This window comes from Dermochelys coriacea, chromosome 13 (genome assembly GCF_009764565.3).
Source record: "Dermochelys coriacea isolate rDerCor1 chromosome 13, rDerCor1.pri.v4, whole genome shotgun sequence".
NCBI classification, from domain to species: domain Eukaryota; kingdom Metazoa; phylum Chordata; order Testudines; family Dermochelyidae; genus Dermochelys; species Dermochelys coriacea.
The window spans coordinates 2,531,954-2,670,018 of record NC_050080.1 but is presented as its reverse complement, the minus strand read 5'-3'; the positions used below and the strand labels follow the sequence as shown (position 1 = coordinate 2,670,018).

Genomic DNA, 138,065 nt, shown 5'->3' with positions numbered 1-138,065 from the left:
TGCAGCAGTCCTGGATTCCAGGGTTACCTCTGTTCCTCAAGCCCCGAGCCTTTCCCCTCTCTCCACCTCTGGGATCAAAGCCGCTCTGTCCTGGGGGGTTGGGGGGGGAGATGCTACCACATGTTGCTTCTCTGTGTGTAAAATCCCACCACCTTCCCCTGGCTGGGGGGGTGTCTGGGGTGTGAAGACAGACACCTGCACAGCTGTGCCTGAAGGCTCCTTTACTTGCCCACTGCCCTGCTCTTGCTGCTGCCTGTTTCCCTTGCACGGGGGGCTGCAGACAGGCCTCCTGCATGGTGCGTTGGCTCGACAGTTCTGGCCTGGGCACCAGTTTCAGTCATGGTGGAGCCTCATGTGGCGGGGGGGAGCTAGAGGAAGAGGTGATTTCTCAGTTTGCCAGGCCAGGCTGGCAGAGGGGTTCCAAGAGGGGCCGGATGGCTTGAGTTGGAATCTGTTCAGCTGGGAGCCAGCACAGAAAGTTGAGCACTGAGCGGCTGTGCACGGCCAAGCTGTTCCAGGCTGCGGGCCTCTGCCAGCCTGGGATGCAGGGGAAGAGCAAGGCACTGTAATCAAGTGGCTCCAGCATAGGGCGTGGGAGTCAGTGGAGACTCTTTCTAGTGTGAACAAATGTGGACACGGTGTCTATCACCAGACCCCTCATTACACCAGGTAACATGGGCAGGTTTGTGCTGATCCCATGCTCTGGCCTGTTGGAGGCTGGGAGCACTGAGGTAGAGCCTTTCCTTGTTCTTGGGAATGCTGTCGCGCTGTTACCTCCCTTGTCCTCTTTTTCCTGTCCCTTTCCTGGACGCTGTCTGCACACAGAGACGGAACAAAGCCAGCCTTATGTTCCCTGTTCAGCAGATACCCACGCTAGCTCCTTGGAGCGAGGTCTTCATTCTAGCCAACCTCCCACCCTCCAGGCGGCTGGCCTCACGCGTTCGGGGTGTCTTGGCCCTGGAATTAGGAACGGAAGGATTGGCCGGGGGGACTTGCCTTCGCCCTTGGAGCAGAGCGAGGCCCTGGCCTGGAACAGATAAGAGATGGGGATGCAGACCGGGGGAGGGGCAGGGCATTTAAGAAGGAAGCAGAAAGGTCGCGGGAAGATCCCCGTGCTCTTGCTGCGTGTGCCAGCATGAGCTGCAGCCCCAGGCGCTGTGTGCGCACTTCTCTCTGCCTGCCCCTGGTGTGCTTACCAGCAAAACAGCTCTGCACCTGGGCTTGTTAGTTGTTACAATAACACAGCTTCCCAGGCTGGGTCGCTCTTCCCCCCAAGCCGGCTCCACTCTGTCTGGGCAGCTGCTGAGACCACCTTCCTTCTCTCCGTGGGGTCCCTCCAGATGGGAAAGCCGTCTTCCAGCGGAGGAAATGTGCGCCACTCCTGCAGGAAATCTCCGTTTGTCTTTCAGAATCTGCAGGAATGTTTCCAGGCCGTGTTTGGAGCAGGGCGTGGTGGACAGGAATACATGGCCCCTTAGTCCATCTGCACCGGGGCTGCCCCCATCCCACCCCCAGCTCCCTCCACCCCCATGCTCTGCAAGGAGCCTGTCCTTTCAAGGCAGGGTCAGTAACTCTCTGCAATTCCTCTGGGTTGGATTGGAACCGTGAGTTGGTCCATGGTAGGGGACACTGGCCCAGGGGACCGTACCACAATGTAATTATACTGGTGCCAGCCCCAGTCCCTCTAATGAAGACTCCCTGCACCACTGCAAAGTGGGCCTTGCACTGGTGTGAATTATACCCCCCCACACATACCTTACATCGACTGTGGACATCTGTGCGGCTGTAGCTACAGTGGTGCAAAAATCCCAGTGTACCTGGGACCTAATGAGGCTTTTTCAGCTCAGCTCCTCTGGCCTCCCTGTGGCCTGGACTCCCCAAAGCCAGACTCCCACAGAACTCTCCCCCAGGGTGGGCTTGGGATTGGAACGTGAGTTTCACAGCAGGTCCCATCTCTCCATTGGACTAAACCAACGTCATGACTCCAAGCATCCCTGGGGACTGGGGGGGGGGGAAGGACCCTGAGCTCAAAGCTGCCGCGTCGCCCACTGTCTGCAGCTGGGATGTTTTGCCTGGGTGGTTGTGCTGCAGCCCTGCTCAGGGTCACGTCGGGAACTCACGTACTCCCGTCTGCCTATGCTCCTTGGAGTTAAAACTTTGGACTTAAATTAAATGGTTGAGCTGAAAGCAGCCAGTGCCCTTAGGCCCTGTGAGAAGCAGGGCCATGCATTATAGCTGCTAGCTCCTGCCCCCACTTTGCATGACTGTAGTGCCTACCATCCAAATCTCTCCAAGTGCTTTACGCATATTAATGGAAGGTTCCCCCAGTCCTGCCTGTCAGCTGAGTTTTAGCACCTGCCTGGTTCCCATGAGCACCACAGAGCATAGGCAGCTGAAGGGAGCTGGCCAGGGTTTCACAGGGAGCCAGTTACTGGAGCGGGAACAGAACCCAGGGATCCTGATTCCCGACCCTGCTGTAGCCATTAGACAACACATCCTCTGGTTTCCTCTCCAGGGTAGCTGCATCTCTAGAGGAACCACCTTCCGCATCCTGTCAGTGGATCAATAGGAGCTGTTGCCTCAGGCCCATCAAGTTATAAGATTGTGACAAAGCAGATTGGGGTGCGGGGGGGGGGGGTGACCTAGTGCTTGGAGCCTGCAGGGTTGTGAGAATTGGTCTTTGTGAAGGGCTGTTTCACAACCCCCCCAGCACCAGCTGGCCTGAGTACCTTAGAGAGGAACTTTGGAGGGTATTCTGCTGTCACCTAGCATTGGCCCAGTGCAGGCCTGTACCACGCTGGGCATAAACTGCCAGCTGCCCCCGGCCCGTGTCTGCACTAGCATCCCTGCTGCTGGTACCCCAAGTGGGAATGCAATGGGAGGAGAACTTCCATGGGAAGGCGAGAACAGACCTGGCGTGTATGTCTCCTGGGGAGGGCGGCTGGGCTAGCTCAGGAGCAGACGTGCAGTGGCAGTGATCTTGGGGAAAAGTGAGTGACCTCCATTTCTGCTTGCGGGGGTGGGAGGGGATTCCAGGGCTGTTCATTACAAAACAGTTTCCCTCCATTAGTTGTCTGGTGGCAGTGTCAAGGAGCCCCTGCCATGGCCCAGGACCCCCTGTGCTAGATGCTGTACAAACACAGAACAGCCAGTCCTGCCCCACAGAGCTTCAGCCTGGGATTGCTCCGGTCTGACACATCCCCACCAGCATGACCCCGAAGCCCCAGTTGGCCCTGACGATCTCTGTGACCAGAAGAGCCTCCCTCTAGTAAACAGCTGCTGCGGGGGTTGCCGCGGTCCAAGCCCAGAGTTAATAACACCAGGGCCCGTCTCTCTTCTCCAGCTGTCCCTCATCCCGTTGGCTCCGGAGCTTCCCCTGGGGTTGCTGATTCCCAGCCAAGCTGGGGTGCTTGACTGCAGCAGGGGACTGGTCCCAGGGCCAGCCCTGCTCGCACCGCTTTGGGGAGTGATGGATAGCAGCTACCCGCGCCCTGGTGCAGCTCCCGATTTCAGCGGAGAAAGGAAACAGGCGCGAACAGCCACAGCCTGACGACTGCCTGCACGAGGAGGGGCAGGAAGCTGGGATAAATCCCAGGAAGGGGCGCTTGGCTCCAGCTGGTCTGGGCTGAAGCGGATGGAGCCAGGGGAGGGGAAGGGACCAGGAGGGGGAGGGAATAGAGAGTTTCTCAGGCAGCTCCCAGGCCTTGTCCTTGCTACAGCTGTGCAGTTAGTGAGCTAATGGGCAAAGGGAGCCAGCGCTGGGTCACATCTGCCTTGGCGCCTCTTGTTTCACCCTATGTGACGGGGCTACTTTTTCTCCCACCTGGCAGCAGAGGTGGTCTTTGGACCTTAGAGGCCCCTGGGAAGCCCCCTTCTCCGGGGAGCACCTGACAGGCTGGCTAGCAGGCTGTGCAATGCACCCACCACCCGTCTCCCACCTCCAGCTGCTCTTGGCAGGTGTGTGAGCAAAGGCTGCAGGGAAACCGGCCTGCCAGGAGCATGGAGCGGAGCCAAGAGTCCTGGTGCAAGAGTTCGGGGAGGGGGAGGTCAGTACTGAAGGGTGTGCATGAGTCAGGGTGTAACGGAGCAATTCCGTCTGATCGTACAATACTGACCCCGTCTTTCATGATTACGGGCTCAATCCTGCTCCCCTTGAAGACTCCTGGACAGCAGGATCACACCCTAGCTGTTTTGTTCAGATGCTGCCCCAGGCTGTGTCTGTCCACACAGATTGTCACTGTCCTCTAGCACAGCCACCTGCCAGTTGCACACCCCAGGCAGTTGAAGCCATTGCACTGGAGGGCAGATTTAGGATGCTGAACCAATGCTCCAGTTTGGTTCATTACTGACATTATGTCCCAAAGCAGTTGGTTGCCTCCTAACTTCAATGCAGAGGAGCCAGCGCAGGGACATGGACCCTGATAAATAGCCTAAATCCCAGCCCATTGGCTCCTGTCCAAGACACACACTGATGCTAAAGTTTGGTGCCTTTTAATGCTTTGGGTAGATTTGTTCCATTGTATTCAGATGATGCTCATGAAGCCTCTAGCCCTAATTGTTCTTTGCTGTCCCAGCTAGCCAGCTATTTTGTTAGTCCTTCATGTAATATTGTGATAGTCAGGGCTAGAGTTTTGTGCATTTTTGGGTGTGTCTCAGAGAAGGTGAGAGCTGAGGGACTGGGCTTGAATTGGGCAGATATTTTCAGGTGATGGATAAAACCTTTGTCTGTTGGTGCTGCTTTTAATTGTCTGTGATGGCGTTATCTGTATTGGTGGAACACTAGCTGCAAGGGGGAGGTCTCAGCTTGGAAATACCTTGAGTTCCTGAGACCACAGTTTGAATCCATGGCCGGGCAGATAACGCAAGTCCTGTGTGATTTACACAGTGGGCATCTTTGAGACAACACTTACAAAAAAGGTCCTGCCCGCTCGTTTGGGTGTTAAATCTCCAATGACCTGTCCCAGAAGACCAGGGTTTTGTCTTTGTCTCTTGCTGCCCCACCCCCCTCTCTTCTGTGCACTGTGCTGTGGTACCCCAGTCAGCTGCATCCTCCACCCCAGAGGTGTGTGCATGGCAGCAGGGCTGTGTATACAGAACAGGGGAAGAACGTGCTGGTGAAAACTGTATAGAGATGTAAACCATCATTAACGTTGCTTTGTAGACGGGGCCAGGGCCTGGGACTTCTCTGCAGGGGGTTTTAGGAGTATAAAGTTTTGTTCTTTTTGTGTAGGTGTCTGCCGTGAATATCACTGTGTCACTGCATCTGTATGTCTGTACGTGTGTGTGGGTGTGTGTCACCGTGTCTGGCAACAAGTCAGTATTCACAGGGGTGTGTGTGGGTGTGTCTCACCGCACGTCAATGCACACAACAGCATGTCTTGCCATAAATTGGCGTGTGTACGTGCGTGTGTGGAGGAATATGTCATGCCTGGGATTTTTTGATGGTTAGGGTAACTCTCCCCCAAACCAATGCCATGCGGCCTTCCGACTTTGTCTGCCCCCAGCTCGGTGATTCATGGCTCCTCCAGATGAACCGCACAGAGTGTCAGATGGAAGCAGCACGAAGCCCTGGACACAGACACGCTCTGTGTATTCACTCAGCACAGATGCCCTCAGCCAAACAGGGTTTTGGCTGAGCCTGAGCCCATCTGTCCACACGCTCACCAAACCTGTCCATGCTGGCTCTGCTCTCCTCTGTGCCAGGGTAAATCAGGAGTAGCTCTCATGCAGGGGAAAGAGGAGCAAGGAAGAGTATTTCCCTCTGCTGGGCTCCCCTCCCCCGTATCCCAGCCCTAATCTCCTCAAGAGAAAGGAGCGGTGGAGACTCTGGCCTCTCCTGGAGCTCACAAAGGCAGGGCTGCTTCCCCAGCCCTTTCGCAGCTTTGTCATGCTAAAAGAGCCAGTGGAGAGAGACAAACGTGGCCATCTGCATGTGAAGGAGCTGCACATCTGAGCAAAATAAAGTGCCATCTGGAGCAAAGCTGGTTACTGGGCGCCTCCCCCACCCCGCTCCCACCTTCTCCCAGCCCTGGCTGAGCAAGGGGCATGAAGGAGTGGGGGGGAGGGTGTTTTCAGGGCAGGCGAGGAAAAGAGCAACAACAAGGACTGGTGGAAATTGGACTCTGCCCGTTGTAGACCAAACGCGGGAGGAGTTACACCAGGGTGACTCTGACCCTAGGCCCCAGCTAAATGCCCACCAGAGCCTATGCCCTACGCGAGGTGCTGGAAGGGCCCTGTTAGCTGTGAATGATCCCTGAGCTGCCCGGCCAGGATGGGCCTGTGCAGAGTGCCAGGAGAAGGGAGATCCTGTCACCACACTTCCTAGCCCCCAGGTCACTGCCCCCCTTCACTGTTGGCAGCGATGGCGCTGACAGCTCCGTGACCGCGTGCCCTGACCACAGGCCACCCTCTTCGCATGCCCCCCATTTGACTCCCCTGGGCTGGGCAGCAGGAATCGCCCAGGAAGGCAGTGAGTCTCCAGTGCCCAGGGATGCACTCTGATTGCTCTGATCTTGCAGTAACGCCGTCCCAGCTCTGAGTCCACCGATCCAGCACCCGGAATCCAGGCCATTGCTCTGATGGGCGTGAGGCCACTGGCAGCAGCAATTTCACCGTTGTGTCTCAGATGCCCTCGACTGCCTGGCTACTGTTTGCACAGTACAGTCAGCAGAAATTGACTGGATGTGGAGGCAAGTGTGCCCCGTCTGCAGGATTGCCATGCCTGGGCAGTTAATCTGCACGGACTGCAGGGAGCCAGCTCGGAGTGCAGTGATGGAGTTGTACTGGCCGAGCTCCCAGTGTAGACAGTGGGAGAGCTGCTCCTGTTGACACCGCTACGGCTTCTGGGGGAGGTAGATTAACCACGCTGGCGGGAGAAGCTGTCCTGTTGCACTGGCACAGCACTGTTAGTGTAGACAAGCCCCAGCCATGGGCTGAGCGCTGGTGGGCTCCGGGATTTTCCAGTGCCTGCAGAGAATGGGGGCTGAGTAATTGCACTGCAGGTGCAGTGAATCGGGAGCAGATTCCACTCTGTGTGCAATAAATGCAAGTGGATCAGAGTAAATCCGTTGTGGCAGCGGAACTGTGTGTGTGGCCCTGGGGTTCTGTGTTGGCTGCAGTCATGGCACCAGGCTTGCAGGTCAGAGTCCAGTAGGAACAAATGTTTGCATGGACTGTTCCCACCTGGCGCCCCAGCGAAGGCTGCCATGCTCCCCCCCACCCCCGTGATATAAAGGGACTAAAACACCTGCACACAGAAACAGTAACATAAGAGAGGGGCCACAAGCTGCCAGAATGGGGCTCTGGATTTCCACCGTGGCAAAGCCAAGGGGATTCTCAGCCAGGGATTTGCTTTGGCCCATTGTAGAGACCAGGGCCTAGCAGCAGAGTTTGGATCCAGATCCTGGAGCAGATTCTGAGCCCCCAGAATGAAGGGGTTAGGATGTGCTGGGTTTTAACCTGAGCGAGTCTCTCATTTCAAAGGCAGCCATGTGCAAGTACGTTAACGCTTTAACTGCAGTGCCACATTTGTGACAGCCTGGGTCATCTCCCCTGTGCTGATGTGGAGAGGAGGAGCTGGCTGGGGATGGACCGAACTCCAGGAACAGCCCTGCCTTGTGTGGTCTCATCAGAAACCTTGTTTTGAAGAGCGCAAGTGAATAGCCTATAGTCTGCAGCGCCTTTGATATCCGCGGCTGCTGGGCAACCTTTGCTCTGCTCAAAGAAGCTGTGATCTGCCAGCAATCCTCAGCTTAGCTCTGAGCGAGTGCCATATGGACAGGGATGGTGTTACTGGCCTCCTCTCCTGTTTCCCAGAATTCACATGGTAATGAAGCTATTCGTCTTGCACTCTGACTCAGTGCGAGGCTGTCCAAGATGCTGTGCAGGGACCCTGTCGTCCCGGAGCCTTTCACACTGCAGCCAGAGCACATTGTCAATGGCCTTCAAACCACCTGTTTGATTTTCCCACCGCAAGGCATAATGGAGAGAAAAGCAGTTCATGAAACCTCCTCTTCCTCTGCACCACCTTGGATTCTTTCACGCCCTGGCCTCCGGGCTCCTCGGCAGTCTATTGCAAATGCCCTTTGGCTCATCCATTCAGCGGCTCTCTGGAGGTCCCCTTTCCTCCCTCTCTGATTCCTCCCCTCCCCTGGTGCCCAGAGGTGATGGGCTCTGGGAAGGAGGTTTGTATGCACTTGGGACTGGGGCTGTCCCTGGAAGTAGCTTCACAACACTCACCTCTCCAGCCTCCCACACACTCACGCTCTGAGTCCGCTGGACCCCCACCCCCACTGCTGCACTCACCTCCTGGGGGGAGGGGCTGGGCTACGTCACTCTCACCGGGGAGTTCAGTGGTGCCCAAACCAATTCCCCACCACGGAGGCAGATGGCAGCTTGGGGCCTTTGGTGCGTGTTTGTTTAATGAGCTGCTTCCAGTCTCTGGGGAGAACCAGGAGGCAGGAACTGCCCTGTCTGCCTGGGGGAGCGCATGGGGTGCGGCCCGGCTGGAGAAGACGCACGGGAAACTCTGGGTGCTTCCAGGGCCCTGTCCTCCAGCCCAGCAGCCAACCAAGGAGTGGGGGGCTGGTGACAGAGCAGAGCCCTGGGAATGTGACTCTGGTGAGAGGCTGCAGCCCCTGGCCCGGGCGCTGGGACCCTCCAACCATAGAGCAGCTGCAGCCAGGGAAGCCACGTTTCCAGTGGCCTGTCAACAGGACTCTGCCCTGTGGCCCCCCTTGAGCCCTTAGCCTCTCTCCTGGGCTGCCAGCAAAGGGAACCATCCAGGGGGGCTTGTGCCAAAGCCCCTAGGACCCAGAACTGAGCCCAGCCAGCTCATGTAACAGAGCCCACTGAGCCAGCAGGTTTTTATCCCATGTGAAAAACGAAGCAGGGTCACTCACTGCACAGACCCCCCCCCCAAAGGCACGTTACAGCAGCACTGGGTAACCCCCAGCCAACATGGGGGAAGTCAAGCTCCTGATTAATTCCTTTGTGTGTCGAGTGGGTGGCCTGGAAAAGGTTGAGGTTGTCAGGGCAGCACCGTATCTGGGACACAGGGCCAGGCCCCTGGGTGACACAGCAAAGGCCGCTCTTTCATTTTTTTCCATTAGATGTTCACCCTTTCCAGGTTTAGAATGATAATGACCTCTAGGCTGGCCACTTCCTTGCAGTTTATGGTCGTTCGGGTCACAGGCTGCCCCGCTTTCCCACAGGCCCTTGGCTCATTCAGAGTTTGGATGGAGAGCTGCACAATGCAGAAGGCCCAGGCAGTTGCAAGTTTCATGCACGATCACGGGGACTGCATGCACCGGTTACGTGCCCAGGTAGGCTGGAAATTTGGCCCTAGGATTGGAAGTGCCCTCCCACCCAGCCAGCACTGCAGTCCAAGTCTTCTGCTCTTCCCTTCCCTCCCGCAGCTCTGTGCCTAGAGACAGTGGCTCCTGTGTCAAATCAAGGTATGGGCGGGGGGGGGGGGTAGTTCGTGTTTTTCCCTGGGGTATCCATGCATGGGTTCCTCGTGGCATCTAGGCAGCCCCCCGCCCCACCATTCACTCTGTGGTAGAATCCGCTGCTTGGCATCTTCTCTCAAACTCAGATCCCCACCCCACCCCGCGCCATGCCTATGCCAGGAGAAATGCAGCTGGATTCCCACCGGCAATCCCCTTCCACTAACCACGATGAGCTAGCACTGTGGGGGCCAGATGGATCATCACATCATGCCACTGACTTCAGTGGACTCCCACCAGTGACGAGGTTGGCCCTCCACTGTTCAAGCATTCGTGAATGGAACCCCATGGTGACCCCAGGAGGTAAGCCAGTTTTATTATCCCTTTGCAATGGATAGGGAAACTGAGGCACAGTGTGGTGCAGTGATTTGCCACAAGGCCATCAAGCGAATGTGCATCAGAGCTGCGTTGTTCCTGGTTCCCCGTCTGGGGCTCGCTTCACCTGCTTATGTCTCTCAGGTCTATGGAGCAGTGTGTGGAGGGGTATGAGCTGGCCAGGGGGATTTCAGCCCCTCGTGTGCTGTGACCAAACTATAGGCCCTTGGGGAGCTCGTGAGCATCAGCCAAGTGGGCTTCTGGGGGCAGCACAGGGAGGTGAGCTGGGTTCGGGCCAGGCCAATTATTCCTAGTAGGGAACTGGCTACGACTTGACCCTTTGGCCCTAGAGTCCTGAGCTTTGACATGAGGCTAATATGTGCCATGAGCCTGGCTACAGACCTAAGCAGGGCTGGAGGAACGGTGAGCAGAGTCAGGCCCTTTGGCATTGTTCCTCCGGCCTGCCTGCACCGCCCGCCCTGCTTCCCGAACCCGGCTCAGGCAGTGAAAGGCATTCCTGCACACAATGCCCCGCTCCTCAATAGCCCCTCACATGCCACTGGCGGTGGGCTGCTGCTGGCAGATGGGGGCTAATTAGCTGCTTTGAGAGCCTGTGTGGGAACAGGGCACCCACAAGGCGCGCATCTGGGCCGTGTGAATGGAGGGGCCGCCCTGCCGGCAGTACCCACCCTGGGAATCCAGGGGTGTGAGCGAGGGAGAGAAGACAGACAGCTGAAAGGAGCCACAGCCGGGCTCAGCTCGGGGCCGCAGCAGATGGGTTTGGTGTGCTGTGCCGTGCCGGGCAGGCCTGGCCGGAGCTGCTAGGGTTCAGCAAGAGGCTTAGCAGCAGGACAATAGCCAGAGTCCCTGCATCCTCCCCAGCCAGCCCAGCCCAGCCCAGGAGCCGCGCACACCCAGCCGGGAGCAGGGAGATATCCCCAGCCCTGCTTGCAAACAACCCGTGCAGCACTGCCTAGGGCAGGGGTGGGCAAACTTTTTGGCCCAAGGGCCACATCGGGGTTGCGAAACTGTATGGAGGGCCGGGTAGAGAAGGCTGTGCCTCCCCAAACAGCCAGGCCCCCTCCCCCTATCCGCCCCATCCAACTTCCCGCCCCCTGACTGCCCCCCCAGAACCCCCAACCCATCCAACCCCCCTGCTCCTTGTCCCCTAACTGCCCCCCCGGGACCCCACCCTCTGTCCAACCCCCCCATTCCTTGTCCCCTGGCTGCCCCCCCACGACCTCTATCCACACCCCCACCCCCTGACAGGCACCCCAGGACCCCACCCCCATCCAACCCCCCTGCTCCCTGTCCCCTGACTGCCCCCCGGGATCTCCTACCCCTTATCCAACCCCCCACTCCCCACCCCCTTATCATGCTCACAGCCCCGCTGCCCAGCCAGAGCCAGCCACGCTGCCTGCACTGCCCAGCAGGAGTGGCGGGCCAGAGCGCTGGGGTGTGGTATCTGAGGCTGTGGACAAGGAGGAACAGCATGGGGGGGCCGGGGGCTAGTCTCCCCGGCTGGGAGCTCAGGGGCCGGCTAGGACGGTCCCGCAGGCTGGATGTGGCCCGTGGGCTGTAATTTGCCCACCTCTGGACTAGGGGGCATTTTCTGTTCCTTTGCGGCTTGTGCACAGTAACAGAGACTGAGGCGGGAGGGTGGGGTGGGATGTAAGGACTTAAGTAGTTTGGCCAGCTGGCCAGTCCAGATACACTGACAAGCTGGCAAGACACTCCATGGAGCTGGACTGGGCGGCCCAGGCTGGAATGAGGACTTGCTCAGCTCAGTGGCAGGAACCTAGGCACCAAATACTTCATTGCATTTGGAAGGGACCCAAAGGGGCCGTTCCCAGCAGCACAGCTGGGCACTGTGGGACAGGTGCAGTGGGAGATGCAGAATGCACTGCTGCAGCCAAGCCGAGAGACGGCTGGGCACTGCTGCTCCGGGATGGTGCCGTTGTGTGGGTGGGTGGAATTGTGCCCGTTCCCTGCCACTGATGGCCCTGAGTGTGTCCTCCGCCCCAGCCCCAAGTCAGGGCTGGCCTGAGACAACAGGGCCCAACTGCAAGACTGTGAAAACTACATCCACTTTAGTCTCCACTTCCAACCAGGGGCCTCCACACACCCTGGGAGCCAGGGGGTGGGATAAAGCTAAATGGGAGCCTGCCAACCATCCTCCCGCATGGACCCTGCCCCCTCACCACACTCTGCCCTGCCCAGATGTATTTCTGCCCTTCTCCCCATCTAAGTCATTGACCTGCCCCCCAAGTGAGGCAGCCTACCCTGCTGGGCACCTGGCAGGCAACAATCGGCCAGGCAGTGCCCTGCTGCTGTGACCCACAGCTCCTGCCCCCTGCCCTGCCCCAACTCTGCAGCAGGTGCCTGGGACTGGCCTTGCCGCGAATCCAGGCTGGAGGCAGCCCTTCTGCAGGGCTGGGCTAAACCCGGCTGCAAAGGAAACGCCTGCACACTTTCTCTCCCCCACCCCTGGCTCTCAGACACGCTGCTGATTTTCCCACAGGCCCTGCGGAGTGGGGAGGGCACAACCCACCCCCCAAGGCCTGCTCTGCTGCCCTTCACTCGCACACCTGCTCCGGGCCAGCCGATCCCTATCAGCCAGTGGGCCGGAGATGAGAAGAGGCTGTGGCACGCACAGCTGTCACGGGCAGTATTAGCGTGGCTGCGCTAGGAAGCCTTCGGGGAGGCAACCTGGGGGAGAGGAGCCAGCGCACCTTGCAGTTGCAAGAGCAGCCAGATTAATCCCAAACCTCCTGTGTCCAGATGTCCCTGCACAGGGCGGCCGGGAGAAGAAAGGGGAGATGGATTTAGTGTGCTCAGTAATTAGCCCTTAAGTACCTTTTTGTCCCTTCCCAAACTGAGCTCTGCAGAGTTGAGTCATTTTAAACCAGATCATTTTCTGGCTCAGTGAGCAGAGCCTTTCTGGAGGGAGGCGGTGGGCTGGGCCAGGCTGCTCACATCCCGACAGCGCCTCTCACCAGCAAACCCTGTGTGTATGGACCAGGGGGCTCGGCATTCACAGGGGTGCGTGCAGGAAATGCACCGGGCAGGATGAGAGAGCCATGCCAAGAAATGGCTGTCTCTGGTGTGAGGCATAGGGACATGTGCAAAGCCGTGCAAGTGAAACATGAGGGGTGCAAAGGTGGGTGTGTGGTTCTGAGGCACAGTGATGTGTACGTGGGAGGCGGTGCAGAGGTACGCACATCCTGAGCTGTGTCCGGGGGGGCCAGGTACATGGCAGGCTAGGGGCTGGGGAGGTGGGCACCCCCTGATTACAGCCCATATGGACACCAGAGCCCCAGCGAGTGCCCAGCTGTGCTCTGGGGCACCCACTCACAGAGGACTGGGGGAAGCACTGCTGGCTGCTGGGGTCATTGCTCAGACCGTTATTGTGTTCGATGGGACCTGCCATCGGAGTTGCTACAAGGAGAGGGTGGCCGCTCCCTCAGGGGAGGCTCCCACCAGCCCTGGGGGTGTATCATGGTGGAGGTGGGGGTGCACTCCAGCTGAGCAGTCACTCATCTCACAAGACAACTGAATTTGGTGCCCCAACAGCCGTGGAAGCAACCACACCCCCGTCAACATGCGGCACTTGCTGGCCGGATCGACCCGGGGGCTGCATTGTGGGAGGGTTGGTGGCTGGAGTTGCTGTCAGGCCCGGGGCAAGGAAGGCAGATTCCTGCTGGATGACTTGTGGGAGGGAGCGTCCCACACACGCCAGAGTGTTTTCAAATCCCCAGCCACCCGACCCGAGGATGGGGGTTAGTGAAGGAATGACAGGGCTGGGGGCCACCCCGGGGTGACTGCCACTGACCCACTCAGGCAGTGCGATCACACCCCCTGCCGCAGCTGGAAGGAGCCCCGTGCTGCCCACTCCCAAGGCAAGGAGCCATTTCCTAGCCCCGGAGTTTGGGTGTGAAGGCTCCTGGGCTCTACCTTCCCGCGATAACACCTTTAACTTTCACATCCTGTTGTCTTGGCAGCCTGTCCAGTCCAGGTCACCACTTAGCCAGCGGAGGGCAGCGGGAGAACAATGGGAGATCAGTGCGGGATTGTGGGAGAGAGCTGGGCTGGAGCCGCTCTGTCTGGGGCTCCCTATTCTAACCTCTTCAGGCTTTGTTCAGCTGCAGAGGCTATCAATACTTCCTGCTGGAGCCAACAATACCGCTGCACAGCTGGGCTCTGGTTCATCTGGTTTACAGGCCACACATTCAAGGGGGAATTGGAGCAGGAGGGGGAAAGGCTGAAATATTATATTCACACTCGTGTGTGTGTGTGTGCGCGCGCGCGCGCGCGCACAATGGGGGACGGAGGCTGCAGATTGGAGTGGCTTTTTCTTTACTGCCCCACCCCCCACCCCCAGTTTTCATTGAGTCTCTTTTTGGCAGGATGGGGCACAGATCCTTATCTAAGCTGCTTTTGAAAAGAGTGAAAGAGGGAGACATGCGAAAGAGCCTGGAGCTTTTTGCAGGAGCCCTGGATGGATTATATGAGCTCAGTGGGTTCAAGCTGCCTGGGAAATGGAAAACCTTGCTCGGGGCTGGGGAGTTGAGAATATTGATCCTACTCTGCTTTTCTGGAGCCCCTTCCCAGGGGGCAGGGAGATGCTGACTGTCCTGCACAGACATTATTGATCAGTGCACCTCGCGGTGGGTAAATATATCAATAGCCCCATTTTGCAACTGGGGAAAGTGAGGCACAACACAGTTAAATGACTTGCCCAAGGTCACACAGCAAGTCTGTAGCAAACCTAAGAGTTCTGATGCCCACTCCTGGACCGTACCTACTCCACCACCCCTCCTGGGGCTTGTCCACATGCATTGTTGCTCCAGTTTAGCTAAAGGTGAGATATGGCACCAGTGCAGTTAGCATAGGCCAGGCCTGACAGCTTCCTGGAGGAGTAGCTCATGTGCCTGGCCACGCTTTCTCTTCAAGGCAACCACCATCTCCACTGATGTGTCAGAGGCTTTGTAACCCTTGCAGCATCCAGGAGTGTTGGCCTGGCTGGCAGGAAGCCCTTGCCACACCCATGAGGTGATCCCCAGCATTCATTGACCATCCCCTTGTGTCATAAGAACGGCCACACTGGGTCAGACCAAAGGCCCATATAGCCCTGTCTGCCGACAGTGGCCAGTGCTGGTTGCCCCAGAGGGAATGAACAGAACAAGTGACCCATCCCCTGCTGCCCATTCCTGCAGAGGGCTCCTGTACTTTCACTCCTGCAGGAGCAGGATCACGTATGGGGGCTCTGCTTGGCTCTTGTGTAGGTTTAGCTACGTCTGCGTAGTCTGTGTTCTGCGCCATGGATGGGAGCCTTCCCGTTCCCGTTGTCACTGCTTACGTGGGTCCATACAGTGTGTGTGCAGGACAGGCGTGTAGGCAGGCAGGAGGCTGTCATGGCGGGGATCCTGTGATAGTAATGAATGCTTTGAGTGGAAGCTCTTGGGGCAAGGCCTGTCTTTTGGTCTGTGTTTGTCCAGTGCCGTGCACACCTGGCTGCTGCAATATAAACAGTGATTCAGGTTTTTTCTTGCCTATAGCACCTTCCGCGCAGTGCACCCAAAGCACTTGACAAGCACTGCCCCTCCCCCCCTCGCTCTGCAGGAGAGATCATCCTCCCCTTTAGACAGAGGGGGAAAGGGAGATGCAGAGAGATTAACTGACTTGCCTATGGTCATGCAGCCAATCAGTGGCAGCAGCAGAATGAGACGCAGCCATCCTGACTCCCAGCCAGCTGCTCTGACCGCCAGGCCATGCTGCCTGCTCCACTCTGCCGCAGCCTTCCATTGGCCTCTTTCCAGCCTGGTCTTTCATGGGTCAAGTGAACTCGCAAGAGGCTCCTATGGTCCACGTAGCCCAGAACAGGAATCATGAGAACCCTCAACTGCTACCCTCAGCTTCTGTGCCCTGGATGCCCTGTTCTGTTCTTGCTGCTCAAACTAGCTGTGTGTCTAGGGGCCGCATGATTGCCGTTCTCGTGGGATGATGGATGTCCTCATAAACCAGCCTGATGTTTGCAGGGTTGTGCGACAAAAGGCATCTGGCTTCTGGAGCTGCAGAATGAGACCCCTCATCTGTTGCCACACTGGCTCCCTGCTCCGCCAGCAGCGATCTGACTGCCGCAGGATAAGGTTAGAGGCAGGATGCAGACGTCCTCTCCCCTCTAGTGATGGTTGTATTGTTGTATTGGTGGCAGATGGGGGGCAGATGTGCCAGCATGTCAGAGTCCACACATGTGGGCAACATCTGCCCCCCACCAATGTCACATGTCAGTGTCCTGTCGGGAGATGCTGAGACAGATGCTGAATAAATTTATGATACGTAGACTGGGGGGTAGACACGTCCCCGTTGGGTGCTGATCAGGCTCCTTGCTTGCTGCTGCTTCACCTGAGCCTGTACTTCGCATGTCTGCTTTGGCTCTTCTCAGAGCGATGCTGCACTGGCCCTTACAGGGCACTTGGGTCTAGTGGGGCTCTTTGCGGGGAAGTGGGATGTAAGTGTTTCAGTGGGGCTGGACACACAGTGCAAGATGGAACCGTCGTCTTTGCTGTTGTGCCTGCATAGTGCAGCACCCGCTGAGTTCAAAGAGTAAGGAATTGCTTGGGGAAGCAACGACGGGGTGAAATGCAGGCCTTGGGGGCGACGGGGTGAAATGCAGGCCTTGTCTATACACAGCAGTTGCCCTGGTTTACCCAGGTTGGTTTCTAATCTGATTTCCATAGGCACGACTTGTCTGTAGGCAAGGCCAAGCCAGATAGAACTGAGGGTTTATGTCAGGAACAGCCTCCTAGCACTGAGCTCTATCCACTGTGGTGCCCCCTCACCCTGTACTGATTGGCAGCCCCTCACTCACAGCTCTACGTATGGGACCTGCTTCCCACTGCCCTGAGGTGTGTGGAGTCGTTACGGTGAAACACTGCCTGTTCCACACAGTTCTTGACCCCTAGACCTGGTGCCAGGTGGGGAGAATCGGGCCCACAGTCGTGAAGAGTCCCACCCTGGCAGAGTGGGCTGGACCATGCCCTCTCCACTGTCTGCCATTCCGGGACTCTGCAGAGTGGGCACGAATCGCTGCTGGATGGCTAAGAAGAGCTTCTCCGGGACAGACAGACAGGAACCGACGGCGCGGCTGATACAAAGCTGAAGGAGTAGCTACGGCTCTGCATGCGTTTCAGTTCCAGCCTCACCGGTCTTTAGGTGGGGCAGTTTCCTTTCTTGTGAATTCTATTCTTGTGACGGTCTCCATGTGCACCCCCCGTGGAAAAGAAGCAGATTTTCCAGCAGACTCTCCCAGCTCCTCTGTCGGGGTCTCCGCAGGGTGAGGGGCTTTGAACACTGACATGGACAGAAAGGATCAGAGCTTTCCTAGCATTGCTGTACTGGGTCTAGGGTTGCCAATTTTGGTTGGACATATTCCTGGAGACTTCATCACATGACATAATCTTAATTCCTGGAGACTCCAGGCCAATCCTGGAGAGTTAGCACCCTAATTGGGTCCAAGGCTCCTTCCACTGACGCCAAGTCTCAATCCAGGCAAAGTCCAGCCAAGTTACAAACCTCCAAAAACAAGAAGCAATCATGGAAATGTTGGCAGATCCTTAACCAGAGCAGGTGCTGCAGTAATCCTGATAGCGACCCCCTCCAGCACCCCAAACTACTGCAGTAGGGGGTGAGCCATGAGCCTTCTCTGGCTCTGCTGTCCAAGGAAGAGATCAAGCCAGCTGGGAAGCAGTCCACTCTTTTCCAGTCTAACTGACAGCAAGTGGCCAGGGGTTCCACACAGCCAGGGCCCCATGAAGTGGTTTGCACTGCCTATGCCTAAAGTTAGCTCTGCCTCCAATCACAGGCTCTTGTCTCCTTATCCTGATGCATCTTGCAGAGAAGTTAACCCAGAGGTCATTGGGGGAGTTGAGGGAGATGAAAACACTGAGTCATCTACAACTTCAAAATAAATAAATAACATGAAAATCCCCCTCCTACAAAAAATAAACAGGAGCAATGTCTCCTGAGTCATGTTCCATGTCAGGCCATAAAAATGTGAAAGATAAAATTTGTAGCATCAAAATTTGACCCACGAAAGAGCCTTGTGTAGGAGGAACAGCCTTGGCAATGCTGTGTGTGTCTGGTAAAGACAACCCCAGGAAGGCATGTGCAGTGAGAAACAGCTTCTATCAGTCTAAACAACTGGGAATGCAAATTGCCTCTTTTTTGCAGGGTGAACCCTAAGCACCCAATCGTGCCACACAGCCCCCTGGCCACTCTTGTCAGATTTTACAAGCTGATGGGACAGGCACCCGCTGTCTGACCAGCTGTTGTAGGGACATACATGCAATTTATGCACAGTGAGAATTTTGTGCAAGCCCAAATGTATGTGTGAAAAAGTGGGAGGTAGGGGGGTGTAATGGTAGAGACAGGGCTAGGGGCCCTTCAAAATCTGACGTCAATGGCTTTTATTTGGCATATTTGCTCTCCCAATGTGTAGCCAGATACCATAGGAATAGAACCCCATGGGGACCCATGTCTCAGCCCTTATGTCAAGGGCACTCAATGACCTGGGGCCAGTGTCACTAAAAGAGCCTAAAGCATCAAGATGTAGACAGTGCGGGCCAGATTTTCTCCTCTGGTGCAGTGGGACTCATTACACTAAGAGTAAAACTCTTCTGTGCAGGAGACAGAGATTCCTTGGGGGCTGGCCCAATGCAGTGGAATGAACTCCCCAGGAACTAAGGACCTTTCCCACGTGTCTCGCTGGTAGGTCTCAACCGCATGCTCAGGGTCTAGTTGATCATCGTATTTGGGTTGGGAAGGGAGTAAATGGGGGATTCTCTGTAACTTGGAAGTCTTTAAATCAAGATTTGATGCCTTCAGAAACTCAGCCAGAGGTTCTGGGCCTGTTGCCAGAGTACTTGGGTGAGGTGCTGCGATGTGCAGGAGGTCAGACTAGATGATCATGATGGTTCCTTCTGACCTTAAAGTCGATGAGCCCATCCCAAATCTCACCCCCTTCTACCTCAAGTACAAGGCACATGGTTTTGACCTGCCTTCTCTCACATAAACAGACATACATAGGTGCACCTACCCTGGGCCCAGGTCAGATATATGTGTAGACATTAAAAAAAAGAAGAAATAAATCCAAAACACGATGCCCCACGTCACACACTTCTGACCCGGGCACAGGACAGAACAAGCACAACAACACAGATTAATGTGCTCTTGCCAGGTGCTCAGATGCTATGGTGATGAACGTCATATAAAAACCTATAGAAGCTAGACTATTGCTTAGCTGAAAATAAAATACAGCTCTAACAAATAACAGGATAAAAAGGATGGTGGTCTTTGAATAATGCACTAGCCTGGGAGGCAGGAGATGTGAGTTGTGTTCCTGGCCCTGCCAATTCTGAACAAGTCCCTTAATGGCTCTGTGCCTCAGTTTCCCCATCGGTCAAGCTGGACTAATACTTCCCATCGTGTCATCAGACTGAACAGATGGGTGGCTGGAAAGGGCTGTGAACACCAGTGACAGAAGTGCAAGGAACCAACCGTGGGCAATGCCGTGCCTGACACCAGGCGGGCGCCTGACCACTTCCTACATTTTGCATGTAAAGAAATATTGATTTACTTGTATTAGAAAACAAGCCCCCCCCCCTCCAAGCCGGAGGAGGGGCTGCCGGGGCCAGCGCCATGAGCTAGTTGAAGGCCTGGGGAGGGCGAGGGCAGGAGGCCCCCCCCGCCGGTGTATGGGGGATGCACGGGGCCCTGCGAGCGGCTCGGCGGTGGGGCAGGCGGTGCAGGTGCGAGGGGGAGGGGGCGGTAATCTCCTCTCCCGGCCTGCAAGGTGATAAATGACCGACGGGCCGGGGCCGCTTCTCAGGCTCAGCCCCGGCTGCAGGTGACGGGGGGGGCGGCGGCTCGCGGCTTGTGGTCTCCATGGGCACCGCCCGGGAGGCGCCAGGCTGACAGCGCTCAGGGTTTTATGAATGGGTGACGTCACAGCCCTGGCGTCTAACGGTCTGAGCCGCTTGTTGAGACACAGAACCAGCCTGCGGAGCGGGGCGGGGGCTGCCGAGCCCGGGCTGGCGGCGGCTGGGGCTGTGGGAACGGTGGAGACGCCGAGAAAATCGGCGATGAGCGGGCCACCAAGCGCCACCGCCAGAGGAGACGCAAAGCGGGCGGGGGGGGGGTGCTTGCAAAAAGGCCCCGCGCTGCACGCGCCCCCGTGCGCGGGGGAGCAAGGAACCCGCGAGCGGCCGAGCTCCCCTGAGCCTGCTGCTGCTGCCGGCGCTTCGTCTGGCCCTCCCAGCGGCTTTCAAACAAGCCCCGCGTTTGCTTTCGTGCCCCGGCCGCGCCGGGGGTGCGGGCCCCGCGTTTGGCCGCAAGCAGCAAAGGCGCCGGGCGATGGCCCGGAACATCTCAGCGTTGGGGGGGAGACGGGCTCGCAAGGCCGGGGCCGGGTCTCCGTGTGGGCTCGCGGCACCCCCGAGAGGACGCAGCAAAGCCCTGGGAATGTCCCTAGTTTCTAAGCGCCGCGCCCCCAATCGCTCATTAACGACCGCTCGCGCCACAGCGGACCATGCGCCCAGCTCGCCTGGCCTGAGGGTCACCAGCTGGGCATTTGCTCTCACTCAGTCGGGCCTTTCTTATGTTGCAGAATATGCCCCCCCCGCCGCCGTGTTGTTTGCCTGTTGCATGCGGGGTGGTGCGGGGGGGTTCTGCTCACTTGCCCCCCGGGTGGATCCTGTTGGGCAGCTGGATGTATCTACGGGGAGGAGGGGGCTTTGCCCACAAGTTGGGGGGCGGTGTCGGAAGAGTCATTAAAAAGCTATTCCAAGTGCCTGTCACATTCCTTTAATCCTCTCCCTTCCTCGGCCAAATGCCCTGGAGCGGCCTCCACCTGCACGCCGCCCCCCCTCCCCACGCACGTGAAACGCTCCCGCCCCAACCCCATTTGTCTCGCTGCGTCACTGTCCCTTTAAAGCGGCCTCCGAGCGCGCGGCGTGGAGACTGGCAGCGGTGGGGGGGCGGGGCTGGAAACCACGTCCCTTCAAGGAGGGCCTCTCGGATTGGCTGCTTGGGACGGGAGCTGGCTCCGCCCCCCAGGGCCCAGCACTCTATAAGTCGCCGGCGCGGCCGGCGGCGGGCCAGTGCTCCTCGCAGGGTCCTGACGCCGCCGGATTCCCCTCCCGCTCCCAGCCCAGCATGAAGGTCGCCAGCGCTGCTGCTGCCGCCGCCGCTTCCCCCGGGCCCAGCTGCGCCCTGAAGCGGGTGCGGCTGGGCGGGGGCGCGGGCGAGGCCGTGCGCTGCCTGTCGGAGCAGAGCGTGTCGCTGTCGCGGGCCGCCGGCGGCTCCCCGCGGGGGCTGCCGCTGCTGGAGCAGGCGGAGCAGGCGGCGGCCGCGGCCTCGCTGCTCTACGACATGAAGGGCTGCTACTCGCGGCTGCAGGCGCTGGTGCCCACCCTGCCCCGCCACCGCCGCGTCTCCAAGGTGGAGATCCTGCAGCACGTCATCGACTACATCTGGGACCTGCAGCTGGAGCTGCAGCACCCGCCGGCCCGCGGCCAGCCCCTGGGGGGCGGCCCCGACGGCGAGCCCGGCGGCGCCGCCGAGGTGAGACGGCTGGACTCCCCTGCTGCTCCGGGGCCCCTCCCCGCCTTGCTGCGCCCTTCTGCCTGCGTCCCGGACTGCTCCCGTCTCCCCTCTGCTGCCGTCTGGCCGGGGCTTTCCCGTGCCCCTGGGTCCCCCCGCGCGCGTGGTGGGCTCCAGGGCCTCCTACTTGCCTCTTCTCTTCCCCCCCCCCCCCAGGTGCCCTGCTCCTCTGTGTCTGGCAGCGCCGTTCTTCCCCGTTTGAGTGGCCTGACCAGCCTGCTGTGGGCTTCCCCATAGCAGTGCTTGGGCACGGAGCTGCCCTGCTGTGATGGTATGGGTTCTCTAGATCTGGCTCCCGGGGCGGGGGGGCTCCCTGTGTAGCCAGCCCCTGGAGCCTCCTGACCCAGAGAAGGGTAATAGGAGTGAGGAGAAGGCTTGAGAAGCATCTCTGCCTATATATCTATATGGCTGTGACTGTAAAATGCCTGGCCTGGCCTGGTTGCAGGAGGATCGGAGTGACCCGCCCCAGCTGCTATCCCTGTGGGTCGGGCTAGGTCCCTATGCAGCATTAAGGTGATGGTCAGTGTGGCCTTCTTTCTGAAGGCATGAGATGGGGAGGAGGGAAGCCTGCCATGAGGGACAGGTGCTGCTCTGTGACCTGGAGACTGAGCAGCACCATGGCCCCAACTTGTGATTTACCCTTTGCCTCCTCTCTGTTCCAGCAGGCTGCCTGTGTGAGTGCCAGCGACAGGATCCTCTGCCACTGAGAGCCTGCCTGGGAGCATGGCGCACTCCTAGGGCTGAAGAGCAGCAGCTCTCTCCTGTCCCCCATAAGGGGGAGGTCTGGCCGATGTCCCCCCCCCCCTCCCTAGCTCCACAGGAGTAGTCTGAAGGGAGAGCTGTGGCGAGCCTCTTGAAGGAGATGAGGATGCGGAGTCTGTGCTGAGCCTTCCTGTTCACCTGTGTGTGGGGCCTTCTGGGATCCTGGAAGGAGGAACAGGAACCAGGACCGGGGCTATTTGCAACAGCCCTGGCTCTTCAGCTGCTGCTTCAACATCAGACTCTTGAGACTTTTCTGTATGGGAGACTCTTAACTTTATAAAAAACAACCTAAACCTGTATCCTTCTCAGATTGCTGAGAATATTCCCTGTATTGTATATTACAATGATGCTACCAAGAATATTGTTCTACAATAGTTGAAGTTTTTGTTATTAAACAAATGCTGATTGTTTATGGAGAACTGTCTCCTTTTGTCGTTCCTGTGCCCTGGCTCCCCTCTGCCCCTGCCAGTCAATGGGGCTCTTCTAAACATGGCTTTAAAGGGTGCTTTGCTGGACTTGGCTCTGTGACCAGAACTAGTAAATTGTAGGGCACGGGGTGCAAACTGGTTAGTTACTGAATTACTTCATAAAGGCCATGCCTGCATTCGTGTTAGCCTTGGCTTACAGTCAAATCCGAAAGCTTGAGCAACTACAGCCTGGGTTAGTCTAGTCATGAAAGTCCAACTGTGGTGGAGTGAAATTCTGGACACTCAGCTAAGGTAAAAGCAGCTGCACCTGCCCTTGACAAATGCAGGGGCAGTTAATCATGCTGCTGAGGGTTGACTAGAGTGCCATGAACAAATGTGTTGCTCCCTAGGTCAAGTGCTGATGTCTGTCCTGTAATGACCTCTTGGGCCAGTAACAACCTTATGGGTCATTGCCTGTGGGAGTGTGGCCTGGCTCCCTGGCAAAAGCGGTGGCTCAGACAGTTTGGGTGACTGTTCCAGCTGGGTTGGACAGAACTCATTTGATACTTAGACATGTTTATACCTCTATTTTAACCTGATATCACCTTACATTTTCCCAATTTTGGGAAACAGGAGGGGGGACACCAGAGGTGTTAACTAGAATCTCAGCTGTTGAGATTCAAAAAGCTAACAGGTCATAACTTTAAAACCACATCACCCTCTCTGAAGTAAACAGCCTTAAATCAACCATGAGTTCACACATTTGCCATTTATAAATTCTGATTATTAATGGAAATATCCTGTCTGTGCACAGTGACATTTACCAATGAAATCGAAGCCTAGTTACAGCCTATCAAGTGGGGGGAGGGAGGGGAAGAGACACCTTAGTCCATCTATTCACTGTCCTTCCTCTTGGGCAGTTTAGCTGAAGCTTTGTAATCTCCTGTATCCAAGCTTGTGTCCATCTTAACTGATAACCTGCCCCCTTCCAGTATCAACTAGGTTTAAAATGGGAGTCTGGGGTGCAACAGGGCTAATGCACACAAATTAAATCCCCTAACAGCCACACATCCACTCTATTCTGCAGAGGCTAATCCTCCCCTCCTCTCCCTCAAACTGTCATAAACATCTACCACCCTGCTTCTATTGGGTTTTAGGGTTTTTAACCATTAAACAATACCTTCTCTTTCCCCCCCCACCCATTAAAAGGAAAGCAGAGGTGCCAACCCCTCTGCCCAGTGCAGATGCTGGGAGCCCTGGAGAGGGGAGCTAGCCCCTGTACTTGGGGTGCTGGCTTGGCTACGGGTGGGGGGTAAAACAGTTTTGCTTTGAGGTTTCTGCTGTTTAACGGGACACCGGCCCCCTCTCCCCCACACACACTCACTCACTCGTGGAGGAGCCCGGTGTTCTCAGTGCTGATCCCTCTTCTGAGTTGCTCTGTTCTTCTTTCCCTTTTGGCTCGCTCCCAGCCCATCTGGAGCCTGGCTCAGCCTGCCTGTTTGTTAATGTTTCAATCAGCTGTGTGCTAAGGAATGTGCAGTTATTTAACCTGAACTTCCCCAGGTGTACACAGGCGCCTCTCTGTCTGAGGCTGCAGGCCCTTCCCAGGCAGGCGGCCTGCCTTTGGCACAGATCTATTAGACAAACACTCAGCCCCCCTCCCTAGCACACACGGCTGCCTTGTGGAGCTAACGTCCCACCCCCACAGCTGCATCTCAGCCCTGGGAACAGAGCAACATTGCACAAGAGACCCAGGGAGGGAGACACAGAGAGACGTTACACACAAAACTCCCTCTTTTCAACTGCTGCTTGGAAAGTAAATAGCTTAACCACTTACCAGCCACACCGAGCTGAGAACATACAGAGCAGCTCCCCTTAGCCTGGGCTGGTTCTTACCTGCTTTAGCATGTGAGTTAGAAATGCTTCCAAGACCCATTGAATTTCCCAGCAGGAAAGAATCTGATCTCATATTTTTTTTCTACAGTGATTTGTCTTCCTGGGTGCAGGATATGGCTGGTAGGCCCATGAGAATTGTGATACTGGCATGTATGGGACTACAAAAGGAGGGCCCTCAGGCATAGGGTAGAGTAACTAGCTAAGGGCCAGGAGAACCAAGGAGGTTACAGCTAAGTGTGAAGCAGGTAGATCAAGAGGTGAGGGCATAGGGCTGTGAGGCAGGACACTTGGGTTCTGTTGCGAGTTCTGCCACTGATTTCTGGTGTGACTGGGGAAGTAACATCACCTCCTCAGTTTCTCTAACTAGAAAGTGGGAACAATGATCTGACCAGCTAACCACTGGTGGTACAAGACAAAATGTCTTGCTCTTTGTGAGGTGCTTTGAGATCCTTGGAGGGGAGGCACTAGACAAGTGTGGGTGTATGATTAGAAGGTTGCAGGCTACTTGTTTGGTGGCACTGGCCTGGGGAGGTCTGGGTCTTGTGCAGACTCCCTGTGTGATTTTGGGCAAGTCACTTAATCCCTCTGTGCCAAAGTTTCCCCGTTGCTGATTGTGTATTGTCCTTTCTCCCATCTTCTGGCTGCCTGTTTCCACAGTCTGCTCTTTGGGGCAGGGACTGTCACCTAGCACAAGGAGGCCCTGATCTCAGCTTGTAGCTCGAGTGTAAAACAAGTCGTTTCCTCTGCAGACTGGAGCCCTCTCGGCTGCTTTGAAGTGCTCTAAGAATAGCCTGCTTCCTGGGAGGAAGGTGGGTGGCTGAAGGTGGGTGGCTGAATGGGACCGTGCAGCCAAGGGCCCGGGTCAGAAGCACAATAGCCCCCACCCCTGGCTCTCAGGGGCCCAGAAAAGGGCAATGAGTTTTCTTTTCATCCAAATTGCCCCAGCTCAGAAGCCGCATCTGGTCTGCAGTGAGCTCGAGGCCTTACCCATTTTTCCAGCTGGGTTGACTGAAGCACAAGGCGGTTAAAAGTGACTTGTTCGAGGTCATCCCTTGAGTCAGCGGTTCAGCCCTCTTTGGAAGGCAGGCTCCTCGCCTTTGCTGTGACCACAAAGCTGAAGGGGGAGTTGCTTGGCCTCTTGGCTGAAGCAGGAGGAGCTTGTGAAGGGCCAATCCAGCAGTGACCTCACAGGGGCGAGGGAATGAGGGGTGCAGGGTGCTGCTCTCTCTTTGGAAACGCCAGGCCTGCTTGCATTTCCAGTGCTCATTGTTGCAAAACCTCATAAGCAGAGTTGTAAATAGACGTGCTCAGAAGGAGGAAATTGCATCAGAGGGGTTTTTGCAATTCCAGCCCCAGCTGCAGGGATGCCTAAAAGGGCACTAGACAGGCAAAGGGCACCACAGCCCTGACTGGTGCTGGCCTCTTGTGTCCGGCAGGGCTGACTCACCCCACCCAAGCCTTCCGGGGCTCCAGAGGCCCCAGCAGGGTTGATTTACTCACTGAGTGTTAGCATGGAATGGACTTTCTTCGGGATCCATGTGACATTCTGAACTGAGGAGGCGTAACTAAGGAGGCCCCATGGGCAGCTGGGTCTAGGGAGAACCCGACCCCCATGGCTTCAGTGCAGGAGAGAGCCATGGCCCATCACCTCCATGTGCAAGGATACTGTACTCATGCACAGGGGTATAGAAGAGAGCCTTTGACTCCATTGGATAGGGGAGACCCTATTCCCTGGGCGCAAGTGTATGGACCGATCCCTGTGCCCAGGTGTCAGTGTGCAGGCGAGTTACTGTTCCCAGGTCCGGGGTGGCTCCTGTGACTGTGTCCTAGGACTGCAAGTCCTTTGACCTTTTCCCTGGTATGTGTGAAGGAGGGCATGCTCCCCCCACCCGTCCCATTCATTCCTGTGGGGAGTTTGCCCTGGAAGCTCCTTCTCCACTCTGGGGTTGGCTTAATTCAAGAGCCCTGGAGAACTGGGTGGACTTCCTCGCCCCCCTTCTCAGCCAAACAGAAGGGAGAACATCCCAGCAGCGTGGCTGTGTCTTTTGAGCTTCCAGGAATGGCCTGATTTGCAGGCAGCCTCCTGAGCACTGTGCCATGGTGTGAGCTGGGGGTTGTGCTGGATTTGCAGGGCCATGCCCAGTGTGGCTGGTCAGGAGGGAAAACGCAATCCAAGGGGCCCCTGAAGCTCTGCCAAGCTCCTGCACAAGTCAGGGAAGAATAGGAGGGTTAGTGCCATTCCCCTTAGCTACACCCCTGTGGCGTATGGGGCCTCACCTGGCATTCCAGCGGGTGCTGCTCTGGGGGGGGGGTTGGCGCACTGCGCAGACAGGTGCCCCGGAGCGTGGATCCTGCCGCTGGAAGTGGGGCCTGGGCTGACTCTGAGCACCGGCTGCTAACCTAGCCCATCAGAGCCACACACCCCAGAAGACCTCCCCATTCAGCCACTCACAGACCATCCAGCTGGCCATGAGGTGGGACATAGTGTCCCTATCCCCAAGTTAGCTGCATGGAATGTGAATCATCAGCACTTCCCCGGTGGAGTCTGCCCTGGTTAACCCCTCATGCGCTGGCAGGCTCAGGATCTTGGCCGTAGGGAGCTGGGACAGTCATTTGACTGGAATCCTGTGCAGGTTGCCACCTCGTTGGCCAGCTACAGCCTCTTGTAGGCACTGATGGATTGAACAGCCCTAGCTCCTTTGGGGGGGGGTGAGAGAAACGATGGGGTAGCTCTTAAGGATCTAGAGATCCTTCTGGCCCCCCTTTCTCTGCACGGTTCTTAGCTCCTGTCCTTGCTGCTCATGGCCCAGCTGGCATACCAGGAATTCAGGGGGAGAATTTGCCATTGGGATGGTGTTAGTCTCTCCTGATTAAGAAGGCTGCAGGGGGGATAAGTGGTAAATTACATGGAAAAAAAAAAGGCAAACACACCCATGTCTCAACGCTGCTAAGGCCCTGTCTATGCTGGAGATACATTGTGCACCAACGGAACGACCCCAGCGCAACTGCCAAGTGTAGGTGTGCTGCAGGCATGTAAGAGGGGGAAGTTACCAGGGTAAGTGACACCAGGCCCAGCCCAGTTTTGTACTGATGCAGTGTGTCTGCATTAGGGGTTGGCCCCACTGTCACTCCATCAGTGCTGACCCCATGCTAATTTCCCTGCTCCAGACAAGCCCACGGACTCAGAGGCAGGGCAAATGTCAGGGGATGCCTTAGTAGTTGGGGAGAGTAGGTGTGGGAGGATGGCTGGGTGTGTGTGTGTGTGTGTCAGTTTTAAGCCCTTAGCTGTTCTATGCATGCAGCTCTGGATTTCATGCTATCTGGATCTATGTAGGGGCAGGCGTTACAAAACCTGGAGACTGAATAAATGAGGGACAAGCCAAGGCAGAGCGAGGCTCTGGCTGATGGGCCTGCAGGTGCCAAGCAGGCAATGAAAAGAAATGTGAGATAATTAGTCAGGGAGCAAGGGACTATGTGCTAAATGGGACAGGCCGCTGGAAATGACTTATTGTTGGAAGTAATAATAACCCTAATTAACACTTCAATTTATACCCCACTTTTTGTCCCAGGGGATCCCCAAAGTTCTTGGAAAACTTTGTATAGGATTAATTTAATTTGCCACTGAAATGCAGGGATAGGGAGTGCGACAGGTGATGCCGCTATAGTGCGGGAACACAGTTCGCGTCTCTCTGGAATGCAGTGTACGATCTACCAGTCACCCTCCCGTAGGAGGGGTACAAGGTGAGTACAGGGCAGCAAAGGAAAAGCCAGGCCTGCCGACTCTAGAGCCTCTGGGATTCTCCAGGCACTTGAGAAAGCAGCCCCAGCAAATCCATCACCCACACTAGAGCGGAGGGAATCTGAGCTGGGCTCTTCCTTGCACGGAGTAACAAACACACGGGACCAGAAACCAGTGGAAACAATGGAAGCAATGAGGATAAATGAGCTCGAGAGACAACTAGAGTCATCCTGCCACAGGTAGCAATTGCAGGGTCTGCAGACCCAGAGGAAGGTGAGGCAAAGAGAAACGAATGGTAAGCATGTTGGACCAGATCCCTGTGCTTGTAGATGGAAAAAGAAAAGGAGTACTTGTGGCACCTTAGAGACTAACAAATTTATTTGAGCATAAGCTTTTGTGAGCTACAGCTCACTTCATCAGATGCATCACGAAAGCTTATGCTCAAATAAATGTTAGTCTCTAAGGTGGCACAAGTCCTCCTTTTCTTTTTGCGAATACAGACTAACATGGCTGCTACTCTGAAACTTGTAGATGGAGCAGTTTTGTACCCCACCCCACCCAGTGCCTCCTGAGGCTACAGGCCAGCCCCCGCCTTGCTGTGAGCATCTCCAGAGCCTGCACTCAGAGGAGCATGGCAGAGACTCCTGCTAGGGGATGTTGGGAGCGCCCCCAGGGCAATGTTTGCAAACCCTTGCCTAGAGTGGGGCCTAAGGGGAGAGAGTGGGTCTGGAGTCACTCACAAGCAGCCAAGCAATAGGGAAGGGCGCTCGCCCAGAGTGAAAAGTGGCAGAAAGGTCCCAGGTTTGTCACAAATGTTAAAAATGCCCTGTAAAGTCAAAGTCCCTGATTCCCTGGGGTTCTGGCTTCTGTGTGAGTGTCCGTCCCTGCGTGGATGAGCGCAAGGGAGCGGTAAGAAACCAAGGCCCTGCCTGAGCCCCATTGCGACCAGGTCTTTGGTCAGGCTGGGGACACGGGAGCAGAGCAGCAGAGGTTCCAGCCCCTGGGTCAAAAAAGAAAAGGAGGACTTGTGGCACCTTGAATGCATCCGATGAAGTGAGCTGTAGCTCACGAAAGCTTATGCTCAGATAAATTTGTTAGTCTCTAAGGTGCCACAAGTCCTCCTTTTCTTTTTTGGGAATACAGACTAACAGGGCTGCTACTCTGAGCCCCTGGTCAGGTCGGCTTCTGGGATGCCGAATCCTGTGCAATGGTGCCCTCTGGTGGACCCTCTATTTATGACATGCCGAAGACCATAAATGACCTGTAGGGTGCTCAGCCCGGATGTAGTCCCACACCCATGCAGTGGATACTCTGGCTTTTCTCCTCCTCCAGGGAGCACAGTGGATTTCTAAGGAAAAAGCGTCTCCTTCAGGAGTGCTGGGGTCCAGAGGATTGAACATGGAGAGGGACATCAGGAGAGCCGGCTTCCGTGCCTGTCTTGGCCACTGGCCTGGTGTCTGGACCTGGGCAAGTCACTGCCACTCCCTGGGCTTGTGCTACGGTGACCAGATGTCCCGATTTTATAGGACAGTCCCGATTATGGGGTCTTTTTCTTATATAGGCTCCTATTAACCCCCACCCCCTTTCCTGATTTTTCACACTTGCTGTCTGGTCACCCTAGGGTGTGCACGTGTGGGTCCCAGCTGCACCATGCCCCCCTCATTGAAGTTACTGCCCTGGGAACTGCAGGGCACCAGTGGAAGTGGGGCCAGTCGCAGACAGGGGTGTGGGGCAGGGCTAGCTGGAGGCAGGGGGTGGAGGGGTGGCTGAAGACAGGAGCTGGCTGCAGGCAGGGGGTGTGGCTGGGGCTGGCTGCAGGAAGGGGGTGCAGGGGTGGCTGGAGGCGGTGCAGGGGGTGGCTGGCTGCAGGCAGGGGGTGGAGGGGTGGCTGGAGGCAGGGCAGGGGGTGCAGGGGTGGCTGGAGGCAGGGGCCGGCTGCGGGCAGGGGGTGCGGGGCTGGCTGCGGGCAGGGCAGGGATGCGGGGGTAGCTGGAGGCAGGGGCTGGCTGCGGGCAGGGGGTGTGGGGGTGGCTGGAGGCAGGGGGTGGTTGGAGACGGGGGCTGGCTGCAGGCAGAGGGTGCGGGGGTGGCTGGAGGCAGGGGCTGGCTGCGGGCAGGAGGTGCAGGGGTGGCTGCGGGCAGGGGCTGGCTGCAGGCAGGGCAGGGGGTGGAGGGGTGGCTGGAGGCAGGGGCTGGCTGCTGGTGGCTGGAGGCAGGGCAGGGGGTGGCTGGAGGCGGGGGCTGGCTGCGGGTGGCTGGAGGCAGGGGGTGGTTGGAGACGGGGGCTGGCTGCGGGCAGGAGGTGCAGGGGTGGCTACGGGCAGGGGCTGGCTGCAGGCAGGGCAGGGGGTGCAGGGGTGGCTGGAGGCAGGGGCTGGCTGCGGGTGGCTAGAGGCAGGGCAGGGGGTGCGGGGGTGGCTGGAGGCAGGGCAGGGGGTTCAGGGGGTGGCTGGCTGCGGGCACGGCAGCGGGTGGCTGGAGGCAGGGCAGGGGGTGGCTGGAGGCGGGGGCTGGCTGCGGGCAGGGGGTGCGGGGGTGGCTGGAGGCAGGGCAGGGGGTGCCTGGAGGCAGGGCAGGGGGTGGCTGGAGGCAGGGTCGGCTGCGGGCAGGGGGTGCGGGGATGGCAGGAGATGGGGGGGGCTGGAGGCAGGGGCTGGCTGTGGGCAGGGGGTGCAGGGGTGGCTGGCTGCGGGCAGGGCAGCGGGTGGCTGGAGGCGGGGGCTGGCTGCGGGCAGGGTGCTGGGTGCTCACGGGGAGAGCGGCTCGGAGCAGCCGAGGACCCACCAGGCAGCAGCGGGAGCCCCGGGGAGCCGCAGCAGCACCAGGGCTCGCGCCCAGGGCCCGGCGGCAGCCCACGTGGCAGCGCCCCCGGCGGCCGGAGGAGGAATTTCACCACTTCCCGGCCGGCGCCCAGCAAAGCCCCAGCGCCCCCTGCAGGGACGCGGGTGAACCGCCGGCTCTAAAACGGCTTCCAAATGTAACCAGCGGCTCCAGCTCCCCACTGGCCATGGGGTGCGGGGGATTGGGAGACGACACAATTCCAGCCCTTTCCTTCAGTTCCCTTTATTTTACTCATCTGGCCTCTGAACAGCCTGGCCCTTGCTTTGCTGCCTGCCCCGTGCTACATGGGGGTGGGGGGGAATATTCACCTCCAGCATTGGCCGTGCTGAAGAGAGCAAAAGACATAGCAAATGCCGCAGGGGCAAGTCCGGTTCCCTTGGCCCAGTCCCCAGAGATGCTGTCATTCTCCTGAGATGTTCCAGGGTGTCCCAGTTTGCACCCTGTGGGTCATAGAAAAGATGGAGGGTAAAACTCACACTGGGCGTCAAAACTGCCCATCAGACCCACCCCACCTGCTTATTCTGAACCCCAGGCTGCCAGGATGTGAGACCAGAAATACCATGATGGGTGGGGATGGCCAGAGATCCCAGGGTGGGACTGAGTGTGCGGAGAAAGTACAGGGGGCGTGTTTTTCTCCTCTGGCACAAGGCGAGGGGGGTGAGGCATTTGGGGCCGGCCAATTTTTGCGATGGGGCAAGAGGGGTGTTGGGGGTTGAAATAGCAGAGCCAGCTCCCCTGTACCCCAACAAGGGCTGAGCAGAGAGAGGGCTAAGGATGAGAAAGGGGGTCTGCTCAGAGACCGTTTTCCTCAGGGCTCCTGGGATGATATGGAAGCTGGGCCTGAAGGTTTTGGTTTCTTTCCCGCAGGCTGATGAAAGGGAAAGGGTTAGTGCGACCATCCCCTTTGAAACCCAACACAATCGCTGCGGCTTTGTGGCTCCTTAAGCCCTTTTGTTGCTCTGCCAGGTGCAAAGAGCTCGTCTTTCCCTGCCTCTGATGTCAGCGTCCCTGATGAGGTGGATAAAAGGCCCCTGGCTAGCTCAACATCACTCCTGCCTCTGCAAAATCCCTGCAGAGGGATGGCAGGTGGGAGGCAGGTGAACAGGGAGGGAAGGGGGCAGCAGAGTTGATGATAGGTGCTGCCCAGGGCCTGACCTTGCCTTGATCTCGCTGTTTGGCATTAGAGTAAGAGATGTGATCAGTGCTCAGCATTCAAGAGACATTCCTGGACCCGCGGGCCACTTTAATCATAGAATATCAGGGTTGGAAGGGACCTCAGGAGATCATCTAGTCCAACCCCCTGCTCAAAGCAGGACCAATCCCCAATTTTTGCCCCAAATGGCCCCCTCAAGGATTGAACTCACAACCCTGGGTTTAGCGAGCCAATGCTCAAACCACTGAGCTATCCCTCCCCCTTTGCCTCATTGCTGGGACACTTGCAGCCTGTTCACCCCAGCTGGGGCACAAGGCACAGTCAACAAAAAGACACCAGATACGCCTAGCCCTTGCCAGGGTGGGTTACAGCCCAGCCTCCCCACCTGCTGCAGACAGACGGGGAAAGGTGATTTATGGGGCTCATTCCCTTCTCTGGGGCTCTGTAATAAAAAGTGGGTGTGTCCTCCCTAAAAAGAGGTGTGGCCAAGTCAAACCCTCCCTACAGGAGGCCACTCCCCTTGCTTAGATTTTCCCAAGCGTTCAGCTGAATGACTTGTATCTTAGATTAACCAAAGCAAAGGAGAAAGCACAAAAGTGCATGAGAGCACACAAAGCATGGGGGCAGGGATGTGCACCTGTGTGTGTGTGTGTGCGCGTGCACATGCGCGTGTGCCTGCCTGCCTGCATATGTGTGTTTGTGGCTCCACTGTGGCAGTCTGAGCTGAACTCAACTCTCCCCCACCAGCTGCATAGACAAGGAACAAGCTAAACCTGCCTGGGGCAATTTGGCCATGCACCCTTTCAGCAGGGGACACTGGCATTCTTCTGCAGTGGTCACTGGGGGATGCTGGGTACCCCTGGCAGAAGGACAGTGGATTTCATATTGCTGCCCTACTGACACTAGTGGAACCTGTGTGCTTTGGGATTTGCTTGACTCTTTTCCGGTCTCATCCCTGCTCCTTAAGGGCTGTTGGTGATTGAATGGACCCATGCTCTGCATTTCCAGTCACTTGGGCATGTGCAGCTCTCTGTGACATGCTACAGAGCAGAGGCATTTGCATCCCTCACTGTGCCAAGTCAGGTGAACGTCTCCTCAGCTCTCCCAATTCACCCCACTTGACATGAGCAGTGGTCTCCCCGGGGGCTCTGGCTGCATCCGGACGCTGCACGCAGCTTCCACACTGGGACAGTCCGGCCTCCTGCTTCTGCTGTGCTACTGCACTGCTCCCTGTCACCTGCGACACAGCGTTCACTGCTCTAATGTGGGCAAGCTGCTGGCAGGGGGCTCCAGGAGCTGTGAATCAGGGGCATTTGGATGCATTTAGGTAAAAACGGATTTTTCATCTGGCCTCTCTAAAGCCTCCCCCTCCCCCACTAGTGCCCTGCTGGAAGACAGGAGTGTGCACAGTCCCCTGTCCTGGCACAGGCTCTCTCTTAATTTGCTTCAAATGGGGCAGTCGGGCCTCAGGATTCAAGTCTCCCCTGCTCAGCTTGTGAGTGAGGTGCAACCTTTGATGGAGGCAGTGTTTGAAGGGACCCAAACAAGCTGAGCCGTGGTCCCAGGGAATGTGCAGTTGGGGAGTCTATAAACGGCACCGCTGCATTTCCGTGGCATCTTGGCTAAGGTCACACTGCACCAGGAAAGGGGTCACCGTTGCCGACTCAGTCACCCTCCAACTCCTCTTGATGCCTTGATGGCCCTCCCCTTGGATGAACCCCTCCTTTGGCCTCTGGTGCTCCTTTGGGCTGTACATAGGTGGCCTTGTTGTATTTGAAATAAAGAAAAACCTGCTGGAATTTTGCGCACGAGGTATCAGGCTCTGCAGCTCCTCTGTTTCTGCTGGTGAAGTTCCATGGGCTCGTGCCCACAGCTGAGCCCAGCAGTCACTTGGCATGGGGAGGGATGTGAGTCTAATAAAACACACAGGGTTGGGGGTTTCACAGCAACTAGTCTGGCCCAGTGCGGCTGAGTGAGGCCTGATACCATCCAGTCGGGTAGAAGGACCTAGCTGTATTTAATCCATGTCTCAGAGCTAAAGGTTCAGGTGTGTCGGTACTGGGCTCATTCCAGGCTCCATCGCAAGGCAGACCCCTGTTTGGGGATAGCCGCATTGTGTCCTGGTCCACACCCCTTTGCTCAGTATCCCCCCCGCCCCAGCCGCATGCTGCCGAAGCAGCTCTGCGTCTCTTCTGATGTTTCTAATCTACCCAGTACGCCAGGGCTCCAGCAGAATCAGTCAGACAATCCCCGAGTTCCTATGGGAAGGAAAAGCAAGAGCACATGGTGAGGGTGGCAACGTGCACACAAAGGAGCCGTGGAGGGAACAGAGACAGTTCTCCTTGGCTGTCGTGCACCTGAGAAGAGCCCTAAGGGAAGCGATGTCTCTGGGAACGGCGCTCTGGATGGGGAGCTGCAAGGATGCCATGCAAAGGTGCTTGCATTCTCCCCACTCCTGGAGCACACTCAGGCCAGCGCTCTGTCAAGCCAGCGGAGTTCACTGGAGAGCAGATTCTAACAGGATGATCCATCCTGGGATTTCCCTATTGCAGGGACTGGCCACTTCTTTGTGTGTTGGAGATGCGTGGCCCACTAGGTGTGAACCATCCGTGAGCCAGGCCATGCCCGCAATGCCAGGGGAGCAGCGGCAGCTCTTCCTAAAGCTCAGCTCACTCCTTATCCGGTTTGGCTGGCGGTGACTCAGCTGGAGGCTTGGGGACTGCGAGTGTTGTTGAGATTAAGAGCAAGGAAACCTGGCGCCTTTCTGGTTCAACCAGACTGTCAAGAACTTGGGAAATCTTGAATGTCAACACAGGCTATAAGAACAGGAGCTGTCCTGGTGCTGGGACTTAGACCCACTGGAATCAACCAGTTTGGACACCTCAAGGACTTCAGAGCCAAGAAGCAAACAGGTATCAAGATCATCCCTTCTGCAGTGAGGTGTCAGTGAAGGTTTACACCAGGATTTTGGGAGCCCAGCTGACTTGTGCTTTTAGGGTTCATATCACTGGGTCAGAGACAATTCACTCATCTATCTGTGCAGTGCAGTCAGGACCTGAAGGATAGACTAGGGGCTTGTCTTATTGGTTATTGTCTGTCCATAGTTGTGCGGAATGATTGGGTCAAGACATGCTGCATGGGCGACCCAGAGCGGGGGGGGGGAATCTCGGTATAGGGAGGAAGAGTGAGTAAGCAGCCATGTGACTCCCAGGGGTTGCAATAACTGCCCAGGCTGCAGCAGGGACCACTGCTATAATAATAGTTTGCACATTTCAACAGGCTTGCGTTAGCCAGCAAGAGGCCAGTAGATGCATAGGTGATGTTGACCCCATTTTACAGCTCGGGTAATGAGGCCCAGCGAGGCCAAGTGACTTGCTTAAGTCACCAGTGTGTCAGCCAGAGCCAAGGGTAGAAGCAGAAAGAATGTCTTTTCTTCTGCGGACAACAGCCCATGTCTGGTGACTGGCAGCCCTCTCTGGGCTTGGAGACCAGACTGAAAGTCAGGAGGGTCCGGGGAGGGTGAGTTCTGGAGATAGCCTCTGACTTTGTCAGGGTGGGATCCGGAGACACATACCAGGGGGATGTTCTGGGGCAATATGGCTGGATAGTCCCAGAGACCCTGTGCTCCCCTCCTTCCTTTCTACAAGGAAACATGGGGAGTCAGGCAGCTCTAACCTGATTTGCTCCCTGCCTGCAAACAAGGTGTGGAAAAGTCCTGTGTGTTTGTCAAGCAGGTAGGGCGTGGTATGAGGCAAAGCCCTCTAACATTGCTGGAAGGCAGGTGGGCTTTCTGCTCCTTGTGGGAAAGACACTCTCTCTGGAAGCACAACGAAGCTTTGTGAGTACGAGCTACAATTATTATTAAGACTGGACAGTTGCTTCAGAGGGTTCCTTATGGGACAGTAATTCTAGAGGGGATGTGATTTTCCAGTTTAGATTTTTTCCAGTCTTGGCTAGAGTCATTGGAGAAGGAATCCAGCCATTGACTCCACTCTAGTTGGTCTCTTCCTAGCGAGGCAGGACCGGGCGCATGCTGGTGTCCATATTATCAGACGTGTGCAGTAGCTAAGCCAAGTCTTGTGTGGGGCAGGAGGTGAGATTTGCCAAGTGACAGATTCAAAAAGGCTGCGGGCTTCAGGAATCTTGGCACAACCGGTGCTGCTTTCTGCCAACAGGGAAGTGGGCACTCACAATCTAGCGGTCAAATCTTGGGGAACAGCTCCCACTGACGTCAAACCAAGAGATGAGTCAATGGCAAAACTTGCACTGACATCAGTGGGACCTGGACGTCAGCCTCTGGGGTTCGCATGTGAGTAGTTATTATTCCTTCAAATATTTAAAATCCCACTCGAGGTGCCTTCCCAAGCAGGATGTCCCCCGCCAGAGCCGAGGACCACACCAGTAGGTACCTACTCCTGGTATCTCCTGCTGTAGTGCTCTCTAGCTGAAGTATTTCAGTATTTAAATATTTCTGGGGCTTCTCTTCCCAGATACATAGGCACCATGGCCCAGGTCCTCAGAGATCCTCAGCACCTAACTCACACTGAATTCCATGGAAATCAGCAGCTTAAATACCTTAGAGGATCTGAGTTCTGGAGATAGCCTGAGCAAGGGCTGCACACAATGGATTCTTTGAGGATCTGACCAAAGCCCATTGCGTCTCAGTGATTCCAGTGGGCCACCTGCATGGTCACTAGCTGGCATTAAGTTGCTCCCAGAGGTGACGGCTCCTGATCCCCCTATGTCTAGTGGCTCTCCCTTCCCCTCTCATTCACTTGGCAGGTATCTAATTTGCTCTATGCAAGCCAGGAAGGGGAGTTGCTCTGTGTGTGACACAGTTAGCAAAAGGGAAGGCTGCCCCCAGGATTTTCCCCAGTCTCCTCTCTTTCCTTTGGCTTGCACATCTTTTGGCCCCAGGGTTCATGGTGCTGAAATTGTTCAGTGTGAATTAACTGACTTTGAGTTTAGCCCTTTGCTCTGTCTACGAGTTGCTTGTCCCCAGCTCCGGATTTGTGTCAATACATTTATTGGGCATATGTATTGGCTGAGCAGCTGATGTGACTCCATTGACCCTATGGTTGGTCCCAAGCTGGTCACCTAGGCCACATCTATATTGGAACAAAAAGACACACAGTTTGGCCCTCCCTGGCCCAGGTCAGCTGATTTGAGCTCGTGGGACTTAGGCAGCAGGACTAAAAACTGAGCTCTGGGACCCTCTCATGTCATGGGGTCCCAAAGCCCTGGCTCCAGCCCAAGCCTGAACGTCTACATGGCAGTTTTACAGCCCTGGAACCCGAGCCTGAGTTAGCTGACCTGGACCAGCTATGATGGTTTACCTGCTGTGTAGATGTACCCTTATGGCCACGTCAGTGGCTATTAGCCAGGCTGGGTAGGGATGGTGTCCCTAGCCTCTGTTTGCCAGAAGCTGGGAATGAGCAATAGGGGATGGATCACTTGATGATTCCCTGTTCTGTTCATTCCCTCTGGGGCACCTGGCATTGGCCACTGTCGGCAGACAGGAGACTGGGCTAGATTGGCCTTTGGTCTGACCCAGTCTGGCCATTCTTAGGTTCTTATGATGCTTTCAAGTGCTGGAAGAGGGACCTGGGGGACATTGTGGGCAGAGTGATGGAGACTCTGCTCAAAGCACAAGTGCATTTGCAAACACGGCCGAGGTGTTAGGGTTCCTAGGGAACAGGGCAGGGAATAACATTGAGGATATTCTAACGTCTTTCCCACACAATGGCACCCCAAGGCACACAGGCGAGTGCAGAACTGGAGGGGTCCAGAGAAGGGTCTGGAGATTCTCCTCTGAAGAGAGATGGAACCAATTGGGATCGCTGCCTTAGAGAGCAGATGAGTAAAAGGGGAAGGGTTGTAGAATGATAGAAATGTAGGGCTGGAGGAATCTCCAGATCTCGGCTCTGCCTCATGCTGAGCTTGGGCAGGATTAGATGCACCTAGACCACCTCTGAGAGATGTTTGTCTAACCTGTTCCAAAAACTTCCTGGTGCTTCCATGACCTCCTGGATAACCTTGTCCAGCGTGTCCCTCTCCTTAGCGTTAGAAGTTTTTCCTACCATTGAACCTAACCTGCAACCTAAACTAATTTCTTCTTCTCCTGCCCTCGGTGAACTTGCTGAAGAATTGATCACTGTCCCCTTTAAACTTCTATAAAATAATAAATGGCCTAGAGAAGGGAGATCAAAGGCATCTGTTCTCCCTCTCCTGTAACACTTGAACAAGGGGACAGCCTATGACATTAAAAGGTAGGAAATTCAGAACCAATAGAAGGAAACACCTTTTCACACAATGTGAGAGGAGACTGTGGAACTCACTGTCACAGAGAGCCATTGAGGCCAAGAATTTAGCAAGAATCACAACAGAATTTGAATTTCATGGATAACAAGAATATCCAGGATTAGCACAGAATGGCGGAAGGGCTATTAAGCCTCCTGCTATTAGAGACTAGGATGAGACCCACCAAAATTGTAGATTCTTTGGAGCAGGGACTGTCGTTTTGTTCTATGTTTGTCAGGGGTGTCCCAGAAACGTTTCAAATGGCATGCAAAACTGAATCCCCCAGCGTCGCTCCCCACCCCAGGGATCCCCACCTGCCCTCTCCCAGCCCGCTCCCTCACATGGGCACTCAATGCAGCTCCTCATACTTGAAGCAGGTCTTGATGCGGTGGCTAACTGAGACCTGCAGGTGGAGCAGAGGGGATGGGGCTGCAGTAGTTGGAGTAAGGCCGGGCAGGCCCCTGGCAGGGAGCTCCTGTGCAGGAGACAGCCCCCCAGTAGGGATGAGGAGACGCAGCCTTGGTGGACCCACTGCCAGCTCCGTCACAACAAGGGGACAGAAGGACTGAAACTGAGTGAGTGGCATTACAATCTGGTGCATGGAGAGCTCAGCACTGCTCGGGTTTGGGCCATGGCCCCCGTCCTGGAGGGGCTGCAGGGACAAATGTGAGTGGGCAGTGGGGCAGCAAAGGCTGCTTCTCCTCGCCGCTGCTATGGGGCCAGGTTCTGTACCAGGCTTCCCCCACCAGGGGTCTGCCCAGCCACCCCCGTAACATGCATGTGGACGTCCCTGGTTTGTACAGCACCTGGCACAAGGGGGTCCTGGTCCAGGCTTGGGCTCCTAGGCACTATGGTAATACAGATAATAATACGTTCTAATAGGTAGGGGCAGAGTATCCCCCATCCGCCACCTTCCTCTGCAGCATCAAGTGCTGCCCCGTTACAGTCACTGTGCTAGATGGACCTGGGTCTGACCCAGCCCGGCCATTCCCAGCGATTGTGTCATGGGATTGTTCGCTCCTGGAGTGTGAGCACTCATCCTGGTCACATGATGTCAGCTCTGCCACCTGCCTGAGTGACTGGTTGTTTTTAGGTGGGAGAGTGATTAATAACTAGCAAACAGTGAGTAATGAACCCCCAACACCTGCATGACTCCCCGCCCAGCCTGTGTGGATTCTGTGTTCATGCAAAGAGCAGCTGCTTCCCCAACAGCTTGTGTGAGAAAAAAAACCTTTGCAAACAGGGGCGCGGATGGAAATAGGCAAATCAATCAGCCAGGCCTTTCTCTTGGTTTCCCCTTTGAGTCACCGTGTGGGGAAAGGACTGGGTTTCGCTGGCAGGCCACAGGAACAGCGTCTTAGCGTCACAGGCAGTGTGAAACCCGGCTCTGTTGCAAGTATCAGTAACAGTGGGAAGCACAAGAGACAAAGTTTTCCTGCCGAGTCATCAGAGGGGCAAGCCCAGCTGGCCCCGTTACATCACAACATATCCTCTTCAGCCAGCGACCCTATAAAATGTGGGGTCGTGTTTTGGGTTTATCCCCAGGTGCGCACTTGGAGTGCGCATCAGGAGCTGAGGTACTGGCTAGGGCTGTATTCATGGGTCCCCAGGCTGCCTTCACCATTCCCGGCTTGCCAAGCAGCTCCATGGGAGAGAGAAAAGTGGTTTCCCTTTGACATGGCTCTTGCGGCAAAGGACCGGCCCAAAGTCATGCTTTAGAGTTGAGCTGGGAACCCAGCCCTGTGCTGCCAGCGCCAGGCCTGTAGCTTGCCCATGGGAAGCTGTGTGATGGGTCCTGGGAGCACTGCCCCATCACATGCTGCTAGCCCTGTGCCTTTGTCTCCCTGCTCCAGGTGGTGAAGAGGATCCCAGCTCCGGGCCTAGAGGATGGTTTGGGCATTTGTCTTTGTTCTGCTGGGCGCTTGCTCTCGGGCGGAGGGAACCAATGCCGGCCTGAAAGGCAGAGTAACGCAGAAGGGCCTGGAGTACGGTATGTGGCTTTGCATAATTATTACCCTGTTTGTATTTCCCCGCAACTGTGGCCTGTGCTCCCAGCCTGGGGCTTCCTTGTGCGGAGACATCCCCAGGGCCCCTGCTCTCCCTGTGCCAGAAACGGGGCCTGGCATCTGTCCCTTGGGAGCCACGCTCTGGGTGCAGCCTCACCACTCCCTGCAGCATGTGCTGTATTACCCGAGGGGGATGACCTAATACCACCAGCCTGGGGAATGTTCCCAGAGCGCTCCTTCCCCTGCATGCTGTGGGGCAGCGTGGAGGGAGGATGTGTGACTGTCACCACCTTCCTGTTCCCACGGCCCTCTGCAGTGCCCTGCCATGGCCCCTGACGGCTCCCCGTGGGCCCTGCCATGACCCCAGCCTGCTCCCCGTGGGCCCTGCCGTGACCCCAGCCTGCCCCCCGTGGGCCCTGCCGTGACCCCAGCCTGCTCTCCGTGGGCCCTGCCGTGACCCCAACCTGCTCTCCATGGGCCCTGCCGTGACCCCAGCCTGCCCCCCGTGGGCCCTGCCGTGACCCCAGCCTGCTCCCCGTGGGCCCTGCCGTGACCCCAGCCTGCTCTCCATGGGCCCTGCCGTGACCCCAGCCTGCTCCCCGTGGGCCCTGCCGTGACCCCAGCCTGCCCCCCGTGGGCCCTGCCGTGACCCCAACCTGCTCTCCATGGGCCCTGCCGTGACCCCAGCCTGCTCCCCGTGGGCCCTGCCGTGACCCCAGCCTGCTCCCCGTGGGCCCTGCCGTGACCCCAGCCTGCTCTCCATGGGCCCTGCCGTGACCCCAGCCTGCCCCCCGTGGGCCCTGCCGTGACCCCAGCCTGCCCCCCGTGGGCCCTGCCGTGACCCCAGCCTGCTCTCCGTGGGCCCTGCCGTGACCCCAGCCTGCCCCCCGTGGGCCCTGCCGTGACCCCAGCCTGCTCTCCGTGGGCCCTGCCGTGACCCCAGCCTGCTCCCCGTGGGCCCTGCCGTGACCCCAGCCTGCTCTCCGTGGGTCCTGCCGTGACCCCAGCCTGCTCTCCGTGGGCCCTGCCGTGACCGCAGCCTGCTCTCTGATTCAAGGTCAGCAGTTCGGCCTGGAGCTGGTGAAGTCACTGCTGAAGAAGGAGCACGTCCCGGATCTGAATGGTTCATACAACATCCCTCTCATCGGGGACGTGGGCTATTCCGTGTCCAGGTAAGAGCACGGCTCCTTCTCCCTGGTGCTGGGGCCAGGAATGCATTCATTGCCTCCCCCACACAGAGTCAGTGGGGCTCCCAGGCCCTCTGCACCGGACACCTTGGGCTCGTCCCTGGGACTCCTGGGCCCTTTGATGAGAGTTGATCTGGGCTGGGCATGGGCTGGTTTAGTGCTGCAGGTGCTGCCACTCCACACATCTGCCATCCCTCCATCCGTATGGAATGAGAGAATGCTCTTCCACCATGGCCTGCCACTCCCCTGGGGTCCCGACCCCCCAGGAGACAGGGGTGCAGCCATGAGGAAGGATGGGGATCTCAGCGGAGGGGTGTTCCCTCTCTTCCGTGCCACGGATCCCATCGGACCGGCTTCCTCAGCTGCAGGGTCAGAGCCGGCTTGAGTTGAGCCAGCACCACGGTATTGAGGTAGGGTGGCCTAGCAGTGCAGGCACCAGCCAGGGACCCAGGTTCAATTCCCTGCTCCACCCCAGACTCCCTTGGGCCACGTGCATTATGTAAGGGATAGCTTAGTGGTTTGAGTATTGGCCTGCTAAACTCAGGATTGTGAGTTCAATCCTTGAGGGGGCCGTTTAGGGATCTGGGGCAAAAATTGGGGATTGGTCCTGCTTTGAGCAGGGGGTTGGACTAGATGATCTCCTGAGGTCCCTTCCAACCCTGATATTCTATGATTCTAAGGGGACTGTTGGGCCCTCACTGAAACTCAGTGCCGGTTTTTTGGTTGGTCCTCTCCCAGGACCAAAAGAAACATTAGGGCCAATGGGAAATCAGGACTCTGAGACTGACAGTCCCCAGGGCCAATGGGGAGAGGCCAACGCTCTGGGTCAGGCTGATTGACAGGGCAGGCAGGCGAATGAAGGAGTCAGGAGGCCAGGGTCCCGTGTGAGGTGGAGCGGCCGGGGCCGGAGGGGCAGAGTTAAGGGGAGAGCAGGAGCCTGGCTGGGCTGGGAGCAGGGCCAGAGCCAGGGCCGGACCAGAGGAGCAGCCCCAGGAGCTGAGCTGGAGGCAGTGTGTGAATGGGGCTGGGGCCGGAGCAGGGGCTGGGCACGTGAGCGACTGGGGAGTCCCGGGACCCCGGGCCCCAGGCCCAGTGCAGGGGGGCCTGAGGCCTTGCAGGCCAGACTGGGAGGGGCTCGTGACCCCAATGCCCCTGCGCTCCTGAGACGGTCGGGGGTGGTGCCCCGGGTCCACTGGGTGGGGTGAAATGTTTCCTTTTCACCTTCCCATTTTCCCACGTTCTCATTAGTTGCTGGTTAATAAATCGTATTTGCTCTGAACTCTGCGGTGAGCAGTGGGGCAGAGAAGCATCCGGTGCAGAGACAGTGCCCCGGAGTGGGGACATCCTAGCCCCTGCCCTACGTGACCACGACAAGACTGTGGGCCCAGCCCCCCAGGAATCCTGGGCCCAGCCGTGTCGGGGTTACGAGGACTCTGCCACATGGGAGAGTGGAAGGGGAGCCCTTGAGGTCAGGCAGGCTCCTGGGTAAAGGGAGCGGAGCGAGGACTCAGATCTCTCACTAGCCCATTTCACCGGGGTCATATATAAACCAGGAAAGTTCCCCACAATAGCGGGACCATTCCCCCACTTACAATTAGGTGGTGAGGTGCCCAGATGCTATGGTGATGGGTATTTTAGCTGGCAAGACTCTCCCTGCCGGCCATCTCTATCACAGTCCAGCTCAGTGTCTCTGGCCCCAGGACAGGTGCTGGGGCTCTGAGCCATGAGCTGCTTGGTAGGACCTGTAACCTTGGCCTCCAAGAACAGTCAGATGTTCTGCCCTCTGGATAGTGCCCACTGTGACTCAACTGCTGTGACTCCAAACTGCACCCAAGTGGCCAGGGCAGGAGCTCGATGCACCGAGCTGTTTTAGGCACATTAGAAATTAGGCGTCTGAGTGTTTTTCTTGAACTTCCTCCACTAACAAATCCTCTCAAAGCCCCATGCCCTCGCACCTCGCCCACCGATCCCCATCCCCCTGTTCCCTCTGAGTGCCTCTCACCTCCTCTTAGCCATATGCTCATCTCCACTGCATCCAGCTGACCTGCTTCCTTGTCTGACACCCCACCCAGAGAGCTCTGCCCTGACTTGCTCTAACACACACACAGAGATCTGACCTGCTTTCTCTCTCTCGCCTACACTCCCAGGATGTAGCAACTGCGATAAATAAATAAATAAATGTCCCTTTCCCCATGTTGCTAAAACCAGTGAGCTCCCTGAGTGTTCGCAATGGTGAAGAACGGGGGAACATTTAGTCAAGCTCAGGGCCTGATTTTCCAGGATTCAGCACCCAACATGTTAAGTTGTCCTGAAAATTGTGGCCAAACACACCCACACCCACCCGCATGCACACACACACATCCATAGGCAGACGTGCGCGTGCACACACACATGCTGACACACACACAGCCGCCCTCCTCCCCCCAGACGCACACTCACAGTTCTTGTCAGTTTCTCTAGAACCCAGCAGCCAGAGAGGCTGTGAAGAGAGCAGCCCCAGGAATCCATCTCCCAGCCACACACACCGTGGAGCGTGGCACCGAGGATCCTGGCAGTTCCTGAGGTCCCCATGACAAGCTTTTAGTGGGGCGTTTGGGGGAGCGTATGGCCTTAGGGCAGCCAGGCTGATGGGTGTCTTTCTGCTGCTTCGCAGGATGCAGATTCAAGAGCTGCAGCTGAATGAGTCGGTCGTAAGCTTCTCCGAGGGGACAGGCGTGAGGCTCGTGGTCAGCAATGCTCACATCCAGCTGAGCGGTGTCTGGCGAGTGAAAGTTCTGTTCATGTAAGGGTTAATCTGCCGCTGGTGCCGTGATGTGCAGCCATTGGGAGCCCTCCATAGCCCCAAGGACAAAGGGGACCCCACCCCCACATTCCCCTCAGCTCCCCAAACTCCCATCCAGGGCCAGAGCCAGTTCAGATGCCATGTGCTATTCTCCACCATAATCAGAGCTGGGTCACCTCCACTGGGCGGGGCTCTGGGGCGCGCAGTGCAGATGTGACTTCCCCAGCCTGACTCTGGCCTTGTGGGAAGGACAGCGGGGCTGGTGCTGGCATTAAAGATGCTGACACAGGGTCTGGACAGGGGCCAGTTTTGCTCCGGGGAGCAGTCAGACAGGGCCCTGCTTTGCTGCCGCTGTCTCCAGTGCCGTCCTGTGGTGCAACCCCAGGAGGGTGACGCTGAGCCCCCTTCTGGCCTGTGCTGAGAGCACTGATCCCCCGCCTGTAGGGCACAGCTCCTGCAATGGTTACCAGCTCCTTAGCCCTCCCACAGTGCCCGGCATTGCTTGCGGGCCCCAAGCCCTGCAGGGCCCTCAGTTCCTAGCTCGATCAATGCGTCTAAAAGGGTGCGTGAGTCCCTTTGCTAAAGGGATCAAGGGAAGGGAGCACCAGATGCCATCTCCTTTGCGGACATATTGCTCCCCAGGGGCTATCGGTGACAGCCTGGGGGGTGTTCCTGCTACCTGAGCCTTGGTGAAGGAGCATAGCTGGAAGGGAGGGAAAGGAGCAAGAGGGAACCTCCCCTCATTCATCTCCTCCCGCCATGCCCAAGCTGCCCTCCGTGGCTGCACAGATACCGGGGAGGAGGGTAGTTTGGGAGGCACTATTCTGGGGTGATGGAGCAGAAGGCAGGGAAAGAAGGTGACAACTCCGTGCGGGGGTAGTGGCACATTCTGGGCAAGGGGTGCTGAGTGCGGTTGGTAGGGGGGCAGGTGCCTCATAGGAACCACCAGCACTGCTAGCAGCCTTGCAGGCAGCTGAGCAGAGGCCAAGGACTGGATGGGTCATGGGGATACTGCTCCCCCAGCCCCTGGAGGAAGTCCCTGCAGTGCAGGGCAGTGTGGGAAGCTGGCACTGTCCTGGCCCTGCTCTGTCCCTCTGCAGATACAGCTCTGACTCTGCTCTCCAGTGCCGTCTCCCTGGGGCTGTCACCCCTGCCTCTGGGCTCGTAGCTAGGGCAGAATGAGCTCTGGTAGCCGGCAGGTGTTGAACTGCCCTGTGCTTTCCTCCCTTCCCAGACCCGACAGCGGCTCCTTTGACCTGAGCGTGAGGGACCTGTCCCTCTCCATCGAGCTCGGGGTGAGCAGGGATGACAGTGGCCATCCCCAGGTGTGGAGCACCAACTGCCACTCCAGCATCGGGAGGCTGGATGTGAAGTTCCATGATGGAGCCAGGTGAGTTCTGGCTTTCTGAGGCCCTGCTACATCCCTTATCCCCTGAGCTGGGTTCAGCTAGGCTGCTTATGCTGTCAGCCCCCTTACAGGGGGGCACTCTTGGTGGCAGGGGGGCCTGCGCTCTGCACATCACACCCTCTCTATCCCACAGAGCCCAGGCCTTCTCACTGTCCGCACCTGGTGTAGAAAGCACCATGCTGAGGCTTGGACCGCAGGGCTGGCTGGGAGATGGGGGCAGGTTTGGAGCAGTCTTTTCAGAGGGGGAGTTAGGACCAGGTCATGTCTGTGGTTTTATTCCTCTAGGTCAGGGTGTCAGAGTCACTCTGCAGTGGGGGTTCAAACTACCTTTTTACTTACCGTCTGTGGCCAGGCCGATGACATATGGAGCACGTCCGTCCATCCCCACAGATCTCCCATTGGCCAATAGCAGAGTCGCACAAAGAGGGAGGTTACAATATGGCCCTTGTTTACTAACTGAACTTTGACTTGGCCAAGTCACTCTTGTCTTCAGCCTCAGGCCTTGGGAAAAGCGATGCAGGTCTTTGCAGGGCCGGTGTGCAGCCTGCCTGTTTGCTTGGCCACTGCCACATGCAGTTACACAGTCGGAAATTGTGCAAATCAGGCAGACAGAGACACACCTAGGTCACTGAAAATCGGGGTCTTGGTGAGCCAGCGCCATAGGTGTAAATGTCAGCATCCCCGGAGATGAATGGGGGCAGGTCATGTCCCCTAGAGCTGTGGTTTCAGACTGTCTGCAGACTCAGGAAGATGGCACTGCAAGTGCTTGCAGTCAATAGTGAATGGAGGGCGGTGGAGTTTTGTCCCAGGCTTTGAAGAAGTTGTCTGTTCAGGGTGGGATTTTCCAAGGCTTTGAGTGCTGCCTTAGCCAGCCCTGGGAGTGTTATGGAGTTGGGCCAGCGCTGAGTGCTTCGGGAGCTCCCACCCATAGCTATGCGCTAAACACTGACTCTTCTCCATCTCTCTCCCCACAGCTGGCTTTACAATCTGTTCACCGGGGCTCTCCAGGGACCCCTGCGATATGAAGTAAATAGGCAGGTGAGTGTTTACCCTGCTGATAGCAGCTCCCTGGCCCTGTCTGCCAGGACTCGGGAGTTAGGAGGAGGGTGAGATTGGCTAATGCTGAACAAGTGTCTTCCTTCCCGGCCTCTCCCGCCAAGCACTAAACTCATTCACTCATTGCCACTAGGTGAGCTGCTGAGTACAAGGTCCTTGTGGAGTGAGCCCTCCAAACACGGGTTATCAGCAGGGCTTGCTCCTACACCTTCAATACACCTGCACAGACCTTTCTCGCTTGAGCTAAAGGAGTAACTCCACTCACTGGCAGCAGTGGTAGGCTGTTATCCACTAGTGGATCAGGCCACTAGATGGAGATGTTGGCCAGTGTGTTACACTTAGCCTTATTGTACCAGTGCTGGTCACTTCAGGCCTCCTGCTTAATGTACCTGGTACATGGGGTGAAATATGATCCCACGACCATCCCTGCCCTTGTGTGTCATGCTGGACACCTCTTCGTCATGGGGCAGTGGAGAGCAGCTCCTGGGTGGGGATTGTATCAGTGTTTGTATTTGAAACCCAGCTGAGAACCCCAAGGCCATTCTGTTCAGGGGAAAGTTCTAAGCCTGAGGAAGTGACAAGGAAAGGAAGGAAGGAAATTAAACAGGAGGTGACTAAAATATCCACCAACCCTCCCCATTCACCTTATGGCTGATCCTGAACAGCTCCTCCATGCCCCCACAAGAACTCGCGGCCTGTTCTTTCCTCTCCGAAAGGGTTTCTGAACCTGTAACATTCTCTTCTTCCATCCAGCTCTGCCCTGAGCTCAGGAAAGGGATCAGTGATCTGGAGCGAGTCCTGAAGACCATGCAAGGTTGGAACTGGGAGCTATGGAGACCTGTAGCAACATGAGGGGCAGATGGGATGAGTCATCTGAAAGCATGAGAATTGGGGCAAATATCAGGGAATTCTTAGGTGTGGAATCAGAGTGTGAGGCAGCAGGAAGGCTGAATCTGGGCCAAAACCTAGACTTTATCCAGGATACGAATTCAACTCAGCTGGTGATTAAGAAGAAATGAAAAAAAACAGGCTGGTCCCCCAGCTTTTTCCGGGGGGCATTGGGGTTGACTCAGACAAGCTGTCTGGGCGTTATTGATTTGGGAGGGGATGTGAGGACTCACTGGTTTGGATCGTGCTGCAGTGTTCCTCTGTCTGTGGCTTCTCTGCAGTCTCAGCCCAGATCGACCCCTTTGCTGCAATTGACTACTCCTTGATCAACAAGCCAGTGATTGCCAGGGATCATGGAGACATAGACCTGAAGGTAAAGCAGCCAGGCTGGGCACCAGACACCCTTCGGGAAGGAGGTAGACTTCCCAGAACATTGTGGGTGTCTTCTGGCCCAGATCTGCTGGGAGCAGGACACCTGCCAAGCAGGAAAACGACTGCCTGGGCTGAGAGCAGCCGCGACGTTTGTAAAGGGAAAATCTGCTCTTCAAGGGCAAAGTGGGAAAATCGAAATCTATGATGCTTCTGCTGGCATGTGCTGTCTCCGCAGAGTGCAGTCCCACTGGTTGGGCACTGCACCTCTCTCTAGGCATGGGGGGAGCAGAGCTGCCAGTGCGACTTGCCCCTCCATGGACCCGCACCTACCCCTGAACCCAGTCAGGTTTGGTTGCTCACCATTAGGGCTGATTGCCTGTCTCTGGAGTGATGGAGCCTGAAGCTTCCTGCTTTTCTCAGGCCCCCTTGTCTCAGGCTAGAGGGACGTTAGATCATCGGCTCTCACCTCCTGTCTAGCCAGGTCAATGAGTGTCCCTGTCCCCCTTGCACTGAGCCTAATGACTTGTGTTGGGCTAAAGCAGATCTGCTGTTCTGCAGACCGCCCTGGCACGTGCTGGCAGAGCCGGACACATGTGGCTGAGTCCCAAATCCACTGTATTGACCAGCAGTTGCTGTGATTCTCTCCTGTGCGGCCCACCCAGTCCCAGGCCTGACCCAGCAGTCGCTCCATCCCCCGGGGAGTGGTGCATAACATGTCCTTTCTCCATCCCCCCAGGGCGAGTTCTATGGCGTGGGCAAGCACACAGAGAGCCCCTTTTCCCCCGCCCCTTTCCTGCTGCCCGACGAGGGTGACCACATGCTGCTCCTTGGCCTCTCCGAGTTCTCGGCCAACTCGGCTGCATTCGTCTACTTCACGGCGGGGGCCTTGCGGAAAAACTTCAGGGACGACATGGTACAGCACCGGGGCAGCCAGCGATGTAGGACGCGGGAGGGGCCACTCTGCTCTCTGGGCTGGAGCAGAGGGAGCCCTCTCTTCTCCCTGATTTGGCTAAGCAGCTCCCAGGACATCTCCCCCTTCCTCCATGACTGGTGCGGTGAACACTCCCCCCTGCTCTTTCAGCCCCAGAATAGGGTGACGCTCAGAGCCCTGTCCAGCCCCCCAGGAGACCTGACCTTTCCCAAGAGCTGCATCGGGTCACTGCAGGAGATTTTGCTATATGATTTCAGTGCTGTCTGGAGGGGAGGCTGTTTATCTACAGAGCAAGTACAGCACCAAAGCCAATGTGCCCCAGCACTGCCCAGGAGGGGACTGCACCTGTCCAGATTTTCCCAGGATCGTCCCTCGTTTGAGGTTGCTGACCTGTGAGAGCTGTACAGGTGCTCAGCGCAGGCTGTCAGCTGGCAGATTTCTGGGCTCAGGATCATCCCGCATGTCCTGGGTTTTTGCATCTCAGAGGTGGTGGCCCTAGGGGCGTGAGAGCAGAATAGCTCCAAGCAGAAGGCCTCCCCACCCACTGGCAGCCTCCCTGTCCTGTCCCGTCCTGTGTGGCAGTTGCTCAGGCATTGGGACGTGCTCTCCAAGGAACCCGGTGTCTCATGTGTTTGTGTTACAGATCCCGAAGCTCTCCCCCATCCGGCTGAACACAGGGAGCATGGGGCTGTTCTTCCCAGAGGTGAGTCAGCTGGGGCAGCCACTGTTCCCTCACCGCTGCGCCTGGCACAGGGGCAAACGCATCCCCACTAGCTGAATCTGGGTTAAACCCCAACCCTCTGGAGGGCACCAGGTTCATGGTTCCAGAAGGCTGGGCTCCCAGGCTGGCTCCCACATAACGGATGGGCTGTGCTCATCCTGGCTCTTCCTCAGCCCTCTGGGAGTTCAGATCCCTGCACACGAAGGAAGACGGGAAGGGGATCACATGCCCATGGATGAGGGTTGGGGTCATGCAGTCCCAGAGGGTGTGGGTTAGGGGTCAGGGAACAGGGTCATGTACACACAGGGTTTGTGTCGTCCTCTGTACATATGGGGGGATGGGGTAAGGTGGCGGGGCCGGGGGAGGATGGTAGCCCATGCCCCGGACGGTGGGATGTCTCTCTGGCGTGGGGCTGAGCACTGGCTGTTTCTGTCCATCTCACGGGCTGCTCTGTTGCTCTCTCTGGTTCAGTTGAAGAAGCTCTACCCTGACATGCCCATGGAGCTGCACCTGTCTGCCCGCAAGCAGCCACTGCTGACCTGCCGCCCGGACAGCCTGGCCCTGGCCCTGTTTGGTGCAGCCGAGGCCTTCGTTGTCCTGCCAAACACCACCCTGGCCTCGGCCTTCCTGCTGGACCTGGTAAGCACTAGGCACACCCCTGGGCTGCTGCTGTGCCCACTCACCTGGCATCCTGGATCCCTCTCTCCTAGGGGCCCAGGCACACTGGTGCAGGGCGGGCACGGCCCAAGCTCTCTGGCTTGAGGGACGTGGGGTGTTGGGTAAGGGCTCTGGAGCTGGGATTCCTGGGGGGGGGCATGGATATTGTGGGGCCTCCGGGGCCACATTTTAGCTGCTGTTGCTGATAACAAGAATCCAAGTAATGTCTCACTTTGTTGGCAGGATGCCAGCCTGGTGGGGCAGCTGCATCTCGACTCAGCCAAGGTCGGGGGTTCCGTGGCTCTGACTAAGTGAGTCTGGGGCTTGTCTGGAGCCTCCCCTCCCCTTGCCACAAATGTCCCAGCCAGGGGTTATGTCTCAGCCAGGGGCCCACGCCCATGAGAGGTTATATCCCCTGGAGTTTATAGCCCAGCCCTGGCCCCTCTCTGGGATTTACATCCCAGCTGGACACCTCCACCTCCAGGGGCTTATGTCTCAGCCCTGGGGGTCCCATTCCAGCTGGGAGTCCCACCCTACCCCCGCTCCTCCCAGGACTGATAGCCATCCAGCGAGAAACCCAACTCAGAGCCCTCCCAGCAGTGCTGCGTCTCCTGAGCTCAGCCTTCCCTTCGGTGCCCGGCCTGGCTCCGTGAGACACTGTGAGCCACTACCGCTGTGGGGAGACCCCGCTCAGCCCTGACCTTTGTCTCTGTGTCTCCAACAGCTTCAGCATGTCCATGGTGCAGTCCCACATAGGCTCGGTCCAGGTGAGCCATGCCAGCAGCAGGGCTGGGAGGGCGGCAGGGAAGGGCAGGACAAGGAGGTTTTCAGGGGCCTAAATCCTCAAGGGCATCTCACATTGTGTGCAGCCCTTGCTCAGGCAAAGCTGCCACTGCACTGCAAGGGGAGATAGGCCTGAGGACCGCGCGTTGAACTCCCACTGCAAGTATAAAGTAACAGCAGCCAAGCAGATACCAGACAGCAGTGCAGCTAGAGCGCGATGCACTGGGCGTGTGTAATACCAACAGACCCTGGTCATCAGCGGGCGGGATCCAGCCTGGGACCTCTGGAGCTAAAAGCAGGAGCCTCTACTGCATGAGCTAAAAACCCTGTGGCCCTCAGCTAAGGCTGTCATAGATTAATTAATCTCCAAGTGGTCTTTGTGCCACTCCATGGGACAGAACACCACACCCAGGAAGTGTGTGAGTTACACTTGTGCACATGGTATACATACACATGCACACTTGAAGCCTATCACTCACATTTGCATGACACCCACTCCCACATACACTCATCCACAGCCTGTCACCCTCCCTCCTACAGTCGCTCTCACTCACAGACAGACTCTCCTTTCTCTTGTTCCCACACTTACCCTAGCACCGTCAGCACCCCACGCCTGGCCCTTGCACACACAGCTCCTCCCCTGCACTGCCCAGCTGGGTCACATGGTGTCCCCCCAGCACATAGACAGCTCCTGTGCCCCCTGGTCCACACAGACTCAGGAGCAGAGGGCACGGCCCCGACGGCCCCAGGGAGCCAGGCTCTGTCCCGCGCCCCACACGGCCCCGCCGGCCCCAGGCAGCCAGGCTCTGCCCCGCGCCCTGCACGGCCCCGCTGGCCCCAGGCAGCCAGGCTCTGCCCCACGCCCCGCACGGCCCCGCCTGCCCCAGGGAGCCAGGCTCTGCCCCACACCCCGCACAGCCCTGCTGGCCCCAGGGAGCCAGGCTCTGCCCCGTACCAGCTCTCACCAGCTGGCTTTGTGTTCTGCAGGTGAAGACTCTGGAGACCCTGTTGAAGCTTGCGCTGCGGATGGTTGCATTGCCGATGGTGAACAGTAAGTCCTGCCGCATTTCCCCACCCCGTGTCCCTGCTCTCGGGGTAGCAGTCCCCATCCTGGCCACCCTCGGGCTCTGGGTCCTCCCCCTAACCAGGGCTCCTTTCATCTCCCCAGAGAAGCTGAAGGAAGGATTCCCCCTGACCAGCGTCTATAACGTCAGCCTGGTGAATCCCCTTGTCAAAATCAACCAGGTAGGGATCAGCCATGGCCTTGGCTTCATGTCGTACCCAGTGTCTGCACTGGGAACCCCCAAGCCCTTGGCCAGGGGTAACTTTTCAGACTGCCGGGGGGGGCACCTTTGACCGTGATTCCAGGGGCTACCTGAAAACTCTAGTATTTTTTGGCAGACAACTTAGCAATTTTCTGGCAGAGCACTATTTCTAATTCCTATAAAAAAGAAAGAAAAATAAATAAATATTAGCCTCACTCACCTCTAATACCAACATGTTCTGACATCTTGTGGCAAGTCACTTAAGGGACACTGGTTAGGTTTAAAATTTTAATGTATATTCTTACTTTGTTACTAACTCTGCGGGGACAGAGATCCCATCAGGACTCCTGGGTTCTACCTCAGCTCTGGGAGGGGAGTGGGGTCTAGTGAGTTTCAGCAGGGGGAAGTTACATCTGGGTTCTATATAAGAACATCAGAATGACCAGACTGGGTCAGACTAAAGGTCCATCTAGCCCAGTATCCTCTCTTCCGACAGTGGCCAATGCCAGGTGCCCCAGAGGGAATGAACAGAACAGGTAATCACCGAGCGATCCATCCCCTGTCACCTATTCCCAGCTTCTGGCAAACAGAGGCAAGGGACACGCAGAACATGATGTTGGATCCCTGCCCACCCTGGCTAATAGCCATGGATGCCTATCCTCCAGGAACTTATCTAGTTCTTATTGGGAAACAATGGTATAGTTTTGGCCTTTACAACATCCCCTGGCAAAGAATTCCACCAGCTGACTGTGAAGACATACTTCCTTTTGTTCGTTTTAAACCTGCTGCCAGTTAATTTAATTGGGTGACCCCTGGTTTTTGTGTTATGTGAAGGTGTAAATAACACTTCCTTATTTACTTTCTCCAAACTAGTCATGATTTTATTAGACCTCTATCATATCCCCCTTAGTCATCTCTTTTCCAAGCTGAAAAGTCCCCATCTTACTAATCACTCCTCAAACGGGTGTACCATACTCCTAATCTTTTCTGTTGCTCTTCTCTGTACCTTTTCCAAATCCAGTGTATCTTTTTTGAGATGGGGCGACCACATGTGCACGCAGTATTCCAGATTTGGGTGTACCTCTCCCCATTCTCCCCATTTATTCCTACCTTTTGTTTCCTGTTTTAACTCGTGCCTGGCAATGCTTTCAGGATCATCTAATGATCCTTAATTTAATTCAATGACAAGCCTTTTGTTATCTTAATCACCCTGCCTCTGTTTATAAACAAACTCCCTGCTCCAAAGGCAGAGGCTGGGAGCAGCACAGAACTCATCACATGGCCATTACGAGCTCCATCTGGGGCTAGAATGTGTGCTGTGAGCAGACCTCAGGTACAAAACTTGGGGAAGGGACTAGCGCTCCTCTGCCCCCCCAAATAGTGCCCCTGGCCTTGGGTCCTGCAGGGGCCTCGCTCACACCTACCCCAGCAGCAACCCCTGCTGGGGGTCTCTGAGCCCATATGGCCAGTGCTCCTACCCCAGCCATGAAACAACCCCACAGTGGCTGTCATTAAACATGGACGGACTCTCATCCTGCCATTTTGTCTTCACAGGGGTTTGTGTTGGTAGCTACAGATGTGCAGTACAAGGCTTGAGCTGCTGGGGCTGGGTAGCCCCCCCTTGGAGAGAGCCGCTGCTCAACAGGAGAACGCACACACCCCCATGGATCTCCTCTCCCCCTGCATCCTGCTGCTGCCTACCCTGGAGCTGGCCTGGAGACCAGGGCCAGAGGGGGGGATTTTGTGTCACTTTAAGTAAAACTGAATTTTTTATGCACTCAGTCTTGTCATGTTAAAGCCTCCCCTCTGACCCTCCCCTTCCAGCAGTTCCCAATTTGCTCCAGATCTTCCCCTCCCCACAGAGACCTTCCTGTCCCCCTAGCCCTGAGCCTGCATCTCTGATCCCCCTGCTGTCTGGAGGGGAGCGGGAGAGACAACTTTAAGCCCCCTTTGCACCTCCCTGATCTGGGGCTGGCCCCTACACGGGGCAGCCCCCGGGCTGCTCTAACTCACGCTAGGCTGGCTACAGTCGCCAGGGGTCTATAGTGTCGTGCCTCTCCATCCATACCCCCATCTCCCCAGCCCTGCCTGCTGCACATCCCTTCTGTCAGGGGCTGCATGGGCAGGGAGCTTAGAGCCACTTAGCTGGGAGGGTGGGTGGGTGAGCAACACGCAGATTCCCCCCGCTGTACCTAAGCAGCAGGATTTCTGGGGCGTGCTGTCCAGGGGCTCCACACATCCTCCCGAACTGTGGGTACGGGTACGGCTAGCAGGGAGTGTGGGACGGCCCCCCACAGCATAGCATCCAGCACTCCCTCACCCGGGGCCCAGGCCCCTCTCACACACCCTGGGGCAATGGCAGAGCCGTGGGAAGACGGGAACACAAAGGGAACATTGGCCTGCAGCTGTGCTCAGGGCTGGGGCCCAAGCTGCACATGGGGTCACAGGTCACCAGCCTGCAACGGCCCCGGCACCGTCCCTGCCTGCATCAGGCTCAGGAGCCAGCGGGCTGCAGACCAGTGGCTCCAGCCCCCCCCTTCCTCCCCGGCCTGCGCCTGGCTGCATCAGGGACTCTTACAGCGTCTCTGGCTCAGGGGGGGCGTCTGTCTGGGAACTGGCCCCCTGCCAGCTTGCTGGAGGGATCCATTCCAGCCCACGCAGTCCTGCCTCTAAAGTACTCGGCCCTGCGGGCTCTGGGTGGGAGGGGGAGCTTGGGGGCTTGAGCAGCTGGATTTCTGGGTGCCCCCTCGGGAGCTGCGCGCTGGCAGGAGGTGGGGAGCCCTGCAGGGTGGTATGTTCTCCCACAATCCCATGTCCGTGCAGCTGAGTTGTTCTAGAATAAGAGTCTCTGCTGGCCTGGCCAGCGTGTGTGCGCTGGCCCCATGCCCAGAACCCTGCACAAGCTGCACTTCGGGGACGCCTGTTGCCTCCATTTCCCAGCTGGCTGCAGCCCGCCCTGCCTCGTCCTGCTGTAAGTACACACGGCCCTACCCGCTCTGGTGCCAGCGGACCAGCGGGGCTGACTGAGGCAGCCGGAGGCCGAGCGACCCGGCACTGTCCTCTCGTGTGAGGCCAGGGGCTGCAGGATCCCCAGCCTTTCGGGCCCGGGGCTGGGCCGCGAGCGGAGGGGCTGGCTGGTTCTTGGGGCAGGGACGCTGAGCTGCTGCTTCTGTTCTAGCTGCACTTTGGAGAGTGGACTGGCCCCCACCCTCTGCAGAGGGTGACTGGCAGCTTTCACCCACACTGTCTTGGGTGGAAATCGCCTGCAAACGTGCCTGGCCCCCCCATGTGCGCATGGGGCTGATTCTGGCGGAGGGAGACGGGCCCTAAGGCAGAGGCGGGGCAGTATCTGTAACTCCACAGGACTGAAGGGGTGTCCCAGGCTCCCCCTACATGCCTGGCATTTTGGGGGGGGGGAATCCCTTCAGCTCTGACATCAGTGTCTAGTGCACTTGGGTGACCCCCCCCCGCCTCCCCCCGGCCGCATCCCAGGTGGGAGCAGCCCCAGTTCCCACTGCCCCCAACGCTGGCCAAGGGCTGGGGGCCTTTGTACCATACCTGCAGGCCCGTCCCTGTACCTTTGCCCATGTGATTTAGCCGCGTCCTGCTGGTAGAGGTCAGACAGGACGGGGCCCTGCCAAGTCCCAGTTGCCTTATTTAGACTGTGGAGGCTGAGGCAGCTATGACAGCCCGAGCTGAAGGGCACAGAGCTCTCCCTGGGGCTGGGCACAGAGTAGAGAGTGCCCAAGTTCTGCAGTGTGGGGGCCAAAGGCATGGCCAGTGCCAGGCTGGCATCACAGGGTGGGCTGCCATTACAGGTAGGGCTGCCACCGCTGAGGTACAAAGAACCCAGGACATCCGGGATCATCAGGTGCCCAGACAACCGGCCAGCTGGCAGCATGCACTGAGCTGGCTGGCACACTACCCAGCACAGCTACCTTGACACAGGGACAAGCCTGGGAAAACCTGGCCAGGTGGCACCCCTAAAGGCTGCTGCCCCCACAGCAGGCAGGCCTGCGCTCCTGCCCGCCCTCTGGGGGTGTGAGGACAGCTGCTGGGCTCCGGGAGCTGGAGCAGAGGCTGGCGCTAGCAGGGGAGAAAGCTGGAGGCAGAGCGGCCTGGCAAATAACAGGAGAATGAGTCTTGTCAGGCACGGGCTGGAGCGGCTTGCAATGAAGGCAACAAATGTGTTGCACACCCAGCGCTTCCACCCAGCCTGGAAAGGCACTCGCGGGCTGGGCCTGGGACAAGCTGTGCTGGCTCTGCTGGGACCAGGACCAGGGACGTTCTGGCAGCCTTCCTCCAAGCCTCTACAGGCCCGTCCCAAATGCCAGTGCTCCCAACACCCCCACTCAGGTCTTGCAGATGGGGAAACTGAGGCACCGGGGGGGCGTGAGGAGTCAGTGGCAGAGCCAGGAACAGAACCCAGGTGCCTATGCCAGCTCCCAGGGCTGCTGCTCATTCCCTTGCCTCCTGGAAGCGGGTTCAGGATACAATCCTGCCTCTTTCCAGAGCAGAGTTACCTGAGACGGGATCCTCTGCCCCTCTGGGGACCAGGCCTCTGGAGCTACCTGTGCTGGGGAGGGCTGGTCAGCCCCAGGGACGGTCCCTCTCTCCCCTGCCACCAGGGGCACCAAGCGATTTGAGCCAGCTGGGCTCTGCGGCCCACAGCCTTTCACCATGAGCCTGATGCTGCCATGGGGGAGCAGAGGGACAAGAGCGCGGGGTCAGTCCACGTGGAGCCGGGGACACTGAGCAGCCAGGCTCCCGACTGGCTGCCAATTGGACGGCACCGGGGAGCAAAGACTGGCCTTCGCTATGTATGGCCTGCTGGGGACAGCCCACGCGCTGCTAAAGGCTGTGGCGGCAGGATGCTGGGTGAGGAGTTTATGGATTTGAGCAAGACTGCAGGGTTCTCCTGGGTGAGGGGCAGCCGGTGCGGGTCCTTGGGGTGCAGCTGGGTGGCGCTCTAGTCTCCCCCCTTGTATGGCACAGCACAGCCCACCCTCGTGACAGAGGTCCCAATGCTTCGATCCCACAGATGCTCTCGCTGCCAGCCCTGCGCGTGGGCACCCTGGTCAGGAGAGGAGTCCTGGGCACTTCCAGCATCAGAGCAGCACATGGCCATAGCGGACATGGTAAGAGCCATTCCCTCGCCGAACGCCCCTGCAAGCCCACTCTGGGGGCCCAGGGGAGCCAGTGGAGACTCTGACTGTCACCTCCAGCCTTTCTCTTGGGGACAGTGGCAGGGGCAGCCCCATGGGCTCTGTTTTCCACGTCAGGCAGAGGAGGGAGACAGGTGCCGGAGCTGCGGCTCCAGCTGAGCTCCCTCCGGAGGGCTGCGTAAGCAGCCTTGCACACGCCCTAGGGAACAGCGGATCTCTGCAATGCAGGCTGACCCGCTCTGCAGCTTGCCTTCAGCTGGGGCTGCTAGCCCTTTGGAGGCAAAAACTCCTGGCCTCAGTCCTGACCCTGCAGTTAATCCCCTGCGGCTGGCTCAGGTCAGCAGACTCAAGCTGGCAGGGCTCGGTCTGCAGGACTGTGAAACTGCGGAGCTCAGGCAGGGGCTGGGCTCTCTGACCCAACGGTGCCTGCAAAGCCGGAGCCTGAACAACTACTCTGCAAGTGTACAGCCCTGCAGCCCAAGCTGTGCACCCCGGAGTCAGCTGACCCAGGCCACATGCAGGTGTGTTGTTCGATGTAGACCCAGTTATTCCCAATAATCCTTGAGGGGCCAACTCTACACTTCGGAGAACAGGGAGTGGATTCCTTCCTGATCGCTGCATGCAAGCTGCTTCCACCCTGGAGCATGGGACTTGGTGCCTCTAACCTGGCACTTACCCAGCATCAGTATTCTCTAGGCCTCAGAGCACTGCACAAGCCCTATGTGGGTGAACTGTAGCCTGAATAACTGAACATTTTGCTCATAAAATGACTCAATTCTCTCTTAAGTCCTGCTCCAGTCTGAGGCCGATGTGCCCCAGGGCTCAGCCCACCAGACCTGGAAGAACTCCTGGCCCTATTGAAGTCTTTGGGGGTTTTGCCTCTGCCATCAATGGGGCCAGAATTTCAGCCTAGTGGCTGGAGCTCTTTGGTGAATTCTCCTATGGCAGACATTTGCTTGCTCAAAAGTGTTCATATTGCAGCTACTTGTGATTCTTTCTCCCGTAGGGATGGAGCTACTTGCTAACTTTCTGGCTATCACAGCATCCTGGTTCCGTTTAGCCCCGTAGGACCTAGCGAATAGAACAAGCTTGGGTGTGTAGTGCTGGGGAAGGCCCCTGACTGGTAACTGGCAGAGATAGGATGTATAAAGTGGGCCTGGAAAGGCAGTGGGCTTTACCCTTCTTCTTCTCCTTTCTGCATCTTTTTACATTAGAAATTAGGGTCCTATGTGGCCAAGAAGACTGAGTGGAGAAATGAGGCCACCCAAAGAATGAAAGTTGAGCAACTCTGCAGGATTGGGCTTTTTAGTCAGACTGCATCAAACGATAAGCACACATTTAACTTCAGTGCATAACTCACACTTGGGAGAAAGGAAGTCTTTGTTAAAGATTCAATTAAGGTGTGAGCACTCGCCCGACACATCCTTTAACACTACCCGCAAACTCAGGAAAAATCACAGGTCATCTACCCCGGTCCTCTGTGCTGAGGCAGGGCTAATATTATCTAGACCATCTCTGACAGGTTTTTGTCTAACCTGCTCTTAAAAACCTCCAATGATGGAGGTTCCACAACCACCATTGGCAATTTGTTTGAGTGCTTAACTACGCTGACACTTCGGAAGTTTTTCATGATGTCTAACCTAAATCTCTCTTGCTGCAATTCAAGCCCATTGCTTCTTGTCCTTTCCTCAGTGGTTAAGGAGAACAATTTATTACCCTCCTCCTTGTAACAACCTTTTATGTACTTGAAACTTGCTGTTGTCATGTGCTCCTTCGGTCTTCTTTCTCTGAACTAAACAAACCCAATTTTTTCAATCTTCCTTCATCTGCCATGTTTTCCTTTAATTGTTTTTGTTGCTCTCCACTGGACTGTCTTCAATTTGTCCACATCTTTCCCAAAGTGTGGTGCCCAGAATTGGACACAATACTCCAGTTGAGGCCTTATCAGTGCTGAGTAGAGTGGAGGAATTACTTCTCATGTCTTGCTTACAACACATCTGCTAACACATCCCAGAATGGGTTTTGCAACTGTATCACATTGGTAACTCATATTTAGCTTTGCTCCCTATGACCCCAGATTCCTTTCTGCAGTACTCCTTCCTAGGCAGTCATTTCTAATTTTGTATTTGTGCAAATTGCTTATTCCTTAAGCATAGTACTTTGTATTTGTCCTTATTGAATTTCATCCTATTTATTTCAGACCATTTCTACAGTTTGTGCAGATCATTTTGAATTCTAATCCTGCTCTACAAATGGCTTGCAACCCCTCCCAGTTGGGTATCATCTACAAACTTTATAAGTGCACTCTTGATGCCATTATCCAAGTAATTGATGAAGATATTGAACAGAACCAGACCCAGGACAGATCCCTGCGGGACCCCACTCGATCTGCCCTTCCAGCCTGAATGCAAACCATTGATAAACTATTCTCCAAGTACAATTTTTCAAGCAGTTTTGCACCCGCCTTACAGCAGGTCCATCTAGGCTGTATTTCTCTAGCTAGTTTATGAGATGGTCACGTGAGAGAGTATCAAAAGCCTCACTAAAGTCAAACTATATCACATTTGCTGCTTTCCTCCTATTCACAAGGACTGTTACCTGTCAAAGAAGGATATTAGGTTGATTTGACATGGATTTGTTTGTGACAAAAACATATTGACTGTCACCTTATTTCCTTCTAGGTGCTTACAGATTGATTGATTATCTTTCTGACACTGAAGTTAAACTGACTGGTCTATAATTCCCTGGGTTGTCCTTGTTCCTCTTTTTATGCCTTTTTCCAGTCCTCTGGGTTCTCTCCCATCCTTCACAAGTTCTCAGAGATAACTGCTAATGGCTCAGAGATCTCTTCAGCCAATTCCTTGAGTATGCTAGGATGTATTTCATCAGGTCCTGCTGACTTGAAGACATCTAACTTGTCTAAGTAATTCTTAACTTGTTCTTTTTGTATTTTAGTTTCAGATCCCACCCCACTTACCCTGATGTTTGCTAGGTTAGTTGTCCGATCACTGCTGACTTGTATGGTGAAAACCGAAACAAAAAGGGCATTTAACTCTTCGGCCAATGCTGCGTTTTGTTACGGTCTCCCCCCAACCCTTGGGTACTCCTGAAATCACCAGGGTTAAAAAAAAAGGAAAAGAAAAGACAACAAATGTTAAACGCCTTGTAGCCACGCCTCTCACCCTGCTCTCCCTCCATCAACAAGTGGAAATTAGCCGCAAGCCCAATTCTCAGTCCCATGCTGGCCACCTGCAGCAGCCGTCAAGTGCTATTCCCAGTTTATCCACAAGGTGGCACCAGTGCCCGTTTTCCACCAACTGCTGCTTGTTTTACCCCTTTCAGAGCAGCCGCCGTGTCAGTCTGTATCCGCAAAAGGAACAGGAGGACTTGTGGCACCTTAGAGACTAACACATTTATTTGACAGGTTTCAGAGTAGCAGCCGTGTTAGTCTGTATTCGCAAAAAGAAAAGGAGTACTTGTGGCACCTTAGAGACTAACAAATTTATTAGAGCATCAGCTTTCGTGAGCTACAGCCCACTTCATTGGATGCATTCGGTGGAAAATACAGTGGGGAGATTTGAAATACACAGAGAACATGAAACAATGGGTGTTACCGTACACACTGTAACCAGAGTGATCAGGTAAGGTGAGCTATTACCAGCAGGAGAGCGGGGTGGGGGGTGGGAACCTTTTGTAGCGATAATCAAGGTGGGCCATTTCCAGCAGTTGACAAGAACGTGTGAGGAACAGTGGGGGGGGAAATATAAATGGCCCATCTTGATTATCGCTACAAAAGGTTTTTTTTCTCTCCTGCTGGTAATAGCTCACCTTACCTGATCACTCTCCTTACAGGTTTCAGAGGAGCAGCCATGTCAGTCTGTATCCGCAAAAAGAACAGGAGGACTTGTGGCACCTTAGAAACTAACACATTTATTTGAGCATAAGCTTGTAGCTCATGAAAGCTTATGCTCAAATAAATGTGTTAGTCTCTAAGGTGCCACAAGTCCTCCCGTTCTTTTCTCGTTACAGTGTCCGGTGACACACAGTTTCATGTTCTCTGTGTATATAAATCTCCCCACTGTATTTTCCACTGAATGCATCCGATGAAGTGAGCTGTAGCTCACGAAAGCTTATGCTCTAATAAATGCGTTAGTCTCTAAGGTGCCACAAGTCCTCCTGTTCTTTTTGTTTTACTCTGTTAACCCCTTAGGTTCTGCATGTTAACTAGTTGTTGTGTGTATCTTGCTCAGCTGGAGCATGGCAATAAGACTGGTCAAGTTCCCTGTAGAGCCCTGGGCTGGGGCTGAGGTGACACTGGTCAAACCCTGTAAAGATGGGCGCTTCTGCCCGGCTGGCCTTCCAACGGCACTGAGGAATGGGGGGGCTGGCAAAGAAGAGGGGTTAGGGCACTGGGGGCAGTGGTGGGGATGTGCTGGGGCTTTGCTGAGGCCAGTCTCTGCCATCTCGCTCTCCAGTGGTGACTCAAGAGGACATGTCGGTGCCCCGGTACTACGACAAGCGCAGCTCCCCGCTCCCCGACGTCCCTTATCACAAGGAGCTGGGCGCAGAGCAGAAGGCCCTGAAGGAGAAGGAGAAGGGATCATGGAAGCAGCTGAGCAATGAGGAGAAAGTGGCTCGTAAGTAGGAGGGGGAGGAAGCCCTGTTGCTGGGGTGGGAACAGGAGAGGGGAGAGGCCATGGCACCAGTGTGTGGGGGGGGGTGTCTGGTCAGTTACCTCCCTCCATCCTCTCTGCGCAGCGTCCAGCTCCTGCTTGTGGGCTGGGGGGCTGCCTGGGGACTGAGCAGACCTGCATCTGGGACACAGCGGTGGAGGGACGGGAAGTGCTGCAGGACCCAGGGAACTAGGCGGGCCAGGGCCTCGGAAGCCAGTAAGTGTCCTGAATCAGTTGGGGCAGGACAGCCTGGTCTAGTCCTACAGGCCCTAGCCTGGCTGAGGGGCTTTGTGAATGTGCTGGGAACTGGGGCCTGGGGGGCTGCTGACAGAGCATGTGCAGGGTGAATGCCCCATGCCCCATTCTGGCTGAGGGACGGAGGTGCTGGGCTATTCAGGAGTATTCCAATCAGCTAAACCATTGCACACACAGACACCATAACCACACCTCTCCTGGCCACGGCATTAGAGAGCTCCCCAGCCCGGCATTACTGTAGGTCTGCTTCATTTAAAGGAAGGGAACTTGCACCCTCCATTGTCTTTGAGTGTGCGATTGCTGAGAAACATCCCTGGGCTCCCTCATGGTCTGTACCTGGAGCCCTGGGCTTCTGGTGTTGGCTGAGATCAGCACTGGCACATGCAGAGTTGGATTCCCCCCAGATTTCCCTAGCTCTCAGCCCCATCCTGCCAGCTGCAGCCTCCCCAACCCTGCTGACTTCAGCTGGAGCAAAGGGTGCCCAGCATCTGGCAGGGTCAGGCTCAAGTTATCAGAGCTCCCACATATGCCAGGCCTCCAGGCGGTGATCAAACCCCGTGCTAGTGGAAATTTTAACCCAGGTGTTTAAGTTGCTGAGGCCCAAAAGCCTCTGAAAAGTCAGAGCCAGGGAGCGGCTCCCTATCCTTCCGCTACCAACCTCCTTGTAACTTGCATTCTCCGCTCAGCCATTAGTTGACATACCAGGTAAACCAGCTGGTGTAATGCCTTAAATACGCTGCTCCCCCAGCTGGAGTGTCTGCCAGGGAGGATGCTGTGTCACCCCAGAATTCTCGATCACAAGAGGAGCCAGACAAAGCCAGCCGGCAGTTGATCGATAGCGCTTTGTCCTGAGCGGGCAGCAGCCGAACAGTTAAATCTATTCCCGGTCAATGCATCTAGTCACTGGGGAATGAGCAAATATTGCACCAGCCTGCATCTGAGCTAGCCCGAGGAAGCTCTGTGCACATGACAACCTGCTGGCAACCACTGTTTAATTGGCCTTTTACACCAGGACAAAACTTACAACCAAGAGCATGGAAACAATAAACCCCAGCCTCACCCCAAAATTGCATGAAATACACAGGCTTCCTCGGTTAGATAGGAACCAGGGGTGGCTGAAGGGCTGCAAGTGTGGAAAGAGAATCCATCACATAGATGGATGCACATAACCACAAAGGGCTGATACGTCAGCTGGGTAACAGTGGTAACCATGAACTGGACTCTGTCCTGACCAGACGCTGCCTAATCAGCGTGGCTCTTAAACATACAGAGAAACCTGTTTACAGCCGGACAAAGCAACTTCCAGGGTCTTCCCTCCCCTAGGCTGGTTCCCTACACCATGGAGAACTTAACCCTGGCCTTGGTGTTCTCAAGCGTGTCAGTGCCTTAGAAATGCTAATGAATGGGCCCTGGGAAGCATCATCACCACTGCAAAGCAGCCGCAGTGAGGGGTGAAATTCCTCACCTGATGTCAGATAGCCTGTAGATGGCAGAGCCCAGCTCTTCTGCTCCCAGACCATGCCCCAACCACTACAGTCCACTCCATCTCCCTCTTGCCAGCATGGTTCTACCACCGTTTCCCCGGTCCAGGTGCAGACGGGTTTGTCTCTCTCTAACACCATCATATAGACGCCACGGTGCGTCTCCCATACAAAAACTTGTCCTGTTTTCAAGCACCTAGCCAGTTTCACTTTTGCTGCCCTCAGCACTAGCGTAGATGGACCCTGCTGGTGCTTAACCCTGCTCAGAACAGTGTGAGATGAAGAGACCCCCAAGCCCTGGCTCCACCATTGGAGCTGCCCCAATGCTGACAGGAGAGCTCTCCAAAAACAGACTGCTGCACGCGGGGCTTCATTCTTACCCTGTTGGAAGCAGGAGCTGCCCCATTGTTGGGCCAACACAGACGGATGGCCTTGGAAAGCAGACATCTCTGCATTTGCCAAGCAGCAGGCGCCGTTATCCTGGGACAGTATCCCAGCCCCTGTGATTTCAGCACTCTTCCCATCTGGATTCATGGTCTAAAAGCTTAAACCATGTCTCTAACCTGCCTGTTAACTGCTGTCCAAGTTCTGCCAGAGCAGGCTTGACAAGCCATAGACAAAGGCAGGATGGGACATGCAAGGGACGGGGGCTTGGCCGCAGGAATAGCCTGTGGGAGCAGCAGATGGAATGAAGGGGGCAGAGGGGGCTCAGAGGTTAGCAGCCACCACAAAGCCTTTGCCAGAACTGTCTGTAGCTCCCTTTACAGACGGGATCTGGAGGCAACCTCTGGCTGCAATGTGTGTGCTAACATGGTCTCTAAAGCAGCCCCCGGGGTGGGTTAGCGGAACGGCTGTCAGAGTGGGCTGGGTTTGTGTGTGCCACCTTAGCCTCATGCCTGTCTCTCTAGTCTATCACCTGAAGTTCAACCAGACCTTCGCAGAGATGAACAGGCCATCCAACGAATGGAAGACGGTACTAGGAGGCATGTTTGTATTCTTTGGCTTCACTGGATTAATCGTGTGGTGGCAGCGAGTCTATGGTAAGGGGGGGATGGACCATATGCTTGTAGGACAACCTGTGGGAAGGCAAAAAGGACATGGCTGGGAGGCTGTAGTGACTTAATCTACTGCCTATGAAGAGGCTTCCCCTTCAAATTCCACCCCCCCAATAATTCTGTTCTAGGGGTGTCCCCATGTTCTGCTGCCCAGAACTTCCTGCCCCAGCCTGAGCTGGGATTTGTTAGACAGGTCATTCGAAACCTGGCTCTGCTGCCAACCAGGCCTGGACCTGCAACTGGCCACGGGCTCAGGACTGGGATGGGGCAAGTACTAGCAGGGCATGGAACTGGCTGGGGACTGAGGCCCTGGCTTCTGGCACTGGGCATAAAGGGGCTGGAGATGGCGAAGCAGAGCTCGGCTGTAGGAGACGTCTATCCATCTGGGCACGCCCTGGAGCGGGTCTGCTCTTAACCCTGCTCAGCCCAGGCCCTCTAGAGAACTGACACCTAGACCCAGCTGGGGCATTGGTCCTCAGATCCCCTGAAAACCCCCTCTGGCCTCTGCTGCACTCCCCCCCCCCGTGCACACAGGCTGCAAGAGCCTGGAGGTTTTCTAAGAACCTTCTTTAAAACGGCATCAGGGACAAACAAACAGCCGCAAATATTCTCCCTCAAACCCTTCCCCGGGGAAGCAGCCTGCCGCGTAAGCCGCCATTCAGCCAGCAGAGGGGGCCTGAGCCAGACACTCCTAGGGGAGGCCTCCGGCCGCCCGCTGCCCTTGGACCACCGGGGAGTAAACAAGCCTGAGCCAGGCCAGCTTGTGCTTCTTGCTGAGGAGGGGCCGGAGGAGGGAGAGGGGCGAGCAGGGGACGGGTGCTGGGCTGGCCTGGTGCCCACATAATGCCATGGAGCCAGCCACGGGCCCCGGCCGAGCCTGGCCCTGAACTGGGAGGGAAAGGGGGGTGGGGGGAGGAGCACAAAGCCGCCCGTGAAATCGATGGGAGCCGCCTGCGTCTGGAGCCTGGCCGAGCGCAGCCTAGGGCTTCGGCCAGGCTGATCCTCACGCCCCGGTGGGAGGGGAGATGGGGAATAACCTGGCCAAGGCCCTGGTACGTCGGGTGGAGAACCAGGCAGGCTGGGTCCTGAGCAAACCGGTGCTCTAGGCTCTCCCCTCCCCTGTCCCCAGTGTTCCCCCCGAAGCCGCACACCCTGACGGAGGAGTGGAAGGCTCAGCAGGTCAAGAGGATGCTGGACATGCGCATGAACCCCATTCAGGGCTTCTCCGCCAAGTGGGATTACGACAAGAACGAGTGGAAGAAGTAGAGGGGACCCTCTCCACCCTCACGGCCCGCCCCAGCCCAAGAAGGGGCCAGTGCTCTGGGGGAGAGCCGCTGGAGCAAAGCCACTCTTGCCTGTCTCCCCTACCCTCATCCCTTGCTGGGCTGCCAGCCCCACCTGACCCCCTTGCGCCTTGTCTGAAGCTCTCCCTCTCCTGGTCCTGGGCAGTGAGCGGGCTCCAGTCTCTACACCGCTCCTCCCGGTCCCACTGGGGGATCCATCCCGTGGCCTGGCCTGTCTCTGGTGAAGGAGCATTTGGCATTGTCCATTCCCTGCTCACACGGAATAAAACACTACAGTAAATCCACAGTGTGCAGCTTCTGTCTTGTACCTGCCAAAGGGGAGGAGAGACCCACTGTTCTCAGCCCCCTCAGAGCCATCCAGTCCTGTCCCCCAGGGTACAGCGAGGAACCATTCAAACTTGCACTGTTACTTAAAGCATCACCTGGCCCACAGCAGGCCTACTGTCCTCTCGAGTTACTTGGGTTAAAAGGCTCTTCTCCCTTCCCCAATCTCCAGTTCTTATCTTCTGGGAGGCAGAGATCTAGGCCTGTGCTCATCTACACAGAGGAGCCAGCCAGGGTGGGACCCCAGCCATGGGCACTGCAGGAACCCCAGGGCTCATAAGAGCATTTTAATGGCATTCTGGGAGCCCCAGCAGCTCCGTTCCTTCTCCATGCACCCAGCCTGTGCAGCAGCGTCGGGCTCAGGCCTTACCCTTGCAGGCCGCTCCAGGTGAATCTCTGCAAGTGCAGTTCATTCATTTAGCGCGTCACAGGACACATCTTCAGAGCGCCCTGCCAGCAATCCTTGTGGCTCTGGAGCAGGGCGAAACCTATGGGGCTTCTGCCTCTGCGCCCAATGGGGATAAGTGACTCATCTGAGGCAACGAAGGGCCAGAGCGGCTATTGGAACACAGGCATCTTTAGCTTCCAGTGCTGGGCTCTGGCAAACCTCCTAATTCACAGAGGGAGGTAGGGCCACCCAGGCACCGCTAAACACTACATCGGCCTAGCCTGGAGGGGCTTGGATAGGCATTCTCCATTTGGACACACTGCTGGTGCATGCCCCTGTATGCTGGCTCCTCCTGGAATGTGGAAAGGGGTTTCCGTGCTGGCAGAGCAGAGAGGACATAGGTGTTTCCACACAACACTGTCACCACCTGCCATCAGCAGGACTGGAGTGACTAAGAGCAACCAGCACCCTGTCTACGGTAGCATCGCACCGGTGCATGAATTGAAGACAGGGGAGAGAGGAGGGAGCAGCAGTAGCCGCGTTTTGCAGGTGCGCCTCTCAGCAGGGACAGGGCCCTCTCAGCAAGAATCACAGAACTACACAGCTCCAACAACAGAGTTTATTAATAGGGTTGAGCCTCCACCTGCAAATCAAAGCATTTCAAATGCCCGCCCCAAACTGTGTGGGAGTGACTTCCGCACACAAAGGACTGGGTGGGCCTAACCCCACACTGCCCGGCCAGCACCACCGTGAGAGGCTGAGTCAGGAGCTGAGAGTGCAAGGTGGATTCTTAGTGTCTATGGGGACTTGCTCTCTTGCCCCGGTTCTCGGGGGGGAGGGGGAAGGACAATTCTTCAGCCCTGGGGCCTGCCCCGTGCAGAGCACACAGCAGATGCCCTGCAGGGTGATGGGTAAGCACTGTCAACACACATAAATACAGACATACAGTTAACAAAAATAGTATTAGAATATTCACAAATGAATAAAACCTACTCTTGGGTATTTACAGCAGAGCACAGAAAATATGTACAAGGAGCAGACACCTGCTAGGCTGTCGGGCGCGGACGCTGGACTCCCAGGAGGCAGGGGGTGTTTCAAAAGCCAGCTTCACGTTAATGCTTCAGGGAGATGAAATGCCAGACAGGCTCTAGCAGGGCCCAGCTCCTCTTCAGCAGCTTGCAGGAGAGAACAGGAGGTGCGGGGCTACAAGCAGCACAGAGTACAGTCCCACCGCAGACCCATATCCCCCACGTGGAGGGAGGGCAGGGCATGTCCCTGTGCTAGGAGCAGGAGATGCCATGCCCTGGGAGGAGGCGAATGCACACTGGAGATGGAATGGCGGCAGGACCAGTATTAGACCAAATGCTGCTGTTACTCAGACAATCCCAAAAAACACGGCCGAGACTAGAGCCAGGCAGGTATCTGACCGAGCGTGCTGCTGCTGAAGCGAGTGGGGAGCACTCCAGGGGAGTACCTGCCACCCTGGAGCTAGCAAGGGGCCATCAGCTGGCTCTGAATACTCTGGGCGGGAGCTGCCCTGCTCACTGCTAGAGCGTGGCCAGACTAGGAACTCAGCTAAGTGGAACCATGAGGAAGGTGGGCGAGACCTTCCTCCATCTCCAGCCCCTTCTCTCCCTTGCCGGCTGGGCTACCCCTGGCCGTGCTCTGAGCTTCAGCTCTATTCCAGTGGCCAGGCTCCTCCATCTCCTCAGAGATAAGGTTCCTACTTCCCCCTGGCCCAGGGAGGAGAATGCTACAGCTCCCTGCTCCTGCTGGTTCCCTACGGGGCAGCACTTGCCCCCATCGCAGTCTCGCTTTATTCCTCCCAACTTGCCCACCCGCACAGCAATGAGGAAAGACAGACAGATTCTGCGGCTACCCCAAAGAGTGTGCCCAGGAAGGGGGTGGGGCAAGCTGTTCCATCACTGCTGGGGCAACCCCACTTAACTCCTGCCAGGCCCTGAGCAGAGCAGTGTTTACTTCTGCCCTTGCTGCAAGCGACTTGGGTAGCAGCCACCACAGGCTCTCCAGAGAGTGATGCTAGTAGAGGCAGGGAGCAATTAGAAGCCAAACGTAAACACCTTCCATGGCACTGCTGCTGACACAGTGTTTTTCTCTGTCCGTGAGTCCTCCACTCCAAGCAAGAAGAGCAAACTCAGGCATGCCCGGTCCCCAGAAGCGGGAAACCGAGTGGCTATTTCCTGCACTTTGCAGCCCCAGGCCCATGCTTGGAGCAGCCACGCTGAGGAACGCGGGGTACCTGCTTGGAACAGTGGGGTGTGGGGTGGGGTGCTCGGAGCATGTAGGGAAAAGTGATAGCCTAGGGCAAAAGGGAAGAAGTCAGCACAGTGTAACTCACTGCAGAAATCTACATTCATAGGGATAGAACAGCATGAGGATCCCACTGCACCCATGCCTGGGAACACCGAGCTGGGCCTGACGCTGTCCCAGCAGAGTGCCCTGAGCGGGGCACAGCCAGCGTAGAGACGGGGCCTTCGGCGCTGGGCCAGACGCAATGGGAGAGCAGATTCAGGCGCATGCAGCAGTGCACGGCTCTGGGAGGAGTCTCCTGCAGCACAGGGGAAGGATTAGGACCTTCAGGGCTGGGAAGACACCTACTGTAAACTCTACCTCTTTACTAGAAGAAATAGTCTGAGGTCTGCTAAGGGCAGACCTAGGGCCCTGGCTGCACCTAACCCTTTCCTACCAGCTCCAGGCACCGCACACAACAGCCAGGCAATCGCAGCACCAGCTGACCTCACGAACAGACCGCCCAGGCGGGGAAGCTGCACTGATGGTTAACAGCTCCGCCTCTCTGCCATGCCCACAGCTGGACATGCAGGGCATTCCGGGAACACCCCTCCAAGCACTGGGGGCTCTTCCTTGATATGCACAAAGCCTGCAATGATGGTGGGGCTGTGTGGAAAAGGCGGTGCTTGCCCCTAAAGCCTTATGCTAAACACCTCCACACGCGCGCGCACACACACACATATACCCACCCCCCCACACACACTCGTGTCTCCCCTAGCCACCAGGGGGAGCATGTTTCCACCCACCCATCCCTGCTGTTTGGTGACCTGGGGCGCAGGCTGGGGTCCCCAGCAGCCTATGGGGAGCAGCCTGCAGAACAACTGCCTTGGTCTCAGGGCTTTGAAAACCAACAGTAAGTGAAGATTGGAATAAAAGGGAGATGGCAGCACATGGGCCAGAAGAGAACTGTGGGGCAGGAGTCCCTGCCCTTCAAGCCGGGCTGCGGGCAGGGGCGCTGCCCCTTGGAATGATCACGTTGCTCTGGAGAATAGTGTGAGGGGTTTTTGCCATTTGCCACGGGCCCAGGGGAGGAGTCAGTGTCCAGTTACTTGCGGCTCAGCAGAGAGCCCAGTAGGAGCACTCCTGCCAGAGTCGCCCCAGTCAGAAGCCACCTGTTGAACTGCTCCTGGCCTTTCCTGCTCTTGGCAGCAGCGTCATTCCCATAGAGATCCACAAAGCGCTCCTGTGGAGAGAGAGAGAGATAGGTTAGGGATCTGCAGAAGCGTGGGGAAGTAGAGGGGAGGCAGAGCTCACATTTAAATGCCAGACAATGACCAAATGCAGGCTCCGTCTTGTGAGCAGGAGAGATTGGAGATGAGGAGATTCCTGAACTGCTGCTCCCCAGGGCATTCATCTGGGTCGGAGTCACAAGCCCTGTTCTCGAGTCAGTTGACTGCCTGAGGTGGGCCCTGCATGAGTCGGCAACAGTGTGAGGGCTCTGCACTAGAAAAGCTCTGCTGGCCTTGATGTGCCAGCAAACCCTCCTGGTACAGACGCAGCTTATACCAACAAAGACTGTTTGTGCCAGGAGAGCTTATACTGGATCCCTGAATGAAACCCACAAGGTCATGCCCAAATGACACCACACACCTCATTCACAGTGACTGGGCCTCCAGGCGCACGCACCAGGGCACCACTGCAAGCAGCCTCCTATGCTGCGCAGGGCATGAAATGGACTGGGAGATTCCCCCCGGGGGGGAGGAGGAGAGGCTGGGAAATGCTGTGTTTCTTGTTCGCTGCTAGGGTGACTAGATAGCAAGTGTGAAAAATCGGGACAAGGGGTGGGGGGGTAATAGGAGCCCATATAAAAAAAAGCCCCAAATATCGGGACAGTCCCTATAAAATCAGGACATCTGGTCACCCTATTCGCTGCCTCACCACATGCCAGTGACTGCTCCTTCACCCCCACACCTCTCTGCATTGAGGAGAGCAGGTACTGACACAGATGCCTTTGAGCCTTGCTAGGCAGCAGTCAGGAGAACAGCCTCCTGCCCTGCTCTGGAAGAAGCTAGCTGAGCAGCAGCCAAAACACCCAGGAAATTCCTTTTATTCAGCTCCTTTTTTCTGAAGTTCCCCCACACCTACCCTGGTCACTGCCCTACAAGACTGCAGAAAAATGCAGAAAATGAGGGACATGCATGGATTAAAATACCTATTAAGAGTCTCAAGAACTCTGTCAGATTCGGCTGGAAAATCCAGGAGGACAATGTACAGATTCTGAGAACACTCACCAAGGACAAGACAATTGGATCCAATTTGCAGCACTGGGGAAAGAGAACAATGAGTGTGTTCCTGTTGCAGAAGGGTCTTGCAAAACAGAGAGGAAGGGCATGAGTGCATCCACTTCCCAAGACACCAAAAATAACTCAAATGCTGAAAAAGAGAAGAGCAACAAAGCAACGAAAGCTACTGAAAGGAGTCTGATGTGGAAGTTTCGTTTGAGAATCACCCTAATGCCTAGACAAATTGGGCCTACCCACGTTTAAAAAGAAAACGATTTCAGAGACACGCTAGCAAACAGAGATCCTGCACCAACAATGTAACAAGGAAGAAAGCGCCCGCTACAAATACATTAGAAGCAAGAGGAAGACCAAGGACAGAGTAGACCTCTTACTCAGTGAGGGGGGAAAGACAATAATAGAAAATGTGGAAATGGCAGAGGTGCTTAATGACTTCTTTGTTTTGGTTTTCACCAAGAAGGTTGGTGGTGATTGGACATCTAAGATAGTGAACGCCAGTGAAAATGAGGTAGGATCAGAGGCTAAAATAGGAAAAGAACAAGTTAAAAGTTACTTAGACAAGTTAGATGTCTTCAAATCACCAGGGCCTGATGAAATGCATCCTAGAATACTCAAGGACCTGACTGAGGAGATATCTGAGCCATTAGCAATTATCTTTGAATTCATGGAATTCAGGTCATGGAAGACAGGAGACATTCCAGAAGAGTGGCAAAGGGCAAATATGGTGCCCATCTATAAAAAGGGAAATAAGGACAACCTGGGGAATTACAGACCAATCAGCTTAACTTCTGAACCTGGAACGATAAGGGAACAAATAATTAAAGCTATCAATTTGCAAACACCTAGAAGATAATAAGGTGATAAATAACAGTCAGCATGGATTTATCAAGAACAAATTGTGTCAAACCAACCTGATAGGTTTCTTTGACAGGGTAACAAGCCTTGTGGATAGGGAGGAAGCAGTAGATGTGGTATATCTTGACTTTAGTAAGGCTTTTGATATGGTCTCACATGACCTTCGCATAAACAAACTAGGGAAATACAACCTAGATGGAGCTACTGTAAGGTGGGTGCATAACTGGTTGGAAAACCATTCCCAGAGAGTAGTTATTAGTGGTTCACAGTCATGCTGGAAGGGCATAATGAATGGGGTCCCATAGGGATCGGTTCTGGTTCCAGTTCTGTTCAATATCTTCATCCATGATTTAGATAATGGCATAGACAGAGTTTGCAGATGATACCAAGCTGGGAGGGGTTGCAAGTGCTTTGGAGGATAGGATTAAAATTCAAAATGATCTGGACAAACTGGAGAAATGGTCTGAAGTAAAGAGGATGAAATTCAATAAGGACAAATGCAAAGTACTCCACTTAGGAAGGAACAACCAGTTCACATACAAAATGGGAAATGACTGCCTAGGAAGGAGTACTGTAGAAAGGGATCTGGGGTTCATAGTGCATCACAAGCTAAATATGAGTCAACAATGTAACGCTCTTGCAAGAAAAGCAAACATCATTCTGGGATGTATTAGCAGGAGTATTGTAAGCAAGACACAAGAAGAAATTCTTCTGCTCTACTCCGCGCTGATTAGGCCTCAAGTGGAGTACTGTGTCCAGTTCTGGGTGCCACATTTCAGAAAGGATGTGGACAAATTGGAGAGAATCCAGAGAAGAGCAACAAAAATGATTCAAGGTCTAGAAAACATGACCTATGAGGGAAGATTGAAAAAAACTGGGTTTGTTTAGTCTGGAGAAGAGAAGACTGAGAGGGGACATAACAGTTTTCAAGTACATAAAAGGTTGTTACAAGGAGAAGGGTGATGAACTGTTCTCCTTAATCACTGAAGACAGGACAAGAAATAATGGGCTTGAATTACAGCAAGAGAGATTTAGGTTTGCATTAGACGTTAGGAAAAACTTCCTAACTATAAGGATAGTTAAGCACTGGAACAAATGACCTAGGGAGGTTGTGGAATCTCCATCATTGGGGATTTTAAGAGCAGGTTGGACAAACACCTGTGAGGGATGGTCTAGATAATACTTAGTCCTGCCATGAGTGCAGGGGACTGGACTAGATGACCTCTTGAGGTCCCTTCCAGTCCTATGATTCTATGGGTGCAGACTTTGCCCATTGTCTGCAGAGCCTTTGCTTTCCCATCTTGGCACCAGCAGCTCTCTGGCTGCCGCCAGGAGGGACTTGTGCATTTTACATTCACACTTGCTGTTTCTGCCAAAGGCTGGCTGGATTGTTAAACGTGTTTAATCTTTACCATATAAAACATGTGTAATGGTTTAATGTTCCAGGTGAAAGAGGCCAGAACAGGTTCTGAAAGTGAAGCACTGTGTAACTGCACTGTGAATGCTCTCTCTCTTCAGTGTTCAGAGTAGCAGCCGTGTTAGTCTGTATTCGCAAAAAAGAAAAGGAGTACTTGTGGCACCTTCAAGACCAAGAAATTTATTTGAGCATAAGCTTTCGTGAGCTACAGCTTATGCTCAAATAAATTTGTTGGTCTCTAAGGTGCCACAAGTACTCCTTTTCTTTTTTTCTCTTCAGTGTACGTATAACCAATACAGTGCTCAGCAGCTGAGCTGCCATCTTACTTTTGGCTCATTTCTGGTTTGAGCTCCCCTCCCCGGGAAGGGTGGGGCAGAACTCCCAGTGAGAGATCAAGGGCAGAGCCCTAAACAGCCATCGGGTCAGGTCCCCAAACTGCAGCGTGGGCACATGGAGGCTGCCTAATGGCAGAGAGCCCTGGCCCTTCCGAGGGGCAGGATGGGTCAGCTCCCCCAGGCCTCAGTGACTCCTCCACAGATTGCGCCCCACTAGTGGGGCACGAGGCACTTCAGCTTCCTCCACAGAACAAGCACCAATTGCAGCTACTCCGCCCAGCTGCCAGGCTTGCAGGCATTTACCTCTTCCACCAGGCGCACTGTGCCTACCGAGATCAGTGAACTACTTATTACACCCTCCCACCAACAATATCTTGGGGACCTGCCAGAGGCTGCCTTTCACCAGGGCCCGGTACTGCACTGGCACTGTCAGTACCCAACAGGAATCAGGAGTTTCTCAGCAGCTGAGCATGTGGGAGAGGAGAAGAGGCAGGAGATTGGCATCTGTGTTCCCCCAGCAGGCACTACTTATGTCAGCCTTTTTCAGGCAGGGGCACTGAACGGACACACAAGCCCTGTGCTCCCCACCCTGAACTGTGTGTAAAGAGGACAAAGGGGGAAGCACAGGACCAGTCATGAGAGAAGCGTGTGTCAGGGAGGGGAGAACACCACGACTGCAGAACAGGAGGTGCACCACGTGCACAGAGCGCACTGAACTCAGTAAGGTGGGGGGTGGGCAGCAAAAGACAGCTGAGCTTTGTTTGCTGGGGAGGCTGGACTGGGCAAACCATTCCATGACTGGAGCCCAATTTCCTACGGTTACTCTAAGAACAAGCTCCACATGTCTGTTATTGTCTGCTCTGTGCCCACTCCTCTCCTCCCAACCACAGCTGGCGCCCAGTGGGACACACCCGCCCTTCTGGCAGCAAGCTCCATCACAACAGTGCCCTGCATTCAGCATTATCAAGCTCCAGGAGTATTTCTGGGAAGCTGGGTGTTCTGGGACAACAAGATCCTTGGAGTTTCAGGGCACAGGGCAATCTGAGGCATCTACCAGAAATGCAGCCACTCAGGGCTCTGCCCAGTTCCTCCCAGCCCTGCACCTCCTGCCAACAGATGGCAGGTTCCCGCCCCGCATCTGAATGTTGAAATACACGTAGATTTAAAGCGTGCCAGCACAGGAGGCCACTGGAGCCCAACTTCCCCTCCCACAACACAGAGAAGGGACAGGACAGAGGGACAGTGTGGGGAGAAGCTGGGAAGGTAGTCAGGGGAAAGGGCAAAAGGCCACACTGGTTTGGATTTGGGGAGACCCTCACCCCCTAAGGGAGGAGCACTCTCACCGTAACCACACCCAACCAACTGCATCAGTCTTGCACCACTAATGACAGGAGCCACCCTCTTCCCATAGTCTCCCGCCCTTCCCTTTGCAGGGTCTGAAGCCCTCCCCTTGCTAGGCTACCCAGCCTGATCACAACCCAAGCCACAACTTCAAAGCACTGTGCACAGTGGTTATTGAGGGCTAGGGGATCTTGCACTAGCACAAGTCTGCCCAGCGAGGCTGGGAGGCTCATTCCCTGAGCTGCATAGACATCCTCACCCATCTTAGAGCCCCCCCGAAGACACAGGCTAGCCCTGGGGCTGCATGGAGTTGAGAGCAATGCACAGAGCAGGGACCCTGGCCTGAAGTGATATTTCCAGTAGTCGCTGCAGGAAGGCAGCTTGAAGACATCCACGGCATCTCCTCAGTGAGATGTTCAGTCTGGCTAGAGAGCAGGCCCTGACTGCACGCCCAACCACCCAGCAGAGCCTTGCACCAGCAAAGCCTGGTCTGCAATCCGAAAATGACTGAGGTAGGCCACACCCTCCCCTGAGCTGGTTCCCTGGAAGGGTCAGAGAGCCAGAGGGCTGGACAGGACCTTGAGACGATGCCTTTCCAGGGCTGGGGAGTTTGCTGATCATCTGGGTCCAGAGCACATGGAAACATCAGCAGCTCTGCTGACCCGCCCAGGACACCAACTCCTTCCCACCTACCGAGACACTCCAAATCTCCAAAATAAGCCCTACCCCAAAGAGCTCCACAAGCAGAGCACGAACCCCACCCACAGGTATAGGACTGCAATGCAGCTGCAAGAGGTTCTTCCCAATACGGCAACACAATGTGGGCCAAATTTGGATACCCCATGCCAAGTGCAGAATTCCCATTGGAGTCAACAGGAGCAATGGGCATTCACAAGGCTTTTGTTTAAATACCTCAGTATTAAGCCCAAGTCTGACCCTGGGGAGGGATGGGGAGATGAGAAATTCCTGCTGCGGAAGGTATACTGCTGCAAGTAAACTGCACAGCTGTCCATCAGAGACCCTGGGACCTGCCAGGGCAGGCGCTCTAATCCAAGAGCCGCAGCAATCCTGGCTCTCATGGAACAAGGGGTCCAAGTTCAGTATGCAGCCAGACTACAGAAGAACTTTACCCCCAGCAGCCCTGAGGTTTATCAAGCATACCTGTCCATCAGATTAAAGCAGGAAACGGCCTGGCAAACATTTCCCAACACAACATTCCAGAGAGCAGGGCAAATCTGAGGCTAGCTTTGTTCTTCTTCTAGCTCACTGGGTAAGTAAACAAGCCTGCTCCCCTGCTACGCACAAACTGCACTGCACAGAACTCAAGACCACAGAGGGTCAGCAAATGGGAATCGAAACAACAACAAACAACGGTAATGAGAGCTTGCCAGCCGAGCATCTCCCCACCCCACAAGCAACTGATGGGCCCCAGACACGGATTTGCTCCCAGACCACTGCATGAGAAGCTAGCTCTGTGTTCTGGATGAACCTGACCTGGGCTGAGGGCCCTTTTTTTCCCCCCCGACAGGAGCGGGGCATGTATTATATTCAGATTGCCATTTTCCCAGCAGGATTTTCTCCTGAATAAATAAGGCTGCAGTAAGTCAGCCAGTCTGGAACAGCACAGATAAGCTTGGAGTGACCCTGTGTCTGTGTCATGCCTTATTGTGCGATGCACAGAAATCAGACAGGCGGCAGCTCACTGCTAAATCCCCTCCCGCTGCCTGAGCCTCTAGAGGGATCTCCCGACTCCCGCAGCTGTGCCCAGGAACTGCATGGAACACCTGGTAACGTCCCCATTACCATCCAGACAAGACAGCAAGAGACAAGCTGTGAGTGTTGCCATGGTCAGCTACGTGGGTTTCAGTTCCTAAGCTACAGCTGTGACTGACAAGCAGCTCAGCCAATTGCTTTTAAATTGGCTCCTCCCCACAAGTCATAGAAAATGCAGCTCACTTCCCCCCATTACTTAGAAGACGTGAAACATCCTCAAATCGTGTGGCTCCATCACAGCTCCTTGCAGAGTGTCCAGCCTTCCACACCTTGCTGTGTACACATGCTAAGGTTTTAAAAGATGGCCAAATTCCAGCCTGGAGTAAGCAGGGATATGGGAATTTTCAGAGGCCCTGCGGCTTTGCACCTACTTGCCCCAGGACTGAATTTGGCCTGAAGCCTCTCTCATTTGTCACAGACCCACCCTTTTGTGGGCTGCCACACGAGGCTGCTGCAGAGATTGATAAATGTGCAATTTCAAAAGCAAGGTTTTCAATGGCCTGTTTGGAACAGATGGGGGGGGGGGTGGGCGGGTCATGTAAAATCCCAAGCGACATCAATTCTTGCTGTGGCCTGGAGCAAATCGCTTACCCTCTCTGCCTCAATTTCCCCCGTAAAACGGGGATCATGTTACCTCTCAGGGGCGTTAATGAGGACAAATTCATTCCTGTTTATATTGTGCTTCAGAGCACCTAATAAGGTAGTTCACGCTCCAGCCAGCTAGACAGGGCCCAGATCCAGGTGTCAGAGGATCTCTGTGGTTGCGGCTTCAGATACCCACTACTGCTGTCTCTCTGCTGGATCAGATTGGTGACCTCTTTTCCCAAGTCAAACTTTTCACAACCCCCCTCACACATTTTTACTCCGACTTTTATAGTGAATGTAACAGTGATGAAAACAAGCCCCTCTGGTGTATGCTGAGAGGTTCACAGAGAATAGTTGACCTTGAGGGCTCAGGGTGTGCAGGGAGGAACAAGATTTTCTCTTTTAAACCCGAGATTGTTATAAAGTTTTCAACACCTTGCGACTGGAGTCTCCTGTTCGCCTTTCTTGTCCCCATGGGGGCCATGACCTCCTGATTGCAAAACACTGCTCTAATGAAATGAAATATTAGTGGACCTTAGGCACAAAGCATTCTCTAGGCAGCACGGACTCCTGCTAACTTATACCATGTGTCTCACCATGCCAGCCTTATTTTTCACCATTCTATTGGGAAGGATGAACCAGATGTGTGTGACTATAATTCCCATCCACTTAGAGGAACACAGAAGGCCGACAGACCTAAAGTGAAACTATTAGCTTCTTTAAAAAAAGAAAAGGAGTACTTGTGGCACCTTAGAGACTAACACATTTATATGAGCATAAGCTTTCGTGAGCTACAGCTCACTTCATCGGATGCCAGCTTCTTTGAGCACTGCAGTCCTGTTGTATTGTATCCCCTGCACCATTGCTGTGAGGAGCAAACAGGCCACTGATATAAGAATCCTGCCCAGAGAGAAAGAGATCAGGATTCTTGTATATTTCCAATGTCCTACCTATTTACAGGTGGGAGCAGGAAGGTCAGCATGCTGTGTTTGTGATAATAGAGAAACCGAGCCCTGAATGTGTTGGCAGTTGTGCCCAGCTAACACATGGGGATGACAGCAATAGTGCTGGAAAGTGGATAGATTTTCCCCTCCAGGATTGGAGTTTAAAAGGTTGGGCATGTCAGCCTTAACAATATCCCTTTCCACATAGAGAAGGGAAAGAGAAAGTATGCAGTCTCCAAGCATCTGTCTCATGAAGAGAGCTTGAGATGGATGACAGGGAGCAGGCTCCAGATCCCAGGAATGGATATTTTAATGTATAAAGTGCACTGTGAACAAAGTCTCTTTCTATTGATAGATACTGAAAGGCAGCAAGAGTGGGACAGAACACTGCACGCTTCTGTGTACTCCGAGCTGGCTTGGGGGTACACAAATACCATCATATAAGAAAGGTTTTGAAAAGGGAGATGTATCCCAGGAGCAGACAATCAAAATTTTGGCCTTGCTCCATGCAAGTGACTGTTCAGCTCCCCTCCCTACCACGGACATCCAGTTTCTTTCTATTGGGGTCATTTGCTATGACATACTCTCACCCATGTGTCCAGAGCACTTTGGGCTACAGGGTGAGAGGAAACACTTTGCTCCCTAGGAATGGCTAGTTAATGATTCCCTAGCAAGATGCTGGACAGGAATGCATAAGCTCCTCCCACCGCAAACAGCCATTCTGTGTGGATATGCGTGACCTTGCCACTCCCCAACCTCCATGCTGAGGGCATATATTGCCTCCCCCCCACCAAAGTGTCCCTGGTAACACAGTGTTTATCCAGAAGGGTCCATGCAGTCATTCTCTAGACTCACAGCCCAACAGCTCCTTCATCTGCCAGTTCTTGGCTGGGGCTGCCTCACAAGACGACAGGGGGAAGTAAGAGACAAAGGCACTGTCTGGCCCTGGGCAGGTGCACTAGAGCCCTTTCCCTGCCTCCCGCTGCAACCCCGGATGCTGCAGTCTCCGCATCCTCTCAGGAAAGCGCCAGACCTTTCTTTTTAGGGTGACCAACATTGCTATGTTTGGTGGGCGGGGGAAATCAAGGCTGTGGAGATTCTTTTATTGAGCCCAATGCTAAATAAGTTGTTCCCCCTACAGAGTCCCCAAGCACCCTCTTGCCCTGCTCTGATAAGGCTTCCAGGAAGGGGAGTGCGTTGCTATCAGGCAGAGTGATAGCATGCCTAGGTAACTGACAAGCTGCCATATTTGCATAGATTTGCAGCACTAAGGGATTTAGGCACAATCTCATCACAGCACCAAAAACTGGCACAAAGAAACTAAAAGTCTTTCCACTTCGTAATAAAATCAACGCGCCCCCATCCCCAACACAAGACACTGTGCAGCACAGATACCCTAGCAAACAGAACTGCTACAGGGAGCTAGGGAGAGGCCACCCAGCATAACGAAGGGCCTTCGCAATGAAGCAGGCTGGCTTGGCAGAGTGCCGAGAGGGCAAGCAGGCTGGCCTGGCATTTTGTTTCTAGTTTTGATAGTATCTGCCTCTGAGCTTGTGGAAATCCTTAGAATTCTTCTTGGAACTAGACTTGTTTTGAAGCGCTTATTTCTAAGAAAAGAAAGTGTTTGCTGAGCAAGAGATAAATGGCATCTGGTGAATACATGGAGCTATCAGGCACTCCAGGCAGGGAGGGACAACAGTGGAGGAACATGGAGCACCCCTCCTCTTCCTCCAGAACTGGACAACATGCAGCTGGCAGGGCACTGAGGGCCACACAGCAGAGTGGCCCCTGTCCCTTTCCATGTTGATGTGCCTGGAGAAGCCAGAGAATTCTGTGGAAGTCACTAACACTCTCCATTCCAGCCACGTTGCATGGGGCTCTGCCCCCAACCCACGCTCGGTTCCCAGACTCAGCAAGCCCAGACCGGGGGCAGGCAGGCAGAAGGGACAAGGCTGCTTTAGCTCAGGATTTGGTAGACACACTGGAGACAAGCAAAGTTCAGGTTACCTTCCAGTTCATGCACTGACTCAGGGCCTCGCTTCCTTTATACCTGAGGTCTAGCCCCCCCCCCCAAGTGTCAGTTTCAACCTCTTCAGTCTCCTGTTCTGGATCTCAGACTAGTCCAGACATGTCCAGATATTTCTAGCCTCCCCCAGTCACCTTTATCTGAGAGGAAATGTTTAGAATTCCTGAGTTGCTCAAACGATGACTCTCCGATAGCAACAGCACGTTACAAAGAGGCTCACAGACAGTCAGTACTGGCTTACCCCAGCCTCCCAAGGGTACATTGTTTTACAATCTCTCTGCATTTCACACATCCCCTTCTTTCCCCCACCCAAGAGGCAACAGATATACTAACAAGGATGGGGCAGTAGGTGACAGTGAAATACAATAGAAGTAATTATGCCAATAGGTAGTGAGGTATCACCTCACCTCCAAGTCATCCAGGAACCATCCACTGGTTCAGCAGTGCAGTTCAGCATCTCTCTGTATTTGTTTTTGCAACCTCCACCCTCCCTGCTGGTCAGAAGACATTGTACATGCAGAGAATCAGATTCACAGCCCATACTCCACTCCATCAGCTCCATTCACCACCCAACCTGGCACGAAAGTAGAAGGGATCCTCATTCCCCTCCACAGTGCTGACAGCACGATACCCATCTTACACCTACACTGAGCTTGGCATCCTGAAGGTCCCACAACACTTTGCATATCTGTTTAAATGTGTAAAACAGGCAGTTACCAATCACTTCACCCACCATAAAATGCAGCCACCTCTGGGGTGAGATGCAGCAGCTGTTTAAAGAGTGCCAGTAATGTCAACTGGGTGTGAAGGAGGTATCTCAGTAGATAACCATAGTCTATCAGATTTGAAATTTGGCCAGGACACTGGCATTCACATCCCTATCTGGAGACTGGTGGGGACTAGTGCTTTAAATGTATCAGTAGTACCAACCCTGTGAGCTGGGTTAGTTTCATTCTCTTGTGTCTAGGTAACTATCTGAAACGCTAACACTAGACAGGTGGGAAGAAAATTAGTTGCATTCTCTATAAACCTGTCATTCTCTATAGTGAAATTGGGGACAGGGCCAAGTGAAGCAGACCAAGTTCCTTTTTTTCAAGGTACAAGCAGGATTCAGTGAGTAGCAGTGATCCATGAGGACAAGTGAGGGAAGCAGATGTAGGGGGATAATCCCTGTCTAGTCTCTTTGGGCAGCAACATATTGTCTGAGCCATGGCTGGGATACAGAGGAGAGCAGGGCAGTTAATAGGGGGAAAAAGGGGTTTGGGTACCAAGAAAGATTCCTTGATGTGGCATGGCTGAAGTGCACCAGCATGCGAACGGGTCACTTGGCTCTGTACAGCAGAGGAGTCTCTCCTCTAGCAGAGGAAGTGTGAACGGATGACAGGGAAGGACTCCTCAGCTGTACCTTGGCAGAGCTAATCTGGGCAGGGTTCAGAAAAAACCTCAATGGCCTTTCATACAGAACATTCCATGTGGAGGAAACAGGCAACAGACCAGCCCAAGGGCCACACCTTCCACCAAGCAATGCCACTGCCACACCTGCTTATTTACAGCCCAAGCCTGTAAGGCAGGAACTGTTCCAACCCAGTGACTAACACACACAGCGGGGTGACCACCATGCACAAGCTCTCTCTGCCACCCCAACAAGATCTGCTTGGGAAAGAGGGTCATAAAAGAGCAGTGTACCATTAGAGAAAAACACCCCAAACAGTTCAGCAAATACACGAGGCTTCTCTTTCAAGAGTCTCAAAGCACTGTCTAAATATTAGTTAGCTCTCAAAACTGTCCTATGATGCGGATCACTATCATCTCAGATGGGGAAACTGCACATAAAGCAGTTTGAGTGACCAGCCCAGAGTCACATGACAGTCTGTGGCAGAGTTGGGAACAGAATCCCGGGCTCTTGACGCCCAACTGCTGGTGTTTAGCGACAGGACACTGTTCCCCTCAAATGAGGCACTCGGTGTTTCTAGTACACCCGTAACTGTAACTATAACAGCCGCTGTGTTACAGCTACAATACCTATGATGCACCCCAGCCACCGGGCAGAAGCTGCCATTAGAATTTGGATTAATGTGCATTTGGGAATGGTTTCATACAGAGATGAGCAAGACAAGGTGTGGAATAGGAAACATCCTGGTGCAGCAAAGCCCAGGAACAGCAGCTGCCCTTTACCCAGCTCAGCACGTGGGATTGGCATGTACAAACCTGCAGATGAAGCTCAATGGAGAAAAGCACTATCAGAAAAACTGAAAACAGGAGTATTCCCAAAGGCTGCTGCTAGAATCCTGTAAACACAGCTCAGCGGGTCCCCACGTGACTACTAGAGCCCAAGAGAGATCCCCGAGGTCGCCTGCTCTGTCTCTCTCCACCATGGAGCCGGACGACAAGCTGCAAACCCCACAAGCCCCCGGCATGTTTGTATGGCTGCTCAGCCACCCCTCAAAGCCTGGATCTGAGTGTCAGGCAGCAGCAATGTCCAAGCGGTTGTAACTGCCAGTGGCACACAGCACCACCCTTGCAATCAAAATATTTCAGAAAATATGCCACCTTCCCCCCCTCAGGAGAATCTGACATCAGAGAACAGGCCTCAACCGCTCTTCGGAGCTGCTCCCCGCTCCACACACGAGGCTTTGCTGTTCCGCCCCCAGTGTTCTTTCAAGTGCTTTGTCAGTAACTCACTGCCAGCTTCCAGGGTGAGTGGGGGGAGACACAAGCAGACTCTGCAGGTGCAAATGCTTCAGGGACTCAGTTTAACTGTTATGCAAATGACTGACCTACATGGAAGCAGCTGGTTAATTTCAATTACAATAGCAGGGAATTCTGGGTGATGTGAACCCTGAGTCCTCAGCAATCACTGTCAAAATTCCAGGATGTTGTGACCCAGAGCTGTGAAGAGATAAAACCTATCCCCCCACCACCACCACACACACACACAGCAGGACACCAGCTAGCATTAGGTAAGGCACACCGGCTGTCCCAGTTTGCGTAAGGGCTCCAGCCAGACTGGATACTGGAGTGGGAAGTACAAAAAACCTCCAGAGTTTAGTGCACACTATGGCCAAAGCCAGTATTTTGCTAAACAGAGACAGTCACTAGCACATTCCATTCCTAACCCTGCTGCCAGGGACGCTTGTCAAACTGGTTTCATCACCAGCTTCACAGAACCTACAATGTGCTTGCACCACTCGAGATGACAAGTGCTAATCAGCAATTTCAGCATTTCCCAAACGTGTCAGAGGGGTTATCCAGAGAGCTGCAGCCCCTCTCTTCATCCCAGGAGTCAGCCTGGCCTGCTCTGGGCATGGCAGAAGAGACTGGAGAGGACAGAAGTGTTCTCTCTATTATGAGGCAATCAGCCATCAGATGAAACATTAAGGCGTAGCAAAACAAGAGCTGGCATGAATGACTAATCCACTTGCGTCCAACTTTCATCAGTGAAAGTTATTCCCTCAGAATCGTCTGGGCTGAGCCATAGACCAGAACCAGTATCAGGAACACACAGGAGAGGGAGAGCTGGGAACCATGAAGCCATAATACAAAAGCACAGTGAGGAACATGTAGGTCGAGCTGGATCCACGCAGGAGATTAGCACCTGCTGGGAATGGGATTGCATTTCCGTGGACTAACCCATTTAATGCCTTTTGGAAAACAGTCTCTATGCGGCTTCTCCCCACTGGACAGATGGTGTCTGAGCCCCAACAGGGCAGACCAGTCTGCTGGCCTTTGGTGAGAGAGGCACATGTTAGGGGCAGTGGGAAGACTCCTTATCTTCTAGGCTTCAGATAGCTCTGACATGAGACATTAGTGCAATGGCTCTGTGCCTAGTGAGGCTGCTGTGTAACACAAGCACCTCCTTTTGGGGGAGACCATGCCTACAGCACGCGATGCCCAGAGAGAGGAACCAAGCCGCATTTTCACCCAGTCACACTCTTCACCCCCAAGCATTAAGAAAGTTCCTGTGTCCTTGCAGAACTGGGTATGAGGCAACAGTTTCTGCAAGGAGGCAGTTTTTGCAAAGACACAACCTTTGGGCTTCACTGGACCCTGACACCATGACCCCATTCCTCATTCTCTGGGGCCAGAGCTGGGGTGCGCCCTAGTGTGCTCTCAAGCCCATGACCAGAGTGCGATCTTGTCATTTCTTAGGCATCTACCCCCAGACTGAGAGGCTGGATGCAAGAACATGCTCCCATTCCTCTTGCTCCCCAACAAAAAACATGCCTTGGGAAAATGGTCAGGTTTGGGAACAGACAAGAAATCAGGACCCGCTCCTTCCACACACGGACCCACTCTGATTTTAAATAGACTGTCTCAGCCCCTCTCTCTTGGGTAAGTTCCAGGGACCCTCTGAGCAGAGCTCCTCCTCCCACACCGCCCTGGGATGGAGCCGGAGAAGGGGAAGGAGATGCATTCATTTAGTTCCTGTTAATCCATGTGAAATCTCAAGTGATTCAGCCCATGAAGTCACTTAGCAAGAAACCTCCTGACCAACAGGCGAGGGAGCCAAATAGGTCGTACTTCCCTAACATATGCAAGGCAAACTACTGCAGCAGGAGGGTTCCTTTGCAGCACTCTGCTCTGGGCCTCGTCACACACTGGAAGCAAATAATTGTTTAATCCAAGAAGATATTGGTGAGCCACGTCATTTCAGGATGGAATAAGCATAACCAAGCTCTTAAGGCCACAGGTTTACAGGCATTCAAATCAGATGCCCTCAATGCACAAAGCTGGGACTTCACTTGAGGGGTACTTGTGACCATCTGCACACAGCCTCCATTTCCTGGCCAGGGATCACTAGCCAGCACAGCTAGTCACTGCCTGAGACAACAGCGTTAGCACAGCTTTCCCGCCAGCAGAATGCTATTAACCTGCTCCCAGTGAAGCCAATGGCAAAACTCCCATGGACTTGTGAGTGGGTCCAAGGTCACGTCCAAAACATCACTGAAATGGTCCTGAAGGGGCAGGAACCATCCAAGTGGAAGCTGTCCTGCTGCTCCCCTCCTCTCTGCACTGACCAGTACCAGCATGCAGCAGTCAAACAAGCCCTTGCTCTAACTCCAGTGCACACAATGGTAAGCCTGGCAGCTCACTCCCATGTGTGGCAGGTGTTGAGAGCCCTGTGCTTCCCTCACCTTTGCTCTGTTTAGTGTGGAGCTCTTTGCTTCAGGTGAAGGACTGCACTGGTATCAACAGTAGTGGAGGAGGGAGAAAGAGGGGGAGGAGAGATCTTTCATTCTTCTCCCCCCTTTGTCCCCACTCTGTAAGGGGCCTCCAGGTGCTCAGACACCTGTGCTGTCAAACAGACAGTTCTGTCCATTCCCCCTGCTTCAGCCCAAGCATACGATTCTATTTCCAACCAACAAGTAACCCAGCCTGCACCTGCTGCGTTCGTCACAGGCAAGGCACCTCACAGTACGCTATACATATCCATCCCTTCATGCACAGTTTACAACTGTGACAGAATCCTGCTTCAGAAGCTCTGGTTGCATGTTGACCTCAGTCGGAAGTCCATGTTACAGAGTAGCTCAGCTCCTCTGATGCAAATGTTACCTCCAAGTCTCTACTTCCCAAGTCTGAATGGCAACTGGAGGCCAAGTACTTGGGGTAAAGAGAAACTGGCTGCTCTTTGTTCTATGATCAGGCTGTCCTGTGGACTAGACCCAGCCTACTGCCCTTCTTTGTGCCTTCTGTTCCCTCTCCCAGTCAGGTGCTGCTCCCCAAAAAATAGGACACTTACACTCTCATACTGGGAGAGAGAACAGGCTGCAAGTTAGTCCACTGCAATCAGGAGAGTAGATTCAACTCCACGTTCATTCAACTCTCTGCTCCCTTTAAAAGGGGGGAAAAACAAACACCACCACCAACACTGCATTCAAATAATCCCAGAGGCAGCAGGAACTTCTCTGGTTAAAACTCCGAAGAGGCCTTTGAATTCCATCCACTCTTCCCTCCCCTTGAGGCAGGTGCCAGCACTGAGGGCATTTGGGTCCCCATAAAAGGGATCCTAAGAGACAGCAGTGGATCAGTACACGTGAGCACGTGCCTGGGAGAAAACACGTGCGGATGTAAAGATGCTGGCTGCGTGGAGGAGCTGTACTGGGCGTTTCTGCCTAGAGGTTGCCCTTCCCAGCACTGAGAGCTCCTGTATTCGTGCTCTATCTAAAATAAACACACGGATAAAAATAAGTGAAATGCCTAAAAATAAAAAACAAAGCAAGCAGTTTTTTGCACCATAACTAGGTCACCCAGCTTGCCAGCATGCGAGTTGTGGCAGAAGGCACACAACCTTACAGGCCTCCTGAATTCAAAATCAACATGTTTCTCTTCAAATTTTCCCGTCATGAAACCCACACCTGCTCCCCAGTAACCCCCAGCTGGAGCCATCTGTTAACGGTTCTGCCCTCCAGTCAGCTTGGGCTGTTTTGCTTGTGTGGCAAACTGTAACCTTATCCCCCCACCTGAACGCTGCAACAACGAACACTGCCCCAGAGGAGACAACTGAAGAGGCCATGCTTCCTTCTTTAGGAACAGACCAATGGGCCTGATGCTGTGAAGTGGAGAGAGCTCTCACAGGCACAGCTCTAAGTGCACGCCACAGGGCGAGAAGATCTCGTGCCAACAGACTGTCATTGTCACTGGCACAGCATAGATAGGACCAGGGGAGTTCTGGGAATGTTCAGAGAAGAACTGTGGCCCTGCAGAGGAAAGCTAAACAGACAATCCCAGGTCCCATCCCAACCAAGGCAAAGTCTGTGAGGGACCAAATGCTTCCCTTCCCTGTTACCAATATTACTCTTTAGCCACTTCAGAACAATGGGTTTTCCAAGAACAGCATCCCTGCCAGAAGGGGCAGCAGGAGAGGAAGCACGACCCAGCAGAGAGAAGGCCACTTAAGCATGCCCTGGAGGATGCCAACAGCAGTTACAGCTCCTACTGCCATCAGTATACAGATCATCACAGAGATGGGGAGACATCTCTGCCTAGCAATTCTGCTGTTGTCTCAGAAAAGACCAGCATCAATCAGGGATGGCTCTCATTTTTGAGATCAGACTTTGTTAAGGTTCTTGGATGAGCCCATCCTCATTCCCACCTCCCCTCCCGACCATGCCAATCCAGTTTCCCCCAGGACTGGTTAGGCTTAGTAGCTGCTAGGGAAATAGTTATTTTCCCTAGAGCAGCGCTCCTGGTTCTCTCAGAAGGGGACTCCTACTTTCACTCAACAACATGGGCGAGGGGGGGGAAGCAAAGAAGAGCTGCAAAGGCCCTGAAACATCACATCTCAGCCTCCACACCACCACACTGAGCCTCCACCACACTCTCCCCGAGGGCCTGCTGTTTGCACTCCCATTTGGATTATATAAAGGGAGGCTTATGTCGTTTCTGACATCCAGTTAGGGATCCAGAAACGAGGTGTGGCAGTGCATGTCAGGCACATGCATAGAAAGCATCAACTTCCATGGTGTGAGTGAGGGCTCACCATTCCCAACCCCTCTGGCTGGATCAGACAAGGCATCTCAATAGCACAGACATGCAAAGACCCTGCACAGCTCACAGTCGGGGCCTGAACTCCAATTTCAAACAGCACCAGCAGATCAGGGGAACTAAAGTTAACTAAAGCAGCTGAGAATCGGTAACTGTGAAAAATAGTTTGGAAATGCATCTTGGGGTATTTTTAAAGTACTTTGTTTTTTGAATTCCAGGATCTCAGAGAACTTTACAAACAAGAATTCTCACAGTCCACCCTGCAAGGTAAGGAAGTGTTATGCCCTTTTACTGAGGTCCAAAGGAGTTAAGAAACTTGTTCTGAGTCACCGAGTAAGTCAGTGACAGCACAAGGGGGTGAGAGATCAGGAGTTCTTACATGCAAATTCCTGCTTCGATCACAGACCTTCAAAATGTATTCAAATCGCACAACACAGAGAGAGATGCTGCATAGGAAAAAAATAGGGAGAGAAGAGAGGCAGAAACTGAGGAAGTGGGGTGAAGAGTGAAAGTCTGCAAAGATTTCTTTCCATCTTTCACTTTTTAGCAGGCAGGAATTCTGCTGCTGGGCTGGGACAGGAAGCAGCAATGGAAGTCATTCCAATGGCATTTCCTGAAGAGCTGTACAGAAAAGCCTCCCACCTCTGAATCAGTTTGAGAAGATGCCAAAGGTCTGCACACTGAGCAGAGATCTCAGACAATCCCTTTGTTCAGACTGCCCCTATCTGCAACTAGCCACCCTATCTCTCCACTTGGTACTGAGCTAGTCTTCTGCGGAAACTGATCATCATGATTGCAGGGAGTGCCTGGATATACCCTCCCTGCTCCACACAAGTGTGACTGAATCTGATGGAAGAGAAGACAGAATCTTCAGGGCTTCAGCTGGGAGAGAAGAGAACCATCTGGTGTTCAGAAAAATATTTATTTAACCCAGGCAGGTGATGCCTAGAGAGACATCTTTCCCCAGCCCTAGATAGCATGCAGAGTAGATGAATGGGTGGGATATTTGTTTGGAAGACAGGAGGAGCAAAGAAAATAGGGAAAGCCAGTTGCCCGATAATGCAGGAGCCTTACAGTTAGAGAGAACTTCACTGTCACAAAGAGGGAAAAAGTGCGTTCTCAGAGAACACCCTAAAGCTGTCTGTGCACCTGAGATACCATCCTTTGTCCAAGATGTCATACTGACAACTTATGGCCATTAAAGATCCCATGGAACTTCTGTATAAGAGTCTGAATATTAATTCTGGTACCCTAGCCACAGTCCAGTTTGCATAATTGTATTTGGCCCACATGGATTTCCCTTGTAACTTAATAAGAATACAGTATTCTTCTATTTTGGTATTTATATTGTGCTCATCACTTTGGTACCCAAGTACCTAATCTTCATTCCATGTCTTTGAGCTGTTGTACAGTGTTGCTGTGTTTTAAACGACTACATTCTACCCAGAGATAGCTGCATTTCCTTGAAAAAAATGTAGTGGATTCTATAAAGCTCTTTTAAACATACAATATACCTATTTGAATCAATGCTTACTCTAACAGGAGTTAATCTCACAGTGTTAACTACACACCAAATCTTGGTTATCCAAGCTGTTTGATCAGCCAGTGAACCTCTCGCTGCCCGAGCAGAAAGGTCTAAATAGGCATAATTAAAGACACAAACTCCCTTAGATGGCAATGGGAGTCCTACATGCTAGGAACAGAGATTGGCATACCAGGATAGGAGGGCTTGAGAATACATCTGGTTTGCTCATCCAACCCAAGCAGGGATTTAACATCTGCACACAAAAAGAAAAGGAGTACCTGTGGCACCTTAGAGACTAACAAATTTATTTGAGCATAAGCTTTCGTGAGCTACAGCTCACTTCATCAGATGCATTCAGTGAAAAATACAGTGGGGAGATTTATATATAGAGAGAGAACATGAAACAATGGGTGTTACCATACACACTGTAAGGAGAGTGATCACTTAAGGTGAGCTATTACCAGCAAGGCCGGGGAGGAGAGAAACCTTTTGTAATGATAATCAAGGTGGGCCATTTCCAGCAGTTGTCAAGAACTTCTGAGGAACGATGGGGGGTAGGGAATAAACATGGGGAAATAGTTTTACTTTGTGTAATGACGCATCCACTCCCAGTCTCTATTCAAGTCTAAATTAACTGTATCCAGTTTGCAAATTAATTCCAATTCAGCAGCCGCAAATTCTACCACTGAGTCCACTCCAGAAGTCTCTAAGAGAATAAGATGAATGCCTCGACATGGTTATTCCCAATCCCCACAGTGGAATAGCAATCATAGGAGTAGACATGAAGAGGAGCAAAAAGTCTGACGAAGGGTGAGATGCAATGTCTCGAGTTTTCTCTGTGAAAACAGAGGGTGTATGCAGAGCACAACTTGCTGTCATACGACAAGTGTCTGTGTCATTTCCCATCATTCAAAAAAAACGACATTAGAAAATAGACTCTCCATAATCATATTATCTAGAGGGTTTTCTCCACAAAGCACCACAAGACTCCATCCTGCTGCAATGCAATTCAGCAGGACTTTGTCCAACCTGGCTACCATTCAGCATCTGGAAAATCTGGGTTGGGCAGGTCAGAGGAAGGGGGAAGAGGTTTCATCTAGTCTATCCCTCTTCCAGTGATGTCCAGTTTTTCAGACTTCAGATAATTCTATTGGCATTATTTTTCTTGAGAAACTATTCCACTATTGCATATGACTAATAGTTCTTTCCAGTGAGAAATCTGAACCCTAACCTTTCCTTTGTTGAATCTTCATCCATTACTTCTCATTATACTCCCCTGAGCCATCCTCAATTTCTTTGCCTCCTTGGTGTGTTTACACGTTAAGCATCCAGGAAATCAGTACTTTAGGGAACTGTCTGCTTTACTCCAATGGGACAAAGCTCAATGCTCCAGCCAAGAGACAGGACAGTCAGCATCAGCAAACAGCAGTATATTCTCCAGTTCCCACTTATTCATGGAATTGCACAGATGTTGCCAGAACCTTCAATGCCAGCCTTTACTTTCTGACCAGATCTCTATTAGAAATGTAAATGAGTCATTCATCAGGAATCACGCCCAGCCTTTGCTGAGCTCTCAGAAAAGCATTATTCACACCCACTCTACAAATGCAAGGATTTCACTCTGATAATGGCATCCTGGCCCTCCATCCCAAGCACCACAGCAGCTCTTTCATTTTCATTTTCACCAGCATCAGGAAAGCAGGAACTCTTACCCGAAAAGACTGCCTGGTATTACTCCTGCCCTCTCTCAGGGATTGGCAGGCAGTAAAACGCTGTGATTCTCTAGAAAACAATTTTCAGAGTGGTAGGTAGCCGCGTTAGTCTGTATCAGCAAAAACAACAGAGTGTCTTTGTGGTACCTTGTACTGTATGTTCCACTCCATGCATCTGATGAAGTGGTTTTTAGCCCACAAAAGCTTATGCCCAAATAAATGTGTTAGTCTCTAAGGTGCCCCAAGGACGACTCCTTGTTTTTTCTAGAAAACAAACTATTTTGATACATACCACTAGCAGGCCAGTCAGAACTTGCATTCCTCTGTTTGAGATTTGGCTATGGCACCTTTTTGTGAATACACCAGGCAACAGCTGCTCAGCATGCACCATATACACTGTAGGTGAGCAGTAACCCTGTGCAAACAGGACAGTGACAGAGAGATTACTCCATCACTGGGCCAGGAGGAGCACTCACTGGTTAAAGGCTCATGGCAGAACTAGCTCAGAAGAGGCCAATGGTTTCTCTCTGCATCTAGAAGCAGGGGAAGGTGAAACAGAAGATAACCATAACCCTCCACCCCTATTAGGATGGCTGAACTTTTACAAACAGTTGTGATGCAATATTAACATTAGCACCATTGTTAGCAGCAGCAGAGCTGAACAAAGAGAACAAGACTGGGAAATCTGGGATGGGGGGGAAGGCCTAGTGCTAACAAGGCCAAAAGCACCACCACTAAAGCTATCAAAGCTCCAGTCTTGTGTCTGGTTCGAAGCCCCTGTAATGGAGCCACACCCCACATCTTTTCTACAGCTGGCAGTGTAGAAGAACCTACAGAAACAGCCCAGACCTTCTCTTTGGGCATCATGGGCATCTGCACTGCCTCCCTGCACCAATGGCTGTGTCACACAGTTCGGCCAGCTTGCAATAAACAATACAAGCCAGCCAGAATCACAATCAGAGATACCAGGACAGAGCAAAGCTGCTTCTCTGTCTGGCAAACAAAAAACAAAAACAAAAAAAACCCGGCTAATAGCCATCTTAAGAGCAGGAGCCAGTGGGTGTGTCAGACACAGAGGAATCCTGCCCTCATGCAATCTGCTGAACAAATATTTGTTTCAAACAATGAATTTGTGCTCAGACAAAAAGGAAGCACACTGTGATACTCGGTTGGGGTGGGGGAGGGGTACTGCATTCCCAACAAGCAGAGACCAGTGACTTTCCATCAGTGATTTAATCTAAATCTCCCAGGGAGTTCATTTACAAAATCAGATTGCATTATCGCCTAGGTCTCCAGGATACAATCCAATCGTCACCAGCAGCAACAGCCACAGAGACTGGGAAACCTCCATTTGATCACCCAATTCCAGGACTAATCTCTGTTTTTAAAAGCCAAAGCTGGAGAGGAGAGGGATGAAACAGAGCATTCAGCTGCTGCTAGGGTGATCTACAAGGCTAGAGAGCTAATGGGCCAGGGACAGCCTGCTGAGATGGTCAATGAGAATCCTGGTTATTAACATGAAACAAAATTCAGTCTGTTTGGATAGCCACACCCCAGGACAACTGCATTCCAAGCATTCCTGGGCCCAACATCCTCCCTTCTGCCGCCACTCCTTTACTTTATCCTGGATCCAATGCTGGGCTTCCCTGAGCTTCAAGAGCCAGATCGAATTCACCTGTGCCAGGAGCAGGTGCAGAGCAAGGCCAGGCTGAAAGAACCTTGTCTCCATACTCCCCAGCACTTCCTCAAGTCTCCTCTAGATTTCAGGGTGGGCTACTGGTTGTGGCTTTGGGGCTGTGAAGGTGAACACAATTTTCAAAACCACAGCTCATCAATGGGCAAGGGAAACAATACTCCACTGCCAGTAACTGAAGAAGTGATTTTTTTACCCACAAAAGTTTATGCCCAAATAAATCTGTTAGTCTTTAAGGTGCCACTGGATTCCTCATTGTTTTAGTAGCTGGAAGTGTCCTCCCTGTCCAGCCAGTACTAGTACAAAGAGCCACCAGAATGCAGGAGTTAAAACAAGTCGTAAACTAGAGCATCAGGCCACATATCTCCCATTGGCAAAATCCCCTGGACACACCAAGTTCCACAGTGCAAGCCATCTGGTGATGAGCAGAATAGACTGTGGGCTTCAATCGGAAACACCTACTCATGTTAACACAAATCCATTAAAAGGGTACGCAAGTTTGGTGCTCAGGAGAGCAGGGGGGAAACAACCATGATTGGAGCCAGGTATACAGCAGTAGGAGTTTTAGCTGGCTCTCTTTGCGCAGTTCTAGCCATGCACCTCAATTCTCAGACTACACGGAGGACAGATACCCAGGGAAAGAAGGCCTACTTTATTTGTGAGCAAATCAGAAGGTGAATTCTTGTCTCCAGAGGTGGGGGGCTAGCATATCATCCATCTCACTAGACTGCAAAGTCCACCCCCAGCATTTTAGGATCATTGCATTAACAAAGGTGGAAGAAAGGTTCAGTCCTGAGCTGTGTTCCCGACCACTGTCGGACATGCTAAGGAACAAGGGGTTCCATCTCAAGAGCCAGCCTGGATTATGGGGCTGCCAAAAGGGTTTCTCCAACATCCAAGGAGGCCGAGAAGAAAGAGGGATTCAGACAAGCCTGGTTGGTTGGGCACGCTACCAATTCTTTTTGCTCTGCCACAATGGAGTGACCCCTTGTGGCAAACCGCTAAGAATGTGCAGGGAAAGGCCCATTCCAGTTGCGTTTGTTTCACTATGGACATCTATGACAATTACTAGCGTGCACAAGGTGTTCAGCCAGTTACATTTTAATCAGACTTGCACTATAGCTGCAAATAAGGTCAGATGAGTGGGGAGTGTGCTCCCCTTGGAAGTGAGACATGTTCTTACCCAACCGCCATTCTCTTGGATCCAGGGATCTAGGTGGTCAGTCAGGTAAGTGGTCATCCATGAGACGATGCGTCCAACCAACACCTGCATCTCCTTGTCAACACTCTCCACACACAGGGCTCCTCCAAAGGAGAAAAAAGCCACAATGCGCCCCCAGTTCACTCCATCCCGGAAGAGTTCATTCACCACTTGCTCAAAGCTCTGGTATGCCGTGCCAGGGGTGATGTGGAGCTGAGAAGTGAGGTCACTGAAGGCCCTCCGATACCTCAATTCAAACTCATCTCCTGCCTCTCTCAGCGCCTGCCTCACTCCAGTTGCCGGAACCCTTTCGTGGGCTTCAAGGCTGTTACTGTGCCCAACAGCCCCATTCACTATGTGGCTGGGACCCGCATGCCAGGATGGACTCCCATTAGGGACGCTTGCCATCTCAGCCTCTTCTGCAGGCTCAGTCCTGATCTCATCCTCCCCATCGAACCGACTCCAGCTGTATCCCCTCTGCGATAGCTTGTAGGAGAGAAAGTCAATCACTAATTCTCTGTTAGTGTTCGACATTTTCACATTAGGGGGATTCTCATGGAGTCCATGGTCCAGAACACAAGCTGACCAACGTGCTTACCAGGTCCAGACTCTGCTCTCCTTTGGAGTCAAGGCAAACATCTGAACCTTGAGCAGACAATCTTCAGAGGGAAAAGAGAGGCAAATAAATTGTTAATACAACATTATACTCACATTTGGGGCATTAACATCCGTAGCTTCTTCCTAAAACGAGACCCTCAAGTGTTTTTGCAGTTATACATTAGGCAGAACCTCAGAAAACTGCTGGAAAACCATCAATTTCTATGAGAACTAGGCTGAAAACCCTTGGACTTGCTTCTGAAACAGCCACAAGTCACATGCACATGAAATGCAATCAGTTCAGCCACCTCTACATGAACCAGGGAAAGCCTGAAAGCTCTTTTGTCATGTAGCTGTGCAGAAGGTTGAGGGGTTTCTACACCTCTGCATAAGGTCAACAAGGACTCAGTGCCCAGCCAGCCACTGCTGATTAGTCTCAATCTAAGCCTCAGAAGAAAAAGCAGCTCTTGCTGAAGTGATCATGCAACACTGCAGGTTCGACATTGGAAAGCAAAGAAAGAGGCTTTGGAGCCCCAAGAGCTCACCCTCTGCCTGTTCCTCCATTACCTTGATTGAGTGGTGCATACAGCTCTGCTCTGCTGCAGTAAGGCAAAGAACCCTCCCTCCCTCACGCCCCCTTCCTCCCCGCCTCCCAGAGAAGATCAAAGCTCTTCCTGATTTTTTTTTTTTTTAAAGGGACCAGTACTACTGGGTGAGGTCCCTTGAAATATTTGCTTCTGCACTAAAAGAACAATGCAGCCCTCTCTCACTCCTGTCAAGTAACATTTTCCAACAAATAGAGAGGCTCAGTCTAGAACAATAGCAGCTGCCAGCTTGCACAGGGACTTGTTTAAAGCTTTACAGCATCATTTTCCTTTTTCCATTCCAGAGAGGATTAGCCCTGGGTTGAGTTTCACCAGCTTCCAGGTGTATTGAAGGTGCACAGTTCCTCTTTGCTGGATTTGAGTGCCACTACAACCTTGGGGAAATCCTAAAACAGACCCCTTATGTGTTTTACTGGAATCCCAGTTATAAGTTCACACCCTCAACCCTACTTCGTTAGAAAAAGTTAGGAGAGGAAGTCACATAATAGTTTCAGAGTGCCCATGAAAAGCAAGTAAAGGCTAGAAGCACATTAAATCTATGCTGTATTACTTCTGATGTAGTTAATCATTGCAGAGGGAGGTTTCCAGGGAAAAGGAATGCATACAATCACATATAAAAGTGAGAAAGACTTTGCACCCTTGAATTTTGAGGGAAACCCTGAAATATTACCAGAGAACCCTAGAGTAATACAAGGACAAAAATAACCCTATAGAAACATTCTTTTTCAATGTTTTACCATCACAAATACACAGTCACCATGTATAGGGGAAAGGGGGCCACCGTTTTCTGTTATTCTAAATATTCAGCGCTTTCTGTAACCAATTGTATTAAGAAATCTTATTGTTCCACAGAGAAATCACCAGTTGGTCCAGTCACTGACTGAAGTTACTTTAATCTCAATACTCTTTATTAAAAGCATTTTATTCAGTTCTATGATTTTACTAGGAGCAGCTTCTCTCTGCCTCATTTCTACCCTGCCCTAGGTCCTACAAGGGGAAGCAGCATAGAGTGGCCTCACCTAAACCTCTCCTTTGCTCAAGGATCTGTAACAATAGAGAAGATACATAGGCTCCCCATCAGAATACGGGTTGGAGAGAGAACATGCACGCATGTTTTTACTCACCCTCTAGAGTAGCTGCTGGAAGAAAGCTCTGGCCTAGGAAATCTCAGTTCACTGCCCCTGTCGGACCAGCTGTAGAGGAGAAAGACAGCCACTGACTCAGCACGCAGTAGGCTGCTCCCTGACCCTCCCATAAGATGCATTGAGCTGCCCTGCTCCCCATCCCTCATGTCCCTCCCCTACTAGTCTTCTAACCCTTCCCTTGCCCCACCCCCTTTCCAGCCCCCAGATCTTTGGAACTCTGTACATAGCAAAGGTCCCCTCCTGCTGCTGCCCTCTCTCTCAGACATTTGTAGTAAGCCCCTCAACACAGCATCTAGATGCCAAATATACTTTGCTCAAAAAGAAAAGGAGTACTTGTGGCACCTTAGAGACTAATAAATTTATTTGTTAGTGTCTAAGGTGCCACAATTATTCCTTTTCTTTTTGCGGATATAGACTAACTAGGCTGCTACTCCGATACTTTGCTCAGACACCTTACAGAGAGGTCCTAGGTTTTTATTGTTATTTTGTTTTAAATTCATTCTCCTGCTTTTATCAGCACTGGAAGCTTTAAAACCATCCTTTGAAAGCAAACAGGTTTGGGCTAGTTCTTATATCCTCTGCTGAGGAGCTCCAGTTGTTGAGAAGGCTTTGCTCTTGCAAGTTTCATCTGGACTCTGTCAGCCAGAGCATTCCCTTGGCTTGGAGCACCATTTGTTTCACAGGGTCATAGATGTCAAGGTGATCTCAAAGATAATAAAAATCTAGTCTGTACCGTTCCTTTAAAGAAAAGATTGCTATTCACCTGTCTGAATTATTAGTTGGGTTCAAAAAATAATTTAGATAAATTCCTGGAGAATAAGTCCACCAATGGCTATTAGCCAAGGTGGTCAAGGTATCACAAAACCTCTGACTGCTGGAAGCTGGGACTGGATGACAGGAAATGGACTGCTTGTTAATTTCCCTGCTCAGTTAATTTCTTCTGAAGAATCTGGCAGTGGCCACTGTGAGAAGACAGACTATTGGGCTAGATGGACTATTGGTTTTGCCCACAATGGTTGTTCTTATATTTTAGAATGAACTGGGAGTCCCTGGTCTCTTTTAAGTCCCCAAGTGGTGAGCTCTTAGCAGATTCTTTCTTTAAAGAAAGTCTGCTGCATGCTACACAATTTAGAATTTCTATGTACCCTTCATCTTCAGACCCAGGTGGAGTTACAGTAGTTAACGGAAAAGCTAGGAGAGAGTTGATTACAGTGATTAAGTACTCATCCAAAAGAAACAGCTGCAATCTCCTAGCAAGGTGGTCTTTCTTGCCAGTATTGCAATCTGTATACCTAGGAGAACCCAAGAGATCATACTTCTTTGTTGTTTGGAGGCCATCAACAGAGGGTGCAGAATTAGAACACACGGCATTTCATAAACTTTTCAATGGGTCCCACATATATGTTGAAAAGGAGAGTGAGCATGGTTAATTGTTGCAGGATCTGTTGGGATTAATGAAGCTCACTCAGTACTATACCACCAACTCGTGATAGGTCTTGCATGTAAATCAGCAACATTTTTTGTCTAAGCCTTTGTTACTTTTTGGAGGAGGGAGGGAGGCTAAAGTTCCAGCACCCTTGATTGTGAAGAAAACCCTACAGATGTAACTCACTGATGCCGAGAGCTGGAAGTTGGTCATAGTGATCATAGCTCATTCACAGTCTCCTACAAGCATCCAGGGCAGACTGTTGGGACCCTGGCAAACCACTCCTGTGGGACCCTCTTTTTTCATGACTGTGGGAGAGGTTCCAATTAGTTGCTGCTGCTGGCTCTATGCTACCAGAAACTCCCTCTTAGCTGGTTGCCCGCAGAGGAATTGGCTTCTTTGCTGAGCAGCCAGTGTGATTTCTGAGCCAAGAGTAGCAGGATGGTCTAAGCACAGGACTCCTGCCTTCCATACACCTACTCTCTTGGCCTTGGCAAAGTCACTGAAGAGTTCGGCCTTCCAGTTCCCCGGCCCGGGAGGGATGGGGGGAAAGGACACGCACGTGCAGAGGTTTAGGGGATGAATGAGAGAATATCTGGAACCCAGGACCCGAGATCCGCCCTAGCCCAAGGGAGAGACACTGGGAGGGGAACAAAAAGACACCCTGTGGCGATGGAGACAGGGAGCCACGCCCCCTTCCTTTCCCCTCCCCCACCTCTTCCCATGGCCCCGCCCCTGGGGTCAGGGGCGGGACCAACAGGCATCCTCCCATTGGCAGCACTCGGTTGTCACTCACGCCTCGCCTGCCCCCCCCCCTCCGCTCTCACCTCGGAGGCCGGCGAAGAGCCCAACCCCCTGCTCCCCGCCCCCCCCGCGGAGGAAGACGCCGGGGCAGAGATCGCTGGGAGCCCGCGGGGCCGGAGCCGCTCCAGCAGCCTCCTGCCCTGCCCCTCCCGCAACGGCCACCTTGTCTGGCCCGGGCGGGGCGGGGCGGGGCTGGGAGGGGAGTGCGCATGCACGAACGGGTCTGTCGCTGCGGGCGAGAACTTCCGGCCCGGCCTGGGCGTTAATACCCATGCGCGATATGTTGCGCTGAGCGTGCGGCTGCGCGCGCACGCAGGCGTGGTGAGCACGCGCAACCCCGCGGGCGGCTGTGTCAGAGCGCAGGCTCTGGCGACCCCGCGTGCCCGCCCTGGGGAAGTGGCTCTTTAAAGGGACCGCGTTGCGCGGCTCGCTCCGTGCCGTGAGCGTCCCGTGATGTCACTGTGCGGCTGGCGGGCGGGGCCCTGTGGCTTGGGTGTCCTGCATGGGCCAGACCCGCCCGCAGCCTACGGGGCCTCCACTCCCAGGCCCGGGGCTCCCAGCGGGAAAGCCCCAGGGCTGCATCAGTCACTTATGCAGGGCCAGCAGACAGCAAGTGTGAAACATCAGGAGGGGGGTGGGGTGTACTAGACTCGTATATAGGACAAAGCCCCAACTAACAGGACTGTCCCTATAAAATCAGGACAACTGGTCACCCCACATGTAAAGTTTGTCCCAGCTCTTTCCCTTCCCAGGCAGAAAGAAGTGGGGGGGTGCAATGGAGCGTTTTCATAGAATCAGGAGGGGAGGCCCGGAAGGGACCTCATTAGGTCATCTAGTCCCAGCTCCTGGGCTCACAGCAGGACTGAGACCATCCCTAAGGTGTCTAACCTGTTCTTAAAAACCTGCACTGCTGGAGATTCCACAGCCTCCCCATAGGCAATTTGTCCTAATGTCCAACCTAAACCACCCTTGCTGCAATTTAAGACCATTGCCTCTCAACCATCTCATAAGTTGAGAACAATTTTTCACTCTCCTCCTTATAACAACTTTTTATGTACTTGAAAACTTATGTCCCCCTCTGTCTTCTTTTTTTCAGACTAAACAAATCCAATGTTTTCAATCTTTCCTCATAGGTCATATTTTCTACACTTTTAATCAAGTCTTCTTTGGACTTTCTCCAATTTGTCTACATCTTTCCTGAAATGTGGTACCCAAAACTCAACATGATACTCCAGCTGAGGCCTTATCAGTATGGAATAGAGTAGAAGAATTATATCTCATGTCTTGCTGGGGTTTTTTAATTGCATACGTACTACTCTGCATTTGTTAGCTCAGGTAAGTCAAAGTGTGCATGGTGTAATCCAGTGATGACTATGTGTGTTTCAAGTTCCCCTCTGTATCTGTCTACAGCAGATATGAGTTGTTACAGTCCCCAGCTACAGTAGCTCAAGCTGTAACAGCTGATCTTTTCAGCTCTGGAGATCTCCAGTTTAATCCTCAATGTGGCCAAGAGGGGGGGCTGGCACCCTGGAGTCATAGGTGCTGGAACTAGGGTGCTGCCAAACTCCCTGGTTTCAAGTTTGTTTCCATCATATACAGGGCTTATAGTTTGGATCAATGGCTCTCAGCAATCCAACTATACAAATTGTTCCAGCACCCTTGCCTGGAGTTGCTGCAAAAGATGGGGAGGTTTGCAGTAGTCGTTATTCCTGGGTGAGTTCCTTACATATGTTCAGACTGGCCCCTGTAATGGTAGGCAGTCACCCGAGGAGTGTTCCATGCCGATCCTGTGCAGAAATGCAGTTGCATCTCAGCCTTACTGTCCCATAGTGTACTTTCACTAAAGTCCCAAGAGGCTTATATATATTGCCCTGTACCCCTTCAGGTGTGTAGTTTATTTAATCCAACGGCAGAATGTGTTACGCATGTAAACCTCCACCCAAAGAGGACTGAGTTAGTTTTAGTCCATCCACCTCCTCCATACAGGCTCCTTACCACTGAGGCCTCTTGACCCAGGACCCTACTGGAGTCAGTGCCTCTTGTGATCAAGTACGAAAGGATTTCTCATCTGGCTTCAAGGTTCCTGCAGAGTTCAAGCCAAGGCAACCCTTCTCCAGAACAGCATATAATTCCTTTGCGAGCTGGAGTTCCCACTACTACCTGGTGAAATCCTCTTGCTGGCACTAGGTTTTGTTAGGGCTTGGTATTTACAGGTCTTTCCTTCCAGATCCTCTTCCTGCTAGGAGTACTCTTCCCCCGTTTTCTTTCCTAGTGAATTCTCTCACCTGCTCCCCTAGGAAGCCCTTTTCTTAGGAACTTCCTCTCTGTTCCCTGTCTGAGCCTTCATAAGGCCCTAGGCTGGGGGAGATCACGTGGCTCGACCCGCTGAGTGGGAGGCAATAGGGGCTGTAGGCGAAGGGAGACATGGCACCCCACTGAGTTGGGGGAAGGTTTTGGTATGGGGATAGCCCACGTGCCAGTGTCACCTCTAGTCTACCTGCCCTACCGCCATAGTTACCGCTCGGCTTCACAATGGAGTATTCCGGCCACCAATTGCCCCGCCCCCTGGAACGTAGTCAAACAGCGCCAGACGTACTGAAAGCTGATTGGTCACTTCATCCCCACCGTTGAAAGTTCCTTCTCGGATTGGTCACGCACTCCGGCTCCTGGTGCCTTCTGGGAGATGTGGTTTCCCCGCTCGGCTGCCGTGCAAACCACCCTCAGTCTAGAGACTACATGTCCCAGAAGTCTCCGTGATGGCAGTTGGCGTCATGGGAGAGCGGGGCGGGCTTGTTTTCATCCGGGTACTCGGCTTCTTCCCGCCCCTTCCCGCGGCTTGTCCAATCTGCACGGTCGATGCGGACGATAGCCCGCGGTGATTGGTGAGTTTGGACTAGGGACCGTTGTTCAAACTCGTTAACGGCGGCGCTAAGCGGTGTGGTGGAGACAGTCGAGCAGAGCGAGGCTGGGATTGGCGGTAGCGGTGGTAGGTGGGTTTCGGCCCGGCTGGCTCCTGAGCAACGGGGCCCCTTCGCCCCTCGAGGGCTCGAGTTCCTCCCGCCCGTCGCGGGCTGCAGGGAGGATGAGGCCATAGGCCGCCTCCGCCGCGGCGGGCTCCTTCCCCGGCGGGGGTCTCCGCCTGTGGGGCGGGGCGGGGCGGGGCGGGGCGGCGTTAGCGGGTCCCTGGGGGGGTCTGTCTTGGGGGCCCCGCTGCCCGGTTGTAGCCGGCCCCTCTCCTGGGGAGCGCAGGCTTGTGCCTGGGGCGGGGGGCGAGCACCAGCTCCTCGGGGTTCGTGCCTGGCCCTCAGCTCGGTGCCTGCTGCTAGGAGGGGCGGGGGGGTCCAGGCCCGTCTCAGCTGGCACGTTTGCCGAAGTTTTGACCACATCGAAATGGGGGTCGTGTGTTGGGGGTTAATAGTCAGAGGGGTGGAGCTGTGGCTGCAGGTTTTGCATCTGGTCTGTGGGGCGCTGGTTTCTGGGGAGGTTTGGGGGTGGGGTTCTCTGAAGGCCAGAACGAGGGTTTTGGGAGAGATGTCTGTCTTGATGGGGAGCACTGCCTGAATGCCCTGTCGTTATTTGATATGCTGTATGGGTTTCAGTGTGGCGTGGTAGCTGACAAGCAGGGGTTTTGTGATCAGTGGGTTTTTGCTGTATTGAAACAGGTTCTTTCAGGGAATCATGGTAGCCCGTTTTATGACGCTATCTACTACTTTGGTGGAATATCCCTGTTTGGTGAAGGCAGTTTTAAGTGTATTAAGGTGCATATCCCAGACTTTCTTCTTGGATATTCTGTGGCACTCGGGTGCCATTGCAAACAAAACATATACATACAAACACTTAACATTGGAACTTCTTGCTCTAGCCCGTTCTCCAATAGACTCTTTAACCCAAAGTAACTGAAATGTCAAATTTGGCATCAGACAGCTAGATTCCTTTAGCTATTAAGAACAAACACTTTTTCCATTTTTGTTGTTGTGCTATTGTATAATTTTTGTTGTTACAACATAGGCACATTTAAAAAGAGAATTTCAAAAGTCATTTTAGAAATAATTTTGTCAAAATCAACACATTCCTGTAGAATGGAATATTTCTATTTCAACAAATTGATGTTTTTCCATTGGAAAAATGTCTTCAACCAGATCTACTCATGAGTTGGATTATAGTATTCTTACCCTCCTTTAGAAGGGTAACTTAAACCAAAGATTTTAGACAAAAATGTGGTTTACAAGCAAAACCTAAGACTAAGGGAATATTTCTTCTTTTCCAGCCTTACTTTGCAGAATGCTGTCATGCACATGTATTATGGCTTTCACACAAGAGGGGAAAGAATTTTGAAAATAGGAATGTGTATTTTAAGGCGGGGGAAATGGCATGGGGACCTAGGGGCTTGTGTGGTATCAGAAGCTATTTATAACTCACTAATAGAAATCTTCTAGGTGTAATATTTGGTGTTTTCTAGCTAGTCTTGATGGCTAGACTTCTGGACATCAATGCTGATGTCAACACAGTATTGTTCTTGGGATACCACAAAACTCTGAAATAGTGTTTAATTAGTGATCATAGAGCACTTGGCATTCTCTTTTGGCTGGAACTCATAAAGGAAGGTCTAATGCAGAGGTTCTCAAACTGTGGTCTGAGGGCCACTCTCCATTCAGGTAGTCCATGGATAGTTCCCTCTAAGATGCACGCGCCTGGGCAGCCACACACAAGAGATTAAAGGGCCATCCACCTAATTAGTGGAGCCACGCAGGTGTGGCTCCATTCATTAGGTGCCTGGACCCTGGAGAAGATGCACGTGTCATGTGAGGAGGTGGCCTTGCGGGGATGTTGGGAGAATAGGGGATAGGTGGGAGGGGGCAGTGGGGTGAGAAGAGGGGGTTGGGAGAATTTAGGACATGCAGGGCTGCGGCGGCCAGAGAAAGAGGCGACCTTCCCCAGCTCCAGGGCTGCGGCTGCTGGGGAAAGATGGCCCTCCTTCCCAGCCTCAGCTCTGTGGCTGCTGCGGTGAGGGAGACAGGGAGAGACAACCTCTTATTCCCAGTCCCACCTCAGGGGCTGCTGCAGCGGGGGAAGAGGGCACATCCATTGCATTAGAAAGGTAAGACTACTGATATTAAAAATGAGTTATGTGCTTTTACTTGTAGAACAAAAAAAATTTATTATGGTTTTTTTTATATAGCACTTTTATCCAGAGTGCTTTACACTGGTACAAACATTTGGAAAGATCATTAAGCGGTCCCCCAAGACCCTCAGCAATTCTTAAGTGGTCTGCAGGGAAAAATAAGTTTGAGAACCGCTGGTTGAGTGGAACTGCAGTAGCAGCTCTGCCACAGAATTCCTGGATGGCATTGAACCCCTCAGTGCCAATTGGCAAAGGGTTCACTGTAGTGTCAGCAACTTCTATGGGGCCTGCCAAACTCACTACACCTAACGCATTGCTGTACTATTATTTATATGTAAAGAATGTTGTGACTATCAGTAAAAACTAGTAATGCACTGATCATTAGTATCATTGTTATGTGTATGTATTAACACTGAGGAATGATGTATACCTATTATATTATGCTTTAAAGTCTGTAACCATTCAAAGGAAGAAACTAGTTTCTTACATACCAGAGGGAAGGGTAGTTATCTCTCATACGGTAGGGCCCTACAAAATTCATGACTATGAAAAACATGTCACAGACCATGAAATCTGGTCTTTTGTGTACTTTTACCCTACACTAGACAGATGTCACAGGGGAGGCCAGCGTTTCTCAAACTGGGGGTCCTGACCCAAAAGGAGGCTGGGTGGGGGTTTCAAGGTTATTGTAGGGGGTTGTGGTATTGCCACCCTTACTTCTGCGCTGTATTCAGAGCTGGGTGGCTGAAAAACAGCGGCTGCTGGCCAGGCATCCAGCTCTGAAGGTAGCACTGCCAGCAGCAGCGCAGAAGTATGCGTAGCCAGAGAGTGGCGGCTGCTGGCCAAGGGCCCAGCTCTGAAGGCAGAAGCACTAAAGTAGAGGCAGCAATACAATACCATGCCATCCTTACTTCTGCACTGCCGTTGGCGGTGGTGCTGCCTTAAGAGCTAGGCTCTTGGCCAGCAGCTGCTGCTCTCTGGCCACCCAGCTCTGAAGGCAGTGCCGCTGCCGCCAGCAGCAACACAGAAGTAAGGCTGGCAATAGCATGATACCCCCCCCCCACACACACACACACAATAACCTTGCAATCCCCTCCATTACCCCTTTTTGGGGTCAGGAACACTACAGTTACAACACCATGAAAATTCAGATTTAAATATCTGAAATAATTAAATTTAGGATTTTTTAAATTCTATGACTATGAAATTGACCAAAATGGACTGTGAATTTGGTAGGGCCCTAATTGTACATAAATTAAGCATTCTGAGCCAAATACAATGGGAGCTACATTTGCAGGTGAAGTAAATGGGGAAAAACAAATTAACATGGGGATGAGAAAGCAACATGGTGTCAACATACTAGAGAACAAGCAGTGGGAATGCCTTTAAGAGGCTTACTGTATTGTAATGGGGTGCAAAGACAACACCCGTGATCTGATACACTGAGGAACACTGGCCATTTACCTGGCAGAGAGGGGTGATTCTTGAAGAAATGGCTCCTGCTTGTTTTGACTGAAAACAGGCATGCTCTGCAGAAGAGTTTGACGGAGAAACACTGCTTTAGGCAAGGATGTTAGCCTAAGTTACTTTTTAGTCTCTAGAAACCATGTTATACTTCTGTTTTGTTTGTAACCAGTTCAGTTTCCATTATCCTTACTCTGTATCACTTAAATTTATTCTTGTCTTATGTTAAGTACACTTCAGTGCTGTGGTACTAAGCAAAGTGTGAAATTCAAGGTGTAAGTGTCTAGCTCTATATATTACTCCTGAAGGAATTCTGCACCCCCCTTCCCCCCAAAAAATTGTGCACAATATTTTAAAATTGTCAATAAATGTGGCTCCAGCATGGCAGTGGGGAGCACAGGTCACTGGCCGCAAGGAGATCACCCTGAAGCCCCTACCTCCACCAGTACAGGGACTGGGCAGTGAGGCTGCACCCAACCCTGACACAGTGCAAGGGCCGGGTCTGTCCCATAAACACCCTGGGCCCTGCCCCTCTCTGCCAGGCACACAGGTGCTGAAACTAGGGATGTGGTGGATGCTGCAGCACTCCTGGCTTGAAGGGGTTTCCATTATATACAGGGTTTACAGTTTGGTTAGATAACTCTCAGCACCCCCACTATAAAAATTGTTCCAGCACCACTGGCCAGGTGTGTGTGGGTAGGCTCAGCCCAGCAGGATCCAAGTGTGGAGGGCTTAGCATGGGGGGGATCCAGATGTGGGGTAAGAGGTTTCTGCATGGGGCAATCTGTGCAGGCAGCTCATTGGGATATCTGGATGCACATGGGGTTCATTTGGAGGGTGTTTCTGGGTGCAGGGGCAGTGGGACTCAGCAGGGGATCCAGGTGAAGGTGGTTGGGGCTCAGCGGGGGGGTCTGGGTGTGGGGGAGCTCAGCGGGGGGGTGTATGGAGGTGGGGATTGATAGGGAGGTCTAGGGGGGTCCAGGTGCAGCTGGTTGGAGCTCAGTGGAGTTTGGGTCCAGGTGTGGGGGTGTGTGTGCAGAGTAGGGATTGTCAGATGAGGGTTCGATTGGCCTGCTTCACAGGGAAGCCCCAGCTGCTGCTGCTGAGGGGGATGCCACATGCCGGGCTCCTGCTCCTCCCACCCCCCCATTCCCCTATCCCCATTTCATCCCCCTCCCCACATTCTCCTCGCCCTCCCTTCCCTCATTTCCCCACAACCCCTTACTCAGCTCCACCATGGGCACTCACTGTTGCACAGAAAACCTGAAGGTTTCTAGCATGCAGAAGGGGAGCACGACTGGCACTAGGAGGCGGAGTTCAGCTGCAGAGTCAGGGGAGTCCAGGCACAGCCTCCTTCAGCTGAGCAGTTCTGCGCTTGCAGAAATGGGCAGGGGACTAGCAGCAAGTAACCCCATGTGCCCCCCCATGCCTCACCTCTGTTTGGGGTAGACAATCCCCCCAAAAAGGGCACACATGGTCATGTTCTCCCGCCTTGCACCTTCCCTTTTCTTTCCTGCCGTTTTCTGCAGGGAAGCACAGGCATTCGGGGGTGGGGGTGTGTTTTCTGTGGGTGTGCAGTCCTGCAGAATTTCCCCAGGAGTAATAATGTATACTGTCTCTTGGCAAAATCTTAACTGGTAAGTTTTAAGTGTCCAGCGATGGGGCCGGATGCTATAGGGAGAATGCCCTTCAGGTATAGGGTGATATCTAATGTTAACCTGCGAAGCAAAATAGGACTGGCAGAGTCCTGAGAAGAGGGTTTGAGTGATAGAGTAGTGCTGTACAAGAGCTGCCACAAGATAGACTCCCTCACGCTCGAGACGGGGTAACCAGATGACCTATGATACTGCATGCACTGAGAAAGTGTCTCAGTCGGGCAAGTTACTTACCTTGCCCTGGTCTTCCTGTCTGTAAAATAGAATAATAAGATCTTGTAGGGATTTTAAGGCTTATTCCATTATTTATTAAAAAGAAAAGGAGTACTTGTGGCACCTTAGAGACTAACAAATTTATTAGAGCATAAGCTTTCGTGAGCTACAGCTCACTTCATCGGATGCATGTTACAGACTAACACGGCTGCTACTCTGAAACCTCCATTATTTATTGCTGTCACATCACAGTGCCTTTCAATGTAACAAGTTACTAACACAAGGTACATGTCAAGACACAAGTTTTAAAAAAAATATCTGGTCTTCCTTCAGTCACTCTCATTCAAAAGCAGTGTTGGATGCTTTTTGGCTATGTTGCCAGAATGGACAAAAACACTCCATCACACCGCTTTCAAACTGTCCATTGATGCACAAAGAGGTGCATATCCTGACCTTACCTGGGATTGCCCAGGGGCAGCCCCAGAGATTCATGCATTTGCAGGATTGAGCCACATCTGGGAAATTTACTATACAATGCTTGCTGCTGTACCATCATTTGTGGTCTCTCTGGTTGGCACAGTTGTCCTCAGTAGACTATGCATGTTTGATGTTGATGAGTCTTGAAATTCAAAAACACTCTGATTACAAAGTCTGGAACAAAGAACAGTTCTGGCTCTCCATAAGAGAGAGAGTCTTGTCTTTACAGACAATCTTGAGTCTATCCAATATTGGACTATTCTAAAATCTGAAGAGATGTGTACCTGCTTATTATGAAAACTGAGCACAGTGATTTTGTTTCTTATACTCTAATCTAGTGGTTCTCAATCTGTTTACCTTTTGTGGGCTACATCCAATACTACCTGTATGGCCCTGAGGACGTCACATGGGCCACAGCTGTGTGCTGACTGGGCCGCAGGTTGATAACCACAGTACAGATCTTGCTTCCCTGGTTAAAGTAGTCAAATATGCTCAAAAATATCTGAGGCCATTGGCCACTGAACTTTGTGAAAATCCATGAGTTTTATTGATTGCTTAATTATTTGCTCCATTATCTTTCCTGGTACAGAAGTTAAGCTGACTGCTCTGTGTTCCCCGGGGTTGTCCTTATTTCCCTTTTTATAGATGGGCACTATATTTGCCCTTTTCCAGTCTTTTGGAATGTCTCCCATCTTCCATGACTTTTCAAAGATATTTGCTAATGGCTCAGATATCTCCTCAGTCAGGTCCTTGAGTATTCTAGGATGCGTTTCATCAGGCCCTGGTGACTTGAAGACATCTAACTTGTCCAAGTAACTTTTAACTTTGTTCTTTACCTATTTTAGCCTCTGATCCTACCTCATTTTCACTGGCATTCACTATGTTAGACGTCCAATCACCATCAAGCTGCTTGGTGAAAACCAAAACAAAGAAGTCCTCAAGCACCTCTGCCATTTTCTGTTGTTCTCTCCTCTCTTCCCACCCCCTTGCCCGGCTCATTGAGTAATGGGCCTACCCTGTCCTTGGTCTTCCTCTTGCTCCTAATGTATTTGTAGAATGTTTTCTTGTTTTGTGCCTTGGCCTTTCTAATTTTGTACCTACATGCTCGTGTTATATGCAATTCATTAGTTCTTTGGAAAGTTGGGTACATCTCTGGTTGATTTTTAGGGCTTGTCTATGCTTGAAAGCTACTTTGGATTAGATTTGGTTGTAAATTTTAAAGCGCAAGAGTTACTCCTGAATAATTGTGGTACTCTTCTTCCAGAGTAAGAGTGCCTTGTTCCAGTTTAGCTTACTCCGAGGCAACCTTATTCTGGAATAAGAGTGTCAACACATAATTATTGAGGAGTAACTCCATGCATAGAAAAGCCCTTAGTCTGAACAGAAACTGACCACTTAAATTCTTGTCCTTTATGTACTCTATGAAGTGCAGTTCTGTAACTAACCATGTTTGTCCTTAACACATGCAGCATATGTTGATCAACTAGCTGAGCACAGCCAGAGTGAGAACTTGGCAAAGTAGATGTGCCCTATGCCTGGCACCATAGAAAAACTGTCCTTTGATGAAAATGGTGTCAGCAGGTCACTTTCCCAGTGCAGATCATATGGGAGAAGAAATTGTCCTATTCTGCTATTTAACAATGTATTACAGGAAAAATTGAGGTGGGATGCCAGCCTTTACTCCTAGCCTCTGGTCAGATGTTTTGGTTAATCAGTGTACCTGGGATTGCAAAATGCATATCAGCACCTTGCACAGTATACAAGTATATAAGCCACAAACTGACTAAACTCATCTTGGTTATAAATACTAGAATGACCGTTTCTAAGGAGTTGTCAAGTCATCTTAAACTCCATAATCTGCCTAGACTCAAATGGCAGAGTCCAGAGCTCAAACTGATGTGCACAACTCTGAGATGCTATTCTAGTAAACTATTATTCTGCTATAAATCTGACTTGGTTGGAGAATGGATGCAGAGTGTGGGGAATAGGAAAAGAGACCTATAAATGTCAATCTGAGCAAACTCTTAGATAAGGAAATGGCGTATCGCCATCTCATTGGAGTCTAATTGCCAGCTCCATGCTAGCTTTCTAAGAAACCTGTAATGCACTGTGTACAACTGGAGGTAACGTTCTCACTTTATTAATGCTTGTCCGACTATCCTCTTAACCACATAAATTTGCAGAACATAAGCGTACTTCTAATTCAGTAACTGCCTCCCCATTATCAGGCAACATTCTCTAGATTTCTCACACTAAGAACAGAAGTAACTTGTCTTCACAGTGAGCTGTTAACTTTACAGCAGTCTGGCACTGGAATCTTGCAGTGGGTACAAATATTTGTGAAATTTGATGCCTGGTGCTCCAGTTTGGCAGATTGGCTTGTTTGGAGGGGGAGGGGGAAGAATGCAGATGACGCACTTGATTTAAAAAAAAAAAAAAAGTTAGTAGTGTTGACAGAAACCCAATCCTGATTAAGAGGGGCAGGAAGGCATTCAATTCCAGCCATGTCTTGAGCTCAGTTACAGTTGGTTTTGGCCATGGCTTTCTTTTCTGCTTGCCTCTTATCAGTTTTTTAAGCTCTTGCCATGACATTTCCACAATCATGTAGATGACTCTTCTCTAATGACAACTTTCTCCCTAGCTACAGCACTTCTATGTTAGGGGGACTGGAGGTTTCTCAAGTATGCAGCAAATTTTGGAAGGGAGGGTCCATGAGTTGTAAATTACAATGGCACCTGCTAATAGTACTCTGATTTATACCCAGACAAACCTTTCTGCTGAAGAGAGCCAACCTTTTTTAGGCATATATAAACTGCTCTGGACTGAACCATGCCTGGCTTGTTTAAGCAGTGAACTATTCTGTTCAGCTTCTGGTGATCAAGAATATTGCCTGCCTCCAAAGTGGTTGTGTTCATTTATGCAGCCGTTTGCAGTTCATTTATGGCGCCGCTGCTGCCCCCCCTCTCCCCGCCAAAATATTTCTCTTGCAGCATACATATTGTCTTAACGTTTGCATTACTCATTATGAGCTCTGATGAAAGGACCAAATATCTTGTGTGCAAAATGTTAAATGGTTGCAATGTAAGTAATTGTAACATCATTCTTGGATTACTCTTGTATCTGAGAGTCTCTAAGACCCTGTCTACACTGGCAACTTTCTGTGCAGTAAAGCAGCTTTCTGCGCTGTAACTTGCGAGGTATACACACTACCAAGCCATTTACTGCACAGAAACTGCGTAGTTGCAGCGCTACAAAAAACCACCCCCAACGAGAGGTGTACAGCTTTCTGCACTAGGGCTACAGTGCTGCGGTGCCAGTGTAGACACCGTGGTCGATTACAGCACTGCAATTGGCCTCCGGAAGGTGTCCCAAATGCCTGTTCTTGCCTCTCTGGTCATCTGTTTGAACTCTACTGCCCTGCCCTCAGGTGAGCAACTGTCATCACCACCCATAAATTCCTTTGGAATTTTGAAAGTCCCCTTCCTGTTTGCTCAGTGATGCATGCAGTGATCTCAGCACATCTTTCCAGGTGGCCATGCCAGCTCCACGTACTAGGCGATCCCCTGCATGGAGCAATGCCGAGCTGGTGGACCTCATCAGCATTTGGGGAGAGTCTGTCCAGTCCCAACTGCGCTCCAGCTGTAGGAATTATGATACCTACAGATAGACTTCACGATGCATGACAGAAAGGGGCCATGACTGGGACACATTGCAATGCAGGGTCAAAGGGAAAGAGCTGCGGAACGCCTACCACAAGGCATGGGAGGCAAACCACCGCTACAGTGCTGGGCCTACGAGTTGCTGGTTCTACAAAGAGCTGGACATGATACTCGGTGGCGACCCCACCTCCACTGCGAAGACCACTGTGTATACTTCAGTGACTCACATGCCAGTCGAGAGTGGACCGAGCCAGGAAGAGGAAATCTTGGAGGGGGACCCAGAGGCACAGGATGACTGAGGTCAGAGATGCATGCAGCCAGGAGCTTTTTTCTACCCCGGAGGAGGCTAGCCAGTCTCAGCTGTCTGATATTGGCGAAGTGCAAACAGGAGAGGAGGCCCCTGGTAAGTGGATTTGATTTGGGGAATCGCTGAAGCGAGTTGTTGGGGGAAGGAGGGTTGCAGAAAGCAGTCTTGTCTCCTACCACATGCTTAGTCTGAGTGGCGGAACAGGCTGTTGGTTGACTCCCTCACTTCACAGAAATCTACCTCAGATCTCTAGGAAACTCTTGTGGTGATACTGGGCAATCCGCTGCCGCAAGTTTTTCGGCAGAGCTGCTTTGTTTCTTGCCCCATTAATGGTAACTTTCCCACGCCACTGTGGAGTGTGGGGACAGGAATGATTATCAGGCCTACCCTACAGTGCTGGCTCTCCCCATGTGCCCAGTGTACAGCAGGGTCCGGGAAGACTGATTTACCCTGCCCCTGTGGCTACTCACCATTTGGGGGGTCTTGAGGCTCATGTGTGCTTGCCTGGGGTGAGCCAGTTAGTGACAGGTGTGTGAGTACTGGCTGTGTTTTAAATCCCTGTTCTGTGTGTTGCAAACATTACTGCTTCTGTAAAATGTTGCATTTAAACTTCAGAGAGATGACCTTGGGAGTCCAGCCTCCCTCTTTATCAGCGGCTGAACGGCTGCACAGAATTAGAAAGCGGCCAAGAAGAACTAAGGAGGACTTTGTGTGATGTTATGATGCACTCAACAGCCGAGAAACAGGAATTTGAAGGAGTGGTGGGACAGTGAGAAGAGGGACCGAAAGGAGAATGCAGCAAGCCACAATGAAGCCACAGAGCAGCTCTTAAAGGTTATGGAGCGCCAAGCAGACACACTCCAGGCGATACTATCTCTGCAAACCGAGCAGCTCCATGCCTGTCCTCCCCTGCAGCTGCTGTCACAAAACTCTTTCCCATGCTCCCCCGCAGACACCGCGAACACTCTTATCAACCTCCTGGCTCCAGTCTATACCCGTGGTATTCCATTCCTCTCCCATGCGCCCCCTACCCCCCAGTCCAGCACTGCAGACTCCCACTACTCACTGCACTCAACTCCCATCCCTCTGCAGTTTGGCCCTGCTGAAGTACAGTACCTGTTGCACTGTACTCCAAAGGAGAAGGTTAGATGTGATCCCTGGACATACACAAATCTTTAACCATCCCAGGACCTCACCTCTCCTGGGACCTTCCCTTCCCCCATTCCCCTCACTGCTGATGTGGTTTTGTTTTTGTTTTTGTTTGACTCTCTACTCTGGTTGTTTTTAATAAAAGGATTGTGTTGGTTTGAAAGCAATCTTTATTCTATTAACTGAAAGTAAAAAGAGCCCTGCAAAGCAACATACAATTATGTTAAACCACATATTGCATCATCTGCACCAATCACCTCCTAGCATTACAAGCACTGCCCTCCCAGCAGAGCAACGGATGTTAGTGGCTTTCAGCTTCAAATTGCTGCCTCAGGGCATCCCTGATCTTTATGGCCCTGCGCTGCGCCCCTCAAATAGCCCAAGTCTCTGGCTGTTCAAACTCAGCCTCCAGGCACTGAGCCTCTGCGGCCCAGCCCTGAGTGAAGCTTTCACCTTTCCCTTCACAAATATTATGGAACATACAGCATGTGGCTATAAGCATAGGAATATTGTCTTTGGCCAGGTCCAACTTCCCATAGAGGCAGCGCCAGCAGGCTTTTAAATGGCCAAAAGCACGCTCAACAGTCATTCTTCGCTTACTCAGCCTGTTGTTGAACCGCTCCTTGCTGCTGTCAAGTTGCCCTGTGTATGGCTTCATAAGCCATGGCATTAAGGTGTAGGTGGGGTCTCCTAGGATCACAATAGGCATTTTGACTTCCCCCTACAGTGATCCTCTGGTCTGGGAAGAAAGTCCCTGCTTCCAGCTTCCTGAACAGGCCAGTGTTTCAGAAGTGTGCGCGTCATGCACCTTTCTGGACCAGCCTGTGGTAATGTATGTGAAACACCCCTGGGGATCCTCAAGCACCTAGAGAACCATTGAGAAATACCCCTTGTGATTAATGTACTCCGTGGTTAGGTGATCTGGTGCCAGAATTGGAATATGCGTCCCATTTATCTCCCCTCCGCAGTTAGGGAAGCCCATTTGTGCAAAGCCATATACAAGGTCGCGCATATTGCCCAGAGTCACATTCTTTCGGAGCAGGATCAGATTAATGGCCCTGCAAACTTCCGTCAACATGAATAGACTTTCCCACTCCAAACTGGTTAGCGACCGATCAATAGCAGTCTGGGGTAGCCAGCTTCCACAGTGCAATCGCTACGCACTTCTCCAATGGCAGGGCGGCTCTCATTCTCCTGCCCTTATGCCGCAGGGCTGGGGCGAGCTCATCACACAGTGTCATGAATGTAGTTTTCCTTATCCAAAAGTTCTGCAGCCACTGCTTGCCATCCCAGACGTGCATCACGATGTGATCCCACCATTCAGTGCTTGTTTCCTGAGCCCAACAGCAGCATTCCAATGTGGTCAGCACCTCAGTGAATGCCACAAGCAATCTCATGTCTTAGCTACTATGCATAAGTCACAATCCTCTTGCTTTTGTAGTTTAAGGAATAACTCCACTGCCATTCATGATGTGTTGGTCAGAGTGAGCAGCATACTGGTCAACAGTTCAGGATACATTCCTGCAGCCCGCTCTGAATATCACTGCAAGTGCCATAAGTGTGAACACGCTGTTGCTCAGGCAGCTGACAGTGTGAACACACAACAGCGGTTTCCCTTCAACGCTCTCTGAGCGGCACTATAACTCCCAGCACTGTTAACTCTGCCAGTGTAGACATGTCCTAATATTGGCACTTAAACGTGAAGTGTTGTATCATGTCTCCAACTTTTATTGTAATTAAAGTTGGGACTACTTTTTCTGTCTGTCAGTGCTTCTTTGACTAACCATAAGGTCTGCTGTTGGCATTCTGCATACATGGACAAACTTGTGAGGGCAGTGATGTGACATTCTCCATGGGTTTACATTGCCATCCTGTATGTATGCTTAAATAAAGAGACATTGCAGCATTGTTGCTTAGTACACTTATCTGTTTCTGTAGTATTGCAATTAAACATTCATTGTACAAAGGCATGGTTGTACTGAGTGACTAATGTTGCTGAGAGTCCTTTTTTATGGAGATGCTTAATATAATAAGATGATAGTAGAACTCCCAAGTTGCTTATGAAGGCTACACTAAAGCATAGAAGGTTTCTCTTGATCAGACTAAGGAACACAACTTGAAAAATGTGTTTGCCAGCAATGAATGGGAAGATCTCCCTACCAAGTGTGAAAAGAAAAGGAGTACTTGTGGCACCTTGGAGACTAACAAATTTATTTGAGCATAAGCTTTCGTGAGCGACAGCTCACTTCATCGGATGCATTCAGTGGAAAATACAGCGGGGACATTCTTGTCAACTGCTGGAAATAGCCCACCTTGATTATCACCACAAAAAGTTTTCTTCCTTCCCCCCACCCTCCCTACCTGCTGGTAATAGCTCATCTTAAGTGATCACTCTCCTTACAGTGAGAGTGATCACTTAAGATGAGCTATTACCAGCAGGTAGGGAGGGTGGGGGGAAGGAAGAAAACTTTTTGTGGTGATAATCAAGGTGGGCTATTTCCAGCAGTTGACAAGAATGTCCCCGCTGTATTTTCCACTGAATGCATCCGATGAAGTGAGCTGTCGCTCACGAAAGCTTATGCTCAAATAAATTTGTTAGTCTCTAAGGTGCCACAAGTACTCCTTTTCTTTTTTTCGAATACAGACTAACACGGCTGCTACTTTGAAACCTACCAAGTGTGGTTGGTGGGGTAGGCGGGTGCACAGCAAAGCTATCACTTTTTGCAGAACTTAAACTTTCCATTCAAAATAAACTTCTAGCCATTACAGCTGCAAACTTTCAATGTGACCTGATGCCATGGTTTTTATTTGACTCTCTAAACAACTACAGTGCTAAAGCTGCTGCTCTTGGTTTTGCCCAGCAGCAGCAGTAGATTTTAATTCACAAGACTATAGTGTTTCACTGCTGTTCAGAATCCTCTGTGGAATTGTGAAACTGTACATTCCTCCCAAACAAACTGGGAGAGGGAATAGAGTAGTAGAGACCTATTCTCTTCATCTTTATGGCAGCCAGGAGGCTATGCGGATGAAAGAGGACAGAGCTGCTTCTCTCTTCCAGTTGGAGGACTATGTGTGGTATCATCTTAAAATCTAAGCTTTAGACACTTACTAGCATTGATCCAACAAATGGAAGACCCTCTGCAGGAGCTAGGGTCAACACTGGTAGAACACTCAGCATCTTCCTTCCCAACTTCTGTGGATGGCACAGTGGCTGGGCTTGTCCCCAAAGTGTTAGCCATTCAGCAATGTTTAGGGGCAATTCCTGTGTTCAGGGGTGTGGCATGATTCTTCCATGTGACTTTAAAGCTTTCTAATAAGAGGGCAACAAACTTTAGATAAACCACTGTTCTAATTTGACATGAAAAGTAGATACAGATGCTCTGTGCAGTTGCAATAATACCTAGTGCTTCTGAGCCCAAGTAGGAGTCTTGTTTGATGCATTCTGTCGTCCATCTCTAGAGATACTTGATGACTTGATACTTGGTGACTTTCAGGGTCTAACATTTCCACCATTGTGTGGAACAGTAACAAGTCCTACTGTGATTTAGAGTAAATAACCTAGATGTAAAACTTTTTTCCAGTGATTAATCTAAAACTGATTTGTGGTTGTACATGTGACAGACTGCTGGGGACAAGACTGCGGTGAAAATGTCTCATCCACAGTCTTCCTATTCCTATGATGCAGAAACTACCTACATCAACTTCAGGACTTTAAATGATGATGACGTACAGAGTGTAGATTCATGGTTTGGTAAGTATCTTAGCGTTTGGGAGACTATGGTGTCTGCTTTCTGCTGAGGTGAAGCTTTGGGAAAGGAAAATGTCCCTGCCCTGGGAAACTGTCTTACGTTAGGCTTGACTTCTATAGCAAGTAGGTTATGTTGAATTATGCAGTAAATGACATGTCTAAAACCCAAGTACAGTAAAATGCTATCCCTGATCAGAACTAGTGAGTTAATGACAGGCTTAATGAACATAATAATTACTTGTATACCATGTGGTATTGTTACAAATGCTTAATATAGAGTGTGTTGACAGTGTTTACTCTTTCACAGATCTGAAAGCCAGTTCAGAGAATGTCCCTCCTGCAGAGAATGTGGCAACTTTCTTGCAGCACAAGCCTGCCTCTTCAAAGGCTAATCTTCCTCAAGCTATTGTTTCACCAATGGTGAAATCCAGTAAGTTGGCACAATTCTGAAAAAATAACCTCCATCCACTAGAAGTTGAGGCGTTGGTGCTAAGGGGCATAATGGCTTAGTCCAGCATGGTTCTGTGAGCTCGTTATGGCCTTCTTGGAAAGATGTGACAGACATGTCTTTGTACACTTGCAGACTTGCTAGTTCACGAGCAAAGTTTAGAAATGCACTCTGGAGATGTGTGAAATTTCTTCCTGCCTTCTTAGATTTGTCTTCTCACCAGACTTTGTATTCGGTCATGCCTCTCTACTGTCCAATTTAGAGATGTCTCTCAAAAATTCTTGCTTCTGGGGTTCTATGTTTAACTTTTTCCTCTGGTTTGTTTACAGTCTCCAGTTGGGTTCTAATGCTAGAGACGGTGTCAATTCTAAACCTGGTGAACTTTCTATAAAGGATCTTACATCTGCACAAAACACCATACCTATATGTCACCTTATAAACACACTTTCCTAGGTTAATATTACTCCCCTGCTGATGGGGAAATGCCACCAATAGACTCGCCTCCATCTCTGTATCCTCTACATTTCCTCCTTAAGAGTTACCTGCCTGAGCCACTTGCAGCACATTTTATTGGGAGCATCCATGCTCTTTGGACCAAGAAAAGGGTGGAGTATCTGGGTTTTAGGACTCTTTAACCTTTAGGTCTCTTCCCAGGAAACTGGTATGCTTTTCTCAGAGAGAGAACTATGTGAAAATCCCACTCAACAGTAGAATTCTTTGTAAAACAAGGCTTACTAAAATGTAGTGAGAAGGATTTGAAGCAATAAGTTCTTATCATAACTAGACTTACGGCTGGCAAAAGTTAAACTAGATAAGGCATCTTTGTCTTAAGTTGCAGAAAAGAGAACTAAAAACTTGCATATTTCAGAGACCAAACTCATAGATCTGATTTTTTCATTAGAATCCCTTTGTCCTTTTTTTTTCCTAGGACAAGGGTGGTGTGTATGGTGTGCTGATGGTCTGCTATAATATCTATAAACATAAGCCCTTGGCTTTCTAAACTATCTCTATGGTTGCGTACTAACATCTCCTGAGGCTCAGTCTCTAAAAATGTTGGGGGGGGGGCACTAAGGGGCGGCCCTTCAGTCTGTTCTTAGTCTATTATCATTTAGCAAGCTTTCATATGGTATTTTATACTACTCTCTTTTAGCCTATGTCTACATTACCACTTATATCAGTATAACTTTTGTCACTTGGATGTGAATAAGCCACCTCCCAGTGATGTAAATTAAACCAACCTGAGCACTGGTGTGGGCAGCACTATGTCAGCTGGAGAGCTCCTCCCACTAATATAGCTACTGCTGCTCGTTGGGGGTGGATTAATTCGACAGGAGAGCTCTCCCGTCAGCTTACATAGCTACATTAGAGAGCTTACAATAGCACAAATGCAGCTGTGCCCCTGTAAGATGTCTAGTGTAGCCATAGCCTTAACCTGTTAAAAGCAGAGACTAACTTCCCTGTTTCACCCAATTAGGTGAAAACCATGAGACGGAGGCAGGAGAAATGGCACAGGCAATGTTGAAACCACAGAATATTGTTGTTTCTCTAGCAGCCTGGAGAGTCCCCTCAAATGATGCTTCACCTCCTGCTCCTTCAGGAGCTTCTCAAAGGTAAGAATGCTTGTCAGCTTAACCAAGTTCTGTGTGAGTTCTCGTGATGACCCTCATCAGCAGCATGTCCAAGCTGTGTCCTGGGCTAGGTGGGCAACGATGGCATAGCAGTCTCAACTCTTCATGAGTGATTCCATATAGATAGAACTGGAGACTGACATCAGCTTAACCCACCATATACAGCACTGTGTGAGCTTGTCTGTGCTATCTTGTCAATGTGACAATTTCCTAACCTGGAGGCCCCATCTGTAGGGGTAAGAAGGTAGTTCAGTTTCATATCTGTTGGTTGAGATAGCCAGCTGTGCTGGTGACTTCCAGGATGTGTAGATATCTGGAATTGGACTGAAGCTGTAAGAGTCCCTTTGCTGATGATGATACTCAGAACTTTCTACTGAGTGAGGCTGAGTTCGGACTTGCACCTTGTACAAGGTGGCTTTGTACCATAATACAAATAACAGGAGTGATTTAGGTTTCCAATTAGCACTGTAACAATTAGCTGCTGTAAGTCTCCTCTGAATCATATCTGTATGTAGTGCTGTCTGGATTTCAGTGACTCTTTCCAGCAGATATTGAAATATACTATGTGGAACTGACTGTCTTTCCCAAAGACCGCATGAGAGACTTGACACTGTTCTTTCCTGCAGGAGGGTATCCAGAAGACTGTCAGCACAACAGAAGAATGCCCAGCAACGCAAACGTCAGGCCAAAGTCAAAGCAGAGAGATGCACTGTCACCTCCATCAAAAAGGAAGATGATCCACCCACCAAGAAACAGAAAATGTACATCACCAAAGTCCTGCTTGGGGCTGGGTGGTGGGAGTGCTGCTATTTATCTCTCGAATTATTTAGAGACCATGCTTTTGATAGGCTTCAGCCTAGATGAGATGGACTTGCAGGCTTAGGTAGAGGTGATGGAGACCTGGTTCATGATACTAATTCCATAACAAATGAATCCAGTCATTTTGTTTGTGTTTTATTTTTCCCCCCACAAATTTGAGGAGGAATGCTGGGCGGGAGGGGGAGATATAGTGAGTGATATAACTTTGAGTTTCTTAATCCCTAACACTCTGGGCCCAGTGCTTCTGTGAACTGTCTTTAAACTTGATTCATGCTACTAGTGAGGATGGAGTCGAACAATTCTAGACTAGGAGAAGAGAATGTTTCTCAGATTCAGCTTAAATATGACTTCACTGTATACTAGGAAACTTTGGATCAAGAAAACAATACACTAGTGCAGTTGTCACAGGATGGGATGTATGCCTCAGAAATTACTCTCTCCACCTAACAGAGGACAGTACCTACATCAGAGCCCATTCCAGAAAGAGAAGCTACATTCTGAAACTTCAGTAATTAGTCTTTCTTTTTGCAGCTTTAACAGAGTACCAGGGAAAACTAGACCACCTGTGCCATGGTATATGGCCAAGTAAGCTCTTCCTTGGATTATCTTCAGATGACTAGTGAATTCACTAGGTGTTTGGGATGTCCAGTGCATGTTAGTAACAGCTAGAACCAGTGTTGCACTGAAAACACCGGCATCCAGGAATGGCTTGCTCAGTTTTGTGTTGATCTTTATCTATTTTTGTTACTGTAGCTCTAGCAGTAGAGAGAGAATGACTGAAGTATCAGTGAACAGAGATCACTCCAAGAGCACTGAACTCTCCCCAGCCAGATCCAAGGGCAAGCTGACCATGCCTACCACACCAACAATGCTGAAGTACGTAGCTTTCTTGTGAATGGGAACAACCTCTTTTGTGCTAGTAGCTGTAATTTTAAAATATGACCATTTAAGGAAAGCTTGTGGTCTCAAGTCTTACTATTATATTGGGGGGTGGGAGAGGCAGTGTGCCCACAAGTGTTCTGAGCAAGTATGCAGAAATCCTCAAGTAAAAATGAGGAGTTAGCCTTTAGGTGCCCAACTAGCTGTATGTGTACTCCTCGAGATACAAAATCAAAGACTGTAGTTAACCAAAAATTTAGGCTTTATTCTGTTCAACAGTTTCTCTGGAACTTGAGAGACTTCTGCACTGAAGTTACAACTCTGCTCTGTAGATCTTCACTTGATGTGTCTGTGAGGTGGGAATGCAATATCAAATATAAATGGAAAGTTATGCTTGTTGAGATCATAGAGGTTTGGCAAGGGGTTCGTATCTCCTCAGGCTGTTGAAGAGGAGCAGGTAAACTTCCTGTAAACTTGTGGAAGTTGTTCACTCCTGTGACTGGGGTTCTAGTGGGGGCCAGCTGTGGTCACTCAGTTAGGGTGAGCTGCAAAGAATGGGCAGACAATTCCCCAAAAGCTGGTGGATATTCCAATACTTAGATGTTCCAAGCCAACATAAAACAACTTCTTTATTACCTTATTGGTTACTCAGAAGTCCGAACAACACAGTTCTCTTAAAGGATCCAGCCTCAGGCCTCCGTCCAGGTACCTAAGTCAAATATGATGATTTCTGAAAATCTTATTTCATTATATAAAAGAAAATCTTATTTCATTATATATACAAAGGATCGGACACAGTATCGCCCAGGTTATTGAATATTCCAGATCTTACCCAAATCTATGCTACAGTCAGTTCTTATTAACTAAACTAAAATTTATTAAAAAACGGGAGAGAGAGTATAGTTAAAAGATCAATATACATAGACATGAGTTCAATTCTTAAGATTCAGATTAATTGCAGAGATGGTGAGCTTCGTAGTTGCAAAGAGTTCTTTTAGAAATAGTTCATAGGTTATAGTCCGATGTCCAAATATCATATTCAAGGTGTACCAGCATAACTGGGACCTCAGTCTTGTGACTCAAACTTCCCCTGATGAAGCCTAAGCAGATCTCAGATGACAGAATCAGTACCCAAGGATCTTTTATACAATTTAATGTCCTTTTTTGACAAGTTGGGATTTCCTCTGGGAACAAAAGGTAATTAGGATAATTTTGAAGGCAGTCTATCACTAGTACTTAGCTACACAAATTAATATAAGGCCATTTGCTTGTTCCTCCACCATTCAGAGTACATTTCAAAGGAAGATGAATACCGAGATATCCCGTATTTGATTAATTTAAATGCTAGGATGTTCTTTTGATCTCTGGACTATCAGAATACAGCATAGACAGGGACTGTTGATTACATCGTTGACCCTACTCATATATATGTAAATACACAAACATCATCCCTTCACATGTCGTTTGAGGGTTACTTGTTTTGCAGGATGTTTAACCCTTTCTGGCCATGTATCACAACTCCACTTTCTACCTTTCTGACGTACTTCACTCTTTCAGGAGGAAGTATCTTTCTGGCAAGCTAAAGAGCACAGAGGAGCAGGAGCTGGAAAAGATGAAGCAATTGCAACAGGAGACGATGGAGCTGCGCAAAAAGAATGAAGAGTCCCTGAAAGCTGCTATTGCTGGTTCAGGTAGGCTCTAGCTAAACATGGAGGCTTAGCATCCCATGCCCTCCTAGTGACCTGTGAGGGTGTGGCTATGGATACTGCCTTCTGGAGGGAAATGTTAACAAATGGCCATTTCTAAGAACAAGGAATGCAGTTTGAGCCCCCTTAGCCGTGTGCTTCTCACCTTCCCTTTCTTTGGTGGGTGTACTCTAAGTAAAATGCACTGATCCTGACATGGGCATCTGATATATCCTGATTTCACTAACCCATCCACAGGTTTATAGATTCATAGATACTAAGGTCAGAAGGGACCATTCTGATCATCTAGTCCGACCTCCTGCACAGCGCAGGCCACAGAATCTCACCCACCCACTCCTATGAAAAACCTCACCTATGTCTGAGCTATTGAAGTCCTTAAATCATGGTTTAAAGTCTTCAAGGAGCAGAGAAGCCTCCCTCAAGTCAACCATGCCCCATGCTACAGAGGAAGGCGAAAAACCTCCAGGGCCTCTCCAATCTGCCCTGGAGGAAAATTCCTTCCCGACCCCAGATATGGCAATCAGCTAAACCCTGAGCATATGGGCAAGATTCACCAGCCAGATACTACAGAAAATTCTTTCCTGGGTAACTCAGATCCCATCCATCTAATATCCCATCTCAGGGGATTAGGTTATCTTGTGTCTTGTATAAATTCTAGTCTGGAGGGTTTGGATTGTTGCATGTCATGGTTCCAGGAGCAGCACTTCCACTTCTCAGAGTAGAATCCCATGATTCAGCCCAGTTTTAGACTGGTTCCTTGGCAGGCGGCAGGACCCAACAGGGTTTGGCACCTGCCAGATGCTTTCCTTTGGGCATGTCCTCTGTATGAAAGCAGTGACTGTAGACAGCTTCTCCAAAACAAAAGGGCAAAAATAACAAAAGGTCTACATACCTATCTTCTTACTTATGCTTATCACTTCCCTGAAGACTTGGGGCTTGACTACATAGGGATACTCAAAAAAATTAATCCAAATTAACTGACCCACTTTAAATTCACACCTTTAAATTGCATTAAAACCCTATGTGGATGCTCTTGTTCAAAATTAAGGTGGCTTTAATTTGGTTTAGCTTAATTCACTTTTGTGCCAAATTAAGGTCACTTTAATTCTGAACAAAAGCATCCACACAGAGACTTAATGCAATTTAACGAATCTGTTTTTTAAATTCACACCTTTAATTAACTTGGATTAATTTTCCTGAGTGTCTGTCTGTAGACAAACTGTTAGATAGTCCTGACTTAACCCTGGTATCCCTGCTTTCTTCTTCGAGTGCTTGTTCATGTCAATTCCAATCAGGTGACTCAAGGCCTCTGGTCTCAGGTGGAACTTGCTCTCCACATCAGTGTCAAAGAACTGAGAGCAGTATGCCTCACGTCCTAGACTTTCTGAAGAAGAGGCTATTTCCTAGCTTTGGTGATAGTGATAGCTCCAGCCTGTCCTCACCAGCACTGTCAAGTGCCATAGTTCATCTTTAGTAAGTTTTTTTATATAGTAGGTAGTTGGGGGGGGTTACACCCCCCTCAACTCCCCGGAGCCATGGTATGCCGCGGTCCCCAGGGTTTAAAACCTGTGAGGTCTGCACTAAGAACATGCCAAAGAGTGACCCTCGTGCCTCATATTTAAGGTGCCTAGGGAAAGGTCACCAAAAGGACCGGTTTAAGATTTGCCACGAGTTCCACCCCAGAACTATTAAAGAAAGGGAACAGCGGCTCAGAGCTCTCCTTATAGAGGCAGCTCTCCGCCCCCACTTGGCCCCGGGGTCAGGGGACCCCCTCAGCATGTCATCGTCAACGCAGAGCGCCCCAGCACAGTCATCCCAGGAACTTGTGCCAAGAAAGGACTGTTCCCGAGACGCTCGGCACCGGCATGGCTTCTCCTGCGGCCAGTCGGGGGCAGGCACCGATTTCAGTTGCCAGTGCCCCAGAAGAAAAAGAAGCCGGAGAGGGATCGTTCTCCCCGGGCCAGACCCAAGGAGCCAAAGACTGTGAGGCCTCAGTTGGGTCACAGCACCAGACCCCGGGCAGGGCCGCATCGACTCCTGTCCAGACAAGGCATTGAGTTCGGGCCCGCTTCACTTGCTGGACCTAGTGGCCAGCAACTGCCTCTCCCCTCGACACCGGAGGCTTTTGAGGTTGCTCAGGACTTGCTGCACCTCACGACACCCCTTAGGACAGAGGAGACACCGGCATCGTTGGCACCACCCCAGCACCAGGTGCAATCAAGAGGGAAGCTGATGATGTCCCAACGTTCTCCTTCTCCATGGTACCCTCTGGCGCCAGTTCCTCCGGGGAGAGAGCCCAGTCGGTCCCTGAGCTCCCAACAATCGGTTCCCCAAAGTACAGCTTCTCCGTGGTCGTCTTTTTCGGAGACCTTGGAGTCAGAGTCCAGGAGCAGGAGGTCCAGGTTGCAGCAGGACGGACGAGCTTACCCAGCACGATGGCCACTGCAATGGCAGAACCTATCACAGTGGCACTTCTGGACTCTCTGGGCCTTCCACCAGAGCCAGGGAAGGAGCCAGGGGTCCCACTCAGCGGCAGTGTTGGTAGCTTCAGCCATCTTTATTCCACCTCCGGTCAATCGACCAGCCACTGAGCAGCCATCACTTGCGTCAACACCATCGACATTGGCTTAGACTTTGGCTCCTTCACCGACAGCGGCTCCTGCACTGATGGCAGCATTGGTACTGTCATCCGCAGCTCCAGCTCTGAGGGGCATGGCGCTGTCCACGTCGGCACCTACCTGGGACCTCCTGGAGTCACAGGCCCCCTTGGCTGCTGATGGCAGGGAGCAGCTGCCTTTTTTGGGGGCCTCCTCATTTTTGTTGCCAGACAAAGCCTTGTCAGGCACTGCCATAGTGCCGGCGCTTGAAGACAATAGGGGGTTGCAGCAGTTGCTGTGTTGGGTTGCCCAGTTTCTGGGCATCAAAGTAGAGGAGGTAGTTGAGGATTCTGATCCCATGGTGAATATCCTCGTACCCTCTGGACCTTCTCATTGCCTTGCTGCTCATAAAAACCATTGCGGGCACTACCAAGACCCTGTAGCAGACACCAGCCTCATTGCCACCCATGGCCTAGCGCAACAAACAGCGATACTTTGTGCTCTCTAAGGGCTACAAACACCTATATTCCCACCCACAACTTGATTCCCTTGTTGTGGACACTGCCAATCAGTGTAAGCGGCAAGGCTTCCAAGGCCCCTCTCCCAAAAACAGGGAGGCTAAAAAAAAACTCTACCTTTTTGGGAGAAAGGTCTATTATACGGGTGGCTTTCAGCTCCATATTTCCAACCAACAGGCTGTTGTCAGGCGGTATTTTATTATACCTGTGCGGCAATGGCATAATTTACGGAGCTGCTCCCCCTAGACTCCTGTGCTGAGTCTTCGGCCTTGGTTGAAGAGGATAAGCTAATCTCCCGAGCTTCCCTCCAGGCTGTGCCGGATGGTGCTGATGCTACCATGAGAGTCATGGCTACAGGGGTGGCCATGAGAAGGGGCTCCCGGATCCAGGTCTCTGGTCATACAGACCTCCCCTTTGAGGGTGTGACTGTTTGTCGAGAAGACAGATAAAAGGCTACATAGCCTGAAAGCTTTCTAGAGCTACCCTCAAATCCTTGGGCCTACACACTCCCACCACTAAGCGGAAGCACTTCAGGCCACAACCTCCTCTGAGGTTCTACCAACAGAATCGTCAGGACAGTTCCTGGAGGAGGAATAGGAGCAGCAGGAAAAGGCTGCATCTGTCCTCAGGCCAGGGCTCTGGCCAACCCAAGCCTCCTTCTAGCCAGAGACAGGCCTTTTGAAGGGGTGGTTGAGGATGGCTCACCAGAGCAAGAACTGGATCCACCCCGCCGTATCTTTTTGTCCTGACTATCTCCTTTCTACCGTGCATGGTCCCATATCACCATATATACCTTTGGACCGCTGGGTACTCCGCATGGTAGAGAGGGGATACTCCATCCAATGCAATTTAACGAATCCATTTTTTAAGTTCACACCTTTAATTAATTTGGATTAATTTTCCTGAGTGTCTATCTATAGACAAACTGTTAGATAGTTCTGACTTAACCCTGGTATCCCTGCTTTCTGAGGACTCTTGTCTTATCTCCACTATACCACAGTTCAGATCACAGAGGTGTGAGTATCAGCATGCACCAGAGTGCTGCACTATAAGTCCCTGTGTGTGAGCCCTAAGGGTGCAAACTAAAAAACATAGTAAGAGGACCAAAAAAGCGCCACCGTGGCTAAACAAAGTAAAAGAAACAGAGGCAAAAAGGCATCCATTAGAAAGTGGAAGTTAAATTCTATTGAGGAAACTAGAAAGGAGCATAAACTCTGGAAAGTGAAGTATAAATATTGTGATAGGGTCAGGCCAGATGTCTCCAGGAGAGTGATAGAAGGCAGATATATTAGCCCCAGGTTAAGTAGGTCCCTTTTCCCTGGGTAAGGTAACAGGGAAGGTTCTAGAACAATCCGGAACTTTCTGGAAACAATTAAGGCAGACAGGCTTATTAGAACACCTGCACCAATCAAGAAGCTGCTAGAATCAATTAAGGCAGGCAGGCTAATCAGGGCACCTGGGTTTAAAAAGGAGCTCACTTCAGTTTGTGGTGCGTACGAGGAGCTGAGAGCAAGAGGCGCAAGAAGCTGAGAGTGAGAAGGCGTACTATTGTAAGACTGAGAAGTACAAACATTACCAGACATCAGGAGGAAGGTCCTGTGGTGAGAATAAAGAAGGTGTTGGGAGGAGGCCATGGGGAAGTAGCCCAGGGAGTTGTAGCTGTCACAGAGCTGTTACAGGAGCCACTGTAGACAGCTGCAATCCACAGGGCCCTGGGCTGGAACCCGGAGTAGAGGGTGGACCCGGGTTCCCCCTATCCCTCCATGCCCCCCAACTCCCTACTTGATACCGGAGGAGTTGACCTGGACTGTGGGTTCTACCAGAGGGGAAGGTCTCTGGCCTGTTTCCCAATCCACTAGGTGGATCAGCAGAGACTGCGGGGATTGTTCTTCCTTTTCCCCATGCTGGCCAGTGATGAGGCTAACTGAGCGAATGGCAGATTTGAGCCACGAAAGTGGCCAAGCTGAGGGCTGCCGTGAACCTCTGAGGCAAGCAAATCTGCCAATAAGCGCAGGACCCACCAAGGCAGAGGAGGAACTTTGTCACAATATATAATTTAGTCCAAAAAAGAATTTGGAGAACAGCTAGTCAAAGACTCAAAAAGTAATAGCAAAAAAATTAAGTACATCAGAAAGCCTGTTAAACAACCAGTAGGGCCACTGGAGGATCGAGATGCTAAAGGAGCACTCAAGGAAGATAAGCCCATTGTAGAGAAACTAAATTAATTCTTTGCATCAATCTTCAGAACTGAGGATGTGAGGGAGATTCCCAAACCTGAGCCATTCTTTTTAGGTGACAAGTCTGAGGAACTGTCCCAGATTGAGGTGTCATTAGAGGAGGTTTTGGAACAAATTGATGAATTAAACAGTAATAAATCACCAGGCCCAGATGGTAGGTTCTGAAGGAACTCAAATGTGACATTGCAGAACTACTAATTGTGGTATGTAACCTATCATTTAAATCTGCTTATGTACGAGATGACTGGAGGATAGTTAATGTGACACCAGTTTTTTTAAAAAGGCTCTAGATGCAATCCTGGCAATTACAGGCTGTTGAGCCTAACTTCAGTACCAAGCAAACTAGTTGAAACTATAGTAAAGAACATAATTATCAGACACATAGATGAACATGATTTGTTGGGGAAGGATCCAGTTGTTGGGGCATGGGGCCATCCCACAACAATCCATGCAGGCCCATGTCCCTGCTGCTGCTGCTCTGGTCAGGACATGGCCAGGCGCCGCCCCTTCCCCCTCCCTCCCGGACGGTTTCCTCCATGGCACCTTTCCCCCAGGGCTTCCCCAGATGCTGGGGTGGTCCTGGGGTCAGTGCTCCAGCACTGCAAAATTCACGGAGGTCGCAGAAAGTCACTGATGCCATGACTTTGGTGAATGATTCACAGCCTTAACTATGACTCTCTGTGTGAATACTCTGATTTCTGGAATAAGGGCTTTATTCCGTATTAGTGTAATCCACTTTGGAAGTGGATTGGGTTAATCCAGGATAAGAGCATTCATACAGGGAGTTAGTGAGGAATAGCTACTCTGCTTTAAATTCACACCTTACCTTAATCTGCATTAATTTCACTGTAGGGCTTAGTCTTCAGATCCTCCTCTTCCCCATAGTTTCAGGACTGAAGCTTTTAACCATTTCCAGGTTCTTTAGTATTTAAGTGTTGGGTTTGGGCTGGCTACAACCATCATCTGCCTTCTTGCAGAGGTAACTCTGCTTGGGTCTGTCAGATCTCTGCACCATGTAGCAGACAGCATGACCATAATTGAATGGACAGAGGTAGACATATCCACAAAAACAGATTTTCCACATTCTTAACAGCATGTTTCTGGAACCATATCAAATGGCATGTCTAAAGTGTATTGGGCCACAAATCTACCTGGAAACAAAGCTTAATTATCTTGTGAAATATAAAGGGCTGTGGAGGAGTTTGCAGGCCTGATATAATGCACATAACTGCATAGAGAACACAGGTTTTGGACGAGCATAAACTGCTCCTCCTCGGTATCAATCTCATGGGGTTTTCTCCTTTTTAGGACAACCTGTGAAGAAAACCATGGGCCAGGTAACAAAGCCAATTGACTTCCATTTCTGCACAGATGAGAGGATTAAACAGCACACAGAGAGCCAACCTGGCAATGAATACAAGAAACTGGATTTCATAGCAGCATTGAGAAAGCACCCTGCATCTCCGGTGAGAGGATAGGGCAGCAAGGGTGTTACCTGATTGTTCTAAATCTATTGGTGGCTCTTCCTGTTCTACCGTTTGCTAATGTGGGATTTTCTGGTAGTAATTCACTGGGTGTGAATGTAAGAGGTCATGTGGGATGTGACAGACTAATAGAGGTGCTGTGGTCTTACTGAGCATCACTATGCTGGCTATCAGCATCTCTGCAGAGTTTCCAATCTGGCCCATCCCAGAGCTTGTCGTAAGTGGAATCTGGAATCCCACCTATTACTCCAACAGGTTGAGTTCCCATGAGGCTCCAAAAAGAGGATCCTCTGAAAATAGAGTAGTATGCCTTCCCCAGTACACCTACTCTTCAGATCTCTGAGGTGGGAACTAAGTATTCTTCCCTTACAGGTGATTCCTTATCAGCAAGGCTATTACAAGTCCTCATCCCTAGTAACATACCAAGGATTCTGTTTCCAAGCTGGAGTCTGTTTATTTAGCTACATCTGATTATCAGTGCTGTAGGGTCTATGCTCAGCAGTGCTGAGCGTGCACATCTGTTCAAATCAGTGGGAGCAGTGCTCTCATCTCTGCATGGATTCTCTTCTCTCTGCTTGCTGTTAAAGTAGTTTTGGGAGGAGAGCGCTTCAGGGGGTTCATTTAATATAAGCTGAAGATATTACTGCAGTATCTGAGGTGACAGACTAGAACATATTGAAGGAGGAGATTAGAATGCTTTAATCAGTTGTCATAGAGGATTAAATGAACAATTGTACAAAGCCTCCCTCCCGTCTTGTTACATGTTAAGCATTGACACTTTCCCTTACTAGCTGGAAGATGGACGTCTTACACTGGTGTAGGAGTGAAGCTTTTGTGGGGTGCCTTGTTTAGATTGCTACAGTGACCAGCAACTTCTCTTTCCAGGCACGAGTGGTGAAGGGGCCCACTGTCCCCAAACCTTTCAATCTCTCCTGTGGCAACAAAAGGAAGTTTGATGAAACTACATCAGAGTATGTCCCCCTTGCTCAGCAGATTGAAAACTTCCAGAAATGCACTCCCTCTCGTTACCATTTGAGGAGCAGGAGGACCGATGAAAGTAAGCGTTAGCAAAGTGGGCTAGCTGGTAACTTTTGTACCAAAATAACGGGGAGCAGGAAGCAATAACTTGTTAAGGTTCCGCCTACTTTGTGTGAGTGTCTCTGAGCCTGGCCATCTGCTTTAATTAAAATTTGTGTCTGTTTCAGTTCCAGCTATTAATTGCTAGTTTCTGTGGTTTGGATTTGTAGGTCCAATTCCAGTAAAGCCTCTGAAGGCCAGGCTTACACAGCCCAAAACTCCACTGCTTCAAACAAGACAGCGCTTCAGACCTGTAACTTGCAAGAGTGCAGCTGAGTTGGAGGCAGAGGAAATAGAGAAGCTCCGACAGTAAGTGTTTGGACGCTGAAATATCCTATGTCCTAGAGCAACCTTTAACCAACCCAAAAGTCTCCAGGTGCTAAACTACCGCTTCTGAGGAAGAGTCTTGTGTAAAGCTATAAACAATAGTGTAAATGGGCTTTATGTATCTAAATTTAAATCAAAAGGATATAGGATTGATAATTGAATGTACATATGGAAAATGGAAAGGACTCTAACTCTTGGTCAAGAGTTACTTTTAGTAACACTCCCCTAATAAGCATGTACAATCACGGCGTGCAGTATAAACTCTCCGACAACCAGACTGGTGGGTTTTTTTCTTTTTGGTAGTTGAGTTCTAAAATAAACATGTAGTCACTTAATACAGTGGGTAAGGTTGAACCTGGGGAACTCCACGTTCAAAATGTGGTGAGTGGCTTAGTTGATCCTTGCTGACTCCTAGTAAGGAAGTGGAGCTATGCATAAGGTGAAGTATGCAAGGCTCAACAGTTGGTCACTGTTGCTGATTTCTGCTGTTGTGGCAAGGGAGAAACTACTTGTGACTGTTCTCTGCCTTGTTCTCTGTGTAGATGATTGTCCCCTCATTCTTCATGCAGATACAAATTCAAAGCTCAGGAGCTTAATCCAAGGATCATAGAGGGTGGGCCAATCCTGCCCAAGAAACCCCCTGTGAAAGAGCCCACACAGCCTATTGGATTTGACTTGGAAATTGAAAAAAGGATTCAGGAACGAGAGAGCAAGAAGCAGCAGGAGGAAGAGCATTTTGAATTCCATTCCAGACCATGTCCAGCTAAAATCTTGGAGGATGTTGTGGTAAGAACTCTTGCAACACAAGCTCCGCTCAAGAAACGAGAACATCTGAAACATCAGTAAGCTTCCATTTCAGAACATACTTCCAGATTCCTCTGTGGTGCTGTACTGCAGTTAGTGTCTACCAAAGAGCTCCGAATATCACTTCACATCAGACACAGAGCCCTATCTATGACTATCCTGTCCCTTTAATTTTTTTTTTCTTTCTTATTTTTGGGTGGGAGGGATAGCTCAGTGGTTTGAGCATTGGCCTGCTAAACCCAGGGTTGTGAGTTCAGTCCTCGAGGTGGCCATTTAGGGATCTGGGGCAAAAAAAATTGGGGATTGGTCCTGCTTTGAGCAGGGGGTTGGACTAGATGACCTCCTGAGGTCCCTTCCAACCCTGATATTCTATGATTCTAAGAACTACAGTGGGTTAATTTATGCCAGGGTGCTCCTGTGAAGTATTGCCTAGTCAGGGCTAAATTCTCACTTTAGTATCTCCTCCTGACAGGGTGTTCCAGAAAAGAAGCCCCTTCCTGTTACAGTTCCTAAATCCCCAGCCTTTGCATTGAAGAACAGAGTCCGAATGCCTACTAGAGAGGAAGAAAAGGTAACTAATTTGGGATGGTTTCTGGGCTCCATAGCGTGTGGCAGCTGGGACCGTACCCTTCCCATAGCCAACCAGCAGTGACTTCATAAGCAGTAAGGGGTGTTCTGATTAAATGACTAAATGGAGAGATCCCCAATTAGTCTTCTTTCCCATGGCCATTACCTCCCAAAGGGAATCATTTTTATCTGACCTTCAGAGAAATCAAATCCCTTTAAGAAAATACATTTAACTGAGTAGAGCTTTTATTTTAAGGGACATTGTTTGGGCTCCTGAGGTACTGAAGGTATGCCCCTTGCTGCTGCCACTAACTTTGTCTTCTTGGGGAAAACTACATGGCTTATAGCCTTCTTGAGGAGTGAGGACTCTGGCCCTGATGCTAATCTGCTGGGGAGGGAAATGGGTGTTCAAGATTTGTATTTTTCCCTACAGTTATTTTAGGGGCAAGGGGAGCTTCTTCATAAGCAGGGTGAAGGCCTTTCTGGCTGAAACAGCTTGGTGCTACCACGGTCTACTTGGGGAGACCCAAGGCCCTTGAGGGTGGGTGGAGAAACTACAATCCAACCTTACTGAGTAGTAGAACTTAGTAATACTATGAACAATGAAAAATCTTGCTTGTTCCCCAAAAAGCCTCAAGACCGATACCTGCGTTGTTATTCCTGTAGCGGTCTGTTACACTGTACTGTGCCTGTTAGTAGGAGAGGATAACGTGCCGGTCTTAAGCCCTTCACTTTTAGCAACACTACAAATCTGCCATCAAAGAACTCTGGTCAGAGGATGATGTATCCCTTGTGTCTCTCAGCCTGTCTCCTAATGCTGATCACTCTTTAGGGAGAGGAGGTGGTCCCGGTGATCAAAGCTAACCCCATGCCACACTATGGAGTGCCCTTCAAACCTAAAGCCCCCGAGCAGAGGCATGTGGAAGTGTGCCCCTTCTCTTTTGACTCTCGTGACAGAGAGAGGTGGATGCAAAAGGAGAAAAAAATAGAAGAGCTGCAGAAAGAGAAGGTGTGTGCTGGGAAATGTCTTTAATTACTCTGTTTCCAAAAAAAAAAAAAAAATCCCGTTTCTTGCTACTGGCAGAAATGCTTGTGGGGTTTCATGTTCAAGCAAAACTGCTCGTGTAGACTGACCAAATGGACAGCTTTTTGGAAACCTATTTTGCAAGATCTCAAGAGAATGCTACAAAATCATTGGGGTGGTGGGCTGGTGTTTCAGTTTCCCCGATAAGAGTAACTGGATCTCTAGGGAATATCTTCACCTGGGAAGATATTCCAACTGTCCATCTTAGTGTCCTTAAATCCCTGGAGGAAAATAATGGAATTCCTGTTTTTCTCTTCCTCTGTTCTTGTTGGCCCAACGTTCAGAGGACGCTTGGGAACTACCATTCTGGATCAATGCCTTGGGCTGTGTGGTCTAGGGGCCAGTAACAGATGCTTCTGAGGAAGGTGCAAGAAATCCTTCAAAAGTCAGTTTTGGAAAGGCAGGCCTGCAAAGCAAGCTTCTTCCTAACCCCCATTAGTCTGATTCATTTCCTGAAGCAGGAAGACCTTATTCCTCCTTTAAACCATTGGTTATCTTTTTAATCACTAATGCATTGCTGGATAACCTTATCCATGTAAATGTTCATTCCTCTTGAGTCAGCTAGATACTTTTGAAAACTCTAAGAAATTTAAGGGACTTAGGAGCCCAAATCCCATTTTAAATTCAATAGGCGTTGGACACTTAACTTCCTTAGTTTCCTTTGAAAACCCTACCCTTAGCATCTCTTGTGCCAGTAAGCTCCAGAGAATGGGGGAGTATAGTATTTCCCTTAATCAGTTTCAGATTTGCCACCTGAAAAATAAGGGTGATCTTAATTCAAGCAGCACATCTCTTACCATTATTCAGGTTTGAATTTGTTTCTTGTAGGTACCAAAGTTCAAAGCACTACCCCTGCCTCAGTTTGACCATATCAACTTGCCACAAAAAAAAGTGAAGAATGCAACACAACCAGAGCCCTTCCATCTGCAGACAGATGAACGGGGAGCTACCAAGTCGCAGAATTGGCAGCAACAGGTAGGACTAATGGGACAGCAATTCTGTGGCACTTTGGGCCACAGCAACTCTTCAGAGCTGGGCCTGAAGAGTCTGGCTTCTATATCAAGTACTGATTAAGCAGAAATGGGACTTGTTGGCATCTAAAATCAGTTCATTAGTCACAGTGGTATATTGGCAGTGGTTCATGCAGCGAATTATCCTGCCTTGGGTTCAAGTCTCATCAGACCTTTGGTATTGTGAAAAGCACCCCTGAACAGCTGTTACTTGCTATTTCCCAGTGCAGCTGTGCACAGCTGGAGCTCTCCTGTAGTCTGTTTGATGTTGGAATTCTAAGTGCTGCAATAAAACTGACCATTAGCTTCTGAAGCTGCTCTCCAAGCAGCTCACTGTACAAATACCAAGCAGACAAGAGCTGCTTGACTACATCTTTTCTGGGTTTAAATTCTCTCCATTTTCAATTACTGAATTGTCTGAAATCTAAACTTTGTTCTCCATGCAGCAGTGAGTGGGGTGCATTTCAGTTACTCAGCTCTTGACAGGACCCTTCTTCCCCTGCAGATCAAAGAAGACCTGAAACGGCAGAAAGAGGCAGCGTGTTTCAAAGCTAATCCAAACACTGTTGTGCACCAGGAGCCTTTTGTGCCAAAGAAGGATAGCAAGCCAATATCAGGTGGAGTTGCATGAACTGGCTTGCTGGCAGTCTAGGGCTGACGCACAAGTGCTGTTGAACTGCATTGGGAAAACCTGCTGATACCTTTTTAGTATCCACGTAGCTAGTGGTGCTTGTGCAATACTTAATCAACTAATTCTCTTAACAGCCTGAGTCCCTAGGGAAAGGGGGGTGGGGGCTTTCCTCTTCACTGCCCCATCTTCTGTTCTAACATGGCAGCTGTGTTAACAGCTTTGCAGTTGGCAGATAATGGTTACTAGCTTGGGATAAGGTACAGCACATGAAGGAGCTCCCTGTAGAGACAGCTGACACTTCTGTAGCAGCTGCCAGTCTTTCCTTCCCTTCCCCTTTATGAAGAGGGGCAAAGCTTGGTTTGTGGGAACTGGGAGCTTTTGTCTGTTCTCTATCCTACAACAACCTTCTCCTTAAAAGCCTGTTTGTAAAGAACTCTTCCAAGAAGTGCCCTAGACCACGGGTTCCCAAACTGTGGTGTGCATATCCCTGGGAGTATGTGAGATCTCTCTGCGGGGGGGTGGTACGTGGGAGAAATTGTGTAATGGTGGATTTTATTTATTTATTGCATTTTCAAACTAGGCAACTCTCCCATAGAGATTTAAAGCTTTGGCTATTTGTTATATAAAATACAGTAGTTAATTTACTTCAAGATGTGCCCATGAAAATACAGACGCTGACACACACAGCCATCACTCCAGTCACCATAAAGTGTGCTTCAGTTGCCCAGTCTAGCTGAGCTCAGAACTTAGTCAGGGGTGTGGTGGTTTTTTTGTTTGGTTTCAGTTGTATACATCGCACTATAACTGTATGTGCATGTAACTGAAATATGCACAGATGGCTAAAGACAGGTGCGTTAAGAGGAACACACACAGTATCAATGATGAGAAAGGTAAGGGTACATTGGCAGCTGGTAGCTCTGGAAGGAGGTATGCAATAAGAAAAGTTTGGGAACCTCTGCCCTAGACTGACCAGCGTCTACATTCGTTGGCCCATTATTGGAGAACTGACACTGTATCAGAGCATCCCAGATGCATAAAGCTCTTCCTTCTCCCAAAATCCTAATAGCCTCCACTAATACACTTGAAGCATGGACCTCTAGAGGAGACTTCCATCTAACCCTAATATAGCTATGCTTTGTGTGACTGTTGTGCCAATGTTGTTCCCTCTTTCTAAACTTAGAGAACCTTTCTGGTTCCGTAGTTGCTGAAAGCTTTGAGCTAGCGACAGAAAAGAGAGCAAAAGAACGTCAAGAGTTCGAAAAGCGACTGGCTGAGTTGGAAACCGAAAAAGAGAAGCTTCATGAAGCGGCCAGACAGCTGGAGGCCGAGCGGGAGAAAGAAGAACTCTCTAGGCTGAGACAAGAACTGGTAAATGAGCAGGCTATTCCTGGTCAGGGGCTGGAACACAGACTGACTGGGCTTATTAACTTGTCTGTCTTGGACATGCAGCAGCCAAGTGCAGTCCTGAGTCTACTGCTGTAATGATCTGCCAAGGCCTCATCTCCTAAATTGGTCTAAAAACCAGTCCCTCTGGGGTATTATTGATACTTGTGCCAGATTGCTTTCCTTAACCTGGCACATCAGCACTTCAGGCCCCTAAGGGTACATGTACACGGCTTGAATGGAACAGTAAAAACACCAAAGCAGGCTCCTACAAATGCACATCCTGTTGCTTAGGGTAGGGGTTCTCACTCTTTTTCTTTGAGGCCCCCCCAACATCTATAAAAACTCTACAGCCACCTGTGCCACTGCATATAAAATCCAGGGCTGGTATTACGGGGTAGCAAACAGGGCAACTGCCTGGGGCCCCATGCCACTGGGACCCCCAAAAAGCTACATTACTCAGGCTTCAGCCTGTACCCGAGGTGGCGGGGCTCAGGAACCTGGGCTTCAGCTCCATGCATTGGGATTCAGCTTTCTGCCCTGGGCCCCAGTGAGTCTAATGCTGGCCTGCTTGGAGGCCCCCATGAAACCTTCTTGAGGCTCCCTAGAGGGCCCCTGGACCTCTGGTTGAAAACTCCTGCTTAGGTTGTAGTACCCAGGCCACTGGAAGCACAGTAATTACTCTTTAGGGCCTAAACACAGATCCCTGACTGCATCCTCTTGTTGGTTACTGATCTGTACTGTGGTAGAATTGGGATGAGTGTAATTAAAGCCATGGTATCTGACCCTTAGTGGTCCTTTATTTATTTTTTTTGTAGGTACACAAGGCAAACCCAGTTCGCAAGTACCGCAGTCTGGAGGTGAAGCCAAGTGACCAGCCTCTGACCGTGCCAAAGTCTCCGAACTTTTCAGACCGATTTCAGTGTTGATATGCACCAATGTGTCAGAGCCCTCCTTTCCCAGCCTCTTGGGTGTAGAGAAAAAACCTGCATCTAACTTGGGACTCCTCTTAATGAATGCCTGCCTCCATTATTTTATTTTATATTGAGTAGCTTTAACAATTTCACAGAGGCAAGTGGCTGAAATGTGCTGTGCCTGGATGGAGATCACCAGTCATGTGGCTTCACTCAACATGTAGAGATGTTAATCTTAAAGACTGAGCCAGGTTTTAATAGTGTACACGAATTAACTACTTTGCGTACTTTAATAAAATAAAAGGTATTCTGCTAGGCTCAATTCCCTTTTTGTGGAAGGGGTTCAGATGTGTCTTGAATTCAGTTGGTACACACCGATCAGATGTTGGCCACCTCTTCAAGCTGCCACCTTGTTTTCCAGAGTCTAAGATTGTTTGTTTTTAAAACAAAACTCCAGCTGCGAGCCTCAATATGAATAGTGTAATTCAGTAATGCCTTGGTCTGCAGACTCTGAAACCATAGCTGAGGTATGAACTGCCCCATTCATTTCAGTGGGTGCTCATTCAGATGCCGAAGGACAAGACTCTTAATAGTCAACATTGATGATCAGTAAAACAGCAAAGTAATGAGTGGGAATATCATAGGATTATCCACACAATCTACTAGGAGAGATTGGCTGCTCTAGCCCTGTGAGTGTGTGTGTGGCTACCTCTCTTTCCCCCAATTCGACTTCTGCTTCAGCTGCCTTCTCAAGGGTGTAAGGGCTTCAGGTCACTGGGCCCTGGCCCTCTCCACGTGTAGGAGATGCATTTATTTCTGTAGGCTGAGTCTCCTAGGTCTGTTGGCTGTGATAAGGCT

The 138,065-nt window shown here is 52.1% G+C and overlaps 5 protein-coding genes and 1 long non-coding RNA gene across 22 annotated transcripts; 4 read left to right on the top strand and 2 right to left on the bottom strand.

Annotated features, from left to right (window-relative positions):
- Nucleotides 1-20,861: 20,861 nt before the first annotated feature.
- Nucleotides 20,862-22,654, top strand: ID1 (inhibitor of DNA binding 1, HLH protein). 2 transcript variants are annotated; one of them, XM_038369932.2, is made up of 2 exons: nt 20,862-21,443; nt 22,145-22,654. In XM_038369932.2, the coding sequence occupies exons 1-2, from the start codon at nt 21,036-21,038 to the stop codon at nt 22,187-22,189; spliced, it is 453 nt and encodes a 150-aa protein (XP_038225860.1). In that variant the 5' UTR covers nt 20,862-21,035; the 3' UTR covers nt 22,190-22,654. The 2 variants fall into 2 exon arrangements, with proteins under 2 accessions (XP_038225860.1, XP_038225861.1); XM_038369933.2 differs by having other exon boundaries at nt 20,866-21,443; nt 22,148-22,654.
- A 16,359-nt stretch (nt 22,655-39,013) lies between these two features.
- On the top strand, nt 39,014-54,593 carry LOC119841582 (bactericidal permeability-increasing protein-like). Its single transcript, XM_038369133.2, has 16 exons — nt 39,014-40,157; nt 40,434-40,570; nt 41,644-41,758; nt 44,427-44,555; nt 45,790-45,945; nt 46,938-47,001; nt 47,773-47,833; nt 48,189-48,280; nt 49,016-49,192; nt 49,854-49,913; nt 50,403-50,570; nt 50,832-50,899; nt 51,313-51,355; nt 52,359-52,422; nt 52,540-52,616; nt 54,191-54,593. Exons 2-16 carry the CDS (start codon nt 40,468-40,470, stop codon nt 54,230-54,232), a joined length of 1,419 nt encoding a protein of 472 aa, XP_038225061.1. The 5' UTR covers nt 39,014-40,157; nt 40,434-40,467; the 3' UTR covers nt 54,233-54,593.
- A 680-nt stretch (nt 54,594-55,273) lies between these two features.
- Nucleotides 55,274-66,849, top strand: LOC119841584. 2 transcript variants are annotated; one of them, XM_038369139.2, is made up of 5 exons: nt 55,274-55,607; nt 57,678-57,774; nt 62,277-62,438; nt 65,119-65,250; nt 66,395-66,849. In XM_038369139.2, the coding sequence occupies exons 2-5, from the start codon at nt 57,678-57,680 to the stop codon at nt 66,529-66,531; spliced, it is 528 nt and encodes a 175-aa protein (XP_038225067.1). In that variant the 5' UTR covers nt 55,274-55,607; the 3' UTR covers nt 66,532-66,849. The 2 variants fall into 2 exon arrangements, with proteins under 2 accessions (XP_038225067.1, XP_043351950.1); XM_043496015.1 differs by lacking the exon at nt 55,274-55,607 and adding an exon at nt 56,395-56,454.
- Nucleotides 66,850-67,886: 1,037 nt separating this feature from the next.
- Nucleotides 67,887-102,032, bottom strand: BCL2L1 (BCL2 like 1). 5 transcript variants are annotated; one of them, XM_043496014.1, is made up of 4 exons: nt 101,897-102,032; nt 97,050-97,118; nt 94,706-95,382; nt 67,887-70,774 (listed from the first exon to the last, which is right to left on the bottom strand). In XM_043496014.1, exons 3-4 carry the CDS (start codon nt 95,255-95,257, stop codon nt 70,637-70,639), a joined length of 690 nt encoding a protein of 229 aa, XP_043351949.1. In that variant the 5' UTR covers nt 95,258-95,382; nt 97,050-97,118; nt 101,897-102,032; the 3' UTR covers nt 67,887-70,636. The 5 variants fall into 5 exon arrangements, with proteins under 5 accessions (XP_043351949.1, XP_038225065.1, XP_038225064.1 ...); XM_038369137.2 differs by lacking the exon at nt 101,897-102,032 and adding an exon at nt 99,324-99,466; XM_038369136.2 differs by lacking the exon at nt 101,897-102,032 and having other exon boundaries at nt 97,050-97,189.
- On the bottom strand, nt 90,753-94,699 carry LOC122456524. Its single transcript, XR_006275456.1, has 2 exons — nt 92,122-94,699; nt 90,753-91,632 (listed from the first exon to the last, which is right to left on the bottom strand). It is a non-coding gene; the product is annotated as an uncharacterized LOC122456524 (long non-coding RNA).
- Nucleotides 99,481-137,524, top strand: TPX2 (TPX2 microtubule nucleation factor). 11 transcript variants are annotated; one of them, XM_043496008.1, is made up of 18 exons: nt 99,481-99,621; nt 100,900-101,013; nt 116,968-117,097; nt 117,402-117,524; nt 119,092-119,152; nt 119,797-119,931; nt 120,743-120,865; nt 122,426-122,559; nt 129,235-129,392; nt 130,296-130,467; nt 130,658-130,796; nt 131,384-131,600; nt 132,091-132,189; nt 133,018-133,194; nt 134,098-134,244; nt 134,785-134,896; nt 136,112-136,278; nt 137,112-137,524. In XM_043496008.1, exons 2-18 carry the CDS (start codon nt 100,918-100,920, stop codon nt 137,220-137,222), a joined length of 2,301 nt encoding a protein of 766 aa, XP_043351943.1. In that variant the 5' UTR covers nt 99,481-99,621; nt 100,900-100,917; the 3' UTR covers nt 137,223-137,524. The 11 variants fall into 11 exon arrangements, with proteins under 11 accessions (XP_043351943.1, XP_043351942.1, XP_043351941.1 ...); XM_043496007.1 differs by having other exon boundaries at nt 136,091-136,278; XM_043496006.1 differs by having other exon boundaries at nt 119,017-119,152.
- The last annotated feature ends 541 nt before the right edge of the window (nt 137,525-138,065 follow it).

Bases quoted from the DNA above. Each gene is read 5' to 3' on its own strand.
- ID1 (XM_038369932.2), top strand. From the start codon at position 21,036: ATGAAGGTCGCCAGCGCTGCTGCTGCCGCCGCCGCTTCCCCCGGGCCC. The intron at 21,444-22,144 runs GTGAGACGGCTG...TCTCTGTTCCAG, and splicing joins AGCCCGGCGGCGCCGCCGAG to CAGGCTGCCTGTGTGAGTGC.
- LOC119841582 (XM_038369133.2), top strand. From the start codon at position 40,468: ATGGTTTGGGCATTTGTCTTTGTTCTGCTGGGCGCTTGCTCTCGGGCG. The intron at 45,946-46,937 runs GTGAGTTCTGGC...CTCTCCCCACAG, and splicing joins AAGTTCCATGATGGAGCCAG to CTGGCTTTACAATCTGTTCA. The intron at 52,617-54,190 runs GTAGGGATCAGC...TTGTCTTCACAG, and splicing joins CCCTTGTCAAAATCAACCAG to GGGTTTGTGTTGGTAGCTAC.
- LOC119841584 (XM_043496015.1), top strand. From the start codon at position 56,410: ATGGCCAGTGCCAGGCTGGCATCACAGGGTGGGCTGCCATTACAG. The intron at 56,455-57,677 runs GTAGGGCTGCCA...TCGATCCCACAG, and splicing joins AGGGTGGGCTGCCATTACAG to ATGCTCTCGCTGCCAGCCCT. The intron at 65,251-66,394 runs GTAAGGGGGGGA...CCCTGTCCCCAG, and splicing joins GTGGTGGCAGCGAGTCTATG to TGTTCCCCCCGAAGCCGCAC.
- BCL2L1 (XM_043496014.1), bottom strand. From the start codon at position 95,257: ATGTCGAACACTAACAGAGAATTAGTGATTGACTTTCTCTCCTACAAG. The intron at 70,775-94,705 runs GTAAGAACATGT...CTCTCTCCACAG, and splicing joins TCCAAGAGAATGGCGGTTGG to GAGCGCTTTGTGGATCTCTA.
- TPX2 (XM_043496005.1), top strand. From the start codon at position 100,918: ATGGCTCTCAGCAATCCAACTATACAAATTGTTCCAGCACCCTTGCCT. The intron at 117,525-119,016 runs GTAAGTTGGCAC...TCACCCAATTAG, and splicing joins TTCACCAATGGTGAAATCCA to GTGAAAACCATGAGACGGAG. The intron at 133,195-134,097 runs GTGTGTGCTGGG...TGTTTCTTGTAG, and splicing joins AAGAGCTGCAGAAAGAGAAG to GTACCAAAGTTCAAAGCACT.